This window comes from Cynocephalus volans, chromosome 11, assembly GCF_027409185.1.
Source record: "Cynocephalus volans isolate mCynVol1 chromosome 11, mCynVol1.pri, whole genome shotgun sequence".
Classification (NCBI taxonomy): domain Eukaryota; kingdom Metazoa; phylum Chordata; class Mammalia; order Dermoptera; family Cynocephalidae; genus Cynocephalus; species Cynocephalus volans.
In genome coordinates this window covers 119,743,036-119,886,387 of record NC_084470.1, presented here as the reverse complement: position 1 = coordinate 119,886,387, position 143,352 = coordinate 119,743,036, and the positions used below count along the sequence as shown (strand labels likewise).

General features: G+C 44.3%; 4 protein-coding genes and 3 pseudogenes across 10 annotated transcripts; 2 read left to right on the top strand and 5 right to left on the bottom strand.

The window, feature by feature from the left end:
• Positions 1 to 4,476: 4,476 nt before the first annotated feature.
• LOC134391126 (small ribosomal subunit protein eS24-like) lies at positions 4,477 to 4,874 on the bottom strand (annotated as a pseudogene).
• An 11,268-nt stretch (positions 4,875 to 16,142) lies between these two features.
• SLC45A3 (solute carrier family 45 member 3) lies at positions 16,143 to 21,539 on the bottom strand. The gene is made up of 4 exons (XM_063115433.1): positions 21,368 to 21,539; positions 19,677 to 20,462; positions 18,645 to 18,910; positions 16,143 to 16,580 (listed from the first exon to the last, which is right to left on the bottom strand). The coding sequence occupies exons 1-4, from the start codon at positions 21,537 to 21,539 to the stop codon at positions 16,143 to 16,145; spliced, it is 1,662 nt and encodes a 553-aa protein (XP_062971503.1).
• A 12,283-nt stretch (positions 21,540 to 33,822) lies between these two features.
• LOC134390245 (thyroid transcription factor 1-associated protein 26-like) lies at positions 33,823 to 43,034 on the top strand (annotated as a pseudogene).
• A 3,533-nt stretch (positions 43,035 to 46,567) lies between these two features.
• Positions 46,568 to 60,997, top strand: LOC134390244 (transmembrane protein 258-like; annotated as a pseudogene).
• An 809-nt stretch (positions 60,998 to 61,806) lies between these two features.
• On the bottom strand, positions 61,807 to 92,296 carry NUCKS1 (nuclear casein kinase and cyclin dependent kinase substrate 1). 2 transcript variants are annotated; one of them, XM_063114088.1, is made up of 7 exons: positions 92,265 to 92,296; positions 75,874 to 75,923; positions 74,426 to 74,531; positions 71,053 to 71,108; positions 69,014 to 69,166; positions 68,076 to 68,225; positions 61,807 to 67,210 (listed from the first exon to the last, which is right to left on the bottom strand). In XM_063114088.1, the coding sequence occupies exons 1-7, from the start codon at positions 92,279 to 92,281 to the stop codon at positions 67,011 to 67,013; spliced, it is 732 nt and encodes a 243-aa protein (XP_062970158.1). In that variant the 5' UTR covers positions 92,282 to 92,296; the 3' UTR covers positions 61,807 to 67,010. The 2 variants fall into 2 exon arrangements, with proteins under 2 accessions (XP_062970158.1, XP_062970159.1); XM_063114089.1 differs by having other exon boundaries at positions 68,076 to 68,222.
• Positions 92,297 to 103,671: 11,375 nt separating this feature from the next.
• Positions 103,672 to 109,887, bottom strand: RAB29 (RAB29, member RAS oncogene family). 4 transcript variants are annotated; one of them, XM_063114346.1, is made up of 6 exons: positions 109,868 to 109,887; positions 109,267 to 109,514; positions 107,135 to 107,206; positions 106,216 to 106,397; positions 105,798 to 105,919; positions 103,672 to 105,509 (listed from the first exon to the last, which is right to left on the bottom strand). In XM_063114346.1, the coding sequence occupies exons 2-6, from the start codon at positions 109,388 to 109,390 to the stop codon at positions 105,398 to 105,400; spliced, it is 612 nt and encodes a 203-aa protein (XP_062970416.1). In that variant the 5' UTR covers positions 109,391 to 109,514; positions 109,868 to 109,887; the 3' UTR covers positions 103,672 to 105,397. The 4 variants fall into 4 exon arrangements, with proteins under 4 accessions (XP_062970416.1, XP_062970414.1, XP_062970415.1 ...); XM_063114344.1 differs by having other exon boundaries at positions 109,819 to 109,872; XM_063114345.1 differs by lacking the exon at positions 109,868 to 109,887 and adding an exon at positions 109,691 to 109,796.
• A 7,281-nt stretch (positions 109,888 to 117,168) lies between these two features.
• SLC41A1 (solute carrier family 41 member 1) lies at positions 117,169 to 140,799 on the bottom strand. Of its 3 annotated transcripts, none has more exons than XM_063113890.1 (12): positions 140,279 to 140,799; positions 139,364 to 139,431; positions 137,573 to 138,576; positions 130,111 to 130,218; positions 128,762 to 128,833; positions 127,832 to 127,976; positions 127,543 to 127,689; positions 126,778 to 126,925; positions 125,804 to 125,883; positions 124,663 to 124,797; positions 124,193 to 124,341; positions 117,169 to 120,942 (listed from the first exon to the last, which is right to left on the bottom strand). In XM_063113890.1, the coding sequence occupies exons 3-12, from the start codon at positions 137,945 to 137,947 to the stop codon at positions 120,757 to 120,759; spliced, it is 1,545 nt and encodes a 514-aa protein (XP_062969960.1). In that variant the 5' UTR covers positions 137,948 to 138,576; positions 139,364 to 139,431; positions 140,279 to 140,799; the 3' UTR covers positions 117,169 to 120,756. The 3 variants fall into 3 exon arrangements, with proteins under 3 accessions (XP_062969960.1, XP_062969961.1, XP_062969959.1); XM_063113891.1 differs by having other exon boundaries at positions 139,364 to 139,407; XM_063113889.1 differs by lacking the exon at positions 139,364 to 139,431.
• Between the last annotated feature and the right edge of the window lie 2,553 nt (positions 140,800 to 143,352).

Genomic DNA, 143,352 nt, shown 5'->3' with positions numbered 1-143,352 from the left:
GCAAAACAAAATTAGCTCTGCTAAGCTAGGGAACTTAGCTTATGAGTTATATACTCAATTTGGGAGTGTGACACAGCCACCAGCTTCCCTTCTGACTCTCGAGGGAAGAAAACTTGAATTCTGTCTAAGCTCACCCTGTACAGTGGGAAAGTTGTTGGCTCTGTAGGCCTTCTTTTTCCTTCCTTCTTTCTCTCAGCTTCTTTCTGCTTCTCAGACAATGCAGCTGTGATGCGTGCAACTGATCAAACACATCTGTGAATCAGATTCCAACAGGAGACTCCTAAAGCAGAGGGAGAATAGAGGAGTTCTCCCATGATAGGGAATAATCCAACGCGAGGTTTCATGGAGCAAAGAGCTGTGGTTAGATCTTCTTTGTAATTGGGTCCCTCCCTTGGTGTGAACACTTCATCTTTGTCTCTTTGCTTCTGCCCCACCTCCTTCCCAGCTCTCTCTTGTTCTCTAAGCCTTATTTTTGTGTCTTTTTCCTTTTCTTTTTACCTCTATGCCTTAACCCTGCCAATGGCCCCTGTGAATTTATTAGCCATGATAGTGGTCTTTGGGCCTGAGATTTCATATCAAAAAGTATTTTTTTAAGCATTACTCATGTGTTGAGCACTATGCTGTATACTTGAGGAAATACAAAGTTGACTAACTCCAGTCTCTTTAGAAGTTTCCAATAGATGAGGGGGTAAAACCACTATCATATAGGAACAGGTGTTCCACAAAGGTCAAAACTACGTGTGCTGGGGGTAGGGAGGAGGAGGGTCAGGACGATCTTCATGTTCCCACTAGAGAACATGTACCTGGGCACTCCAGGTTTAGAGGAAATTGGGGAGGGGATATGTAGGGAAAACGTTCAGCCTGGCATGCCTCTCCCCTAGTGTGTCCCACCTGGCCATGTCCTACTTTAGGTCTCAGCACAGATGTCACCTACTCCAGGAAGTCCCACCAACCGCCTAGACTGGGTCTCCCATCATGTCCAGTTCTGACCCTTCTTGTAGCAATCTCGTCACTGACTTCAAATCTCTTGTCTCCTCATCCCTTCGGATGGAGTCTGGGAGAGGAGAGCCTAGGTCTTGTTCACCTTCACAGCCCCGCACCCAGCACAATCCCTGCCCCAGAAGTGGCTCAGTACAGGTTTATTGAGTGAAGGGCTCCCCTAGGTGAAGGGAATGGCATGGCAAAGCTCAGGCACGAAGCTGCCTGGCTGGAGAAGTGAGTGCCAGAGCTCAAGCCCATTCTCTTTGCCCCCCAACGAGCCTTGCTTCTCCCTCTGTTGCCTCTCTCAAGCCTTTGGTCTCTCACCTCCCTATCCTTCAGCTGGTAAACAGCCTCCTCCATACTAAGAAAACTCCTCCCTTCCACTATCAGCCTATCTTCTCTTCTCTTTACTTACCTGCAGTATCAAACTCCAAAAAATAATGGTTTGTATTTACTGCCCACACATGCTCACCTTCCACTCACCCTTCAGTCCGTCTCCTATCCCCACTATCGACTCTTCCCTAGTAAAGACTACAGCAATTCTAATTGCCACATCTGACATCCCCTTTTCAGGCATTTTCCCCTTCACCCTCTCCTACTCTTCCTCAACACCAGTTTAGATGTCATCTCCTTAGGTAAACATCCGCTGACCTCCAAAGCAGGCTTCAGTGCCCCTTCCTGGCACCCTCCTGGAAATGCTTTCCTCCCTTGGCCTCCATGATTCTCCTCCCTGTCCGGTTTTTGCCTCTCTTTTGGGGCTTCTCTTCCACCAGCTCTGAAGAATGGGTTCTATCCTTGCATCAGCGTTCTATCTTTGGCCTGTTGTCCCTCAACACACTCCCCATGAGGGGCCTCATTCTCTCTAAGCTTTCATTCATCACTCAAATGCTAATGACCCCTAACCTTTATCTCTGACCCTGACTTCTCCTGTGAACTCTGGATCCAAGTTTCCAGTTTCCTACAAGATTTCTCTACCTGAATATCCTCATGACACCTCCATCTCAGAATATAAACTTGAACTCATTACCTACACCTGCCATAGCAAACCAGATGCTCCTTACCAGTTTTAGTTGAAAGTGCTACCCAGACACCTCGGTCATCCCTAACAATTCCTTCTTCACCCACCACAGACAACTGGTTACCAGGGCCTGGTGTTTGTACCTCCAGAATATTTCACGTCTTTCTGTGCCTCATGCTTGTCCCTGAGGCTCTCATTGTCTCTTGCTAGGACTACTGTAGAAGCCTTCTAACTTGTCTCCCCCTGTCCGGGCATTCCAGCCCATCCTCCACATTACCACAAGGAAAATTTCTAAAGTAGATATTTGACTGTGGCACTCATCTGTTTAAAAGTACCCAGTGATTGATTTCTCTGCTTTTCCAGGATAAAGTCCAAACTCTAGTTTGACAGACCTGTGAAGGGCAAGGTTTAAAAGGCATATCACCTTCCACTGATCTCTGTTTTGATTAGTGACCATTTTCTGTGTAGCCCTTTTCAGCCTAATCCCCACCCTCGTAAACTATAGCCCCTCAAACACATTGAGCACTTTTGGGATGCCAGCCTTTTGTTCATACAGCTCCCTCAGCCTAGAATGTCTCCCATCCCGTGGAATTCCTGGAAAGCAAATACTATGTCAATCATCTCTGTACACCTAGTGTCTCCTAGCCCAGTACCTAGCACAAAATAGGGATTTGGTAAATATTGAATGAATGCTTAAAGTAAGGCTCCACTCTCAAATGTTATTTCTTCTCCACTTCCCCTGACCGCTGCCCACTCTAACCCCAATGAGATGTGATTTTTCCTTCCATGTGAATGTTCCTATTCACTTAAATATTTCGTGACTTCCTGCTATATATCAGGCACTGTGCTAAGGGAGAGGGAAATAAGACACTTTCCGTGTAAGGTCATAGACTGACAAGTACACAATTACAACACTGAGATAAGTGCTATGATAGGGGTCCTTCTGTCATACACCTTTCCCGCAGAGAAATGAACGGGAAAAGCCAAATCATGACCCTGGGGCTAACTGGGGAGTATGGGGTCTGAGCAGAAGGAGTTGACTGGGTGAGTCAAATGTTCTTGGATAACTTGATGAGCCAGCTGCACAACAGGGCTACACCTGCCACAGGCAAGAGAGCCCCTTCTGAGTAACGTGGGGCCAGTCACCCCCAACACCTTCCTCATCTGGTTACATCCTTCTGTTTCCCACTGATCATTTACCTTTTGCAGACACATTCTCCTTATTAGCTACCTTAGAACAATCTCCTAAGTTGCAGCCAAACTCTGCCATTTCTTCCTAGTTCTAACCTGAAAGGCATTGGAGCCCCATATAAGCTCGTCCATTATGTACCAATTTTAGAGTTAATTCTCAGTATTTTGGGGGTGAGATCCTCACAGTTCTTCCAATGTGGTTATTGACTTCCTGCCTTCTTGCCACTGTCCTTGCAGCTCCTTCTCCCTGGGAAGCGGTCCCCTGAGTACCCACGCCTTCCTCCTTCTCTACTCCTGTCCCTGCTGTACACATCCTTCCAACCCCCTCACTCTCACAAACTGTTGCTGGTTTTGAAGGCCAATTGATTTATCAAAAGGAAAAATGCACATATTGTCAGGCCCAAGGATTCCACTTCTAGAAATGTATTTACATATGTATGCAAAAGGATAAATTATATTTATTCTAAAAAGTGGAAACAATCTAAATGTCCATCAACAGGGGCTAGTTAAAAAAGAATATGATCCATCCACACAAGGAAATATTTTCAGCCCTCAAAAACATACGCTGCCATAAGAATATCTTTAAAACATATTATGCGGGGGGAAAAAAAGCAATGTGTGTATAATGTGAATTTTAACAGGTTCACGAATATGTATATTTGTATATGCAAATCTATGCATGCAGATAGCTGGGAAATGCTTGGAATGATGAATAAGAAACTTAATAGTTACTAGCAGGAAGTAATCTGGGAGTCTCAAGAGAAAAGGAGGCTCACTTTTTAAAAAAAGAGTGTGGTAAAATACATATAATAAAATTTACCATCTTAACCACTTTTAAGTGTACAGTTCAATGGTTTTAAGTATATTCACATCGTTGTGTAACTGTCACCAGCATCCATCCACGGAACTCTTTCCATCTTGCAAAACTGAAACTCTGTACCCATTAAACAGCAACTCCCCCTCCCCCCTTCCCCCAGCCCCTAGCAACCCCCATTCTATTTTCTCTCTCTAGATGACAACTCTAGGTACCACATAAAACTGGAATCATAAAGTATTTGTCCTTTTGTGACTGGCTTATTTCACTTAGCATAACGTACTCAAGGTTCATCCAGATTGTAGCAAGTGTCAGAATTCCCCTCTTTTTTAAGGCTCAATAATATTCGAGACTCACTTTTATAGCATACTCACTTGTTCTGCTTAAATTTTTTTTTTTAGTTTTTTACAATTTATTAATCTTTTTGTGAAAAATTCACACAATCATTGCAGATAAAGTCACTGCTGAATCTTTACTCCTGCTTTTTGCCAGCACCAACATTGGCCTTTGCAGTCATCCCGACTTTCTGCATTCTGATCTAGTGTTCCTTTTGCTGTTTTCTTGAGGTCTTTTTCTTCTCCTACAGGCCATGTCTTGCAAGTCTATGTCTGGGTTCATTTTTCTTTGCATAGTCCAAGAAATCGTAAATCATGCCAAAGCCAGTTGTGTTGCTACCACCAAAATAGGTTCTGAATCCAAATACAACATTGACATCTGGTGTGGTCTTGCACATTTTGGCTAGTTTTTCCTGAATTTCTGTCTTAGGTACTGTCGCCTTCCGGGATGAAGGACATTGATGACCATTTGTTTCCTCTGAAGTAGTTGGTTGGTCATGAACTTCCTGGTCCAGATAGTTACTGTGTCATTCATGATGGCTGGCGATCCTCAGGAAACCAGAGAGGAAAAGGATTTTTTTTTTCTTTTTTAACAAATGATAAAATACTCACCTCTTCCACGATAGCTTTCCTGGTTCTTCACACTGTATATTACCATCTCTTGTGTACTCTAACACAAAAGGAAGAAAAGTATATAACTCTTCATAGCCTATGTAATATTCTGTTTTATATTACATACATTTGTGTCCTTTGGATGGGGACCCAAGTGTCTCTTGTTGAATAGAGTGCTTTATACACAACAGACCAACACGTTTAGTTGGATGAATGGTCATGCTTCACCTCTTCAGACCTCACTCTTTGTGGCAACTGACCATTGTTTGTAGCCTCATATTAGTGTTAGAAGATTCTTATAATGTAGACCAACCATCCCTTAATGCTTGGATCTCACAATCCTGCATCAAGCACTAGTTCAGCCTATGTGCCAACACCTCCAATGCAGAGCCATTTGCCCTTTGACAAACCTAGGGGTCCTCTATGCATTCCCCAGTCCCATTCTGACCTCTGGATAACACAGAACAACTCCATTCTTCCTCCAGGAACAGCCCTTTACATAGCTGAAGACTGCTCTCAAGTCTCCTGAGGAGTCCCTTTGCCAAGCTAAACATATTCCCATTTCCTTCACCCCATCCTCCCATGATGGGATTTCAAGTATCTGCACCATCTTGCCCACTGCTCTTGCTCTAAATAGACAGGACAATGTCAATAATGGCCTGATTGGGCAGAAGATGGTTTTCTTTTGCAAGATATTTACCCAAAATGAAAACTCAATCATAAGGTTTTTACAAGCAAAAAGCCTTAAGTTACACATAAGGCTTGAAAATAGGCTGCTAGTTGCCTCACTGCTCCAAACGCCCTGCCACCCACTCTACCCACAACACATCTCAGTGTAACCAGGAAGGGATGGCATGCATAAAAATGTTATTTTTAAAAAGATGCAAGCACTACTGCTAGAAGTCTGTATTTTCAGAAATTTTCCACAACCTCACTGAAATTAAAGATTGGGCCAGGTCCAGCCATTCATCCTCCCAATACATACAGTTTAGCTTCCCAGCATACACAGACTGCAGTGGTCGGGGCCGGCTCCCAACAGAGACATAAGGAGATGAGGTCTGTGGGCCTGCCCCGATGCCTCTGTCCTTCACTTCAAGAACTAAACTGTGCCAACTGTGCATAGTGTGCCTCTGCACAACTCTGAAACTCACTGATCAGGGATCTCCAGCAGGGTAGGGACTACATCTGTCTTTTCACCCAGTATCCCTGCCTTCCCCCATCAAAGATTGATCTTCAGAAAACATTTCACCCAGTTGTTTATATTTTCATATGAGTTAATGTTGGTGCATTATTTTCCCAGGAATATTTGCATTTTAAGTCTTATTTCTAATTACATTCTCCAGTGAAAGGGATTTTAAGAATCAGCTAAGAGGTGAGGTTGGTGGAATGTGCACTGGGAAGACACTTCCTTCTTGGGCTTCAGTTTCCTCATCTGTAAACTAAGGAAGTTGGTTTGATCCTCAGCTCTGTCATCTACAGATTGACGATGCATTTGATGTTAGTAAACAAACCTAGGGGTCCTCTATGCACTTCCCTAGCCCTGTGTCCCCCATCACAGTACCGTCGCATTGTATTAGTCAAGGTTCTCCAGAGAAACAGAACCAATAGTGTGTGTGTGTGTACGTGCATGCACGTGTGTAAAGAGATATACTATAAAGACAATTGACTCCCACAATTATGGAGGCTGACAATTCCCAATATCTGCAGGGCGAGTCGGTAGGCTGACAACCCAGGCCAATGGTGTAGTTCTAGACCAAAGCCCTACAGCTCAAGACCCAGGAAGAGGCAGTGTTTCTTTGAGTCCAAAGGCAGGAAAAAGTTGGTATCCCTGACTGAAGGCGGTCAGGCAGGAGGAATTCTCTCTCATTCAGGGGGAGGATCAGCCTTCTGTGTTCTATTAAGGCCTTTTACTGATTGGATGAGGCAACCCACATTAGGGAGGGCGATCTGCTTTACTCAGTCTACCAGTTTAAATGTTAATCTCATACAGAAACACCCAGAATAATTAATGTTTGACCAAATGTGTAGGCACCCCATGGCCCAGTCAAATTGACATATAAAATTAACTATCGTACTCTTAGAGGTAGGTGATGGTCACTCAAAAGGCCTGGCCCTGGTTGTGAACAAAAGAGACATCAGATGGGCAAATTCTTTGAACTCCTGGACACAAACGCAAGGCCGTCCTCAGTATCTGACTCCACCTCTTCCCCCACTTCCGTGCCCACCACCCCTACAACTTCTTTCAACTGCCCTTCACAACTTTAATTTCTTTTTTAATTAAGAAAATTTAGAAACCACTTTTAGGGAAATATTACCCATAAAATTCATAGATATTAATAAATTAAATGAAATAATTATTTCTACAGCATACTGAAATAAAAACTACAAACGTTCAAAAAAATGTGAAACCACTCATCACTCACAGTTTTACTAATCTGAATCTAAAGGTGAAAAATATATATATACTGCAATAAACTATGTGATATGCAAAGGCAAAACACAGTCTTCACCTTCAGCCCAGCCACCTGATATGAGAAACAGAATATTTTTTTTTTATCATGTAAAATTGTTGCATATAAGCAGGAGCATCAAGCTGAGGTTGTGTACTTGCTCAAAAGTAGTTTTCATTTGTCCATACCTTGTTTGCTCAATAATTCATTGACCCAAGCAGCTTTTGCCCTGGAAGATTTTAGTGGGGGCACAGACTGCAGATGGCAGATTCCTACTTGGGCTTTAGATCCCAATGTAGTATCACTTTTCCTGGGAAGCCTTGTCTGACTCCCCCACTGGGCTGATCTCAGACTGAGCTAGGGCCTCTCTGTGCACTCCCCCAGCCCTGTCCGCCTGTCACAGCACTGTCATACATTCTGTAATTGCTTCTGTGTATCTCCAAACCACTCACTGGTCAGGGACATCCAAGAGGGTAGGGACAGCATCTGTCTCTTCACCCTGTCACAACCCTGGCACATAGTGGTTGCTTAATAAATGCTAGTGGAAATTATTAGTAGATTAAGTCAAGTAAATTTCTGCCCAACGTGCATGAGTACCATGGTACCAGCATGCTATGGGAAGACTAAAGAGGGAGTGATAAATGTCAGGGAAGCAGAGAAGGAGATGTTTAAGCTGAAGGTCGGAGAGTAAACACAATTTCAGTAGGCAGAGAAGAGGCAGAGACTTTCCATGAAGAGAATGCAGCAAGTGCAAAGGTACCAAGGTTCAAAAGAGCAAAATTTGCTTGAATGTTGAGAAGCAGCTCGTTGTGGCTGAAGCAGGGTTTGAGGGGCTCAGGGAGACTGGTGGCAGGTGAAGGGGACAAAGAGGTGGACATATGAAGGAATTTGCTTGCTACATTTAGAAGTGTGAATCTCCTGCGAGTCCTATGCCAGCCCGAGCTGGTGCAGAACTTTGGCAAGATAACTCAGGCTGTAGTCCAGGCATGGACCAGTGGAGAAATGGCTGGGGACTGCAGAAAGGGAAATGGATAAGTTAATGCATTAGTCCAGGAAAGAAATGATAAGGGCCCTAATCATGACAGTGGCCATGAAGATGGCAATGAGACAATCAATGTGAGGATATTTAGGGTGTAGAATCAATAAGACTTGGTGGTTTTATGACTAATGCATGAAGACAGAAAATGTATATACAATCGATTGAAGTGCTCATGTCACTCAAAAGAGTTCATTAAGTCAAAACACTCTGAACTTGTTTCACAGAAGGAAATCATTTTTATCTCTATTTAAAAAACATCCTCCTGGAAGTGGTTTCTCCCCACTTCCCCCAATTCTGTACTCCTGTGTACTGTTGGCACTTGTCAAACTGCCTTATACTGTTAGAAATAACTTTTTATTTGAGCATGTCTTATTTTCCCATGGGGACAACAGAACTCAAAGGCAGCAAGGACTGTGTTTTGCACATCTTCAACCCCCCACCCCCATAGTTGTAAGTACCATGGTGACTTATACTGACCAGGTATTCAGTAAACAGCAATGATTGGTTAATGGGTTGGTTGGTGCATATCAGAAGGTGATGAAGTGGGTCAAAAGTCTACTTTAAAAATAACCCCTTTGGAATATTAGATTTACAGAGAAGCTGCAAAGATAATGCATAGACCATACAACGCTTACCTTTTAAAACTGGTGATGATGGAACAAAAATAACCCTAAACCAGTGTGCCCTCGGCCAAGTCACATCATCTTAGCAGGCCTCAGTTGTGTCACTGAAAGAAGGTAACAGTGTCTGCCCCAATGCCTTAGGCAGCTCGGGCTGCCATAACAAAATACCATAGATTGGGTGGCTTATAAACAACAGAAATTTATTTCTCACAGTTCTGGAGGCTGGAAAGTCCAAGATGAATGTGCTGGCAGATTTGGTGTCTTGTGAGGGCCCTCTTCCTGTCTTCCTGGTTCATGGACACCTGTTCACTGTGTTTTTACATGGCAGAAGGGCGAGGAGCTCTCTGGGGTCTCTTTTATAAGGGCACTAAACCCATTCATCAGGGCTCCACCCTCACGACCTAATCACCTCCCAAAGGCCCCACCTCCTAACACTATCACATATGAGGTGAGGATAATCTGGGGGCAACACATTCAGTCTATAGCAGCCACCTCCATGCTATTCACACATCCCTGTAATAAAACCATTGAGAAGAAGCCAGCCTGTGTGGTGTTCTCTGGGTCTAGAGCCTCTCCAGGATCCTGGTCCCTCGGCAGGCTGGCAGCTGCTCCTCAGTCTGCCTCCTCCCAGTCCCACCTGAGCTGTCACTGATGGTGTCTTTTTGTGGGTTCAGCATATGAAAAGGAAGACAAATATTATCTGATGAAAAGAAGAGAGGACAGTGCATTCACCAGAGACTATAAATTGCTTAACAGTCTATTGGGGGAGGAGGCACAGAATCATGGAGTCATGGAATTGTAGAGTTGACTCTGTAGAGACAATCTACTAACACCCTCATTTATACACACAATAGAAGAGTGACTGAAGAGTGTGGAAGGTCAATTGCAAGTAAGGGGCAGACCAGGGTCAAGCGTTCCTGTCAAAAGGGCTGCCTCCTAATGTGTAGGAAGATCTAGTAGCAGGTTTGGATGTCAGAAAGTCCCAGCTAAAGGTGACAAAACTGCCAGGCTGCTGTAACCAAATCTGACCCCAGAAACGAAGGGCTTTTTCCCCAGCAGCACAAGAAGTAACCCGATATCCAAGCTAGCCCGGGCGGGGGTGTTCACCACCCCTATGTTTCCTGCTCCCCCATCTCACTGTAACTGATTCTGCAGGGAGGAGCACCCCAGGCAAGGAAGGAAAACCCATGAATGTATGAAGGATGGGGCAATGCCCACCTCACCCCACTCCCTCTAATTCCTGGCCTTAAACCACAGCCAGGGCCCAGGACTCAGTCCTCACTCTGGAGATGGGAAGGACCCAGCAAGATAAGGGCAGAGAGGGCTGTGACAGCCTGATCCCTCCTCCTCTGTGCACCACCAGAAAACACATTTTTCCCTCCTCTAAACTCTATTAGTGTCCATGGTTCACGTTCCACATTTCCTACTTACATTCTGCCTGACACACCTGTGTACATTTGATTCACACATGCTTTTTCTTTTCTACCTAAATTAAATGGTCCTTACGGGCAAGGGCCAGGTCTTAGTAGAGGACTCACTAAGTGTTGTGATGTCTTCAAGGCTGCTTGCGGTTTCCTACCTCCTTTCCAGAGTCTGCCTTCTTCCTGATTCTCTCCTCCCCTTCTGTATTTTTCTTAGCAAGTTGGTGTTTCTGCAAGGAATGTGGTTTAAAACCCAAGGAACTATCAGTACAAGGCCCTAATTGCCTGTGAGCGGCTTTAGCTAGTCCCAAATATTTCAAACTTGTGCTAGAAACGCCCCTTTGTGCCCCTGAGCTTCCTGTCCCTAAGGATTCCCAGTCTCCTTTTGTGCACCCTGTTGAGTTTGAAGCCTGAACATGCCATGCGGGCCAGGTTCTATGTTTTGGCAGCCCAGACAGGCTGACACTGATGGCCGACTGGTGCACCTTTCTACTCCTCACATCACCCGCCACGCACACAAACGCACACCTCTGGGCCAGATCTTTAACTCTGTTTCAATGTGGGAGAAATGAGACAAGACAGATACCTGTATATACAAGATCTACAGTTCTGAACTTGAATTGGAAATACCAATATAAACTCACAATGCATTTATGTTTAAAAAAGAATTTCCTAGCTTTGTCTACAGAAAGGGCCTAAAACCGATGACCAACCCAGTGACAACAAGCACTCCTGATGCCCATGATATTTATCGTCTCTAAATACCATTTCCATAAAAGGAATCAAAGACCCTTAAAAGAAATAGCTCATTCCAGGTCTGTAGCAGGAAAAATACAAGATAAGCCTAGATGTCCCATTATGTCGGAAAGCAAAGACGGTTTCAGAGGCCATTTAGGATTGTGCCAAAAGGACTCAGAAATCAATAAAGAGGCTCCCACTGGCCAAAGATGGGGACAATTTGAACATGAGGAAGGATAACAACTGCAAAGGATTGAAACATAATGAATATGTTTAAATCCATGAATACACCTTGACACTAAGGGGAAAACTCTGTCATTGTTAGAAGATGCTATGGAATCAATTCATTATTTTGAAAACTGATAAATACAAGGAAGGAGTTAAGCACTTAGTGAAGAAATGATAGAATATCATTTTACCACCCCTATGAAATAATGGATCCAAGTAAAGATATCCATGATGCTAACATCAGAAGACAACCAGACAATACAGGCCCCCCTGTTTGACAGTACACAAATCTATTAAGTATTCTTGCAAAAATAAACAAACCAAATCTGATCTGATCTCTTACTTTAATTACCAATCTATAGAAAATACATGGGCAATAAAAACATGTAATATATCACCATGGGAATGCAGATGGTCTACAGGACAAACCACCCAATTTCTATTAACAAATAAGTTGCGAGGAAAAAAATAAAAGCTGAGGAGGTAACTATGGATTACAAGAGATTTAAGAGACATATCAACCCATTGCAATGTATAGAATTTATTTAGATCCTACTTTGGGGGAAAAAAAAAAGAACTACAAAAAAATTTTACAAGACAGAGAAATATAAACAGTGACTGGGTATTTCCTTATATTAAAGAATTATTATTTTTAGGTGTGATAATGATCATGTGGGTACGTGGTTTTTTTTAAAAGTCCTTGTCTCTTAGAGATACATTCTGAAATATTTCCTCATGAAATAGGATGTCTGAGATTTGCTTCAAAGTTATGGAGTAGAAGTATATGGAGGTGTTAATGAAACAATGTCAACCATGGGTTGGTAATTGTTGAAGATGGGTGATGGGTACATTAGCATTCACTACGCTGTCATCTCTCTCTGCTTTTGTATGTATTTAACATTTTCCATGATAAAAAGTTGAAAACAGAATTTTAATTATACACCCCTAATTGGGTATATCCTAAGGACAAAAATCACCACAAAGAAATCTTAAATTGCAATTAGTAGTGTTATTATTGGCTATATTAGTATTGTCACTTTTGACATTGTTACATAGATTGAAAGATAATGCACATAAGTGATTATGTTAATATGACTAAAAACCAAAAACTTCAAAATAATTCAAATATAAAATAAATACAAACCTTGCAATATTTGACTTGAAATATCAGTATAAACTTACTTTTTTTTTTGGTTTTTAAAAAATAAGCATTTCCTAGTTAAGTCCACTGAAAAACCTTAGAACAATGACCAACCCAGTAGCACCTGGTACTCAGATTATGGTCCTTGACATCCACCGGAGATACTTGGAGAAACTGCTGAGTCCGTGCCTGGGGCAGGAAATGTACAAGATGAACTTTAGCTACCTTGTCATGCCTAAAAATAAGGACATATCAGAGGCCATTGGAGTCATGTCAAAAGAACACAGGAAACACCTTGAAAGAGGTCCTGTTGGCCAAAGATGGGACAACTTGAACCTCAACAAGAATACCGACTGCAACAGACTGAAGCACATACGTAGAAAAGCTACAAGTTCATGATATTTAAAAAAAAAAAAAAGAAAGAAAGAAAGAAAATTAACCCATTCATCACCTTTGGTGGTTGCTAGAGCACCATCTCATTATTCCAAAAATTGGTAAATGATGGGAAAGAATCAAGCATTTATTATGCTTTCCCCATACACACCAGTTTTCTGCATAACCACATAATTAATGAGGAAAATTTTTTCTTTATGGAAGAACCATACCTAAGAAATACCAAAGGAGTGATTGAACTAGAAAATGATAATTTTGCAATATCTAACAAAACAGGAGCTAGACAATGATGTTCAGTGGCTGAGGTGAAAGGTGGATGGGAAACTTTATAATAGATGGATGTGGCTGACACCACCTGGACCCACTGATATTAACATCATTAAAAGTGCGACAGCGAAGGCCGGCCCATGGCTCACTTGGGAGAGTGGTGCTGATAACACCAAGGCCACGTGTTCGGATCCCATATAGGGATGGCCAGTTAGCTCACTGGGTGAGCGTGGTGCTGACAACACCAAGTCAAGGGTTAAGATCCCCTCATTAGTCATCTTTTAAGAAAAAAAAAAGTGGGACAGTGAGACATTATGTGCTTCATAAGATGATGCCATAGGAAGGACACAGCTCCACCTATGAAATAGTTTTGCCAAAAAATACAGAATAAAATCTGAATCTAATCAAGCCTCCGGATCTTATTAGCATCTTACAGGAAAAAAAAAAAAAAAAAGATAAGGAACATTTTAAACAACACTGAGATACAATCAGCCAAATACATAATGTGGGCAATTCTGCAGGAAAAATGACTGTTCATAAATGAATAGCATAAAAAAAGGAAACTGTTAGAGATTAAGAGAAACCTAAGAGGCACTGCAACTAAATGCAGTTGATCTCTGCTGGATCCTGATTTGAACCAGCCAACTGTAAAAAGACATTTTTTTAGGCAATTGGGGAAAATTGTACATGAATGGGTAATTGGTAACGAATTCTTGTATGCTTTGCTGAATATCATGGTATCGTGATCAAGTTGTTCAAGAGTTCTGTTTCTTAGATATACATACTGAAGAATTTACAGGTGAAGTGAAATTGTCTAGCACATGCTTTAAAAATACCCAAGAGGAGAGATAAGGAAGGCAGAGGGAGAAATAGATGAAACAAAAATGGCAGCATGTTAGTAACTGTTGAAGCTGCGTTCATTATACCACGCTCACTACTTGTATACATTTGAAAATTTCCATAACAAAATGTTAAATATAGAACATTTGGAAAAATAAAAGGAGCCCGTGCATAGGTTTTAACTGTACTGAACCCTCTGGGATTTAAGGGACAGGAGGGATAGTCAAGGTTGGAGGGGTCTAGGAGATGGCAAGGCAGGGAAGACTCTGAACTCAACCTGGGCCTGTCATAAAATGTGAAGGAGATGGGAAAGGGTGTGACCCAAGGCACAGTGGTGGTGAAATCCTCGCCACACACATGCCAGGTGCATTCCTTATGCTCTTGCTGTGGTTGATGAGTGCTTGTTCCATCTCTCTTTGGCCACACTGTGAGTCCTTTGAGAAGGAAAATGCCCCCACTCTCCTGCATTTCGGACTCTTCCTGACATCCCCCCTCCCCAAAGAACTACCCAATCCAGGGTGTGGCACAGCCTCGACCAATTGCCAATCGATAGAGTACTGGTCTATGGCTCCATCTGCTGGTGGAGGCTGGGAACTGAAAGTGCCAAAAGTTTAGGTTTCCATGAACAGGTAGGTAGTTGAGGATGATTTTAGACTTTTAGACAGATTTGGTCCTTCCCCCAGAAAAGAGAAACACATGCCAATTAAACATATAAGAAGCCTTTAATTTCATCACCGTAAACATTATACTTTGATTGCTCACATACAGTATAAAATATTTACTCCACTAAATAAATAAGACATAACATTATTGCAAATGGCACTTAAACCCCCCAAGAGATAAGACCTCCTGAGCTCAGGCAGGGGGTGCTCCTGAGTTTCTGTGTGAGATTCCCCAAACACAGATATGCCCTGGGGGCTGAGATGGACAAAAGCTTGAGGAATCACACTTTGTGCTTCTGGTCCTGCAATAGCCCCATAGAGAGGTTGTGGAGCCAGTGCGGAAAGTTGGGGAGAGGAATGGGAGGGCAGTGCCTTCATTAGCCCAGGCCTAGAGGTGGGCAAAGGGGAGTGAGGGGAACCAGGCTAGGCCAGGAGAAGAGGGAGGTTAGGGAAGGTGCTGAGACCTGAAGCCCAGCCCCCCACCTTCCCTCAACCCCCCAGCCTTGGGTAACAGCATTTGAAATACTCATTGGGATGAGTACAGCATCCAAGGTCTTGGGTTAGGCAGCTTCGGGAGCCAGACCAATCACCCCAGGAGAAGGGGATTCTGGCAGTACTCAGCCCAATGACCAGCTATCTCAGGGGACCTGGTTGCTGGGGATCCCACCTTACCCAATTCCTAGACACTGACACAGAAAAGCTGGCAAAGGATTCCCTTCTACTTTGTTAAATAAATAAGTTAAATATTTAAAGTCCTGTGTTCCCATGACGGCAACACAGGGACCAACGAGCCATGTCCTGATAAAAGATGGAGCTGAAGGGATCAGCAGAAACACAGTGTGTGGACCAAGGGAGCTTCACCTTGCCCCTCAGGACTTGTCCCCCCAAAATAACGTTCATACGTTCAAATCCTTTGGAGGAGAGTTTCACACTAGAAACTCTCACACAAGAGCAACGTTGGGGGGAACCTGCAGGATAGAGATAGATGGCTGAATTTATTCAGCTCCCAAAAGCCCAGAGAAGGGGTATGTGTCAATTAACACACTAGCTGCTAACCCTGAGCCTGGGTATTCCACCTGCAGGGTCCTGCATTCCAGTGCATGGAGCTAATCAAATGTCCTGCCCTTTTGGCCTCCCTGTAGAAGTCCAGACTGAAACCCACTTGAAAGCCACCAGTCATCAGCCCTAGAGACTAGGTAGAAGGGAGCCCCAGTCCCCGACCTGTGCAGCTATGCACCTCACCACCAAGTGGCAGCAGAGAGCCACACCACTTTGGCAGCAACAGAAACTGGAAGGCCAGCCCAGAAGCCCTATAGGGCTAACTGGAGACTAGAGTGGGGAGCTGGGACCCAATGAGGCAGGCCCTCCCGTCAGTGAGTCAGAAGTATTCTACACCGAGTATTTGGCTAAGTCGCTCTTGTCAAATACTACCCGTGTAGCAAAGTAAATGGCGACCAGACCCAGGCCTGCAGCCGACACCATATAGGCAGTGACAGACTGGCTGAGCTGGACGATGGAGCCCATAAACAGGGACGGGGCCACCTGGGACAACAGGAAGGCACTGTCCAGGATGGCAAGGTCCAGGCAGATGCCCCGACCTGGAATGACCCTGGCCTCTGTTGGCTCACCCACCACCACACGCATGGAGACTTCACAGGCAGAGGTCCCACAGAGCGCGGGTGGAGATGGGAGCAGACTGCTGCCTCCGGCACTCATATGTCCATTGGGGAAGGGAGCTCCAGACTTAGGGCCTAGCATGAAGCTGGTCGTCAGGCTGTCCTCACTGCCACTACCTCCAGCATCTCCTCGGTATTTGGGCAGGAACACCTGAAGGGGAAGGGTGAAAAAAGGGGACAAGGACAGGTGTGTACCTAGGCACTGGGACCCCCCAGCTATGAGAACAGACCCTAGCCTTCATCCCAGGGGCTGGAAGCAACCAGGCAACAGGCCTTAATGAAAACCAGGCAGTGGCTCAGAAAACTGAGGAGACCCTACTTGGTTTGTCTACTGTGGACCCTCTTCGGGAGTGGGAGAAGGGTAGTGGGGCAGAGAGGGGGACAAATCCGAAACCAGAAGTCTAGGTTTCCTCTAGCCTCTCCTAGGACAGGTAAGTAGCAGACAAACAGTACTGCAGGTTAGGAAGAGAGAACCCCAAGGTAGAGAAAAAGACAAAGGAAGAATGAAGACAGGTGAGAAGAGAGATGTGGAGAATAGAGGAATGAAATCCAAAGGCGTGGCAGAACACCTGATGTCCCAACCCCCACACGGGCGCTCCTAACCCCTTCTTTCCTAACTGCGCTCTGCTTTGCCATCCGGAAATCCTCATAGCCCTGCACAGAGAAAAGCCCTAGCTGGAGTTGCTGCTCTGCTGTGAGGTCCCCGGCCCCAGCCTCAGAGAGAAGAGAGGAAGCCCAGCTACACTAACTTGAAGTCTTCTCACTTCCTTCTCACTGTCTGCCTTGGATCAGAGTGACTGTATCTATGCATACTGCCCTCAATGGTCCAGAGCATCCTATTTAAGGACAAGGCCACGTCACATCTGACACTGGCTCCCATTCCAGGCAGTATCTAACACAGAAGAGTTTTCGAGTTGGCTGCAACTGGGAGCCACGGCAGAATTCAAACCTGACACCAGGAAAGGCCCTTGCTTATCACGCAGCTCCACGAGTGGTCCTCCCTGGACCTCTCCTCCCTGTCTGTCCCCCCAAAAAGAACAGTGAGGCTGGAGCCTGGGGAGGTCCCTGGGAACAGATGTGCTCCTCAGTATGGGGTGGAGGAGAGGCCTAGTCCCAGAACGTTCCTGGGCACAAGTGCAAGTGCTCAGGCCTGGCCTCCGGACACAGCCCGCACACTCCCACACTGGACAGCAGAAGAGCAGAAGCTGATGAAAGTTAGCAGGGGGCCACTAAGGGTCTCAGGGACCAGGGGTCCCAATCAAAACCTTAGCCCCTCCCCTCTATACTTCCTATCTCTGCCACTACCTCCTCAGTAAACCAGCTTCCCAGCTCCATATTTCTATACTACACCACTCGTGTCCCACAGGAGCAGGGACAGGTCTTGCTTACAATCTGGAAGCTCTAAGAGGGTAGGCCTGCATCACCCCACTTGAGACACCCCCAACTTCATGGCCCTCAGGGAAGAGTTCTGCACCTAGGGTTGTAGCTCAGGGAGGCCAGTAGAGGAGACAAGGGTGACGACAGTGCCTGGGTCAGGAGGCTTCCCACGGAAGGCAGCCCCTGGATGGGCTGGTTCATATGGGGCCAAGCAGGAGGGAGGCCCCCTGACTTACACAGTGCCCAGGGGAGCGGTGTCAGGTGCATCAAGCTCAGATATCCACGTGGGGGGCGGGGGAGGGGATGGAGGCAAAGGAGAGAGACAGTAAAAGAAAAGAGAATTAGAAAGAAAAGGAAGATTAACCAGAAAGAGAGGGAGCAGGAAGGAGCCTTCCCCATCTTGTAGACCAAAGTAGGGCACAGGTTAGTCACATTGCCTCTTCCTCAAAAAGGAAAGTGTTGCTGCTAAGGCCATACCATTCCCACCCACCATTTGCTAAAGCTAGGTGCCCCAGAGGTCACCTGATCCAGCCCCCTGCTTCTTTATAGAACAACCCAGCCCAGACTGAGGGCTTCTGCCAGCCTGATTCTTAGGATTCCCGGTGAAAGATTTTGCACTTCCTGCAATCATTCACTCAAGGACTTTAAAGTCCCAACACCAGGAAGTCATTCCCAGAATCTTATCTATACTCTGCTTCCGCAGCCCCAGTCTCTGGCCCTGGGGCTAGGATGGACATCCTCTCTGATTAAAGAAAGCCTTCTCCAACATCTCTTGCCAGACACCAGGTTCTGCACTAGCCTGTTTCACCCCAAATCCCCTACCAGCCAATGTGAGTACCTGCTTCTCACGGTGGTAGAGCGAGGCCAGTGTGTAGGGCAGAATCTGCAGGGCCGAGAAGGTGAACCCAGTGAGGGCAGCAGAGACCGTCACCACAGCCACGCTGCGGGACAGGCATGTGGCACCAGCAGCCACAGGGAATGCCACCACACTGGCCAGGTAGACTGCCCGGGTGCCGAATCTCTGCACCAGCCGGTCCATGACCAGAGAGAAGACCAGGGAGATGGCACACTGCAGGAACAGCCCCAGGCTGCCCATCCGAATGCCTGGGGGGCAGGGCAGAGGAACAGGCAGTCAGACAGGGCCAAGTGGGGAAGGGCCCAATACAACCTGGGGGCAGGGGCTCAGAATTAGGGGCACTTGTTGTGCAAAACCTACCATGGACCAGAACTGCCCCCCAGCACTCTCCCCACCCTACCTGCAGCAATGGGAGTCGAGATCCTTCCACTGACCCTCAGAGAGTGTGGCCAAAGATGCTTGCTGAGGGCAGAGGAAGAGTTCTCAGGGTTTACTGGAGCCTCAGCTTTGGGGACAGGAGGGTGAATGGGAACACAAAGACAGCTCTGCATAGGCTTCAAGACAAAGTCCTAGAACACCTGAGCTGGGAGGCACCAGCGAGATTATTTGGAAAGTCAGCAGAGGGGACACTGAAGCTGGAGCCAGACTGACCTGAACCCCAGCCTTGAGTCCTCTACTCCCCCTGGAACTTAAATAAGTTCAGGCTTTCCTTTTTTATTTTTATTTTTTTGGTGGCTAGCCAGTACAGAGATCAAGCCCTGACCCTCGGTGTACAAGCACCATGCTTTAACCAACTGAGCTGACAGCCAGCCCTCAGCCTTCCCTTCTGTTGGATTGGGGCAGTGAGTCTGGTTAAACTCTCAGAGCAGCCGAGGCCTTGCTGAGACTGCAGGCAGAGCTGCCCCACACCCAGGGTACACAGCCCCCAACACAGGCTGTGGGCGTTCCCCTGCCCCGGAACGTCCTCTAGAGGGCAGCTTCCACAGCAGCCGCTGCTGGCTGCCAAAGTCTTACCTTCATCGTAGTGTCTCCGGGCCTCGGTGCCTGGCTCAGCTCTGGGCACACCCTGGTACAGCCCCTCGCCCACGAAGTCCGTGTAAAAGAGTGTGAAGGTCATGAGAGCCATCCAGCTGCACAGCTCAGCCACAAAGAGTCGGCGCAGGGTATGAGGCACACGGCAGCAGAGCTGGTGCAGCCAGGGAAACAGGGCACCCAGGTTCCAGAAAGCCAGGCGGGCACGGCAGGGACAGCAGCGAGGTGGCACGGAGGGGACCGACAGCCCTTCTGCTGGCTCGGCCGGGCCCAGTGCTGCCTCCTCAGCCACAAACAGTGTGGCCACCATGCAGGTGAGGAAGATGAGGGCAAGCAAGCCGAAGAGGCACTCCTCCTGGGTACCCAGGTAGGGGGCCAGGGCACTGGCGTCCCAGTCAATGGCAGGTAGGAGGTAGCCCAGGCAGCCCCCAAGGCTGATCATGAAGGCGTAGACAGAGAAGGCCTGGCGACAGTGGTCTGGGTCCCGGAAGAGGTCAGAGAGCAGGGCCTCCAGTGGAGTGAAGCACACCTGGCCACAGAAGTCCAGCAGCCCCACACCCAGGATCAGCAGTGCCAACTCCAGGGGCCTGGTATCCGGGCACAGCAGCCCCGCCAGCCAGCCGGCCCTCGGGATAAGAAAGAGGCTCAGCAGGACACCCATGGACAGGACCCAGATGAAAGGCCTCCGGCGGCCATAGCGCCCACGCCAGTGGTCACTGGCTGAGCCTAGGAACGGGACGGAGACCAGGCCCAGCACTGGACCGATACCTGCAAGAAGTGCAAGTAGTAGGAGTCAGCGGCCAGGACGATTAAGGAGCAAGGCAGAAAGGGAGCCAAGCTCCTAGAGAAGGATGGAAATGATAACAATAATATCACATTCAGGACAATCTCTGCTAGACCCAGAGCCGAGTCTTCACAGGGACTTTCGTTTACTGCTCACAACAAACACCTCCATTTTCAGAATAGGGAAACGGAGAAAGGGAGCAACTGATAAGTGACACGTGTGGAAAGGCACAGAGCTAGGGAGGGTGGAAAGCAGGGTTTCAATGGTTAGTCTGATTCCAGTGCCTGCAACTCTGACAGAACCCCCTTGATGGGGGAGGGGGGGGTGTCACACAACGGTGACCAATTGCCTTCTGTGGCTTTTAGAGAATTCATCTGCAAAGTCAGGAGCCCACCCGCTGTCCTAGTGGTAAGAAAGAGCCCTGGCTGGGAGACCCTGATCGAGTACCAGCTCTACTAATCAGTAGCTGTACAACCTTAGCTAAGGCTCACCGACCTCTTATACACCTCTGTCGTCTTCTCTATAAAATAGATAACCTCAGAGGTCATTGTAAGGATTAAATGAGATAATAGATTTTAAAAATTATAAAACAGCTAGACAAAGGTTAGGAGTATTCTCTCCAGTGTCTCCCATGAACCAGGTATTGTACAGAACCAGTATTACCGGAGATACAGAGCTAACTAGGGTATGTCCCTGTACTCTTTCCTTTCTCTTGGGACACCCCCTCAGCTCAGGGTCACCCCTCTGCCCAGCAACGCCTATTATCAAGCACAGGAGCAGCAGGCAACCACCTCTGCCTCTAAGCAGCTCTCTGGGCAGAGGTACTGCCACTGTGCACCCCAGGTGGCACATATCTGAAGCAAGAAGGAAAGAGGATGTAGTGACTCACCCAGCACCATGGTCATGAACTTCTCCTCCACCCCCACTTCCAGCAGCAGGGGTGGCACGTAGGTGATGCCTGCGGCCAGGCACACCTCCAGGCCAAAGGTCAGCAGGTTGACCAGCAGGAGCTGGGCCTTCCGATGCCGCAGCAGGCGGCTCACCCACAGCCTCTGGACCATGGTGGGCCAGGCAGGTAGGGCTCTGGGAGCTGTTCATGCACTCCAGAACGGCTTTGTCTCAACCCTGCTCCAGGAGCCAAGGCCTCTCCTTCCCGTTGCCACCGACTGCCTAGGATTCAGCCAGGTGCCCATTTCTGCCAGTCCTCTGGTGCAGGTCCAGCTTCTCAGCCTGTGCTAAACACCTGTTGCCGTGGGACGCCTCGGTGAGGACACATCTCATGACTAGATCCTAAAAGGACAATCACAGTCACATGGAGTGTTAAGTCCTGGCAGCCAGGTCTCTAGGATTTGGTCTGAATTCTCTGAATCCTGTTCATACACAGGCCGGTGATGTGGCCCTGCCTCCTAGGTGCCACCCCCTGTTTCCCAGTCAGGAAATGCATGTTAATATTAGCCTAAGGCTGACATAATTAATAAGGTAAATATGATTCTTAAACCTCAGCACACTCCAGAGCCAAACAGATGTTGGTTATTCTGTTTGGGGGGGTGGGAATCAAACCAACCAAATTTCCAGTTGCCCAGGCCTGGCTATCAAGGTACCCCTGGAGACCCTGTGCCAGGCCTGGCATGTTTGCTTCTCTCTCTGCTCTTCCCAAAGCTGGGCTGTTCAACTCCCCTTTGTTAACAGTGACACTTCCTATTCTGCACTGCCTGGCCGTGGGCCATGTGGCACCACAACCCCCCACCCCTAGGATGAGGACAAAGGGGAAGGAGGAGAGGCTGTGGTTTGTTGGGTTGGGTTTTAATCTGTCATTGAAACCATGTAAAGAAAGTTCCTCTGGATAAACCGAAGCCTGAAAACCTCTCCCTTGAGTTTCTCCCCAAGTTCAACCTTCATGGGGAAGAAAGAGTGCCCCATGAAGATGGCTATCCAACTGTCACAGGACAGCAGGGCCATTCCCAGGTCCCAGCCTCACAGTATCATAAAACCACACCACCTGTGATGACACCAGTGATCCCCCCACTGCCCCCTGAGCTGGCAGGATGCCCCCCCACTTCCTAGGCAGCCTTTCTCTGGTCCCCAAATGACTCCATTCTCAACAGAGAAGTTCCCTACCCCTCCTGCCAGTCTTGCCTCCTGTGCATAAAGAGAACCACTGCTGCTCAGATCCCACTGGGTGACTGCCCACCCTGTACCCCTCCTCCAACGCACACAGGTGGCCTCCAGGTCATGCTTCCTGACAATGACACCCACTGCAGTCTGCTTCTGCTTAGAGGTGACTATGAAAGAAGGAAAAATTCAGGTCAGCCATCAAGAGGAGGTGCAAAGGGCAGCCTTGGTGAGAAAAGGTGAGAGACCCATAATGTGTCATCCAGCTCAAAACAAAGACAGAGGACAGAACTTCCTTCCTCCTGGCTGGAGTGCCTTCCCATTCTGCCCTAATTCAGTCCCATAAATGCTGCTGGAGAACAGCTACTCCTGTGCAAGGACCCAGCTCCAGTCTCCCTGTCTGCCTGAGAGTGCCCCAACCCCTCACGCGTTCCTCTGCCAATCTCAGCATCTCATAATAAAAGAAGCTTCAACTTCTTTTATCTTTTCAAATAACACTAAGCCACAAGGAGCCTTGCATGTTACAAAGCATGCTGTAGGTGCTCTCTGAGCTGTGCCACAGAGAAATCACATGGCCATCAATCCTGGGTAAGATCTTTCCATTCCATAACTGCCTTCTGGGGCTTTGCAGGTGGTAGACCAGGAAGGAAAGGACTTGAGATAAGGCTGGACAACTAGCAGCCTCCTCCCAAAGTCCCACTCAGACCCCTACTTTGGGAAAGGCAAAGGACTCCTACGGGGATGGCACAAAGAGATGTGTAAAATACTGACCCACACAGTCCCAAAAGGGAAGTGGGGGACCAGATATCAGCTTTAGCTGGGCTGTTGTGGGTTCACCTTGAGCCCCTCCCTGTGACTGCATTTCCACAGTGCCCCGGAGAAGGAAAGCAGAAGACTGCAAGGAGACCAAGGGGTGGTGCTGTCCAGTCCCAAGGAAGGAGTTCTGGGTCAACTTCCAGCCCATCCCACACCCACCCTTGGTATGGAAAGGCCCTGGACACTCACCTGCTCTGGGTTTTCAAGGGACCAGGTCCTCCTTGAGCAAACACAGACTGTCAGATCCAGCCTCACCCACAACTTGCTCCCATTTCTCCAAGCCCTGGTTGCTCCCCCTTGTTTAAAATAAATCGCAGCTCTCCAGTAACCACTAATTACCCCACCTGTCTTCCCCTCCCTCAACCCAGCTCCTCAGTCCTCCCAGGAATGAGCAGGACCCTTCTTAGCCCACAAGTGAAAAAGACAAAAAAGGGTGAAGAGAGGAATTTCCCGCATCTTCCTGCGTCCAGATAGGTCATCAGCTGCCTCCTGCTTTCTGGAGTGCCCCTCTGCACCCCACTACAGGTTCTTTACCTGGTAACTAGAGGCTAGGCCAGGTGAAGAATTCATTGAAAGGAGTTGGGTAGGAAGTGAGCGGGCCCAAGCCCTGCTCAGCACCCCTCTGTTCTTAGGTTGTGGAGCCCGGCCTCCCTCTTTTGATTTCTATTCTGCCCTGGGAGCCCAGGGCACTCTTGCCACCCCCAGACTTTACTCTTAAAGCTCATAAGAATGCTCTCCCCTCCAAAGCCCTCCTTTCTTATCCTTGCATCCTTCCCAGTGCCCTCATCTCCCCCACTTCATCCCACTCCCAAGTCCTCAGGATGGAAGAGACTGCACAGGACTCCCTCAGCACTAACCCCAGCCACCAGGGCCTTTTTCCCTAGGGCACAAACAGAGAAGCCCAGGACTGGCCTGTTCCCAGGCTCAGAGAGGTCAGAGAACAAGAAATGATTCGGTACCACTTTCCCAGCTAACGTCCCCATCAGCAGCTACAGGGTACACTTCTCTCACCAAAGCTTGAAAGTGACAGACCACTGTTGGGCTCCCCTACTTGGGGAACTCCCCTCTCCTCCTGGAGCAGGAATACAGACAGGGGGACAGGTTCTAACTCTCCTCTATAACCTTCAGTCTCAGAGATGCTTCTGACTCAAATCCTCCTGCCCCACTGCTCCTGGAGCAATCTGTCTGTCTGGCAAACAGAAGATCAACCAGAAGAGCCAGCCTCAGAATGCTCACCTGGCGAGGAGGGGGCAGGAAGAGGAGGAAAATGGAGGGGCTGACCTCTTCGAAAGGAAAGGAACAAGCAGCCTTCCAGGAGGACAAGTCCCTCTCAAGTTCCAAACATCTCCCCTCCTCTTGCCCCCGATGGCAGGACAGCAAGAAAACTGGAGGAAACCCAAGACCTCTGGGAACTTTCAAGGCACTCTGCCCCAGGCCATCTTTCCTCAACCCTGGGAGAACAGAGCGAAACCCAGCAAGGCCAAGGGCCCCAGGCAAGGTCAGTGAACCTGGATTCTACCTGGCCAGCTCCAGGTCCCAGGAGACCTACACACCCCATGCACCCCAACACATGGCACCCCCACGGCAGACTGTGGGCTCCATCACAACCCTCTGGCACCCACCCCAGCGAGAAAGGGGACCCAGCAAAGTTTACCTAATGAATGAATGGCTGGAAGCAGGGGGTGGGCGTGTAAGAGATGAGAAAGACTGAAGTCCCTTTCCACCCATGTCCCCCACACCACACACCAAGGAAATTCCAAGTTGAACTCCAGAGGTGGCAACTTCTGAGGGCTCAAAGGTGGTGAGTGGCTCAGAGAGACCCTCCTGGGCTGGAGTGCCCTCACTTCAGATTGGACCCCCAGCAAGGAGTACGGGGAAGTGAAACTGAGCAACAGGAATAAACTTGGCCTGAACTTTGTCCGACATTCAAAAGACAGAGTGGAGGAGGCGGAGGAAAGGCGACCCGAGCCCACTCCCCGGTAGCTCCCTAAGGGAAGGGAGGGTCAGAGGGACGGATAAAGAGGCCTTTGAGGGCTTTCAAAGGGGCTCCTGCCACCCCGCACAGCTGAGGTGGAGCTGGGGGGGGCAGATTCCCTCTGCTGACAGACAGAGGCCAGAGGGAGCCGGGCTGGGGGCAGCCCCCACCCGGGGCCAGTGTCAGGCAGCAATTCTATGGGCTCTTTATGCTGGCCAGCATCCCCACACCCCACCCGGGCACATCAAATGGCCGCAGTCCGCGCCCTGACCCCGCCGGCGGCTCAGCGGCCCCGCGTCCTCCCTCCACACTCACAAGGACAGCGCAGCTTCCTCGCACGCTCCTCTACCCCTCACAGCGCCCGGAGCCCATCCCCGCAGAGGGGGAAACACGAGCAATGATGACTCAGCCGAAGACAGGCGGTGGGGTCACCCCAGGCCATCCTCCCTAACACACCCCACCAGGGCTGTCCCACCCCAGGCCAGGACCGAGGGTCAGAGGCAGGGAGATGAAAGGGAAGGAGGGACCCCACTCCTCCAAAGCAGCCTGGACCCCAGCACCTCGCTTGCTCCAGGCTGAGCTCTCCAAGGCCCCCTAGGTTGGGGGCAGGGAAATGGGCCTCCCAGGTCTGGGAGGGGTTGGTCACCAGCCCAGCATCCCTATCACCCTTCCTGCCCCACCCTCCACCCTGGTGCCTCAGTCCCAGGGGACCAATGCCCTCCGACTTACCTAATAAGACCTAGCATACTGCAATCCCGAAATGAGCTCCACCCTCATAAGCTCCTTAAGGAGGCTTGGGGATGTCCCAAAAGGAGCCAGCCAGGAGCCCAGCACTTAGACTTAGCACCCTAGTGAGGCAGTTGTTAGATCCCCTTTGTTAGGGATGCTGTGGGAATTCCTACCTGGGCTGCTAGGGAGGGGAGCACAGCATTAGACTACACATGGCTTCTGTGCTTTCCAACCCATTCAGTGTTTGATTCTCTGGGCCAAAATATTTCCTAAGCAGTGAGGGCCTCTGTTTTCCCCAAGGCTGCCCCAGAAAAATGCAACAGTGATTTGCACAGATAGCTGAGGCCTGCGACCTCACAGGGCACAGACACCTGAGAATGCCACTAGACTGCACCTCAAGGGAAACCTAAGAAAAAGTAAGGGCCAGGCAGTGGGAAGGAGGACCTCAGCCCCGCCCCAGACTTGCTCCCTAGCTCCTGCCTCCCCCAGGGCTTGAAGGCCAGGGATTTAGAGTCCGCCCTGCTGAGCTGCCTTTTCTTCCCTCGGACTGGAAGCCTTCTGCTTAGCAGCTTGTCAGAGAGAGTGAGGGGGCTGCAGGCCAGGACACAAAGGGGGATTAGGGAGAAACCTCTCGGCCTGCAGAGTAATCCATCAAACTCTCTCCGGCTGCCAGCACTGGCCCCTTCCCACTCAATTCCCCTTCCAGCTGCTGTGGGCCCCCCACCCCCTCCGGCTCCTGAGCCCTGTCACTCGGGCAGCAAAGAGAATCCCAGGCCCTGGGGGGGCAGAGGGGGCACACCACAGACACTGGGAAAAGGGCAACAGCTCCCTCCCCCCACTCACCCCCAATGTGTGAAAACCCAACAGGTGGCAGTGGCTTGCAGGAGAGTTGCTTTTGTTGCCCTGTCTGAGAGCCTCAATCCAGCTTCAGAAAGGAAACAAATGCCAGAGGAGATTGAGGGAAGGGGAGGGGAAGGGACAGCGGGGCAGTAGCAAGCCGGCACTGATCTCGCCCCTCCACTTCAGCAGCAGGGATTCTAGGGCTGGCCTGACCCTCACCTTGGCCAGAGTCAGTCCTGGCCAGCCTAAGCTGAAGTCCCAAGGGTCACCTGGTAATCCAATGGTGACAGTCAACACAGACACACATTCTGATTCCAGGCACCTGGGCCTCCCAACCAGACTTCATTTCTGAGGACAGCTGCTACCCAAAGTCACACTGGCCATGCCCTCCAAACTAAGACAAGCAGTACTCTTCAACCTGGAGCTCTCTTCCACCCCAGGGGCCACAGTCCTCTGAGCTCCAACATCCCCGAACCCTGGCAGATCTTCAGGGTGACCTAGGTTTGAAAGTCAGCTTGACCTGGGTTTGGATGCCAGCCCTACCCCTTATTATAACTGCATGAGCTTGTTACTTGAGCCTCAGTTTCCTCATCTGCAACTAATAGTAGCAGCTAACATTGAGGTTTACTACATGGCAGGCACTATTCCAAGCATTTTAATCTTCCAGCCACCCGATGAGGTGAGTACAATTAGTATACCCATTTCACAGGCGAGGAAACTTAGATTAATAACACCAACTTCATAGACATGTGGTGTGTTTGAGATAAAGGGTGTAAAAGTTCCTGGTGGCCACTTCTTCTGTGGAGGAAGCTTGGGGAGAAGGTTTTCTCATTTCCAAACAGAAGTGGCTACGGTCAGGGGAGACCAACCATGCCTTTCTTCTCGCTTCCATTCCCCTCTCACCACGTGCCTCCCCTCACTAGTGCCTCTTTCAGCCCCCAGCAGCAAGAGGAATGCCAAGAATGTAAACGCCTCCCCAGGTGCTGGCTCCAGCAGGTGAGGAGAGGTCACTGCAACAGACCTGCCTGCTTTCGGAAGGCTGAGGAGGGAGGTGGGAGGTGGGATAAACATCCCGCAGTTATGAGACAGGATGATTTCCATACACAGGGAAAATAATCACAGTGGCCAACCCCTACTAACCACCCAGCAGGTGTGTGGCATGTGCTAGGTACTCGATACATGTTCTCTCTAATAACTCATACAGTCCTACAAAGTGGGTATTCAATATTCCTATTTTACAAGGATGAAAATCTCATCATCTCAGAGAACTTAATTAACATACCCAAGGTTGCACAAACAAAAAGTGGTTGAATGGAAAATTCAGACCATTCAAAAATTCTGGAAAGTGCTCTGAACTGGGAGTCAGGAGAGTGTAGTCCTGTTTCAGCAACTTTTAGAGCTGTGTAACCTGGACAAACCATTTCTCCTCTCCAGGACTCAGTTTCCACACCCGTAAAATGAGAGCTCATGTGGATAATGTCTAAGGTTCTGTATAGCAATACGACCAGGTGATCTCACACCATCCCCTGGCCCCAAGTAGGGTGCTCACCAGGGACAGTGCCCACTGAGGGCTCACTGACAAGGCTGCATGGCATTCGGGAAGGGGGTTTCCATGACCTTCCACCAATGAGAGTCAGGGGGAATCAGGTGAAGAAGGCTCCCCAGCCGCACTTACCCACTCTTTACCTGCCTACACACTGCTCGAGTGCCAACACAGTGCCAAGGGTCACTGGTCAACTGAAACTGAGCGAAGTAACAGGACATCTGGGGCAGAACTGCCCTCTTCTGCATTCCCTCCCACAGTCGGACTCTGTTCCTAGCAGAAATTAGTAACTAAACTCTTTTCTTGGGGCACAATTAATGCTCCCCTACAATGTGGGGCACAGTACCAAGAAATCCCTTGGTTCCGGGTGGGGGAAGAGGAACATGGGAGAGGAACAGGGAGCTTGGCACAGTGTCTGGGGCACTGGGAAGTTCCCTCCCCCGCCTCCCACCGCTCCCCACAGCCCCTGCAAAGTGAAACCTGAACAGCCTCCCTCCTAGTGAACTTATCCCTTGCCAGTCAGCCAGGCCAGACCGGGCAGCTTTCCCCATCCGTGCACAGCCAATCCTGGTCCTCTCCTTCAACCTGGCGTCCCAGGAGATGAGGTGTTCAGGAAAGAGGTCAGGAGGCTGAGGATTTGGGCAAACCTACAGATAAGCAGCACCCTGGGTTGAGTCAGACCAGGGTGCTGGTCCCAGCTCCGCCATGTCCAACCTCTGGGGTCTCTAAGGACCTATCAGCCCTGATATCCTCAGGTCTGTGACCAACCCCATTTTAATCAGAGGGCTCCAGGTCAGACTCAGTCCTTTGGAAGTGGGTTCTCAGGAACCACTGTATACTCAGTGGTAAGCAAGGCGACCCACCTTGAGACTTTTTATTAAAGAGCTCAAGTTTGTCCACCCTTAGAGGAAGTATACCTCGGTGTGCGCAACCTAACCTCCCCTAAAGGAATGTCAGAGAGCATTGAAACCCACTTACCCCCCATTTAATACTACTGAGTCCCAATTACGTGTAAGCCCGCTGTGAAAGTGCTGGGGTACAGAAACACCAGACTGCAGCACCCTTTATCAGAAGAGATAAAACGCAATAAAATGCAATCACTGTGCAACGAGGTGGTTCAGGTGCTCAGAAACAAGTCCACACAGTAGGGGCCCCCAGGGGGGGGTGCATGCTCAATTCTTCCCAGGCTTTCTAGAGGAAATGGCCATGTTGTTGAGCCTTGAAAGATAAGCAGGTAAGCACCATGCAGAAAAGGGCAGATGTCTATAAAACAAGGCCCCCGGAGCCTGGGATTTCCAAACATACCCACCCCTCCTCATGAGGTATGCTGGAAAGAATAACAGACCCAAAATCATGGGACTGGGTTTTGATCTCAGATCTGGCCCAGTTATTTGTGTGTCCTTAGATGAGTTGCTGTCACACCTTCCTGAGCCTGAGATGAGGGAAATTCATCAGCGGTGGGCTTGATTTTGCTTCCAAAGTGGTCATCATGCTTGCCCTTCCTGGACCACAGTTCTCCTTCACCTGAACCCCATTCAGCTTAAATCCCACACCTCCTCTAGGGCTCCTTGGAACCCAAGCTGTCAAGTATCCCTCCTCTCCCTCAAATCTTGGCTCTGCTAACCAGGCACCCCTCAGGGTTGAATACTGCCCATGGTCCTCAGGGTCTCCGGTCTGCAGTCCTTTTCTCGCTGCCCCTCCCTCACTAGCCCTTCAGCTCCTGGAAAGCTGGGAGCACAGGCCCTGCCCAGGCCCTGAGAAGGGTGGGTGCTCCACAGAAGGCTTATGGATGAGGCTGGATCAGCACTCCTGTTAGATGTGATTTGACCAGCAGGGCCACACTCAAGGTATCTGGGCACTCAGCTCTCTCTAGCAACAGGAGCCAGGAGTGGGAATCTAGATTGCCACAGCCTTAAGGATGGGCCAGACTTGGGCGCTATTTGCCAGCTCAAAGTACACTTGAGATTAGAGAGGCCTTGGGGAGGCAGCACAACAGTGAGCACTGCGGAAAGAGGAACTGCTGCTGTGGGCTGGCTGTCCCTGAGGCATCCCATCTGGCTGGCCATCCCATCTGGCCTGGATTTGGTGACTGAGGGACTGTATGCTATGGGACCAGGAGTTGACCTCCAAACCCCTCTTTGCTGGCTCATGCCAGTTCCCCAGAGACAGTGATCTCCAGAATTAACAAAGAAGAGGGAAACAAACATCTCGTGAGCACCCGGTCTGTGCTGGCACTTTGCTAAATATGCATACACATTTAATCCTCACCATAACCTTCAAGGTGAATACTGTCATCTCTGTTTCACAGATAAAGACACCACGGCCAACAAGGGAGGCAGCCCCATCTCCAACATCAGAAGCAAGAAGCCCGACAAGTCATTCAGGGTCAGTGGCAAACTGTGGACTTCTCTCCATGCTGGTGGAAACACAGACTACATAGTAGAAAAAGGAATTAAACAGGAAGTTCTGGCCAGGGATCAGAACCATCCCATGATGGCTCTGTCACCAGCCCCTGCCCCCAAACAGAGACACTTAATACACTGGACAAAGCTCAACACTCCAGCTCTATTGCTGGGGGTCAAGTGGCATCAGTGTTGGAGACACTGGGCCTGGTACCAACTGGTCCAGCCTCCACCCTTGCTGTCCAGCAAACAGAGCCACTGACTATTCAAAGAAAGCTAGGCTGAGTTTTTCTTCTGTGCAAAGCAAAAGATCCCATGGGGTGGGAAGAGAAGACAGCAGAATCCCAATTCAGGGCACCTTCCCCATACAGTTTTCCTAAAAATAACAACAAATAACCTTTCTACATAGAAGATTCTGAACCTTCCAGACTATATCTACACTCACCTTCATCTCCCCATGATACCCTCTTCCAACTTGAGAAGTATGCTCTTGGCAAGTGGGCAGGTCATGGGTTTCTGGACTAATGATAAAACAAGTTACATAGGACTGACAAGGGAAAGACAAGGATGTCCAGTTCCAGTGTGTTCTTTGCAACAGACCACAAGTTCAACTGCAGACATGTCATTCCCAGCTTATACATAGTTATATACGGTCTAATTCCCTTGCTAACAAACTCTGGTTTCTAAGTGTAAACCACAATGATTGCTTTCACTGTCACCAAATAACAACAGCTGACATTTATCAAGCTCTTTTTCCAAGCAACTGCTATGCTCAGAGCTTTACCTACATAAGCTTATTTAATCCTCGCAATACTGTGAGGTAGGTACTATTATCATTTTACACAGGAGGAAGTTGAAGCACAGAGAGGTTATATAACTTGCACAAGAGGAAATGGAATTCAAATTATTTTGCCGGAGCCCAGTTTCTTAACTATTCATACTGACTCTCAAAGTTCAGGAGACCTTGCTCCAAAAGAAATAAGGTCTAGAGCAAATTTTTTTTTTTTTTTTTTTTTTTTTTAAAGGCAGGGACCAGGAAAAGAGTCCCAGGCTGGATGCTGCTGTCCATTTGGTCACGGGTGATATAACATAGTTAATACTAGCTAACATTTACTGAGTACTTACTATGTATCAGGCACACAGGTAAATGCTCTATATGCATTATTTAATAAAGCTATAATTTTTAGATTTTATTACATATAATTCTATGAATATTATTTATAATTTATTTAATGAAACTATACAGTTTGCAGCCAGGGATACTGAGGCTTAGAAGAGATTAAGTAACTTGCCAAGCTAGTAGAGCAGCCAATATATAAACTCTTTCTGACAGTCTGGATTTTTACCAATAATGTGTTAATCAGGCTCTGATGGTCCAGATGATAGTGCTTAATTTCACTTCCAGAGTCCTCAGACCATCCCTGCCTTACCGCCTTTTCTCACCAGAGCCCTGCCCAGGCTGAGAACTCCAGGTTGGGTAAGGGGAGAGCTGGAGAGGGGCCTCCACATCATCCCTTCACCACCCAGTGGCCTGGAAGGGGCTGGATGGACCACCAAGGATCACTGTCCACCTCCTCCTCCTCCTTCTGGGTTACTCAGAGAGCCAGGAGGGAGAAGGCGAGTTCACCACACACTCCCTGAGTACATAGAAAAAGTCCCCCCAACACACACCAACTAAGTTGGGGCCTGTCTGTCCACAGCTGTATGTTCATCCACAGCTGTATTTTTATCTTAAGACTCATCCTGCTGACTCAAACTCCATTTTCTGAGCACTTTTAGAACAGAGTCCTGGCTCCAAGACAGGACTTGGGGGAGGAGATAAGGGAGGAATGAGGGGATGGGACCGATCCAACAGAAGGGCCTGTGACCTCAAATTATGTCCCCACTTATCCCTTATGTTGCTCTATGAGTTTCCTCAGTCTTCCCACGCAGCCTGTACTTTTTGAGCCCTATGCATCCTACCACCATGTGCCAGCCTGTTCCCAATGCCTTGAGCAGGTGAGTCCACACCAAGGCTGTCTCTGCTCTGAAAGGAGATCTGCTAAGTGCATCAGGAAAGGCAGCAAGAGGCTCCCAGGACCTTACCCTCACCCCTGAGCAAAGCTTCCAGCAGCCCAGCATGGGTCGCTCTGGGCCCTGGTCTACTAGCAATGCCCGCCTGCAGACTCCAGGGCAGCAAGACAGCAGCTAGGCTCCTCTTAGTCCCCACTCCACCGGGATCAGGTCTGTGTAACAGCTGAAGGGCGAATCCTCTCTAGGTAGCACTCACCATGCCAGCCCCTCCCTACCCCCAATTCCGGCCCCTTGGGAAAAGAGGAAGCGTGGGGGATGCGCCTGGGAGAGGGGGAAAAGCTGAGCAGGTCAGGAGTGCCCGTCAGGAAGATGGAGGCTGACTCACAGGTCAAGGGCAAGAGCAATTCACAGGACTCCAGGGCCTGGGGGAACGGGAGACGGGGGAAGGACTGATCTTCACCGAGGAGAAAGCCTGCAGGCCCCCGGGGCTCCCCCAGCAGGCACGCCTGAATCTAGAGCTCTAGGAAGCTGCACGGGCACCCAGGGACCATGTCACACCTGTTTGCTACTGGAGAACTGACTAACCCCAGCCGAGCCCAGGAGCCCGGAGAAGACAGCGGCCTCTCCTTCCTCCTCCCCAGAGGGATAACCGAGACTGTGAAGGGGACACAGTGACACAACTACACACACACGCGCGGGCCGCCCAGCCTCACCTCTCCTGCCCACGGCCTCGCCTCAGGACGAATGTCCGAAGGGGCTCAGTCGCCTTCCCTCCCTCCATAACCCCGTCTCTCTTCCCCAAGAAAGCTGGCCCGGCCCGAGCGCCCCGCGGCTCCCCGGAGTCCCGGGCTGTGCGCGCCGCGGTGACTCATCCCGCCCCTTTCCGGTGAAGCCCAGACAAGGGAAGAAAATAAATGCAACTTTCCAAAGAAAACTCCGACGCGGGAGGCTGCCCCGGGGGCGAGCGGCCGGTCCGCAGCCGTCTGCCGGGCCCGGGGTTCCAGGCAGGGGCGGCTCCCGCCCACAGCCGGGGACAGCCGGGGGACCCGGGCGCCTCCAGCCGAGCACGCCCTCGCTCCGCGGGGACCCGAGAGGACGCCCGGCACTCGGCACCCGCCGGCGGCAGAGCGGGGCTCGGGGCGCAGCGCACCCGCTTTCCCGCGCCGGAACCGTCTCCCCGGGGAGGGCAGCGGGCGCGCTCCTACCTGGCCGAGGCGAGCGGCTGTCACCGGAGCCGGCGCGTGCCAGCTCGTCACCCTCCTCTCCCCATCACGCGCGCCAGCCAGCGGCTTTTAAATCTCCAGGTTCCTCGGCGGGGGGAGAGAGCATGCGCGCTGGGGCTGCACGAGGGGGCGGGGCGAGGCGGGACGGAGGTGGCGGGCGCGGGACCCGGACCGAGGGGTGGGGCTGGGACCCAGGAGCGGAGAGCGGGAGGTCTCCAAGCTGTCTTTGTAGCCGCTGCGGCCGCGACGGGCAGCCCCCGCGTGTCTCCCAGGCTGCCCTGTCATTACCTAGGGCAGTGCACCGCCCCCTCTGCGGCTCGCCACCAAAACACTTAGGTAAGAGCTACCCGGCTCGGCGGGGCACCTCTCCTCCCCGAAGCCACTCTGCCACCGTTCCCCCCGTGCGTGCCACTCTGGCCACCCCGGTCTCCAGGCAAAGCTGCACACTCCCAATCCAGGACCATCCCTTGAAAGGAGATGTCGCATTCTCTCGAGTTACTCTTCATAGTGTTTGCTGTTCTCCGACGCAGACAGAGCTTCTTTATACCTAACTCAATCCCTCTTCCTGCAGCTAAAAGCCAAATTCCTCTTTCTCTCTCTCTTTTTTTTTTTTTTTAAAAGATGACCGGTAAGGGGATCTTAACCCTTGACTTGGTGTTGCCAGCACCACGCTCTCCCAAGTGAGCTAACCGGCCATCCCTATATGGGATCCGAACCCGTGGCCTTGGTGTTATCAGCACCGCACTCTCCCGAGTGAGCCACGGGCCCGCCCTTTTTTCTCTCTCTTTTTAAGGGTGTGATGGGATAGAAGAATAAGTTGCCAGTGAAATGTTTCCTGTGTCAGCTGTTGAGCAAGGTCCTGTTTCCAGAATGTCTTTGACAAGAGTACAACCATGCAGGTGGGAGGCAGACAATCGGAGGCCTGAGCTAGCCCCTGGGGTGTGGGAGCCAGTGTGTTTTTCCTCCGTGGAGTTTTATTGGAGTGGAGAAAAATCCAATTTAGGCAGATAAAAAAATCCCAGGAAGATGCCTTTGAAGGGGAGGACCTAGTTGGCCTAAGCCCTGCACTGGGCACTGGGGCACTGGGTTCCAGTGCTGGCCCTGTGTCAACCGGTGATGTGATGTGGGGCAAGTCCCTTCCATGTTCTGGGTGGGAGAGGGTGTTAGCCAGATGGTCTCTAAGGGCACATCCATCTGGGAGGCAGAGAAAAGGAGATAGAGAAGGGAGGGGAAACAGTGGAGCTCTGGTAAGGGGGGAAAAGAGAAAATGAATGCAGGAAGGAGCAGAGATGTGAGAAATCAAGAATCTACCTTCCAAGTCACTAAACAAGTTTAACTGGAAAACTGTCTCAGCATTGCCTCCCTGGGAGCACGCTCACCTCTAGCTGGGGACTTCTAGGCTGGCCAGCTGATGGCTTTCCAAAGTCTTTGGCATACCCTTTTGTGGCCAGCATAGAGACCTGGGTGGTGTCCTGGGTTCTTGAGCTGATGTACCCTCTGCCCAGGAAAGAGGGCAGGAGTCAGGGGGAATTCTGGGTCAGCTGGAAAATTACAGAGCCAGGAGAGAGTGGACAGTGGTATTTTTCCAGGCTTGGGAAAGAAAACTGGGAGCAGGAGAGAATTGTCCCACCTCAGAGGACTAGGAACCTCCCTCCCCCCACTTCTTGCCAGGGGCCTACGCCTTGTGACACAGGGAAGAGAAAAGAAGGCTCAGGAGAGTGAGCAGACAGTGTGGTGTGAGACCCTGGACTCCACCTGGTAGCCTGGCTACCTGAATAACTACCCAGTCACCCCTGCCCAACAAGGTGGGTGAATTCTCCAGACCACTCCCAGCACACGGTGCTGTAGGGCCTTCTGCTCTGCAAATCTCCCCACCACCCTTTCTGCCGATATGGCCTTGTGTAATAATAATAATAGTCAACCATTACCGATTGTGCCAGGCGCTGTTTCTAAATGCTTTTCGTGTATTAACTTATTCAATATTTAGGACAACCCAAGAGATAAGTACCATTTTCAGATAAAGAAACTGAGGCAATTCCTCGGTCCAGTTACTTCCCTCCGAGGCCCCCAACCACACACAAAGAGTCTCTGGGCTCCAGAAACAAGGCAGGGGCAGCAATCCCTCATCTAGCCTGGCCAGTGACTTCAGAGTCTTAGAGAAAGTCCTTAACACCCATTCTACGCCCCAAGATGCCGTGTCGTTCTGGGCGAATAATAACTTCTCTGGGCCTCAGTTCCCCATTAAGTCAGCTGTAAGAAAACCACCATGTCCCTTTCCCTTCCTCCCTTCTCCCTCCCCCACCATACACACACACACACACACACACACCCTACTCCCTAGCCACTTCCCATTTATAGGAAATGGGGGATGACGTCAGGAGCAAGCCCATCCTTGGGGAACTGCTAATAGTCTGGCTGGATATTGGAGAAACCAAAGAGGCTGGCAAAATGCATTAGCAGCTTCTGCCCCACCCCCCACCCACAGCCCCTCCTCATTATCCTTGGTTTCAGAGCATCCTCCTCGGTCCACAGAGATAAGACACCCAGCGGGGGCTGGTTGGCCTTGCAGAAAGCTGAGAAGCCATGAAGGACCTGAGTTTCCCTCGCTGTTCCCATCTCCTCTTGCCACGTCTATCATCCAAGGGCTGTGGTCCACTTTGAGATCTTTTTGCCTCTTTAAGCATAGGGGCTACCAGTCGGGTCAAATCCTACCAGTGGTCTTGGAAGGAGGAAGGATTGGTCCCCTGGACACAGCATTTCCACTTCTGGGATTTCTCTCATGGCAAAATGATCAGAGATATGTGTATCAGGAGTATGTAAGAGAAGTTCATCTCAAAATTCTTTATAAAAGTAAAAAAACAAACAATTTAAATGTAGAATAATAAGCCATTTGCTAAGCAAATTATGGCAAATACATACAATGGAACACTATGCTGCCATTAAAAATGATGATATAGGAGAATTTTAATTGACTGGGGAAATGTTTCTGATATATTACTAAGTGAAAAAAGCTGGCTACAAAATAGTTTGCACAGTGGGATATGCATTTTTAAAAAATTACATACACATTAATGCAACGTGATTGGGTCTTGGTAGAGAAAAAGGACAGTAGTGGAAAAATTGGTGGAATCTGAATAAAGTCTGTAGTTTAGCAAATAGTACTCCACAGGTATTTCCTCTGTTTTGATAATTATACTATGGGTGCGTAAGATGTTAACATTAGGGAAAGCTGATTGAAGGGCATACACAATCTGGTATTATCTCTGCAACTTTTCTGTAAATCTAGTTATTCTAAAATAAAAAGTTTTAAAAATTAGATATATATCTATAGAGAAGAAATGATAAGAAAGACATAACCAAATGGTGCATACTGGTTTTTTATGAGTGGAAAGATGACTTTTGCAGGGGCTAAGGGGACTTTTTGATATCTCCGAGTTTTCTATATGGATCATAAATTACTTTCCTAAATAGAAAGAAAAGAATCTATATGTTATTTTTTAAGGGGCAAGAATAAAATGAATTGAAGGAAGGCAGAAGAAAGAGGAATGAGAGATCGGGACTGAGGCTGCCTCCCAGTGTGGACTCCCACACCCCATTTCTGTTCAGAGGGCCGGGGTGGACTAGGAACCTGCCCAGAAGAACCAACCCTGAGCGCCTCCTTAACTGAAGGGCTTAGAAGGGTTTGGGTGAAGAAGTAAGTTGGAGCAGAGTTTGAAAAGGGTGAAGAAAGAACCTGGAGGGTTCACACACCTGAACCGTGTTTCCACCTGCACCAAGCACTCTGAGATTTGGGACATTTTGTATGGACCGAAAAGAAAGAAATGAAAACCACCAAAAGAAGAGTTAGCTGCATCTTCCCTCTCATGTCCCAAGCTTGGGATCGACCGTGGCCTCTAGTTCTTGAGGTCACCCGGGCCTTACCCTGACCGTCAGCACAAGACAGTAGAGCCTTAGAGCTGCTGATAAATGAGCCCCTCACTACACAGCTAGGGATACTCCAATTTGAGCGGAGCCCTATGCAGGGAAGATTTTAAAACAGCAACAAACATGGGCTTCAACAGCACTTTCTTCAGGAAATTTCCCAGCAGTGAACAACAGAAATACTTCTACAGGGCCAGCCCGTGGCTCACTTGGGAGAGTGTGGTGCTGATAACACCAAGGCCACGGGTTCAGATCCCTATATGGGGATGGCTGGTTAGCTCATTTGGGAGAGCGTGGTGCTGACAACACCAAGTCAAGGGTTAAGATCCCCTTACCGGTCATCTTTTATTTAAAAGAAAGAAAGCAAGAAATACTTCTACAAAGAGAACTTTCCTCCGTATTTAAACTTCTGAGTCTTCCCCCTTCCTCATCCAGACCTATGGGGAGTGAGGGGAGAGACCAATAATGCCTCCAAAGCAGAAAGATCCAGCTCAGCAAAGAGCAGAAGTGAGCATATGCTGAATCCATTCCTGCCATGAAAAAGGGTTGGCTTTTCTACAGGCAAAGTCAGTGTTGAAAAGAAATGGCTTCAGAGCGCAAACCCAGGGAGAGGAGGGAGTCATGGGAGCCAGATCATAGCTCAAGATAGGGAAGAAGAGGCCTAAAGAGGAACATGGGGAGTTTACCAAAGGGCAAGTCCCAAGGGATTAAGCAGCTGGGGACATTGTAGGGCTTTCAGATACCAGGTAAGTGGGGAGGCTGAATGAATACAATAAGCCTTTCCAGTTCTGAAATCCAATGAAGCCCATCCCAATCTCCTCTCCAAGGACAGAACTGGGTCTTTTAACCTCTCATATTTTAGGGGCATCAGCCAAATTCTCAGAGTCAAGAAGCTCTACAACTGGCTCACGAGGGCTCATTTCTTACAAACCGAAATGACAGGATGGGTTGGGATTTGGGTGGGATTGCTTGATGGGACTCAAGGCTACGAGGCAAAAGCATAAAAGGTAAGGCTATCTCCCTCCCCCTCCTCCTGAGGGTTGAACCAGACAACCTCCCTGTAAGTCTCTAAATGGGAAAGACACTGAGTTAACTGGGCTGGCTTCTGAAATGCCTGGAGTGTGGAGGTGATTATGTCACTGTGAATACCAGGGATTCTACCCCTGAGCTCAGACCGCCTGAGGGGCTGATGACAGGGTGGGGTTGGAGAATGGGGTGGGACAGCCAGAGGCAACAGAGCTCTGCTAGCTCCACACCTCCATGGAGATAGGTCTCTAGTCACCGACAGGCTATGTGCTATAGGGGAAAAAGAGTGGGCACCGGAATCAGACCCAATGCCACTTACTATGTATTCAATCATTCATTTCTCATTCAGTGAACATTAATTAAATAACAATTACAAATCATGCTCAGTGCTAGGATCTAATAACTTTATGCCTGCAAGCAAGTCATTTAACCTCCAAACCTCAATTTTTTTTTAATGCAGAAAACTTTTTCAGAAGATTTCAGGCTATTGCATAAATAGTGTACTTAGGGGAGGATCTCAATGCATGTTTATTCATTCTGTCTTCTTTTTATTTTTTTTTTAAAGATGACCGGTAAGGGGATCTTAACCCTTGGCTTGGTGTTGTCAGCACCACACTCTCCCAAGTGAGCCACGGGCCTGCCCTCATTCTGTCTTCTGAACAGAATCCTACACGTGATGATGTACAAAGATGGACAAGATCATATGTGATACAGTTTCTGCCCTTATAGAGATAAAATCTTCTCCAGGAAATTGGTGCACAAATGTGATCCAGCAACATGTCAGCAAGTGCAAAAATCTCAAGGCTACAAACCAACTCTGGAGGTCAAAGATGATCAGAGTTCAACTGACTAAATCCAAGGAAGCTGGGCAGAGTTGGGTAAGTTCTAAGCTGGGTTTTTGAGGCCAGTAGGCTGGTGATGGTGAATGATAATTACTTGTTTCTGTGCTATACTTAATGGCTTTACAAAGCATTTTCACAGACATCATCGGGTTTGAGTCTCACAAGTACCAAGGTAGTTCTAAGGTAGGCAGTTGCCACCTCCTTTTACAGATGGGGAAACTGAGGTCAAGTAACTTGCACATGGTGGCAGAGCTGAAGAAAGTGAGATCCTGAGATCCCATCTCCTGGATGTGCACAGAGAGCTCTGAGGTCTCTGCCTGGCTGCAGAGGGGAGAGCTCGGCTCTCACTAAATCAGTTTTGCACTTCAGCAGTGAGTTGTAGCAGCAGGAGCAGCAGCAGCAGGCTCAGACAGAGCCCAGATCAGGAGGCTGAGGAGCTCAAAGGGGATTTGGTTGCTGGCTGTGACTCTACAGTCTTCAGAGTGGGGAAAACAAAGGGGTCAAGCAAGGGGCAGGAGGGTGAGGTAGAGGCCTGAGGTCTCACTCCATTCTCCCCTGTATGGCTGACTCTTTGACTGCAACACAGGAATAAAAGGAGGAGGAGTTTGCTACACCCATCATTAACTGTGTTCACAGTATTGACCCAACCAGTGGCAAGGGGGGTCAAACAAAGAGAAAAAGACTAGAACTGCAGCAAGAAGGATGAGAGTCAGACTAGAGGTGGGACTTCCAAGGGCATCTGTGGCAAAGTGTAAAATCTCTAGCCTCTCTTTTCTAAATGTCCCCTCAAGCTATCTGAGTCCAGTGCAATATAGCCCAGGGATAAATAGATGGATGATATGGCCTATGGCAAGCCCCATCTTGGGGGGTCTGATGACGTTGGGGATCCTACTGGCTAAGCAGCTTCTCCCATTCTGTAAGGGATGGCCTGAGTGTGGTATGAAGTGACTTTTGGCAAGATTTACTACTGTACCTGGACCTGTGTCTGTGTCTGGGGGAGTAAGGAAGGCTGATACTACTTTAAGTGGCTATAAAGCCATTCTCACGGTCCTGATGCAATGCTCAAGATAATAAGCAAGTGAGTAATTAATAACTAGATTGTGAACTAACCTCTTGCCTCAGGATATGGTACCACTTTTGCACAATCTATCCCCAGGCCTGCAGGAAGGAGAAGTACCAGCAGAGACACCAGCCTCAGACTCTAAAGCTCCAGAGGAACAGAAGGAGTTGACGGGAGGGACCCCCCTCTGCTGGGCTCCAGGGCTGGGAAAGAGAGGCGGAGCAGCCACAAGTAGTGGCTGAGCGCCATCCAGCCATTTTAGCCAAAAGATACTTCCCTCCTTCAGTGAGAAATAAGAGATAGAATGCTAGAACATCCGTCCATCCCCTGCTTGTCCATAGCTGACGGTCCAGCAGACAAAACAGCTCATGAGCAAGCGGTCACACCAAATGTGCTTGACAGGAGCACTGTGAGGGTGGGGCAGAGACTCCAAGACATACAGGGGCACGTGGTCTGGATTTGGAACAGTCAGAGAACCCTCTCCCTCTACCTACCTTCTTAGCATGACCTCCGCCTTGACATTCGTCCCATTTATATATGTTTTCCCACATTTTTCCCCCTTCTTCCCCATCCCCAGTTACTTTTTAGTGTTTAACTCCATCTTTTCCTAGACTTTGATTTTCTTTTCTCCTGTAATATGTTAATGAATGAATGAATGAATTTCAGAGTCCCTCCCAAGACTGCCATATACAGTTGTACACGTTATTCACTTCAGACACAACTAGGCATAGCTCATGGTTTCATCTACCTTTTTCTAATTTGCATGAAAGCATAGTATGTGCAAGCAGTAGCCCTGGCACCTTCTGCGGGCGGCACTGTGCCAGGCGCTTAGAAATACCTCCCGTCTTTCACTTCCTCCACTCTAGCTCAATCTTCTCCTCCTACCCCCATTATAATCTTATGCCTACACCCAGAATATGTTCTCTAGAGACTTGGTGAGGTGCAAAGATCATGGACTCTGGAGTTAGACAGATGGGCTTGCTGGCCAACTCTGCCCTTACCAGCCATAAGCTTTGGGCAAATTACCTAACTTTGCTGAACCTAGGTTGCTTCCTCTGTATGATGGGGATTATAGTATCTACATCACAGGGCTTTGTGAGGATCTGAGAGTGCTCAGTTTAGTGCCTGATATAGAGCAATAAATAATGATTTTTTCCACCCTGTCCCCCCCTACCCCTGGCACAAGCCTATTGCCTGATTCTGTCCCCATTATCCTGCCAGTCTGCGTCTGCTTCCCCGTTCCATAGAAATAGCAGTCTTGGCACAGGTGAGGCTGGCAGTGAGGTGGCAGACACGTGGCAAAGGTTTCTCTGGTCAGATTCAGGAATAAAAATGTGAAACAGAGGACACGGTGGCCTACCCATCCGCAAACCTTCATGGGGAGTGTTTGTGAGAGACAAAGGTTTGCATTTTGCAGAAAACTGAAGATTCAGCAAAGTTACAAGAAGTTGCTAGGGATGGAAAAGAAGGCTCAAACATCACAGGAATCCCACTTCACAGATTGATACCCAGATAATCTGAGACATCTCTATTTAGCTGAAGAGGAAAGACTGAGGAAGCAACTAAGAAACGCTGACCAGCCTTTGTCAGACGAACAAGTGAACCCACCTTTTCCTGAAGAGCAGTGCAGCCTTGACCAGCCTCAGCCAGAAGAACAATGTAGCAAAATGGTAACTCCTTTCCTATTCCAAAGAACAATGAAAACATCAAAGCAAAATAAAAATTTTAAAATAAAATTATGCAAAATTTAAAAAATTTTTTAGAAAAAGAAAAATCAAGTTGAAAAGTGCAAGAATAAAAGCTAACCAATAAAAACATACCGGCCAGCTGCCAAAATAACGAAAAGCACAAGAAGAATATGAGTAAGGACAAGCTGCGTGTGCCTCTAAGAAACAAGAATTTGAGAGAAGACAGGAGGGAGAAGAACTCAAAGGCTCTACAAAAAGAAGAAAATGGACGTGTCTGAAATATTGAGCAAAAGGACTAAAAAGGGCCAACAAAACTTGAATTTACAAATGAGGTATCTTCATCAAAAAACACAAGAAAAAAATTAAATCAGACATTTTGTTCTTAAGGGTTAAAGTATCTGCTGACTGTCTTTCGGATTCTTTTGTATAAATAACAGGTGCCTCCTCACAAGTTACTGATTTTGTCAACATCAACGGGATTACTAAACTATACTAAATATAAAATGTCCAAATCTTTGTTCTTGTAAAAGAAAATTTTCTATATATGCTAAAACACAATGTGATCTGTTTCTTCTTTGTTTGCCTCTGAAGGAAGATTAGACCAAAGAACTGAAGAACCTTCTACTTGGGAGACAGGCTCAAGCACGTCACTTTTGTATCATGTAAAATTTGTATGAAATAAAATGTTTTGGAAACAAACAAAAAAAGCTGTCCCTTGCATACAAATGGCACCATTTTCAAAGCACTTATATAAGCACCTCCCCTGTCCTCCTCACTACTCTGAAAGGTGAACAGGAAGAGTGTCAATTCTGCATTTTATAAGATGGAGACATAGCATGGGAGAGCAGGTAACTTAGCAAGGGCAACATGGCTACAGAGTGGCAGGGCTAGACTAGAACTCGGGGCCCACTCCCCTCTGCACTGAGTTCCCCAGGAGTCACATAGTATTTCTAGAACTTCACCAACCCCTTCCAAGGATAAAAGAGGGGAGAGGGGGATGCCACGTGAAGTCCACACACTCAAAACCTCTCCCTGCCCTGAGCAGATGAGTGACAGAGGAAAGCCACGCCCCGGGAGAGGATGCTGTGCTAGACTGGGCAGGAAGCAGACCACTAGCTCAGTCCAACGGCCAGGGCTGAGACAGGAAGGCTGAGCCCTATCACAGAGATGCTGAGATCAGACCACAAGCCGGGGGCTGATGTGTGATGCTCAGGGAGCCTGTGATAGCATCTCCAAGGCCTTCCTCCCCTCACTCACATCACCTAGATTGGACACATCTTGGTGATAGAGACCTTGATCCCCTGACTCTGCTTGGGGCCTGCTATGCTAAGATTATTATTTCCAAGTCGCTCAGTTACTTTGGGCCTGTGTCACCGTTAGTATAATGGGGAGGCTCACTCTGTCTTTCGGGACAGTGTTGGCACAGAGATCATAGCTTGTTCCCATGAATATTCCTTCCTGGGCTTTATGGTTTTCAAAGTGGTTTCATGTGACCTTGGGAAACAGGTGTTGTTATAGGAGGGAAATGTAAACTTGGAGAAACAGTAAGTGACTTGCCAGGGCCACAAAACCACTAAGTGTTGGAGCCTGGCCTTGTCCTCCAGTCCTCTGACCAGATCTACTTATAAGGAAGGTGACCCGAGGGGGCAGAGCCTATGGATGCGTGAAACTGGGGACAGCAAGAAAGGAGAATGTTCTTATGATCCTTAGAGTGAGCAGGGCAGTGGTGGGGTCTCAGTCCCGGCATTCCAGACCCCCCAGAGTAGGTGGAGGAAGGACAAGGAGAAGGAAGGAGGCATTCGAATGTGTGCTGGCCACATAGCCACACTCCACACTGTGTCACTGCACTTAGGACAGCAGCAGGCCTTTCCTCCTGCTTCCAGCTTCCTGCTCATCCCCAGCACCCCAGCTTTTGCAAGGACGGAGCCTTTCCATTTGCATTTTGATTCTCGCCCCTTCCCTCTACAGTCCCATGAATGTGTACACACACATCCACCTGCAAGACCATTCTGCAGCCTCCCTTGATGTCGTGGGCTCCGTCAGCCCTGGCATCTCTGCCACACAAAAGGGGAGCCTCCCAAGGTGATTATAAGCTCTCCAGAAGGAGGTCTGTCATTAGGAGCAGACTTTCCACCTCCCTGAAGTGCCAAGATCTCCTGTTTTATTTCTGTGAATAGTCTGTCAGGGCTCTTGCAGACCGTACTCCTCCGTGGGGCTCGCAGTATGGATGTGGAACAGGAGGAGGAGAGGCTGCCTAGGGTTTCTCCCTTGGAAAGGAGTCGCCTTTGTCTTCGAGAGCTTGTGTCCCAAAGTCCAGCCACTTTAACCCCCCACTCCCTTCCTTCTAGAGAAAACAAAGCCCAAAGAAAAGGGAGGTCCGAAGAGAACAAGGGGGCAAGGGGCTCCTGTTGGGCCTCACTCTGGGGGCCCCTTCCCTAAAAGGCTTAGGAGGTGGACAGCTCCCTTTGGCTCCCTCTGGGATCCTGGAGGTTGGCACTGCCTCTGCAGCCAGGAGTGAAACAGGACCTTCCAAAGCAAGCACAGAGAGCCCCAGAGAGAGGAACAGTCCCCAGAGATTGTCCTGTCCATCTCCTTGACACCATGCAGTTTTTGCAATCTCCTAGACAAGCTCCTTTACTTTTTAGAATCAGCAAGGGATCTGCACACTTTTTCTGTAAAGGACCAGATAGTAACAATTTTAGGGGCCACATGGTCTTTGTCGCAACTAAACTCTGTGCTTGTAGCACAAAAGCAGCCATAGATAACACATAAATGAACAGGCATTCCTGTGTTCTAACAAAGCTTTATTTATGGACACTGAAATTTGAATTTAATACAACTTTCGTGTGTCATGAAATATTTTTCTTCTTTTGATTTTTTTTCAAATGTAAAAACCATTCATCACTCACGGACCACACAAAAACTGGCAGTGGCCTAGATTTGGTCTGTGGATGGTGGTTTTCTGTTTATTCCTCCATCAGTGTTGCCTTGAATCTCAAACTCCTTAAATGAAAAGCATGATAAAGTTGATTAAGGGAACGGAGTGAAAATGAGTGTGTAACAGCGCCCAGGCTCTATTTTACTATCTGTGGATGAACGTGTGGATTTATTTTTAAACCAGTGCTTATTTCATACCTATTTTGTGCTTTTGTGCAATTCTCTCATCCTCACCATAATCCCGTAAAGCCAAGTGGTAGCCTTTCTATTTTACAGATGAGGAGAATTAAATTCAAAGAGGTAAAGCGACTTGTCAGGGATCACACAGCTAATAAATGGCAACGCTTGGATGCAAACCTGTATGTGGTTTTCTAGTCTCTGAGGCCAGCATTGTGCCCACATGATGGGCCTTTTCCAGTCTCCCTGCAACCTCAGGGGGATTCACTTATTACCCAACAAAATATTTGTTAAGCCCCTTCTAATGCTGGGGACACAGGTAAACAGGATATGCGAGAACCCTACTGTCTTGGAGCACATATCCCAGTAGTGAAATCACAACTCAATAATATCAGATGACGGGCCGAGCCCGTGGCGCACTTGGTAGAGTGCTGCGCTGGCAGCGCGGCGACGCTCCCGCCGCAGGTTCGGATCCTATATAGGACTGACCGGTGCACTCACTGGCTGAGTGCCGGTCACGAAAAAACGACAAAAAAAAAAAAAAAAAAAAAAAAATCAGATGACTAAGAAGGAAGTAAAACAAGACGATGAGTTTGAGGTCTGCGAGGGGGTTGGGGACGGAAGGCCCTCTGAGGAGGCGACATTTGAGCTGATCCTGAGAAACCTGTCCCATGAAGATCTGAGAGGAAAGCACTAGAACAGTAAATGCAAGGGACCAGCCTGCAAGATGAGATTGCCAGGAAGAGAGAAAGCAGAGCAAGACAGGGAGGCAGAAGTGGGGCCCGATGAGTGGGCAGAAACCAGATCGTGTGAGTTGTATTCATTAAGACATTAGTGAATTAGTATTTAATTCATTAATTATTAAAATTAATGATTAGGATTGTGCAAATTTCATTCATTAAGACATCAGAAGGAGTCAAGAGGAGGAGTGATGTGTTGTAATTTACATTTTGAAAGATCACTTTGGGAGGTATGAATGTGGCAGAAAGAAGTATTAAATCCAGTGAAAAATGTGATGACGGGTACCGAGAAGTCTGGAACAAAACAAGAAATGCGCTGTGACCACCAGAATGGCATGGAGGGCCCTGAGGGGGCGGGAGGGCTCCTTTTGACTGGCCTCTTCCAAAGGGAACTCTGCCTCCAACCTTCTTCCTCCTCTATCCTCTCCCCACACTTGACGAGGCAAGAGCAGAGGCTCAAAGGGTGCTGGCACAGAGAGACCATGCATTTGAGAGGGCAGTGGCCTGTATCCCTCGCCACCACCACCGCTGGCTTCAAAGGCCACAGGCTTTTACCAGCTGGGACCCAGAGGAAGCCTGGAGCTGGGAGGCGCCAGAGACCAGAAGAGTAGATGAGAACATGAGCAGAGCCAAGGACCTATAATCTCCTTCTCTTCCAGAAAGACCCAAAAGGGAGGTAGGTAATCCTTGTTCAAAAGAAAGGAAAGTGGGAACAAAGAAAGGAGAGTTCTATTTCTCTCTTTCTAGCAGCCTGGGGCTGGGGACAGTCCCATGATTGGATCAAAAGGTTAAGCATCTTCCTCAGATCAAAGGAACCCTGGGAGGAGGGCTGTGCAGAGCCAGGCACTTTCTGGAAACCATTGGAGGCACCAAGGACTTTGGCTGCATGGGGTTCGGAATTCGAAAGGAGGGGTGGTTTGGTGGATGGTTTGCATGTGCTGGGCGAGGGGGAAGAATCTTGCCCAGCATGCCCCAGCAGCCGTTCCAAAGAGGGATGCCCACTGTCCACCTCAGGCCTTTAATAAAGCAAGGTGAAGCTCTACTTGGATGTAGGAAAAAAACACAGCATGGAATGCCCAACCAAGTGGTAGCTGAACCAATGACCGTTTAGAGCCAAACCCCATTTGGGAACGTCTGCTCTGCTTTGAGACAGTGCCTATGCACCAGAGTCCGCTGCAGAGTCCAATCCCCCTACCTGTGCTTGAGTCTTCCCTGTTACTCTTACACCCCACTCCAGGCTTCCTTTAAACCAAATTCCTTTTCAGAGGTCTTTCCTGATTGGCACGCCCCCAAATCTGTGGCTCCTTAACTTCCCCTTAGGGAGGGGAAGGAGGAAGGAAATTAACATTTATTCAGGGACTACTGAGAGTCAAGATCTTTATATATGCTGTTTTATTTGTTCCTTGGGACTTTTATGAGAAAGACGTTATCTTCAATTTGTGGTTCATTGTTCATGGTCACCACTGTCATTTGCCAGCATTCTCTCTTTCTTCCTACTCCAACCTGGACAAATTGCTAGAGCGCGTGTCCTCAGTCATTACCTATGAATGTTGACTGAGGATCTACTCTGTGCCCGGCATGATGCTGGATAGAAAACACTTGAAAAGTTGATGTTCACATAAAAACCTGTACACAAATGTCCATAACAGCTTTATTTGTATAGCTCCAAACTGGAAACAACCCAAATATCCTTCAACAGGAAGGTGAATGGTAAAACAAACTCTGGTGCTCACATACTGTGCACCACAACTCAGCAATAAAAACAGATGAACTATTGATGCACACAGCAATTTGGAAGAATCTGCAGGGAATTATGCTGAGAGAAAAGCCAGCCCCCCCCCCAATCACATGCCATGTGATTCCCTTTATATAACATTTTTGAAATGTAACTTTAGAAATCAAGGAAAAAAAGAAAATACAATTTAAAAAACCACAGGTGACAAAGATGTTGAAATTATCAGCCATGAACTTTAAAATAACTGTAATTAAGATGGTTTAGAAAATGTGACAAGATGGAAATTTTCACCAGAGAACTAGAATCAATAAAAAAGAATAAAGTAGAAATCCCAGCACTGTAAAAAAATAGTAATTGAGTTTAAGAACTGAATAAGTTAGACAAAGCTGAAAAGATTAGTGATTTGGACTATATAAATTCATAGAATATATCCAGGTTTACGCATGAAAAAGAAAAAAAAAGAAGAAAGAAAAGAAAAGAAATGGAGGATAGAATAGTGGTTGTCAGGGATTAGGTTCAGGAAGGGGAAGGGGTATGATTATAAAAGGACAACACAAGGGATCCTTGTAGTGTTGTAACTGTTCAGAATCTGGATTGTGATGTAGGATACTCGAACATACCCAGGGAATAAAACTGTATAGAACTAAATATACAGAAGCGTGCACGTGTGCACACACACACACACACAGAGGCATATAAGTAAAACAGGAATTCTGAATAAGACTGGGGGTTGTAATAGTGTCAATATCCTGGTTGTGATATTATACCATATTTTTGCAAAATGTTATCACTGGGGGAAACTGGGAAAAGTGTACATGGGATATTTCTGTATTATTTCTCATAAGTGCATGTGAATCTACAATTATCCCAATAAAACTTTCAGTTAAAAAAAAAAAAAAGGGCTGGCCCGTGGCTCACTTGGGAGAGCGTGGTGCTGACAACACCAAGTCAAGGGTTAAGATCCCCTTACTGGTCATCTTAAAAAAAAAAAAACTTGAGACCCCTCCTGCCCTCAAAAGGCTTAACAATCTCTACCGTGTCCCCTGCTGCTTTTCTCTGCCTGTTTCTTTTATTTAGCTGAATGTAGTTCACCTATAGTAAATTACTGTCCTGAAAGAGAAATACTGCATGTTCTCACTCATACATGAAAACTAAGAGAGGTGATCACATAGAAGTAGAGAGTTGAATGGTGATTACCCAGAGGCTGGAAGGGGTGGGGGGACAGTGAGAAGTTGGTTAATGGATATAAACATACAGCTAGATAGGAGGAATAATATCTAGGCTTCTACAGCCCCGTAGGGTGACTATAATTAACAACAATTTACTGTACACTTTCAACTAGCTAGAAAAGAGGATTTTGAATGTTCCTAACACAAAGAAGTGATAAATGTTTGAGATTATGGGGAAAAAAATCAGTGGTTGCTGGAGTTTCAGGGAAGGAGGGATGAATAGATGGAGCACAGAGGATTTTTAGGGCAATGAAACTATTCTGTATGATACTGTAATGGTGAATACATAATATTATGCATTTGGCAAAACCCATAGAGCTGTACAACAGAAAGAGGGAACCCTAATGTAAAATTGAGTTAATAATAATATATCAATATTGGTTCATAATTGTATCAAATGTACCACACCAATGTATCGTTAATAATAGGAGAAACTGTGCATGGGGGGTGGGGGAGACGTGGAGGGTATGGAAACTGTACTTTCTGCTGAATTTCTCTGTAAACCTAAAACTGCTGTAAAAAATAAAATATATAAAAATAGATGACTATCTAGATTTTCCCGAGGGAAGAAATTGCTAAATGGTCAGTGAAAGATCATAAATTCAGGTTAATCTTCACTCCTCTTCCTGATTTCCCCAATCCCAGTTGCCTCAACCTTGGTATTTTATTGTTTTAAAGGAGAATTGGGAGGTAGGAGGCACTTAGAAGCTTCAGGATAGCCCCAAGATCAGAGAAAGGTGAAAGATCTTCTCCCCCGTGGGCCCACAAGGCCTGACTCACAGCTGACCAGCTTCCCTCTCACTGCAGGTACTGAAGAGACTGCTGAACCGCTGTGAGATTCTCTCTGTCTTCCCATCTCTACCTGCCCCCGCCCCCCAGTAGTGGGAAGAGGAGAGGTGCCCATAACCCTCACATCCTACAATCGGCTTCATGAGTCACCTCTCTAGGGAAGCAGCAGCCCAGCTGTTTCCTGCCCCCATAACTGCTCCCTCCCACCACCTCACCTCTAGTCCCACACGGGACTGTCCGACTGTTCTCTAAAACCACCTCCCAGGGACTGTGCTGACTGAGGGAGGCTGGGGATGGGGCGGGTGCGGAGCACTGGGGAAGATCTTGCAGCCCTGTCCTGGGACTTCAGCCAGTCTCCCTTGCCTCCCCACTGTGTCCCTGCACTCCCCTCCCCCGCCAAGCTTGAAGCAGCAGGCTCTGTCCCCAGCAGCTGTACACAGCAGGGGTGGGGGACAGCCACACTCCCTCTCACTCTCAGGCAGCAGCTGAGAGGCCGTGAATAAAAAACTTGATTTCCTCAAGGGTCTTTCTGACATTTAGCCTATATCCACCACCTAATCTCATACTTTGCTTGGGTTTTCTCAAAGCATCCATGTGCCGGCCTTACCCAGTGGCGGGTTTGGAGGCTTCTGCTGGTGGAAGGAAACGATCACAGTCTCCAGGTTGTGCTGGGCACCCCTGGAGAGAGTGGGGAAGGCAAGGAGTATAAGCAGCTGCTTCCTTTCTTGTCCTTCTCATGATACCCACGACGAGGGGGCACCAGGGACTTGGATTTCCCAGCTCAGCTGAGAAACTATTTCCTTTCATTAAAGAGGCATGTAATTAGCCTGGGGAAATGAGAGAACCCCGGTGAGTGAACACATCCTTTGGCTACGTTGGAGAGGGGCTCCAGAGAGATGAGAAGGCTCCCTTCCGGCCTCCCACTCCCCAAACATACAAACACTCCATACTCTGCTTCTCTATTTCTTATATACTCACAGGCCACACACAGAAAAGAAAGACTAGGTATCTTTGGATATATGGGATACCCTTAAAATCGTATTAAATTAAGAGCACACTGTGGCAGGAGGTGGGCAGATGCAGGACTTCTCCCAGCCATGGGCAAGCTGAATTCCTAGAGTTGCTGTATTTCTTTGGGATCCTCTCCTCCCTGCTTCTGGTCCAGTCCCCGATTGCTGAATGGGCTGCAATGGTCCAGATAAAAAGGCAGAAAGCTTTCTTGGGGCTCCTCTGAGCTGGGCAGGGCAAATGGGAGCTAAGGTTTGGGCTTCTTCAGATGAGGCCAGCTTTATTCCCTGGCTCTTAGGTAGAGCCATGGAACAAAAAGCTTAAAACCAAATCACTAGGGGAAAAAAAAATCACAGGAAACATTCAGATTGGCTCCCCAGGAGACATTTGGTAACATCTGTAGGCATTTTTGATTACCATGAGCGGGAGAGGGTGCTATTGGCATACAGTGGGTAGAGGCCAGGGTTACTGCTAAACACCTTACAGTGCACAGGACAGTCCCTGCCCCCAACAAAGAATCATCTGATCCAAAATATCAATAAGTGCTAACGTCGAAAAATCCTGATTGAGAGAAACCAACACTTCTCTGACTCTTTAGGATCAAAATTTCTCCTTCTTCTCCCGTCCTAAAGAAAAAAGAAAAAAAAAAAAAAAAAAGTCCCACACCCACAATATTGTCGACTTAACAAGATCTCACTTCCTGATTGCTTTGGGTCAACTTTTCTTCTCTTTAAGAAAAATATGAAAGCAGAACTCCTCACAAACAAGAAATTTGGCACACTAAACTAGCTAGCACATCAGCTTTCATCCTCTTCCATAGTGACACATTGAAAAGAGAAGAAAACACGGCCAAGTAATAAAACAATATATACTGGAAGTAAAGAGCTCAGCCCTGCTGCTACCTGATCACCACTGTTCATTCTGAAAGTCCACACTATGCAAACAGATAGCTAGGCTGGAGGAGAGGGGTCTCTAGGCCAGTATGGTGCAAGGTCCTCCTTCAGAACCCTGCATCCACCGTTTCCCTTCAGTATGGAGGGCACAGGACTACCCCAGCCACAATCACCCTTAGTTCCTAGAGGAAGGGACTACCTTGTGGTCCTTTTCTTCCTGCTTCCTGATTCATGTTCATTTTCCATTCACTGTCAGCAATTCCTGCCCTCCCCCAGACTGAGACTCTTTAGCTCTGTGCTAGGCTGGAAACTGGAGTCTATCCCTCTAGGTGTGGATGTAAATTCCAGGCCTCCCCACCACACTCTGCTAAGCCTCTACAGGAAGGAGAAGGCGAGCTAAAAGCTGGACTGATGGGAACCGCCCCCAGTGTGGCCTTCTGTGTTTTCCTCTCTCCAAGACCCAGACAGATTAAGTCCAAGGGAGCAAGAGGAAGGAACGAGAGAGCTGTGTGGGATGATTCTGCACTTCACCTGCCCAGCATCCATCCCTCATTAGAGAGGGAGGGTTAAGTGGAAGCTCACCCCCTCCCTCCACGCCTTCCCAGCCCTTATTATTATAGTCCTGTTTCCTGGGCAGAGCTCCCATATTAAATTGTTCGTGAGGGGTACTAGTTACCTATCATTTCCATCATGTACCACCACCCACCACCTAACCAGGGAGATCTGACCAGCCAAGCGAATGTTGTGAAAATGTTGTTGTTGTGACCAGCCAAGAGAATGTTGCTGTGCCCTTCCTGAATGTGAGGGCATTCCAGGGGAGACCCCCCACCCACCCCATCTGGCTCCATCCCCAAGTATCAAAATGTACATAAGAAGTGTTTTGTTTGCCAGACAGTTTTCAGGACAAGTGTAGGTAAACAGATAACGCCTGAAGCAAGGCACAGACGGAGGCAGTCAGGAGCTCTGAGACACACTGGCTGTCTGATTCCCAATCCACCATCCCTTCCCCTTATTTACATAGATTGTGCCATCAACCCACCCTCAAGGGAAAACACAGTCCGAGAAAGGCAACTTCCCTCTGCAACAAGGAGAAGCACTGTGGTTTTGCAGCCAAGGCCACTCCTTGCTTCTGCTATTGATGTATTAACTTCTCATCCCCTGGGGAAAATATTACTGAGAGGCTTTTTGCTAGGCAGTTTCATGCATGATGCTCATGGCAACCTGAATGTTACTGAATGTTACTGAAATAGTTACTGAATAGATGTTACTGAAATAGTTAACAGTCTAAGAAACTGAGACTCAAGGAGTTTAAGTGTCTTGCCAACCTGGTAGGTGGAGAACCAGAGCTCAAATCCAGGTCCCTGACTTTCTGTCTAGAGTTTTTCCCACTATATCTCTTTTTTCATTTATTTTTGGTCAATTCACTGTTCCCTGATGCTTTCTGCTAGAGGCTGGATAATCTGAAAAGCAAGTGAAAGGAACCAAAATGCAACTGATCAGTGTTAAGGCTGCGGAGTGTTGTGGTTGTCAGGCTTTGTGACCTGGGGCACATTATTTAACCATCTTTAGACCTTGGTTTTTCCTATGTAAATTGGGGATAGCAATATTACCTGTACCTTGTGGGACTGTGGTGATGATTCAATAATAGAAGGCATGAAAAGTACTCAAGATGATGCCTCAATCATCGTAAGCCCTCAATAGACAGGAGCTACTGTTATTACTAAGACTTAGTATTGGGAGAAATGCCACTTAACAGCCAAAATGAGTTTTCCAGGGAAAGGTACAGATTATTAAAAGATGTTACTACGTATGTTCTCTTTGCTCCACTCTTGAACATGAACATCTATGGTTTGTCAAAGACAGTTTCAGGGTCCAGTTGTCTTTCCAGAAAGAGAATGGGAAAAAAAGAAAAAAAAAAAAAAAACAACCCAAACCAAGGCCTGAATTTACAGGAAGTCCAATAGCAGGATTTGTAAGAAACAGGATAAAAGGCAGGTGTGGGTTGGCCAGTTGCTCAGTTGGCTAGAGCATGGTGTTGTAACACCAAGGTCAGTAGTTCAGATCCCTGTACTGGCCAGCCACCAAAAACAAAACAAAAACAAAGCAGAGGTGCCAGAAGAGATATATGACAGGGAGATTCACCAAAGAGAAAAGGGTCAGTTCTAGCTCCAGTGACCCCAACAGAGGGGTGAAGCACCTAAGGGTGAGGAAAATTGTTCCTAGGAATGGCAAATGAGGAGGCAACTGCAGGATCTAGTTGGCGCTGTTAAACCAAACCCAGGCAGTGTAATAACTGGTCTGTCTCAATAACATCAATCGGGCCAAGTTGCTTTTTACAAGAAGAGGATAAGGATTTCAACCAGCTGGTCCTTTGGCATAATTTAAACTAGCAGTAGTTGTCACACTTTACCGTGCATCAGGGCTTGTTAAACCCAGACTGCTAGGCCCTATCCCCAGAGTTTCTGATACAACAAATCTGGGTGGGGCCGAGGATTTTGCATTTCAAACAAGTTCTCAGCTGATGGTGAGGCTGTTGTCTGGGATCACATTTTGAGAACCACTAATTTAAAGCACTTTTCTGTGGGCAGCCAAAGAGTATCAACCCTTGCGGAACCCTTAATACTTTGCTTTCCAATACGTGTAACGTTGCATTTAATTATTAGCCTCTCTACGCTCTTCTATCACAATGATTAGAAAATGAAAATGTGTATTCTCAATTAAGAGTTTTATGCTAAAACAGGAAGAAACAAAAACAAAAAACCCAAAACAAAGAAATCTCTTTCGAAAATGTTATTGACATAAAAAAGAACTGACTTGACCTATCAAGTGGGTAGAGAAAGGGGACTCAGGAAGCAGGGTCCCCTATTTCTCAGTGTGCTCCTTTACCACAGGATGCTTTTATATTGAAAATCAGCCTTGCATACATCTACCTCTGACCAAGCCAACGTTGACTCGACAAGAACTCTGTGAAAGCTAAGCCAGCGGGAAGAATGCTATCCTAGTTTACAGCTAAGTTTTCTTAATACCATATTCTTAAAAGGGAACAAAAACCCAGTTCTCACGACCTTAAATCCTGAAACTTGTCCAAAATGCCTAATAAAGGGGAAGCATGTATCATGCACATTTACAGAACTCAGTAATAGTAATTGAGTCGAGAAATATGAAAATTTTACTAAAGCCCAAATGACCAATTCTATTCCCTTCAGCAAGATAACATCACAAGAGGCTTTCAACTTCTGGGAGTTATCTATTTAAGAGGAATATTCTTAACAATCTGACAGCAGAGGGTATTTCAAGATAATAGGCTCTTGACCAAAATTTCGGTATTTGTACAGTCTGACCGTTACTCAACTTACATAAATCAAACTTTTTTTTAAAGGCCTCTTCAAGATGTTGAAATTGGGTCTTTCTTACCCAAAGATTGAAGAGAATCTGTGAGGAAAGAGGGTGGTATCCATTTTGTAGCTTATCCTTGGGGTTCAGTTGCCAAAATGCTATCAGTCTATAAAAGAGTCTCATGATAGCCACACCCCTCACGCTCATCCCCAAAAGGAAACATTCTAGCGAGGCTTCAGTATTGTGAGAACACAGCATGTCACATTTTGTCAGTAAAACAAGGCAGCTGAGCCCCTGGGTTCTGTCCCTGTTCATGACGCCAATAGATAGTTTTGTGGCTTTCTTTCTGGGGTTAAACTTGAAAGACCAAGGACACAAAAATCTGGTGATTTCATATACCAAAAACATGCTACTGACAACTATTCCTAATCAGTTTTCTAGTCCAAATGAATGTTCTCTCACTTGAAATGTATGTCCCATAACTAGGAATACAGTTTGAAACCACTGGATAAAATTATTTTTCCTTCGAAAAGCTGAAGAAACAAACTCCAATCAGTAGTTCTGTGTACTTACACCAGGAAAAAAAAACCCCAGATTTTTACTAGTGCAGGTGACTTGGGATTTACTATCACTCGCTCCTCCCCTCTAAAACCACCCTGTTGCGGGCTTGTTAAAGTTTACCTTTTTGCAAGAGTGTACTTACTAATAAATAATTCATTTGTACTTCAGAGACAAAGCTAGAAGGAGTTCGGTTCTGTGGGAATGAGGTTTTTGCCTGCTATGTACCTTGCCTACAGGTACATTGCTGCTTTTGTTTGAGGCTCGTCCATCTACAATGCCAACAGCAACTATGTGCACAGAGTCTGTTTCCCAGGCATTGGATACACACAGCCTTGCTCACTCTTACAATGTCCCTTTGAAGCAGAGGAGAATCAGTCCCTTATATATCCCCATTATATAAAAAGGAGAAATGGGAATGGGGTGAGGTGTGGGTGGGTAAGTGACTTGCCCAAGATGACCCTGTGAATTCCTCTTCTGATTTCATCCACAACCAGCCACAAAACTTTTCCAACCAGATGAAGAAAGGTGATTGAGGGTTCAAATAAAACAACGACTACTCAGGTTATAGTGAGCATTATGTGCTATTCTCAACTCTGCTGGGTAATACCTTCACATTTTTTACACTATTCTTATAAACTCCCTGAATAATCCAGTTTAAATATTTCATGCTTTAGTTCCTTAAACCATAAAAATATCCCAGACATGCCCATATTCCGAGATATAAACTGTATCTTAGACTCTTATTCCTATTGGGAAATAGGACAAAACTCTTAATTATTTACCAGTTTTTGGGTTGGAGTATAGTCACTATAATTTTCATTGTGAATAAATATTGCTGGCTAATTCAGAGGTGAACTGTAGAAGCAACAGGTGTTCTCGGCACTCCCATTTCCACTGTCTGGTCTTATTAGTGTGTTTCCATTTAGATTTAAATCTCCCAAAGAGAGGGGCATTTGCTTCTCTGTGGCTGCTCAATGGTGTTGACTTCTAGAGAAGAGTAAGTAGCCCATGAGGCAAATATTAGGTCTTATTGCTTCACTTAAGTGTGTGGGAAGAGAATGAGGGAAAGCAGGACAAGAGAAGGAAGGACCTGCTTTGCTGAAGACCCAAGACTGGCCCATTGTGCAAGGTCTAGGAAAACAACACTCTCTTGAACTAGATACTATGTATATCCTGTGTACCTGAAGTCATACAACATTCCCTGCAATAGAGCTCTGGAATCTAAGCTCTGCACTGTTCCAGGTTTACAAGGAAATGCTATTTATCTTGTACTCCGACCAGCTGTGTGGCTCTCTACAGGACAGTGGTTCTCCACCCACTCTAGGGCTACCTGGTTTATGTATAAACAATATATTTGCCTCAAAAACACTAACCCCCTTGATTAGAGCGTGGTGCTGATAATACCAATGTCATGGATTCAGACCCCTCAACCAGCCAGCCGCCAAAAAAAACTACCACCACCACCAACAAAACAACACTAAGACCTTGGAAACCAACTGTTCATTCACAACAACAAGAGAAGGAAAAGAGAGGTAGTGGTAAATTAGGTCAGAGGCAGGAGAAAAAGACAAAACAGGGGGAGCCTGGCGTTTGTAATTGAGATGCGGCATGCATTAGATATGAAGTTAGGTTACTGAAACCCCAGATTATGTTCCAAGAACGAAACAGAATGTCCAAATGAATTTTTCTTGATTGCTAAAACCATTTAGTGTCTTATAAAAGAACATCACTGTATCATTATTCTTAATTATGTTAGAAGTACAACCATATTTTTAAGTGCTTAGTACAGTCATCCCTCGTATTCCACGGGAGATTGGTTCCAGGACCCCCATGGATACCAAAATCCTCAGATGCTCAAGTTCCTCATATAAAATGATGTAGTGTTTGCATATAACCTACACACATCCTCCCGTATACTTTAAATCATCTCTAGATTGCTTATAATAACTAAGACAATGTAAATAGTTGTTATACTGTATTGTTTAGGGAATCATGACAAGAAAAAAGTCTGTACATGCTCAGTACAGATGTAATTTTTTTCCTAAAATTTTTTTTTTTTTTTAAAGATGACCGGTAAGGGGATCTTAACCCTTGACTTGGTGCTGTCAACACCACACTCTCCCAAGTGTGCTAACTGGCCTTTCCTATATAGGGATCTGAACCCGTGGCCCTGGTGTTATCAGCACCGCACTCTCCCAAGTAAGCCACGGGCTGGCCCTTTTTCCTGAATATTTTTGAGGTTGGTTGAATGGACACGGAAGGCCAGCTGTATTTTTATTTCATTAGGCTGAATTAATGAACTACAAAAGAACAAATTTATGGCCACAGAGTGAGGATCCAGCGTATGTCACTGTCTCTACACACTTTTTGGTAAAGACCTGTGTTTCACATACACACACAAAACAAAATATAAAACCCCAAAAGTTACCAGTGTTTCACAATCTATTTTTTGTTAATTATATCACTACACATGTTTAGTTCATTGTGAATGAGAGTCACTTCTTATCACATAACCAAGTAGGTAGGGTTGCCAAATTGGTATTTATCATATCCTAAAATTTAGGACATTTTTCTTGAATCAATGACTTTGTACGTCATTCAGAGCCTTACTTAAACCATCAACCCTAATCTCTTGCAGTCAGGCTCAGGAGAGCCCTGACTACATACCGACTACATATTCCTGTTCCTACCCAAGATGGAAAAAGTTAACTATTAGACACCTATGCTGCACACCAGCCAAGCAGGTGGTCTCATACATTCTAATAAAAGGGCATGTAAAAGTGCTTAATAGCTAAAACATTACCAATAATAGTAATATATATATGTGCACTCTTCTATGATCTACCTGTTTCTTAAAGTTAAACAAGTCACTTCTGGGTGTCAGCTTAGAATTAAATCAAGGCAAACAATTATTTCCAACATTTTATGTTATCATATTGTAAAGTAAATTTGCTTTACTAGGATGGAAGCTCTGGTTGCACCCTCTGACTCCCTGACCCCAGAATTAACACAGCATTTATTTCACAATATTTGTCCAGGACTTTACTGTTGAAACAGGGGGCACACCCATGAGTAATGCTGATTTTTCCTGGTAGTGACCCAGTCAAAGCATATCAAAATCGGTACCTGTCCATTCTATAAAGATAATGGAGGGAAAGAGAAGTATGCCATCAAGATAAAGGAATATAAAGTGCCACATTACCTTGAAAACAAGTCTCAGTATTCACTGTGTATGAACACATATCAGTGCTGGTTGTGCAAAAAACAAGTTATTGAGCTGGAGGTCGATTTCAAAAGGCAACACCTGTTTCAATATAGGACCAAGAGTTTACAGCTGCATTTTGAAATATCAACATACACTTTCATTTTGGGATGTTATCCATGTAGGTTTGGGAGTTGTAAAAAGGGGAATGACATAAGAGGACAGATGTACATGAATCAAGAGATCCTATTTCCCATTTAAAATTCAAAACATTGCTGCTGCATATACTAGGATGATAAGTGGATACACTGACCACAGAACCTCTATCACCCAAGTAGGTGGCAGGGTGTCCTGATACAGTGGATGCTGAGCCCAGGGGACAGCATCTAAAAATGAGATGGGGAGAGCAGTTATGCCACTAAGTATATGGAAGACAAACACTGCCCTCTACTGGCACAGGATAGCAGCTTTATAGTCAAGATGACACATTTTCCTCAATAGTCACTATCTTGAGGCATAATCAGAATAAAAAAGCTTTTAAATTTGAGCCTTTGTGTCTAGGGGCCATGCAGGGATTTTCAAGTAAACTGAAGTATGTAATGAGAAATCTTATTGATAAAAAGTTTCAAATTTTCCCCATTAAATCGTTGATGTAACTCATTGGACTGGTTCAAGTATCACTGTTACTTGGAGATGCTAAAGAACAGCAAAATGCTCAAAAGCTCAGAGTTAGGATCGGTATTAGGAAGAAGGCCTAAGGCACCCATTTATAGATGATAATGTGACCTGGTTTTATAACTACCAGCTGCGACAATTTAAAGCATGCAGACCTGATTCAAACCCCTGATGTAGCTCCAAAAGAAAAAAAAGACTCCCCACCCCCCAGCCAAAAAAGAAAAACAAATCTTTGTGTCAGATACTAGCCGCATCAAATCAAATCTCATTCCTACCTGAACCAGTTTATTTTCTACAGTATTGCAGGAACAGTAGAAACCTTGCTAATCTCACACTTGGGAAAACTGAAATAGGTGATATGGAAACGAAAACTCTTCATAAAAACTGCAAAGTGCTGTACAACTACAGTGTTACTGTATACTTATGTTCATGGATAGGAGTCAAGGTAACTCCAAACAGGTGTGTTTTACCTCTATGTATCTGATGTTCATCCGCTTGAGGTTTTTCAAATCCTTTAAACCAGACTACATTTCTTCAGTACTGTACTGAAACATAAAATTTGTTATGTCAACCATAAAACACCTAGAGACTGAGGAAAAGTGGATGGTTAATGTTCTTCTGAAGTCAAGTTTCCTTCCGGTGGCGGAACAGCGCTTACCCTGTTCTGGGCAAAATGATAAATCCTGAGATTCCGTAATAGGGAAATGAGAATACTAAACTAGAAGTTGAGATCTACATACCAATCCAGCTCTGTGACTAACAGCAGGGATTCTTAGCTTGATGTCTACAGAGATGGGTCCACAAAGCTCTGAAAATTGAGCTCAAGGCTGTGAGTAGATACACCAGCCCAGTGAACCTGGCTGTCTTCCCTCATCTGACTGTGGTGCTTTTGGCCATTGGCATCTTCTTCACCAGCTGGTTCTTCGTGAGGTCACCTCCACCAAGTACATTTGGGATATCTACAAAAACCTCATCTCCTTGGTGGCCTCGCTCTTCACGGGCTTTGGTGTCCTCTTCCTGCTGCTCTGGGTTGGCATCTACATATAAGCTCCCATGGGAATCCCTGCTTTTGTAAATAAATCTTTTTATTACTGCTGGAAGTGTCCCACCTGCTGCTCACAATAAGGGCAGATGTATGACCAAAAAAACCCCACAAAAAACAAAAAATGGTCAAGTTTGACCTGGGACAAAAAATTCTATTAATAAAGTTAGCTTAGTCACTGAAGGATAACAGCATGCACAGCATTTAATTTCAAAGCCAAGGTGAATTTGCATGTCAATCACAGTATTTGGTTGACAAGGCATGAATGTAAAAAAGGGGAGAGGTTGAAAAGAATAAAAGCCCTAATAACTACATGATCAGCCCAGTTCTAGAGAGGGGTCTTGTACCATGTAGTTCATCTAAGAAGTAACATTTAATTCTAAGTGTAATTTAGTACGGTTGTTACATGTATTTGAAACTGAAAGTAAATGTTTTGTAAGCATAATCTTTTACTATATGTAATTATAACTGTTGAGATGAACTTTGCCCTCAACATTTCAAAACCTTGGATAGGAACATGAGGAAAAATAGCTAATTAGGAATCCTCATGCACCCAGTCCAGTGCTCCCTTAATCAAAAGTTAGTAAATTAACTGCCTCTGGATTCCATGCTCTCAGGTACTGTATTGACTTTTGAGACATGATTTTCTTTTACAACAACAGGGACAGTCACTGTTAAATTTCCTAAATAATTTATTTGGGAAAGTTTCCTCACAAAGTCAGGCTGGACTGGGAGCTGATAGGCCAAGGTAATCAGCTGTATAAATAACTGTATACGCTTTAAAGTATTACAAGAAGTACACAGAGCACAAGTCTGGGTTATAAAAGCCCTTTTATAAAGCCATTTTTAAACAAAACAAAACAAAAAGTTTACAAAAGAAAAAAAGATACAGAAAAAGAATAACTTGCTTCATATGTCCCAAAAAGAGAAAAAAATAAAGGGGACAATGCCAACATGCTCAACAATAAAGGGTTCTTTTTCTTATTTTTTAATACAAAATACAAGCGAAGGATACACATACTTAAAACAGAGCTCAGGAGCAGACACGCAGTCCTGGAAACCCTTCAATAAAAGCAAAGCAGGAGTTTGTTTTTTCTTTGTCTATGCAGATACATACAGAGACTGGGATATGTGAAAATTAAGTATCACAAAAGACCATCACACGATTCTACCAATGCATGTTGCATCTATAATTCACGAACATGGTCAACAAATCATGTTCACTTCAACCCTATTTCATTTAAATTAAAGAAAAAAACTTTTAAATAAAGTGGTTACATTCAAACTTTAACTTCCTTAGTACCATGCTGCAGATTTCAGCACTGTTAAGGTATTGCAAGAATGCCCAACCCTCTGGTGTCTGATCATGTATCTAGCAACATTGCAGTATGAAGTAAGGGATGCCCCGGTCTCAGCTCATGGACTAATTAATACATTTAAGCAGGTTCCTCTTTTTTTTACCCTTCCTGCTCAGAATATAAAAGATTAAGAACTAAAATCAAGGAGACTGGGAGTTTTAGAGCTGGCAAAATGAAAAGTCTAAAAGATGAATCAAGGCAAACAATTACTGAGAACTTGGCTGCTGCTTAACCTGGCAAGTCTTAAAGTCTTTCCTTAAACCTTGCAGGAATTAGGCATATAAGGTTTGCTGCAACACGTTCAGGGTAAACAAACTAAGTAGAGCTCTTATTTACAAATCTTGTAACAAATACTTCTGGAGGAAAAAAAAAGAAAAGAATTCACTGATTTCCAGAAGACAAAGGTTTAACTGCCAGACATATACAAACACACACTCACACACACATTCACACAATACTTCAGGGGTTTTTATACATGTTATTTTGGGGCATAAGCTGAGTACTATACTCCCACACCCCATCAAAAAAGGAACAAAAAATCCCAATTTTACCCTCCCCCCATAATCTAGAAAACCCTCCCTTCACCCCTGATGTTCAAAGAGTATGCACAACGGTGGCATTCTACCAGCCACACGAAGCATGCTCAGACAGATGTCACCAGTTCAGTCATTTCATTGGCATGGCAACAGGCAGGTTTACGGGATTTTTCTCAATAGTGGTTAATACACAGTCAGCACCACTGTGAATTTTGTGAATTAGACTTTGAAAAAAAGTGTAACTTACAGATTTGGGATTCAAACAGGGAATCATGTTGTATCGAGTTTATCCAAGACTAAAGGGAAAATGGGTTGAGACTGAAACTTTCCTATAGATATTCTGATGTTCCAATACTCAAAAAATAAACCAATTCTCCATTTTCAAGTAAACCCAGCTTCATCCAGAGAATAGGATAATTTTCTAACCTCTGGAGCAACCAGCTTGTTATACTTTCACTCTCCCTTGGTAGAAAATGTGTAATTACTTGTTCTAAATATCTTGGTCTAAATACCATAAAGACCAAGGCCAGGTTTTGTCTTTTCCAAACTTTTAAGTTTATAGTTTTTTCTTTTCAGTGCAGCTACTGGTGATGTAGGCAAAGAAAGAACTGCTCAAACCAGTACTTGTTCTTTAGAACAGCAACAACGGCCACATAATCTTTTATAAAACTTTCTCCATTGCTCCTGGTATTAAATTCTGCTCTTGCCTTTCTAACACTCTCAAAGCATCTCCTAAACTGAAGTTTGATTAAAGAAAAGCACTATTCCCTTCCCCAACCAATACACTAAAATCCACTTGTTCCTTGAATGTTCATGGGTAAAAAAAAGAACCATTAAAAAAAAGTGTCACGTTCAGTTTAGCTGACACAAGAGTGTCAAAAACTTTACTGGATTATAACTTCAAATTCCACTCTTGATTTATCTACAAGAAAATGCTATTTGAACCAATACCAAGAATTACTACTGAATTGAGGATTGAACTGGGCAAACCAGTTATTGTGAAATATCAATATCAAAGCTCCTGCAATAAGGGAAATCAACTATTATTATTCAAAATTAAAAGATTTCCACTCATCATCTCCCTAAAGGAGGAAACACCCATTAATTTTCCTTTATGGAATCAATAGGGAGTGGTGACATGAAAGAGGGAGATGTTCAGAAAGCAGGACAAATCTACCATTACTGAAATTAAAATGTATCCTTTGGGCCCACTACATTAATTCTGATCTGAGGTGGGGAGAGCTAAAATCAACAGCAGACAGACTGAATAAAATGTAAGCTACCCATTTCTAGCTGGGGTGGGGTCAGGATAAAAAGAATCTTAAGAACTAGAATGTAGTGTCAGTCAGCGCAGCTGCTGAAATCTATGTTATAGAGGTAAACCTAGCAGAGCTAAATAGAGAATTCAGATCACACAAACAAGCACCTTCAGAGTTAATGTCCCACTTCCTGAGCACTGTAAAATAAGACAGTGAATGCTATTGCCATTTCGCCATAGGCACACTAGAAAAAGAGGAAGTTTAGTCAAGGATGGTGCCAATGGCCAGTCACTATCGGCTTATAGCTTGTAATACATCCTTACATCACTACCAAGCCTGACTATTGAGCACCTGTTTCCAGTTGAGTTGCCACAACTGTCCTCCTATTTGCATGCATGATTTTAGGGGAAGACTAGAGTGTTTTAAATCAATAAAAAGTGGAGAAACCAAAAGTCATTCAGAGCCTATCTCACTTGGGGACACAGATCCTCTGTCCAGTCTACTAGATATATAGAATACATTTTCCAACCTAATGAATTAATTTTAAAAGGGACTCTAAACAAGAAGCCCAATCAAATGCACACAAGTAACCCAGAAGACATGATTATCTCTAAAGTATGTGCGTATATCACAATCAGAGATGTTAGTGCAGATAAATGTATTAAAGAGGCTGTTACACAAAAAAATCGAGGCTAAAGTTTTAAAAGAGCCCTCCCCCAATCTTCATGAAACATAACTAAGGAAAGCCCAAATGTTACTAGGAATGTAAGACAAAGTTATAAACCCCTAAAAAATAGAAGTGCACGGTGGAAACACTGATCAGTTTTTTACTATATGAACACAAACCTTTTTGTTAAAGATGGAGACCTGAATAAACCCACTAAAGCAAACAGAATAATTCTTAGCATCCTCATTACAAAGTTCACAACTATAAATTTAACCATCGTGAAAGATAATAACCCAACTGCTACTTATGTTCAAGTCCTGTATTTTTGGCCATGTACTAAAAACTCCTTAACCATTCTTTAACACGCAGTGCAACAGTGAAATGACTCTCTGCCACTGCATGTTTCAAAAAAATCAGAGTAAGAATGTTCTTTAAAGTGTCTAAAAATCAGAGTGAAAATACTCCGTAAGTAACCCTTTGTCCTAGGAACACCTGCAAGAAAGCCATGTTTTCTGAGAAAAATATGCTGTCACTTAGACAGAAAGAAAACCACAAAAGGAGGATATTGAGGAAGAAAATGCAGATTAAAAGGCATAAGTTAAATTTCACCAGTTTTTCTATTTATTAGCATACTAGGACTCCTAAACCTTGCTTCCTATAGCTCATGGTATCAGGATGCAGATGATCAAACCTATGGATCTATCTCCTGAATGCTTTCATAAGGCAAAAAGTCTGTTATCAACTGCACATAGGCTTCCTAAAATGCATGGTTTCTCATCTTGCTGAGTCCCAGTCTCCTGCTTTAAGCAATATGAGCAGTAAGCAGGGGGTCGGACTAACTAAAAAGAAGAAAGCAAACCAAACAGTATGGGAGCAGCATTTAACATACTCTCGTCAAGTACAGGATGGGAAGGAAGTGAAGAATAGAGCCAGGAAAATAGTGCCGTATAGTAAAACTGATAGGCACTGGGGGTAGGTGAACACTGGGAAGTAGAGAGATGTACTTCATACCACATTTCTATGAAGAAATAGGAAGATCCACATATGAAAAGGAAAATGTTCTATCTCCAAATAAAAACAAAGCATGGTTCATGGGATCTGAATGCACATTTATAGCATAAAATAATTTCAACTCTGTTTTCATGAAGGAAAAATCTTAACTCTTTGTGATTAGTTTCACATTAACTGGAATTTTATTTGCTTAAAACCTAAACATTGTCAGTTTGAGAAGAAATCCACAATGATGTGTAGGCTGATCCTGCCGATTAAATTCTAGCATGGGAGTTTTTGGTTTTTTGGGGGGGATCCTTGGTAAAATTTTATCTGAAAAACAGGATACATATATATTTTTAAAACATGAATCATTAGAGAATGAAATATAAAACAAGAGTGTTTCAGTTTTTACCACCCCTCCTTTTTTTTTTTTAGCTCCTTAAAGACAGTAGCAGGATAAAAGGATCACTGGCTCTGAGTGTCTTAGAGATAAGTGATGAAACAAAAAAAGAAAACCACACCCTCAGACAGGGTCAGGTACCCCCATTTCCTGCCCTCTCTCCAAGGTAAAAATGAGTACTTTCAATAATAATTCAGAATTCATCTTTTTCTCCTACCTGCCTCATCAGTGGAAGTTCAAAGTCATGATTTTTTTAGACATTTATAAAGACAATATAAACTCATATTAGATGACAATTAATTTTTTAAAAGTCCAGGTAGAGAATGAAGCGGTCATTTTTAACTAAAACCTTTCTACGTTTTTGATTACTGTTCAACTTGCTATCATTAGCAAAAAGCAAAGTTTCCATAGTGTTCATCTCAACTCTTATTGCTTTACAACTGTGGTACACCTTCCATTAAAAATAAAAAGATGAAGCAGTCAATCCAGTGATTAATTTGACATGGCTTTCATTGTGGGGGAGGGGAGTAGTGGCAAAGAGAAGACCAGCAGACAAAAAGGTAACTTAAACACTTAAACATACAATGGTTTTCTTAAAAAAAAAAAAAAAAAAGAAAAGAAAAGAAAAGAAAAAAAAGAGAGAGAGAGAGAAAATGTTATTTTAAACAAATGGGAAAAAGCACTGAAAGCCCATGAGTCAAGCCATAGCCAAAACCATGTTCTATCTTAAGTAGGTTCTCTTTTTTCCCCTCTTTTTTTCTTTTTTCTTTTTTTAATAAAATCTCTCCCCAAACCATCATCACTTTTAATCCTCCCCAGACTGGGCTTCATCTTCAGACCCTTCATCCCCAGATTTCTCAGGTGGGGGGCTTGCAGATGTTTTCTTTTCTGGAGGGCTTTCTGGTTCCTCATCTTCCTCTTTGGGAGAAGGAGTCTTTTCCTTTGACGCCTTTGAAGCTGTGGGGCGGCCCACTTTCCCTTTGCCTTTCACTGGGCTTGGTGTTACTGAAAGAAGAAAAATAACAATTTGGGGAAGAAAAGAGAAAAAATACTTTTATGCTGCAGTAGTTTCCAATAATTTTTTACCAACACTCTACTGTTATGTTAGTAGTAATGCTTTTAATAAAGAAACATGACACTACAGAAAATGCACATCATCCTTAATGGCTTGTGAAACTAAAAGTTGTTTATGTTTAAAAAGCAAGTAAAAAAGAGGGGAGGAGAATAGAAACTGAAGCATCAAATAACTTTTGATAGTTCTATCATTCCCAACAGTAAGTAGTGATGAGCAAAAGTTTAAAAATCACTAGTTTTGCCAGAATAAAACCACTTACACAAAAAGCAAATCCAGATTTCTGATTTAATTAACAAACTAACTTCCAACTAAAAGAACATCTGGCAGAAACCACTAAGGCTCAGAGAAAATGAATCCATGTCATCAAGTGTGGTTTTATTCTAACAGCACAGAGGAAAGGGTGGAGATCAGAACAGAGAACTTAAATGTTCGTGCATTTTCACAATTTCAAGTCTTCACTCACTGCTGGGACTGTAGGAAAAAAGAGCAGTAATAGCTACATTGAACAGTGTTTCTACCACTGTGTCTGACACAATAGGTCATTTCCAAATCTTGCTTATGTATGGCAGTTGTTGAAGAACAGGGCTAAGTCCACCAGACTCTTGGAGGGGCTGGAGTCCTTATTAATTAATAAGTGATACTTTTAGATGTAGAAGACAGGATCCTTTCAGATTTCTTGTATTCCTGTTAAATATGAGGACAATGCCAAGGCCTAATGAAGAATTTCTGCAGAGAAAGTACTGGTTCTTGAAATTTTTTAAAGCAATAATTTAATTTCACTTCTGCAGAGCTCACCTGTGGCCTTTAGCCTGGGCTTAGGCATTTTCTTTTCTTTTCTCTCAGGTTTGGACTTCTTAACCATCTTTTTGTTTTTCTTTTTTGAACTGCCATAGTCACTATCATCATCATCTTCCATTAGGAAATCTTCATCACTGCCGGAATCTTCTGAGAGGAAAGAAGAATTTCAACGTCCAACTTAATGTACACATCCTTCCAAGTGAACAAAGGGAGAGAGTGTGCTAAGAATCACTCTTGGATTCTATCTGTAGCTGTACTACCAATTTGGTTGGAGCTGTCACTGGCCTCATCTATAAAATGAGTTTAGCAAGTACCTCACATGAAGGTTACATGATTGACTTTGTTTGAAGAGTAAGTTGAAAACAGGAAGGGATAAGAGTTAATCTGAGTAAAAACTAAAATCATCAAATAACTTTTGGAAGCTCCATCATTCCCATATTATACTGAGTGACACCAGGGAAATGGGACTGAACTGACCTGGATTTTTTGTCCAATTATGAATGAATGAAACAAGAAAACTACATACAAAGCAAAAATACATATAATTAACTAATTTGAATAACCTGTGAAACATCTAAATTCTGTTAACATTTTTTGTGGGGCGAGGATATCTACAACCTCCTCCGCCAGGCCAAAATACAAATCTCAAATGCCAAGATCCAATGTTACTACTACTCTAACTACTGTGCATTTTGTGTTTGAACAAACATTATTAAATAAAGAGTATAACCACTGCAAATGCTGTGGACAATCATGAGAGTCTTTAAAAATATTAATGGCTACCACCACCACAGTCATCTCTTTTAACAGGGAGTATTTACTTAATTTAAGGGACCGGTTATAACATTTAGCATCTTAGAGAACACCAAAGTAATAAAAGTCAGAAACTACAATCACAATCAAACAACCAAAGTACACTAGCCAACTTCACGTACTCTCCTGGAATGGTGCCTCATCCTCTTCTTCTTGTTCTTCCTCACTGCCCACATCTTCCATGAGCATCTCTCTCTGTTTAGAAGCTGCTTTAGATGCTGCCTGCCGTTGCTGGCGCACATTTTTATGATCTTCTTTTTCATCTTCACTGTCCTCTGTAATACCAAAGTTATCATGATGCAATGATCAAAGAATTTTGTATTTGACAGCTGACTGAAAAAGCCAACACAGTGGCCAATATGACATACAGCCTGCAGCTTTATTTCATTCTAAAAGGGTAAATTCTATCCTTAGAAATTCCCATAAAATATATAAAAGGGGAGCCAAAATTTAAAAAGAATAAACTTGAATAAGACTATGTACTCACTGTTGCATGTAAAATAACTTAGGCATGTAGTTTTAAGCAATGACAAAGCTGAATTACAGTGTGAATACATTTCCTGTGACATACTTTAAACTTGTATCATTGCTTTGCTCTAAAATTCTCAATGACATTCAAATCTATGTTCACTGTTTTTAGAAGCTAAAGTTAGAAAAATATTTTAAAAAATAGTATGAGAGGGGAAGAATGTCTTCCAATGACCTTTATTCTAAGGTATATAACATGTAAACCCTAAACAAATGTCAAACTACTACTCTTTACAATGAATGGGATGTGATCATTTCAATTTAGAGGGGATTGAAGAAAACTTAAAACATATATTTAGATAAATTAGCTAAAGACTTTTGAACAAGTTTATAAAAAGTTTACTTTCATATTCTATAGCCTATTACTTAAAAAAAAAAAATTTCAACACACAGTTGTGTTTGTGAATAAATCTGCTTTTAAAGGGAAGGCTGCCAGCCTACTGCCTCTAGACAAATCTACATTTGTATTAGTCTCTATAGCCCTTTTCTTGAACTTTTAGTCTCCCTTATTCTGTTAAGGTTTAGCTGTCGTTCTTCTGAAAATACTCCTAGTCCTGTGAGCCTTGCCTTGGTCACTGTTCTGTCAAAAACCTCATCTAGAGATAAACAGAGAATAAAACTGACCTTGGCAGACCCAAAGCTAAACCCACCTGGTAGGAGCTGTGCCTAAAACTAGTATAATTGTTTATCTTAAAGTTTTCAACTAATAAATGTAAGAAATTCAAATTAGGGTTCACAAGGTAAACGAATGGTAATATACAGTATTACTATATTATCACAAGATTATAAGGTTAATAAAAGTTCTTTTCAACTCAGACAGCGAGAAAACATCCTTGAACAGGAAGGAAAGCAAAACAGCTCAGTGGAGTGAATTTAGTGGAACCCTGTCTACCCTCTACATATTAGCTAAACAGCAGTTTCATTTAAAGGGAGATCCAGAAAGAAAACAGCAAGTAAACACAGGTCAAAACTAAAGTGACTGGAAGCAATATGAAATAAAACTCACAATTCTTAGAAGAGTTAAACTTAAAAATAAATACTAAAAATAAGTCAAGTCATCAGGATTGAACATTTTATTTGGCCATGGAGACTCCTCATTAATTCACATTAATTCTTTTAAGTTAAAATTCTTACAAAAACTCTTTCTTTACGGCTACCATTTCAACAGACTACTCCCCAGCCAAAAAGAGTGAGAATGAAATTTATCTTTGTTTGCTTTTCAACCCAGTCAATCATTCCCCCCATTTTATACCTTTATTTTACTTAGTGTTATAAATATATATCTATTATTCTGTAGTTTGATGTCTTTTAGTTGTTCATGTAAATGGTTTTCAATCTTGACTCTTCGTGAGAGTAATCTGTAGATACTTTCACAACAAAGCCCCAGCATCCCACCTAGACCCACTGAATATGAATCTTGGGGCAGGGCCCAGAATATGTACTTTAAAAAAGTGTCATAGGTGGTTCTAACAATCCACCAGGATTAAAAATCACTATTAGCTCTTTGAAGATGGAGATATCTTTGTAATCCCACCATTTGCAATAGTGCCTAGCATATAAAATCACTGTTACATGTCTAATAAATAAATATATGAATAGAGTTATACCTATTACATTAAAACCTGTTTACTACCTGCTGAGTGAGAATCGTCCTTCTTGGTCTTCACATCTTTTTCTTCTGAGTCCTCACTATAAAGAGAAAGGGAAACAGTGCTTAGATCAAAGTCTAAGTAAACATAGATCTCTGATATCTGACTTCAGAAGAACATCGAAAAATACCTTTTTTATACACAAAATGTTCAAACAGATGCCAAGGAGTGAAACTGCTTCCATTATTTCCTCACTTTACGGAGATGCTGATGAATATGCACAATTTTATCTACTTTGGAAAACACTGCTTCCAAAACCCCAAAGGGAAAAAAGAAGGTATCTCAACACAGGGTGAAAATTTCTCATGTATGAGTACAGTCTGGTTCACGAGAGTATTTAACAAGAAAAATATCCTCTGTCAACAGAGGCAGAGCATAAAAATGCTAAAAACAAATTATATAATGTGCTAATGGCAAATTAGGCAAAAAATAATCACTAAATGTAGATGCAAATAACACCTAAAATACCTAATATTATTAAAGGGAATTGGAGTTCAGACATATAACTTACGTAACTTACGATATGCCTAAAAATTTATCTAAAACAAAATGAAAATAAATCAATTTAACTCCTAATAATTTTTGGTTCCAGTATTTCTTTGCACAGAAACATCAACATATTGGCCTGCCTCATACTGTGGAAAAAATAAAAGTGAGCTTAAGATCACTCTGCAAAGTAAAATAAGTTAAGGAGCTACAAAGCTCAATGGAAAGTTTTTAAAAACAATTTTTAAAGTCATAAACATACACATATTATGTCCTCACAAGTTTTAACTTGGGAATCTGTGCTCTAGTGTCCCATATTTGTTATTAATTAGTTGTATGATCTCAGACAAATCACTTGGTGCTCTTCAGTGCTAAAATTTTATGATTTCATGAGAAATTTTGACAAACAAAAAAGAAACACTCGTACATAAAAACTGCCTCCATAGGGCCGAGCCCATGGCGCACTCGGGAGAGTGCGGCGCTGGGAGCCCAGCGACGCTCCGCCGCGGGTTCGGATCCTATACAGGAATGGCCGGTGCACTCACTGGCTGAGTGCCGGTCACAAAAAAGACAAAAAAACAAAACAAAAAAAAAAACACCTGTCTCCATAGCTTTCCTTTCTCAAACAGCAGGTCTTATAAATAAACTTTTGGTATTCCCCATAATCTAGACAACACTCAAATGTCAAACTACTGAACCCAAGATTCCTAGGCAAAGACAAAAACCAAATTTCTGTACCAAGCAATCTGACTTCAAGACACTTTATAATTTCTGAAACCTGTGACTCTTCTATGTGGCTGTGTGCAAAATAAATCTTTAATTCACAAGTCTAACACAATGATAAAGAATTATATTATTTTCTCTAGTTCCTACTGAGTTTACACAGACTATTAATCCTTAAGTGCCATTAAAGCAAAGTCAAGAGAAAGCCAAACATTCAAGTGGAGACCAACAGAAAAATCAACACAGGTCCGAGGGAATAAATATAAGAGGCACTTAATGTAAATGGGAATAAAAACTGTATTTATCTCGATCATTCCTGACACTTAGGGGAGGATAATAAAATCAAATGACTGCTAACAAGAAAACATTTAGGCTAGATATTAATTACATCGATGAGACATTATAACATGCCATGAAGCAGCTCATTCCTAGGAGAATTTAATAAATGAATATAATGAAAATAGTTCTAAATTAGGCTACTAAATAAAATTGGATTAGAAATATACTATGTGCTATAGTTTGAACTTCCCCCTCCAAAGCTGATCTTGAAACTTCATTCCCACTGTGGCAGTATTAAGGGGTGGGAAATCCAACTATGGTATTTGAAAGACGGGGCCTTTAAGAGGTTTGAAGGGCCGGCCCGTGGCTCACTCAGGAGTGTGCGGTGCTGATAACACCAAGGCCACATGTTCGGATCCCATATAGGGATGGCCGGTTAGCTCACTGGGGTGCTGACAACACCAAGTCAAGGGTTAAGATCTCCTTACCGGTCATCTTAAAAAAAAAAAAAAAAAAGTTTATTGGAAAATGAGGGCTATGTACACATGAATAGATTAACCCATTCATGGATTAATGGGTTAATAGATTAATCAGTTATCAAGGAAGTAGACTGGTGGCTTTATAAGGAGAAGCAGCATGTGAACATGCTTAGCCTCCCTCATCATGTTATGTTCTGCACTGCCTCACGCCTCTGCAGAGTCCACACCAAGAAGAAGGCCCTCACCAAATATGCTCCCTCAACCTTGGACTTCCCAGCCCCCAGAATTGTAAGAAATAAATTTCTTTTCTTTATAAATTACCCCGTTTCAGGTATTCTGTTATAAGTAACAGAAAACAGAATAATACACATGAATCCCTGGAAGACTTGTCGCCCAACAGTGTAATTTTGTATTATTTTTCCTCAAAAGCATATTTCTGAAATTCTCTAGCAAAGAAAATATTAGAGGTTACAAGAACTAGAGACAAATATTATTTCATTTCTTTGAACTACTTATTCATAATAGTATTATTTGGAAGTGGTATAGCTAATTAGTTAAAAAAACAGACTTTGGAGTCCAACAGACACGGTTTCAAAACCTGTTTGCCCATTTGCTGGGTAAACCTGGTTAAATCACTGAATCCCTGTAAGTTGTTACTTGCCCTAATAGAGATGTTGTGAGAATTAAATGATAATGTATGTAAAGCACATAATAGAGATTGCACAAAATATTCACAAATGGTAGCTATCATTATCACCATCATCACTGTCATCAAGGAAGTCTTAAGGTTACACTACACTGAGTGTGAGAATGTATGTGTATATCTTCAAAAACAGAGGCAAAAGTTACAATATCCTGGTCTTTTGAGGCAAAATTAGACTTAAAATTACAACTCAAGTGAACTCATTTGCAAAATTAAGGGAAAAGAAACTGATTAAGTTATTAAAACAAAGTAGAACTGACTATAAGACAGTAAAGCCCAGCAGGCTATATAACTTAAGATTCTACAAGCTTTAGCTATGATTCTTCCAGTGATTGCCACTGAATGAGATAGTCACTTATTCTTTGTTATCACTACAAGGAAACCGTCAATACTAACCTTAGGTAACAAATTACATACTTAATCTTTCTGCTTATGTTCAGAGGTAGCAGCAAAGCATTCTTGGACCTCACCTTGGATTTTAGGTTAAATCGAAGCAAGCTTCATGACTTTAAATGAAGCTAACCTCTAGACCCAGAAGCACAACCTGAGATAACATGAAATATGCCAAACATTAAGTGGACAATAAGTACTTTCCAAAAGTATACAGAGATTCCAACAACCTCAGAGACTGCCCTCATCTCAGAGTGGTGAAAGTATAAGCAGGAACAGAAAAACAATGCTTCCTACCTATCCTCCTGTGAATTCTTTCCAGATCGCCTCTTATTTTTAGCTTCTCGGGGAGATGATCGAATTTTCTTAGCAGGAGGACCCGAATCTCTTCCATAATCTTCATCTAAACAGAGGGTTTTTCAAATTCATTTAACTATATTATGATTTTCACATGTTAAAATCACCATTGTATTCACCGACATAATTATCTATCATACTGTTTAAATGGTGAGAGGGGAAGGATTTCCCAAATAGCTTTTTAAAAAAAAATTAAATTCTTTTCCACCCCAGTCCCACTACTTTAACTCCATATATTACCCTCTAGTCCTCATGTATATGTATTTCATATCTATAGTCAAATATCTCATCATTTTAAATCCTACCCTTTTAATTTATGAAAGATTTCCCCATGTTCAACATCTTAGTATTTATTTGAAAATTACTATAGTAAACAGTTATATTACAAGCATTTTATAAAGTAAAGAACCTATAACTCTACAATCCTAACACAATTTCTGTTACCAAGCAAATTACTTTTAAACTAAAGTATTACTCACTACATTTTTAAAAGGAAAAAAAAAGATAAAGAGCTAGGAGTCAACAAAAAGGTTAAAAAAGCTATTTGCTGGCTAAGGAACCTTGAATAATATCTCTGACTCAGTTTATATCCCACATTAATAGGATTGCTCTAAGGAATAAATTACTAAATACAAACACTAAGAACAATTCCTGGCATGTAGCAAGCATTTAATAAATGTTAGCATTATCTCTGGGGGATAGGATTATATGTTATTTTTTTTTTACTCTTCTTTATACCTTTCTGCATTTTCTAAGTTTTCCCAAAGGGTACATATTATCTTTATAAAGTAAAGTTCGATTTAAGAAGAAAGAAAAAAAGAATAGTAAATGCATCTGGAAAATAATAATGAGATTAAGGACACAACTCAATATAAGATACACCATTTTACAATGAATTAGTTCACAAATCAAAGTTGATCCATAAAATAGACTCTCATCTTAGTTACTAATATGTTATGCAAAAACTTAAATACCCCTTAATACAAGGTACAAGTTTTACAGTGGTAACAGCAGGAGATATCTTAAGTAATAAACACTGTATTAGAATTACTGGACATTTAGGGATGGCTGGTTAGCTCAGCTGAAGAGAGCGTGGTGTTATAACACCAAGGTCAAGGGTTTGGATCCCCATACTGGCCAGCAGCCAATAAATAAATAAATAAATAATTATTGGATGTTTACACCTTGGACTCTAAAACCAGATAAGAAAAAATTAAGATCCATGCAAGTTCAACTTTGTTTTGGTTGACTCAGATTGCAACATAATTTGGATATATTCTAAAAATAAAAAATAAAACTTATTCCAAAAGTGTGACAAAAAGTACATAAGCTAGTGATTCCTCTACTGGTCAGTCCAACCTACAATCTGTTGAAATCACAAAACTTACCTGCATCATCAGATTCCTGAAACTGTGAGTAATCAACGACCTTCCTATTTCTGTAGAAAGAAGAGATTCATATTAAGATCATAAAAACGTAGGACTTTTCTAAGGTATCAGAACACACATTTCTGTATCATAAACAGAATCAGACCAGCTCTCTGAAAATTATTTAAAAGCCCCCACTTCAGCTAAAACAGTTCCCATTTTGTTAGAAGTGTAGCTTAAATCTAAAGTATTTCAAACTACAATTCTCATCCTCAGCGATAACTCAAATATCATTCTTCCCCACAAAACCTCCTGAAACACACTTCCATAAAAAATAGCAAAATGAGCCAAATTACCATATTTATTCATTATACAGAGACATCACATTTATAAGCCAAAATTATGTTATTTTATTCTTACTGCTACATACACATACACATGTATACTCGATAACAAGGTTGTTAATAAGCTTTTTTCAAGGCCAAAGCAATTGTTAGATATAATATACTTACATATAATACACAAAAAATTATGGTAACATTAAGTTAAGCCTTACACAGAAAGGAAGGAAAAAAGTCAGCTGGCTGGTCCACTTGAAAGATGCTTTTATTAAAGGGTATATACTTTTGAAAGCCTTACAAATCTATGTATCTACCTACTTGCCTCTAAATGATTTTAAGTACTCCTTACCAGGTAAGTCATGCTTTAACATCTTGAATAAATCTTAATTTCCACTTTCCTACTTTGTATTCTAAATTTAAAAGTTAAAAATTCTTCCTCTAGAGATACCTAATAGCTTTTATGTTATCACCTAAACAGCCTAGCTTGCCAAACAGCCTCAGATAAAAGATGCACTGTAGGCCTAAATGGATACAAGTGAACCGAAAGATTAAGAGAAATATACACCATCAACTACACTTAAACCTAAGCAGGGGGATATTACTGGTTGTATGGTTAAGACACCATTTAAATTCAAAGACAGGATAGTCAGAATGTGAGCACTGGTCCACCTTCTATCATAACATGTAAAGATAATACAGGCAGGTGATACATGTTTTCATGTTTTGAAAACATGCTTGGGGCTTACATGTAAAGGAAGGTATTATCACACCCTCAGCTTTGAAGAAAAAAAAAGTGCTCTTAATTTTGCTTTTTCTTTAGTCTACCGAAACTATAAAATATGCTCCAACTATATATATATAAATATATATATAAAAAAATTTTTTTCCCTTTTTTTGACCGGTAAAGGGATTGCAACCCTCTGCATGGTGTGGTCCGCACCATGCTCAGCCAGTGAGTGCACCGGCCATCCCCATATAGGATCTGAACCCGCGGCCTCGGCGCTACCAGTGCCGCACTCTCCCGAGTGAGTCACAGGGCTGGCCCTCCAACTATATTTTTTATAAAGGGTACTTCAAAAAGTTCGTGGAAAAACAGAATTAAAAGATACACCAAGGTCAAGGGTTCAGATCCCTGTACCATCCAGCCACACACACAAAACAGATAATATGAATCTTTCCATGAACTTTTTGAAGACCCCCTTATAAGAAGCTCAGTTTATAGTATCAAATACACCATACTATTAGGAAAGGTAACCTTAAAAATACGAATAGTGGTTGCCAGGGTCTAGAAGACAGAAATAGGGAGTTGGCTGTTTAATGGGTATACTTTTAACTTTGCAAGATAAAGAGTTCTGGAGATTTGTTGCACAGCAATGTGAATGTACTTAACAGTACCAAACTGTCTATGTAGAAATGGTTAAGATGACAAACTAAGCATATTTTACCACAATAAAAAAAAAAATGTATATATATATTTTTTCTTTCTTAAAAAAAAACAACAACACTACAGCTGGTCCTCCATATCCATGGGTTCCATATCCAGGGATTCAACAAACTGCAGATCAAAAATATATATAAAAAATAATACAAATAAAAAAATACTGCATAGCAATTACTTACATAGTATTTACATTGTATTATATATTATAAGTAATCTACATATGATTTAAAGTATGCGGGAGGATGTGCATAAGGTTACATGCAAATACTATGCCATTTTATATAAGGGACTTGAGTATCCTGGGGTTTTGGGGTATCCCTGGGGATCCTGGAACCAATCCCCCTGGATCCTTAGGGAGGACTGTATTCAGAAATCTACTATTTTGGGGCTGGTATGGAAATGCCTACTATGTTCTGGCAAAATAGTAATTTTTAGTGACAAATGCCATGAAAAACAGTATAATGATCATAATGCAATGCATTTTCTGCCTTATTTAGAATCAAGGAAAACAGGACATGGAACCAAGGGAAGGAAAGCATCTGGAAGAGGAAGTTTTAAGTCTTAATCTCTAATAATTAAGCATAATAATTTTAGTTTATCCTATGCTCGTGGGATGGTAACTAAAATATTACCCAATTTCTGGGTGTCACATAGCACTATATATATCCTATGAGATTATATAAGGGAGGGCAACCAGAATGGTGATGAGTATATCCATATTGTAAAAACTGAATCATATCATAGTATAACAATTGAATAAATTGAAAATATTTAACTTGCAAAAGGGGAAACATGTTAGCTACTTTAGGGCCTTGACATGAAAGGAGTAGTAAAGGTACCTGGCTTTAGCTTTAGCAGTCAGACTATAAGCATGGGTTCAACAAAAAAAACCTATCTAACCATTCGCTAATGATGGCTACTTTCTAAGGCCATAACTAGAAACACTCCAGAAAGGTATTATATAGTACAAAGCACAGAATCTTTGTTACTAGGAATCCTGGGTTTGGTTCTAGAACATCAAGCAAATCATTTAATTTCTCTGGATCTCAGTTCCTCCTATGTTGAAACTGATGACCTAAGTTGCTTGACAGATCTAAAAGATATTCTATAAAATTAAATTGATTATTAAAGTTTAACAGAAAGATTATCTTTTCTATTGCAAACAGTCAACTATCCTTTGCACACTTCACATCTTATCACATATCACTGTACCATTTATTTTCCTCACTAATCTGAGCTTCTTGGAGATAACAACCATGTCTTATATCCACATTTCTGATACAAGGCAAGGTAAAAAGTAGGCACTCAAAAAATATTTTCTGAACTGTTGGCTCTAAGGGCCACATTTAAGAGTTCTGTTGGAAGCTTAATTTTATAGGATAATATCCATTCTCCTTAAAACCTTTCATTATCTCATCTTGTGATGCTTAACAACCAAGCAACCCAGGAAGTTTATAATTCTCCAATCCTCTTGCTCCTTGTCCTAGGATGCGGTTCATATGACTCCCACCCATATCAGATACAATCTCACCTCCTTCTCAACACCCTTAATTCTTTATTAATACTGTATAATCTACTAAATGTCTGTCTTTTCTACTGAATGTGATCTTCCTGTGAAGAGGGGTTGTCTCTTCTTTATTAGGAATACCAAATTCAAGAAATGTGTTTGATAGGTGAACAGACTTGGCATGTGCAAAAGGATAAGGGTGAGAAAAGTCATCAGCAGAGAGGATGTCTAAAACACCAGCATTTTCAGCCTGTTAGACACTTAATTAACAACCATACTTAATGACAAAAGAAAACGTAGTTTCCTCTGTACTAAATAACTTATTACTTTAAACCTAAGAAATGTAAAAAAACAAAAAAACAAACAAAAAACATCTAAGAAATGTAAAAGTCTACTATATAGTACATTTTTTTCTATCCTAGTTTTCAACAGATTACTATAGAAATGCCATAAGACTACATTGACATTATGTAAGAAATTAAATTTCAAAATTAAGTTGAAAGACTATCCCTTCCTTTGAAACACAAAATATTTTAACTTTCAATGACTTGAAAACAGAATTCTCAGAATTATCTTATATGGTCATTTATCACAAAAACTTTAAAACCAGAGTAAAGCAAAATATGAGTATAAAAAGAAATCCTGTTTTATTAAGATCAAAACTAAGTGCAGCCATCCATAAATGCTAAAAAGAGAAAAAAAAAAAAAAAAAAGATCTGTGGCAATAAGGGTCATTTGTAGTAACTCAGCATAATGACATAATTTGGTTCGTTTCCCAAACTATGTCTTGCCTTTTAAAAATGATTATTCAAAACAGCATACTATTTCTACTGTGTAGATATTTGCCTTATTTAGGGTTGAAATACATTTTTGATTAATTTGTTTCTATGAAAACTGGAAATTGAGAAGATATGTTAGGATAGAAACCCAACACTTAGGGGCCGGCCCGTGGCCCACTCGGGAGAGTGTGGTGGTGATAACACCAAGGCCACGGGTTCGGATCCTATATAGGGATGGCCGGTTGGCTCACTGGCTGAGTGTGGTGCTGATAACATCAAGTCAAGGGTTAGATCCCCTTACCAGTCATCTTTAAAAAAAAAAAAAAGAAAGAAAGAAACCCAACACTTAATAACATTTAAGTCCTAGGGCATAGGAAGTTCTATTTCTAGCTGAAAACAAAGAAACATTCTTAGTTCATCAGAATATCATTACTTAAATTAAATGCCAAAGCTAAACTAACTCTTGAGTGTAAAATGAGTACCAACAACTAGAACTGAGAAGCCAATACAAAATTTTAATGTAGCAGAGGTTAAAAATACAGATTTTTGAACTGAATTTAAATCCTGACTCTGCCACTTAGTAGCTGTATGTCCTTGAGCAAGTTACTTCCCCTCACTGAACTTCAGTTTCCTCATCTGTAAAGCAGGAATAACAATACCTATCTCTCAAGATTGTTGTGAGAATGAGTGCCAGGAATAAAATAACTACCTAACAAATAATAGCTGTTATTACTTACAAGCATTGACTTGTTCCACCCAGAATACCACCACAATTTTGAACACACACAATTAATACTCATATTTTAACATGACGATTTAAAAATACGCAAGTTTTAAGAGTATTGGTTCTAGTACCATTTAGAAAGATTGTATTAAAAGGCTTCTTGCTCATTTTATTAAAATGCATTAGCAAAATACCTCCCTATATTTATATTATTTCCTACTTTATGGCAAAGTTTTCAGGTTGCCATTTAGGCCAGAGAAAGTAGCAAGTAGTAGCTACTTTAAAGCCATCAAACAAGTTATACCAATTACCATCATTCAAATCAGCTGGAGTTCCATCTAAACAAGTCTAAAAGTTCACGTTAGAAAAACTGCAGCCTAACAAAGAAAACAAACAAATGTTTAATACAAAATATAGAAACACCAAAACTTCAACTATATGACTGCTCTTACTTTAAAAGCTGATACAATCTCTATATCTAGATTCTAAGTGTACCTTGGCCACATTGAACCTGGATGATCCCCACAGGGCTTTGAGATCGGAAGCCTCCACTTTTGTAACTGTTTAAAGGGCAAAAGTGGGAGGCCGACCAGTCAGCTCCCCTGGTAGAGCATGGTGCTAATAACACCAAGGTCAAGGGGGTTTTGGATCCCCATACCAGCCTGCTGCCAAAAAAAATAATAAAGTGCAAAAGTGAAAGATAAAGTGTGGAGCTAGACAAAGAGCACTAAAAGATCTGTTTGGGATAATAAGTTCCTATTACTTTTAAACTGCTTTGAGTTCCCTACAATTGCTGCCACCCTTTTACTCATTAACTTCTTTCTGCTAAATAGTGACAAGTCTACTCAAATACCTTTTCTTTCTTATAGCAGACAGAAACAATTATATTCCTGGTATGTGAAACAAAATTCTGAAGAGCCAAGGATCACATACGGTATTTTAGAGATGGAATTGCCACACCTTTGAAATTATTTCATATAACCCCCTTAATTTTACAGATGAGAAAACAACTAAGACCACACGATCCAGCTCTACTTTGTAACAAGCCCGCATGTCAGAAAATAGAAATAACAAGTAAACTCCAGGTGAAGAAAGCTGAACAATGAAGCTGTCAAATACAAACCCATATTTAATTACTGACACCCCATTCTTTATACTAAAGAACACAAAATCATTTTCTTAAATCAAACTCAAGAGACTTTTAGACAATCAAAGTATATTTCTTAGCTCAATTAAAGCTGACTATACTGCCACTTTTGCCCTGAAGAAGTTATGTTGTTCTCGTCAATGCAGGAAAGAAAAAACCCCCCAAAACCCCACACTGCTAACTTCCTAGAATTTAACAAGTTTTTCATTAGACACTTAAAATGCTTTTCAAATCTTGAGTTTTGGGAAATCCACACAACCAAAATAGCTCTTTTCACTAATCACCCATGTGGTAGACATCTCATTTCATCATACGAATGAGATCCCGTAGAACAATGCTTTTTAACCTATAGGTCATAACCCTCTACTGGATCTTGAAATCAATTTATTGGTATACATCCAGCATTTCAAAAGGAAAAAAAGGCAAAATAGACAATACCAGAGAAAATTGTATATAAATAACCATAAGTTCCTGAACTTGTTTCAGGTTTGTGTTCTTGTGTGCAGCAGACTGCAGAGTAAAATGTATTTCTTACTGGAACCCCACCATAAATGTTTAAAAGCCACTGCTTTAGAATGAAAAGTAATTGCAAAGAGACTTCCAAAGTAGTTTTTGGTTTTTTACCTTTACAAAAAATTTGTTATTGACCTATGGCCACAAAAGAATAACATCCCTTCCTATTTTAGCCTCAAAAAACCATTTTTTAAAATCACTTTTACAAGTTTAAGCACACATAAGGCTTATCAAAATTTGGTGCTGGTGGCAGTAGTGGTGAGGAGTGAGGGGGTAAAATAGGGTGGCACCAAGAGTTTATATGTACTAGAGCTACTGGATAATCTAAATCCAATTTTTAGCTTGTATCCTGTCAACAAATATCCTACAAGGGATCTCTCATGATCTCCACAGCAGCCTATGTGAAGAAAATCCCAATAATTACATAGTTCTTTACAATGAGGTGAAATCTGTCTCTAATGTCTGCTCACTGGTTCTATCTAGTTCTACCTGCTGGGATTACCATGGTCTAACTCTAACCTTTTCTCCTCCGAGTATCCCTTAAAATTTATATAATTTCCACTTTTTCTTTGAAGCTAAATATTGGTTTCCTTTTTAACACTTACACACGACATATTTCAAGTATTCTCTCTTCATGCTCTAGTTGCTTTCCTCTCCACCATCTCAAATTTAGTAAAGTCCATCAAGTAGTACCCAGAACTAAACATAATAATACGATTTTTAAAAGTTGGGGGTTGGGGTGGAGAAACATCAGAATTATGACCTTCCTCTTCCTGTTCTACTCTATACTTCTACTAATGAAATCCAAAAACTCAGTTGCCTTTTGGGCTGTTCCATCACACAGGACTTCATATTGCAATTCCAATGGCTAAAACCTCCTTTTCCATAATCTAAGACCTTTGGTATCCCAACTCTCTCATTTCATCATATTAATCTTTCCCAATTTCATATTATCTGCAAATTTAATCAGCACACCAATGATCTCATCCTCTTCGTTAATAAAAAGATAGGCCAAGAACAGAGCCCTTTAAGGCACCCGTGGAAATATTCTTCCAGGCTCACATCAATCTATTAGCCCTGTCCAGGTACAGCTATTGAGGCACAAACTGTCACACTGAATTATCATCACTCTTCCTACATTTCTCCATCTTACTTACAAGGACCTCATGTCAAAATCCTTGTTGAGGGGCTGGCCAGTTAGCTCAGTTGGCTAGAGTGCAGTATTACCACACCAAGGTCCAGGGTCTGATCCCTGTAGTGGCCAGCCACCAAGAAAAAAAATCCTTGTTGAAATAAAAATTCAGCATTTTCACAGAATTCTTTTGCTCTAATAAACTTTTTAAAAAGGGAAATGAGTTCATTTAAATCAGTGATATTTAAACTTTTTAACAATAAATGCTTATTTAAAGAAATTCTTCCCAGGAACTACAAAATAAAACACAGCTAATTAGGGGCTGGCCTGTTAGCTCAGTTGGTTAGAATGCAGCCTTGTAACACTCAGGTCAAAGGATTGGATCCTATACTGCCAGACACCACACACACATAAAACCACAGCTCATTAAAAGGAAAAGCATCATTTTAAAAGTATAAATTTCTCTTATCTAATTACACAATCTTCCAACTTGTGTTCTGTCAATACAGGTTTTTTAAAGGATTTCCCAGTCAGATCAACTGGATATTATTGATATTACCATCTCTGTAAACATACAAAATGAATATTCACATATAAAAAGCTCTGAAAGTTTTGCATTAAGGAAACCTGCTTATCTCCAAAATTACCTGTATTTTAGACATAAAATTTGAATTAAATTTTTAAGATACCCCTGGAAGCCAACATTATGAAGAATACTAATCTATATACAACAGATTTTTTTGTGAATACATGGCTTTTATTAATAATTACAACAGCAGTTATTTCAGATGTGCCTGTTACTTCACCTAAATTCTCATTTAATTCTCACACCAATCTCACAAGGAGATCTGATTAACATTATTTCAGTTTTATCTGAGGAAACTAATACTCAAAAAGGCTGAATAACTTTACTGTGACAAGCCATAAGTGCTAAAGGCAATTTTCCAACCCAAGTACATCCAACCCCATACCCCACACATGGCCACTGTTGGTGCAGACTCTCAAACTTCCCTATCCTAAGTGTACACAAATCTAATCCTTCCAGAGAACTAATGCTATTATAATTTCTGAAAACACCAAGGTCAAGGGTTGGGATCTCCATATAGGCCAGCTGCCAAAAAAAAAAAAAAAAAAAGTTTCTGCATATCAACTATTTGACCTCCCTTAAAACTCGGACATTTACCTCCTCCACCCTTCTAACCCTCAAAGATGATTAAGAAATCTCACATAACAGATTTTTTCAGGATAGAAAAATATTATAGTTCATTGAGGCCAAGATGCCTGAACTCAATTCAGGGTAATTTCTTACAATTGCTTCACTCATCTTGACCTTCAAGTTCCTTTTGCCTAAGACATATTGTTTTCACTGTATTTTATATCATTTCTCTTATTTACACTTAAAATATAAAATTCAAAACAAAGCCACAAGATAAAAGAAAGCAAAAAAAGAAAAAATCAAGAAAATTAGGTTAGATTTTTCCCAATAGAAGTTTAGTGCAAAATCTACACAGCTGAGGACAGAGAAGCCTCAAATGGGTGAGACTGAAAGGAACTCAGATGTACATGTTATTACCAAGTTGAGTCCTGGTCTGCAGCAGAGAATCTTGGAAACATAAGTGGAACCCTCCAAATTGTCTAACCCAATCACCTGCAGCCTGACAAAGTCAGGTTTACTGACTCATTAGTGAAGGAGAAGCACATCAAGGATGCATGGGCTATCTCACATAGCAGAAAAAAAATTAAAGGGTTTGGGAGAAGGGTAAAACTTAGGTAAATGAAGAAGTGTCTTGATAGGTTCTAAGTGCAGAAGAACTGTGCGTCAAAGGGTTTTTGACAGGTCTGGACTGCAGAGTGGACCTAAGATCCTATCTCTTGGGAAGGAAGTTAAGGTAGATGTGGAATTTTTGTGGTTCATCCAAAGCTCTGAAGCTGTAAATCAAGGCTAGTTCTGTGTTAAAATGACTTAGATCTTCCTGACAAAATATAAAAGAGGTTTTGTTTTTACTGATATAATCCCAAAAAGCAAAGTTCCTGATAGTCTCTAACTTTAGAGAAGCAAGTTTCTCCATAAGAAAGCAGCTATCACTCAAATGAAGGGGGGTTGTTATGAATATTTACAGGTGGGGCACGTCCTTGGAAGACAGGCAGCTGTGTCCGTTGCCCCAGCCCAACAGACAGCAAAGTGGACTTTTACTTTTTCAGTCAAACTAATTTTTCAGGTAGTTCATCTTCTAGGTCATTTTATCTTGACAGATGAAGGATTCTATGCTCCAACCAAAGGTAGCTGGAAAGGAACTCTTCCTGAAGATCATCTTGATAATAAAACAGGTACACAATTCAAAAAATAGGCACTAAGAAGCACCTGAAAGTATGCAATACCCAGTTAAAACACTCTTTGGCACTCTCTTCATCTGAAGTATTTCAAAGACCTCTAATTATGGCTATTCAGTTATCTAAAAAATATGGCAATGCAATTTGGTAACAATCAGTTCCACTTCCTAGAATCTAGATAGTAATAGATTCTTCACAACAAAACAAAGGGATACCCAGTTTGACCAAAGCGGTCTTGCACTAAATCAAAGGTTTCCTCCTATTTTGCAAGTCTCCTAGGTGCTGCTCTAGTCTCCACAATCCAAAAAGCTACTTCTGAGTCTAGAGTAATGAGGTCACATTTCTTTCTCTTTGCAGCTAATAATTTTTTTAAAATGTAAATAGAATTAACCCTTTACAGCATGCTAAATAAATTAAGTTCAAGTAGCCAAAGTTGCAAAGCGACCCATCTGGCTATGCAGACTGTCTGTAAATCATACAACTCCAGGGCAACATTCATATGGACTATAATGTGGCTGGTGTCTCACCATACTGTGTAAGGTGGCCTTGCTATTTCTGGGAAAAACTGACCAAAAACCCCACAGAGCAAAATCCTTTATTTATTAAAAATTAGTTTTCTCCTTCTTAACAACGAATGGTATTTTTAGAGCTGAAAGAAACCAAAGATAAAAAGCTATGAAAATTATAAAATGCTTTGTAAATGCAAGGTAGTCATGCATCGCTTAACGAAGGGAATAAGTTCTGAGAAATGTGCTGTTAGGTGATTTCATCACTGTGTACTTACACAAGCCTAGGTGGTATAGCCTACTACACACCTGGGCTGTATGGCATAGTCAACATCATATATGCGGTCCATCGTGGACAAAAACATCATTAAGAGGCACATGACTGTACTATTTTTCCAATGGAGTTCAAGATCTCTATTATACAAACCTAGAAGAGGCTGAAACCACATCTGATACCTGGGTTTCTTTAGCTGTGCCATACTACCACTCTTAAGAACTTGTTTTATCGCTAATTGAGACTTAAAACAAAACACTAAAAACTCAACCACTTACTTTAGTTTGTAACCTTTGTCAAATTAAATCAACTTTTAATCTTAATTTCCTTCTAGTTTTAATACATTAACAAGTCTCATGTTGAACCTTTTTCAAAGGCCATGGTCTTTTTCTTAATCTTTTAGTATAATCACAGTGATAGATTCTCGTGTTCCAGGGACAAACCCTACCTGATCACGTATATTTTCAATTTTTATTGGATTTAGTTAGCTAATAGTTTGGCATTTTGGATCTACATTTTTATGTAAAAAGAGCCCATAATGTTCTTGTATTGTCCTTTAGATGCCTTTGGAATCGATTCACTTATTTTAGTCAGAGGGAAATGGCCATATTATGAAATGTATAAACCTGAAACAATGACACCTAACATTTTCATTTCCCCCCAAAGTTAGTCCTCCCCACAAAAGTCCTGTTATGAACTGTAACCCCCTCCTCCAAAGATAAAGTGTGCTACCACCATGAGCAAGAGTAATACCCTGTGACAGTGTCACATGGATAAGACCACACTGGCTTTGGGTTGTTCACACTTGGATTCAAATTCTTGCCTCGCCTCTTAATAGTTAGGTGAACTGTGCCAGTTACTTAATTTATCCAAGCCTCAGGCCTCACAAATGCAACAGGGATAATATATACCTTGCTTGAAGAATCATTGCACGATTTTGAAATAATATGTACAAACCAGCTGGCAAAATATTTGGCATCTAAGAGTGACAGCTCTACTGAATTTGGAAATGACTTTATTTTATTATTCTTGACTTATGCTGTTATAAATCCACAACCCCTAATATACAATTTAGAAATCTAAAAAGTTCTGAAAACTACAAGTTTTTTCATAACTTACCTGGTGGCAAAACCTGACTTAAACTAAACGTGACTTTCTACTCAGTATAAAAATTCCTAAGTTTCACCAGCAATATTAATGTGTTTGATTACAGGAGTACTGCCCTAGACTAGTGATGGTACATTAATATTCAGTGCACCCTATTACCTTTTTAATTTTTTTTTAAAAGATGACCGGTAAGGGGATCTTAACCCTTGACTTGGTGTTGTCAGCACCACGCTCAGCCAGTGAGCCATGGGCCGGCCCTTTTTAAATTTTTTGAAAAATTCCCAATTCCCAAACATATATGGCCTGACTGGTTTCAAACTGGGGATTTGGACCTGTAATACATTCTCTGTGGAGTAAAACACAGTAAACATAAATTTAGTAGAAAGGAGAATAGCTAAGATTCATGCAGTCTAAATACAGCCTTGCTATTATCTCCACACTTTAATTTCTTGGTTTCAAAGTCATCACTGGTAAACTGAAGGAACTGGACTTATTAATCAATGAAAATTATTTTGAGTTGAACAAAAATGCTCATATTAAGACATTCTGGCCATGTTTTCTATATAGAACTAAAAACCTATATATAAAGAATGTTACTCACCACTGAAGAGATTACTAAATAAAAAACATTTGACTATCATCACCAAATATTATGCAGGAAAGAGGGGTACATGGAAATAATGCTAGCTTTGTTTTTTTGGAGGTTGGCAACCCTTGACCTTGGTGCTATAACAACCATGCTCCAACCAACTGGGCTAACCGGCCAGCCCTATAATGCTAGCTTTGTATTCAGATCTGTGTTCAAATCTTGGCTCTGCTATTATAGCTCTATCACCTTCAGAAATACACTCTTCAAGATTATTTTACCATCTGTTATATTGAGACAGATAAATCACCTGGGTTACAGGCATGCAATAACTCGGTAAATGTTCAGTAAACTACTTGGAAAACCACATTTTAAACACTGTATTATAATTTTCAGCTTAATAAATTACATGTAAGTTGAGAAAAGCTGCATACTTCAGTGTTCTAATAAAATTAACTCGTCCAATTATTCCGGCTTTATAAGTTATTATGTGAGATTATTTATGATGGCATGTCTTTGAAGGTAAAGTCTACAGTTCTTTTTAAAGGAAAGTGACATGAGTAATAATGCATAGCACCCCCTGACACACACACACACGCAGAGAATACAACCACATTTACACTTTAAGTGTCTTCCTGTGCACACTTGGTAACAAACTCCAAGGTACCTTGAATTTCCCTAGGTTTCCAAGTTTTCCCTTTAACTGAAGCCTTCTTGAAATTAATTTTCTGGTAAGAGAGAATACTAATTTTTAGAATCCAGACACGTCCCAAACATTTCTCTTTGAAAGAAAGCAATCTGGAATCTTGGAAAAGCTGTTAATTCTCAACGTAAGTATAAACATGACAAACAATAAAAAATATTTTTATATAGATCTATAAGAGTCTACGCCTTCACATTTAAATTTTCAATGGTGAAAAAGGTTCCTTTTGATCTCAAGTATTAAACAGAAGACAAGATTATCAAGTACTCTTATGTTAGAAAGAGGAGCAAATAGATTGATTTGAGGGACCTGGATCACTTTCAATAAGGGAGAAGAATCTCTGGAGAGTATGCCAAACTAAATTTCAGGGGACTTGGTTTCTAGCCTGGGCAAGTCAGTAAATCTCCTTCTGAGTTTTCTTTCTCATCTTTTACGAGTAATGGCATTTTCCTTCCTTCTTCAAGGATAAGAGTCATGAGAGCACTCTGAAAAGTTCAAAATGCCATGCGCTATGTTCTTTAATCAACATTAATAACATTAATATTTAGCAGGCAGAAAGTAAGGTGATTAAGGATAGGGACAGGGAAGATGAGCAGGACTAGGAATTAAGAAATCTAAGTTCTATGCCCAACCTTGGCACCTGCTAGTGTGTGATGCAAGGCACTTCACTTGTCCAGGTCCCCATTAAGTCCCCTGTAAACTGAAAACTGAGTTTGACCAAATTTCTTTCTAGCTCCCAGACTGTAATCTTATGCTATTAATTTGAATTCAAGGCCTAAAATATTTGAGCTCTAATTTACGAGTCAGACACTGTAAAAGGTAATGATCTTCTATGAACAAAGTTACTTAACTATGGAAAATGATGCTGTAGCCAACGCCTCCATCATACGTCCATAATACCCTTCATTTGGAAATTGGTGTCAAGGTGCCATTAGTACATTTTTAAACACTCTTTAAAATGGTTAGGTTCATATTAAAATAAAAATATTTACAGTAAAAATAACAGCCAGCAAAATTGCAAGATTCTACATAGATCCAAGGGCAGAAATGTACCCTGAAAGAAGATGCCCTGTGATATGGATATTTTCTAACATGTGCTTCTTTTTGTTTTTAAACAGGCTGATCATTATAAAATCAGATCTATTTAGTTTTTGTTAATGCCCTAAGGCAATATAGATTCTTTAATTACACTTTGAAACAACAGCATCTCCCTAAGTCAGGATTTTTTTATTGCAAAATTTAACAAACCACCAAACTCATGTTTGATTATTTCTGCTTTATTATTGTCATGAGAATATTAAAGACTTCTTTTAAAAAATAGTACAGAGACTTTACCAGTATAATATAATTAGAAAACAAGTTGCTCTGAAATTAGTAATTTGAAAGCAGCAACAACAAAAAGCCCACAATATATTAATTAATTTCACCAACAAGTAGGGGCAATAAACAAGGTTAAAATTATTTTTAACAACATATCGAGTAAGAAAAAAGTTGTGCAGTAAATCCAATGCCTCCAAAAACCGGACATAATATGCTTAATGTATTTATCCCCACGTGGTGATATTAAAATCCAAGTTTTCCAGTAAAAAAAGTTCTGGTTCATGTCCAATATCTACCTCTGGCAGATAAGACAGTCACTATAATAAAATAAAAAGTCATTGAAACTGAGTGAACTCGAGTTAAAAGGTAGAGAAAATAATAATCTCGTTTCACCACACAGTAATTACTTCCAAGAGACAAAAGATCGAATCCAAATAATCTTTATTATAATATTGTCTATTTTACCCAACCCTAAAGAAAATATTCTACATGAATGGATGGGATACATCGGTCCATTTTTATGCCAAAAATGTATGCATACTATAATCTGAATTTGCTATTCAGATTCCTTGCCAAAAGGCCAGCAAAACTTTCACAGTAGAGATGGCGAGGTATCAATTATCAGAGCTGCGGGTTGGAATCAAAGTGCAGAAAAGGAGTCAGGTAGTCAGCTCACTCTCCTCATCCCCACCCCCACGCGTAGGAGGAGTATGCAGTCCCATACCACCACCAGTTGGAGACGGATGATCATGTCAGGAGACAGAACGGTGTGGAACGAAACACCTTCCAGGGTCTCAAACCTCTCGTTACAACTCTAAGATACTTCTGTCTCCCCAAAACTTGAAATGAAGGGAAAGTGACAACTGATAGAACAATTAAAAACGAAATGTTTACCTATTTATTTAGAAAACACTATGCTAAGTTGCCAATTCCTTACATTAAAAGTAGTATTTGCAACAGCTCTCCTTTTTAGGCCTCCACAGATTGACTACAGCCACACCCCTCCATAAATGGCACATTCCATACAATAGCCTGGAGGATGGCAAAGGGCGATTCCACCGACCGCTGGGGAAACAGCAAACTTATTGAAATGTTGAGAGTAAAGTCTGATGGTTAACTGAGCCTAGCCCCTTCATTACTGAAGTCACTCGGGGAAAGAGAGGGTTACAAAAATATCTCGAGATGTGTACGCGGGTGAGAGGGGAACGAGAACCGCACGGGATTTGGGCCGCGCTGTTTAACCCACACCTCCCTGAGTACCGACATGTCACCGAGGAAGGACATTCCCAGTCGGAGAGAGCGAGCGAACTTTAGGGTTAACCCTCTCAAAACTGCAAGGTGGGAGGGAGAAGCAGCTGTCCATTATTTTCTCGGATCCAGTCCCGAACTCTCACTTTTGCCGGAGGGGAAAAGAACGGGTCCCGCCCACGCCTGGCCCGACCCCGCGCACGGAGGCGGGGGCAGTGCCGCCCCTGCCTTTTTGCATGGAACAGCCCCGTCCGATAGAGAAAGAGGGCCGAGGGTCCCCCACCCCCACCCAAGTCGCGGGGACAAGAGCGAGACCGGCGCCTCCACGCCTCTTCACGGAAGGTGGGGAGCCGAGTTCCAGGCCGCCCGTCTTCCCCGCGGGCGCCGAGGGGCCGCCCCGAGGAGGTGTGGCCTGCTTGGGGGCGCTGACTTCACACCCCTCCCCCTCCGGCCGCTGGCGGTTCAGGAACACCCCGCCCGCTCCAGTGCGGAGGGTGGGGGAGGCAGCAGAGCCGACCGGAGCCCTGCGGCGGCGCGCGGCGGGAGGGGCGCGCGCACGGGCGCGCAACCGCCACCCCCGCGCAGCCCCGCGCGCCAGCAAGGCCCCCCACGCTCAAGGGCGCGCGCGGGCCCCGAAAGGAGGAGGCCGCGCGTGGCACCGGGGAAGGCCGACTCTAACCTCCGTCGCCCACTCCTTCACCACTCGCCCCCAGCCCCCTTCAACCCCCTCCAGGCCTCGGACTCCGCACTGACCTGACAGGCCGAGACATGTTCGCTGTCGAAACAGGACCGAGTCGAGAAGCCAAAGACCAGGACCCCCCCCACCCCGCGCGCTCGGCGCCCCACCCCCCCCGAACTTCGGCCGATGGGGCCGCTGTCGCCGAACCCCGAGCTGCAGGCTTCTCAAACTCCGCCGCTCCTTGGTTCAGGGCCCCTGGATCAGACGAGCCCCCCGCTCCCCCGTCTCTTCAAAATGGATGAATCAAACCAGCCGAAAATGCGCCAAAGCCACCGTGCAACGTAACCCACTAGGTTTTGTGCGCTCCGCCCCAACACGCCCGCTCATTGGCGACTTCTGCCAGAGGAGCCCAGCTCATTAGTCCGTTTGAATCATCACGTCTCTCAGGCCCCGCCCCGCTCTCTGATAGGCTCCTCCTCCTCCGTGGGTCCTGTTAGTCAAGATGCTCTGAGAGCGCACGGCCGCAAAACAAAAATGGTCGCTGCTCAGCCCGCCCCATGGCTTAAACTCCAGACTTGCAGATTCGTCTTGGGTCGTATCTTGGAACGATTAGAAAAAAATATTTACCCGGGGTTTAACATCTCTCAGTGTTAGTTTAATGGTGTTTCATTTCGCCTGCCTTGATCACCTAGAAAATCTACTAATAGCAAAACCTATGGGATGGGCAGCAGATTCGTCACAAAGGGGCTGCTTCAGAATTGGAGGGAAATTCCTCAGGTTCAAAAAATTTGACCTTAAACCCATAAGCGCCTTTCCCTGGCTTCAGCATTAGCCCTCGGGGGCCCAACCACGCTGCTGGAGTAGAAGGGCAGAATCATAATCAAGGAATATCTTCACCCCTAATTTCCATTCTCCATTCTGGACCTTGAGATCCACTTCAGGGTCATAAAAAGTCCCAGTTTCGGACATTACTATTTCAAGGAAAGAGTGAGGTGCGTAATGATTAGGAGCATGAGCTCTGGGGCCACAAGGTGTTTTGATTGGAGTCCCAGGTCCACCACTTGTTCTATAACTTTTCCTCTCTGTGCCTCAGTTTTGTCATCTGTAAAATGGGAAACAATAGTACCTACCTCATAGGGTTATTAGGATTAAATGAGCTGATAAATGAAAAGGCTTTAGGACACTGGCACACAGTGAGCGCTATGTAAGTGTAAGTATTTGTTAAATGCAATTTTTAAGAGATAACCCCATCCCTGAGCAGAGGTGGGTGGGGCTGGCTCAAGACTCTTTCAAGTCAGATAAGTGAGGGTAACTCAGACCATTCCATTTAAATCCATGAACAGTTGTTGAATGTTTACCTAGAACTCAGAGACAGAGCTCAGGATCCCTATGGGAACGGCTAAGGATTACCTGCCATTGTAAATAGATTCCAGTCCCTGTCACAGGCAGACCGTTAACCGAATGCAGATACACTCCCCAAGCAACAACAACAAAACACCACTCCACATCTGGCTTTTAAGACTCTCATTGTAGGGGGCTGGCCTGTGGCTCACTTGGGAGAGTGTGGTGCTGACAACGCCAAATCAAGGGTTAAGATCCCCTCACCAGTCATCTTTAAAAAAAAAAAGTCTCTCTTTGTGGAATCTGGCCTCTCCAAGGGAAGAAAATAGCGCGGTCCACCAGTGAGGCATTAAATAAATTATCCTTTGTCTTTTCCATGTCACTCCTCCATGGTCCCCCGTTTTTTATTTTTTAATTTTTAAATTTTTTTTTATTTTGGTAAAAAATAAATACATGATATAAAATTTACCTTTTAACTGTTTTTAAGTGTACAGTTCTGTGGCATTAAGTACATTCACATTATGCAATCATCACCATCATCTGTCTCCAGAACTTTTTCATCTTCCCCAGCTCAAACTCTGTACCCATTAAACACTAACTCCCCACTCCTGCTTGCCCTCCCCCTCGCCCCTGGCAATCATCATTTTACTTTCTGTCCATATGAATTTGACTACTCTTGGAACCTCATCTAAGTGTAATCATACAGTTTGTCCTTTTGTGATTGGCTTATTTCAGTTAGCACAATGTCTTCCAGGTTCACCCATGTTGTAGGATGTGTCAAAATTTCCTTCATTTAATTGTATGTATATACCGCATTTTGTTTATCTATTCATCCATCAGTAGACACTGGGGTTGTTTCCACGTTATGGCTATTGTGTATAGTCCTGTTATACACATGGGAGTACAAACATCTGAGGCCCTGCTTTCACTCATTTTGGGTATATATCCAGAAGTGGAATTGCTAGATCACGTGGCAATTCTATGTACAGTTTTTTGAGGAATCACCGTACGGTTTTCCATAGTGGCTGTACCATCTTATATTGTCACCAGAAATGCACGTGTTCCAGTTTCTCCACATCATTGCCAACACTCATTATTTTGCTTTTTTATTAATAGCCATCCTAATGGGTGTCCCTTTTCTTTCTTTCTCTTCTTTTTTTTTTTTTTTTTTGATGGTTGGCCAGTACAGGGATCTGAATCCTTGACCTTGGAGCTACAACACCACACTACTGAGCTAACCAAGCAGCCCCAATGGGTGTTCAGAATGTTTTAACTAAGTGTATTACCATCCGTATTATTGTCAGAATGCCAGTGCAGAAACTAGGATGGTGCAGTGATCACCAAGTGGTTTCGTTGGAGGCAGTTTTATTAGGACAAATTGCTATTATTTTAGCAAATATTATTTGGTATTATGAGATGAGGCAGAGGAATTCTTGTTACTCATTTATTGGGTAATGAATAGACCTGGCCATAGTCAACATGTCCAGGAAGGTGGAAAGTTCAGAACAGGTCTTCCAGGACTTGGCCTGGTAGTTTAGTTCAAGGTCAATATACAAATGGCCACTCAATGAAGATTCTTCCCCTTCCAAGGTGGGGGTCGTATCCTACCTCTCCCTTCACCACAGCTTCAGCTAGCATCTTCTCTCTATTTACTCATTTATTCACTCACTATTTCAACCAACACTGTCTCTTATGAAGTAAATTAAAACTTAAGACTTGAACTTCTAGTTTACTTTTTAGTGGACAAGTACAGAACTATGCCTATTAGTCTCTCTACAACTGAGTAACTTGCTTGGAGTTAGGTTCATGGTTAAGGAGGATGTTCCGTTGTCTTCATTTTATCAAGTGTATATTTCTTTGCTCCAAACTTCCATCTTCTTGTCTACTTTGAATAATGTTAAGAGCTAAGTTTAGGTGAATTTTGGCTACTAAACCAATAAAGATGTTCAACTTGACATCCAGTTTAAATTGAAATAAAAAGCCAAAAGACTAACACTTGATATTTTGCTAGACACCAATAAAACCCATAAAAAACTTGCCCTTGTAATATTGAAGGAGACACAGCTTTATCTATCTAAACCACTGACATATATTGCAATGTGAACATTGCTGAAAAGGGAGGCCCCAAGGTATAATAAAAAGAGTACTGGACTTGTAATCAAGAATATCTGTCTCTGAACTTTGTGATTTATTAAACTAGGTGACCTTCAGCAACTTTCAAACTCACAGCAACTCAGCTCCTTCATCTGTAAAATGTATATAATTATATTGGTCCTTAACTACTTTACAAGTTTAGCATAAGAAGAAGAAAATGGGCTCACTTGTGAAAGTAGTTTGTACACCGTGAAGCACTGTGCAAGGTAAAATTGGATCACATTGTTTTCACTAAAGGAAAACCCTGAACTCCAACAGCTGGTTTATTGCTTCAAAAGAACACAACCATCCCTAAACAGTGGGAACAGTTAACAAAGATTGCCCACAGCTTAAAGATGGAGAAAATGTGACAGTGAGAAGTTATGACAATCAGCTTGCAGCACTGTGAATGTCCAAGTCGTCTTTCTTTCTCTACTACCTTCTAACTATTCCTAGGAGAACTTATCTGTTCCAACAATGGTCAGTATAGATGCAATTCTACCAACTAGTGCCAGCCTCTCTGCCTTTCTATGGGTTCCAGTCCAGTATCCCTAACTGCCTTGCAGACATTTCCACTCGGCTGTCACAAGCTCGATTTATCTATGCCAAACTAATTATCTTCCCTTCCCATGTTCTTTTCTTGTCTCCCCCATTTTGGTCAGCAGTATCAGCACCCCCACCCCACCCCCACTTTACTGAGGTATAATTGAAAAATAAAAATTTGTACGTGTTTTGTATACATTTTGCAATGATTACCACAATCATCCATCACCTCACATAGTTACCATTTTTGGGGAGGGTGTGGTAAGAATACTTAAGATCCACTCTCTTAGCAAATTTCAAGTATACATTATAATTAACTATAGTCACTATGCTGTACATTAGGCCTCCAGAACTTATTTATCTTATAACTGGAACTTTGTACCCTTTGACCATCATCCCATAATTTTCCCCACCCCCCAACCACTGGTAACCACCATTCTACTCTCTTTTTCTATGAGTTCAACTTTTTTGAGATTCCACATATAAGTGAGATCATGCACTATTTGTCTTTCTGTGTCTGGCTTACTTCACTTATTATAATGTCCTCTAGGTTTATCCATGTTATCACAAATGGCAGGATTTCCTTTTTTTTTTTTAAGTCTGAATAATATTCATTCATTGATGGACACTTACATTGATTCCATATATTGGCTATTGTGAATAATGCTGTGATGAACATGGGAGTAAAGATACCTTTTTGAGATACCTGTTCCATTTTCTTTGGGTATATACCCAGAAGTGGGATTGCTGGATCTTATGTGTATTAGTCCGTTTCTGTTGCTTATAACAAATACCTGGAACTGGGTAATTTATAAGAAAACAAACTTTATTGCTTACAGTTTCAGAGGCTGGGAAGTCCAAAGTCCAGAAAATACATCTGATGAAGGCCTTAGTGCTGGTGAGAGTGATCCAGGGGTCTCACTTGGCAGAAAATGGTGGAGCAGAGAGACGCTAACCTCTCATGTACTCTTCTTTTAAAGCCCTCAGAACCATGCCCCTGACCACCATTACTAATCTATTCTCTAGGCATGGTCCTTTACAAGACCTCACCTTTCAATTACCATAATACAATTTTCCACCCTCAACAATTACAGTGGGAATTAAACTTTTTTTTTTTTTTTTGTCTTTTTGTGACCGGCACTCAGCCAGTGAGTGCACCGGCCAGTCCTATATAGGATCTGAACCTGCCGCGGGAGCGTCGCTGCGCTCCCAGCGCCACACTCTCCCGAGTGCGCCACAGGCTCGGCCCGGAATTAAACTTTTAATATATGGACTTTGGGGTACAAAATCAATCCACAGCAATATGATAGCTCTATTATTTATTTATTTGAGGAATCTTTGTACTGTTTTTCATAATGGCTGTACCAGTTTACATTCCCACCAACAATGTATATGGGTTCTCTTTTCTCCTCATCCTCACCAAATCTTGTTATCTTTTGACCTTTTGATAACAGTCATCCTAACAGGTGAGAGATGATATCTCATTGTCGTTTTGATTTGCTTTTCCCTGGTGACTAGTGATTTTGAGCATCTTTTCATATACCTGTTGGCCATATGTATGTCTTTAGAAAAATGTCTATTCAGATCTTTTGCCCATTTTTAAATCACGTTTTTGTTTTTTTGCTATTGAGTTGTATGTATATATGGTTTGCAAATGTTTTCTCCCATTCTATAGGGTGCCTTTTCATTTTGTTGATTGTTTCCTTTGCTGTGCAGATCTCAAATCCTGGTGTGACTGACTCCACCCTAACGTCTCACTGTTGGTTTTCAATGTGGAAACCTCTCGATTCCTTCTTCATTGCATTTCTCAAATTCATTTTTCACTTGCCATTTCCATTGTCACCATTCATGTTTAAACTGCTGTAACAGCCTTTGTTCACTCCCTTTTCTGTAATCTGTGGTAGATACAACAGACAATACTACTTTCCTAAAGCAAGGCACTCATGTTGTTCCCATACTCAAATTTTCAGTAAGTCCACATAGCTTCCGTAATAAAGTCTACACTCCTCATACTAGCATTTAAGCTACCACTAGAGAGATTTCTCAAGCACAAATCTATTATTACTCTGTTTAAAATCCCTCTACAAACTGGGGAAAATATTTGCAATACATATGACAGAAGGTTAATATCCTTAATATACAAAGAGCTTTTTAAAAATCACTAAGAGGGCCGGTTTGTGGCTCATTTGGGAGAGTGTAATGTTGACAACACCAAGTCAAGGGTTAAGATCCTCTTACCAATCATCTTTTTAAAAATAAATAAATAAAATAAAAATCACTAAGATATAACAAAATAAAAACAGACATAGGATACAAATAGGTGACTCGCAGAAGAAATAAAATGACAAATACATTTATAAACATAACAAAAGAAAAATAAAATAATTTCAAATTTTTGTTACTTCCAGATTGGTAAAGGTTGAAAACTTTGGGGCCGGCCTGTGGCTCACTCAAGAGAGTGCGGTGCTGATAACACCAAGGCCACGGGTTCGGATCCCATTTAGGGATGGCCGGTGAGCTCACTGGGTAAGCATGGTACTGACAACACCAAGTCAAGGGTTAAGATCCCCTTACTGGTCATCTTTTTTTTAAAAAAAAAAAAGGTTGAAAACTTTCTTGTTAAGGATGTGGGGAAACCGGCCCCTCAGACTCTATTGGTGGGAGTATATATTGGTGCAAACATTTTTTTGGAGGGAAATTTGGCATTGTATTCAAACAAAGTGTGTGTACTCTGACCCATTTCTAGGAGTTTCTAAAAAAATTTTTATATAAATTTATAAATATATAAAGATGTTAGTTCGTAACACTATTTGTAATAGAGAAAAAAGGAATATCCCAAGTACCATTAATAGATAACTGGTTACATAAATTATAATACATTCATACAATCCTATGCAGTGATTAAAAGGAATGAGTTAGAACTGTATGTTCTTACATGGGAAGATATCTAAAATACATTAAAAAGAAAAAAGCAAGTTGTAGAAATCCATATATAAGTCTGTTCTTGTTTTCCCTTTTTTTGAAGGGGAGGGGTTCACAGCTGGGACTGTGTATTTAGAGAAAAACCTGGAAGAATATTCAAACTCTTAATCAAGTTATCTTTCGGAGATGAAATTACAGGAGAATTCTATCTCCTTTTTAAACTAAGTCAACCCTATAGCCCCTCCCCCTGCCAGCTCAAGCTACAATGAAAATCCACGACTCTGAGCAAGCTCTGCTGTTCACTGCATGCATCCATGCCTTTATTCTGCCTAAAATGCATTTCTTCTTGTAGTCCTCCTGTTGCAAAAACTCTTAGCCAGCATGAGTGCCCTCTTTTCACAAGGCTTTCCCTGACCTCCCTCCTCAACCTCCATCACTATAAGTGAAAACTTGGCACTCCCTGCACTGAGACACAGTTCTTTATGTGTCTGTCTGCTTTCTGAACTGACTTCCCTGGATAGGAGCCTTCTCTTCCTCAACCCTGCGTCCCCCATACCTAATGAAGTACCTGGCACATGGTAAGTACACCACTATTGGCTAAATTAATTAATAACCTAAACAATCTGCCAATAATCTTTATTAATCTTATCTCCCACACCTCTATGCGTGAACCCTTTGATCTACCAGCTACTTCCCAAACCTCAAAATTCTGTATTCCCTGTCTTCCCAACCTGAAATCCTATCTCACCTCTTTTTCCATTTTTATCCATCTAAAATCCTAGTTCAAGAACTCTTTCTTGACTTCCTTCTCCTCTGGACTTATTTGGAATAATTCTTTACATCCCCTACAACTCCTACTGCAATACTGGATATATGAAAGGTGTGTAATCAAAAATGTTTTAAGTGTGAATACAATTATATCAAAACATCTTTGCATAAAAACTGATTGAAAGCAAATTTATTGGAATATGAACAGAGGTTTTGTTTGGATTGCGGGCTATGGGTGCTTTGGATTTTTCTTTTTCACTTTCCTTAATGAGCAGACTCTCAATCTTTCATTATAAAAGTATTGGGAAAATGTGTATACCCATTTAATAAATTGCTCTTTGTTTCCAACATACTGAAAACTTGTTAAATGAAGAATCTTCAAGGATGCCACCACCAGAACACAAACATACAAAATGAGAGGCAGTGTAGTGTAGTGTAGTGAAGGGCCAAATTTCTGGAGTCACACTGCCTAAGGTTAAAAATCATAGTTTTGCTACTTGCTAGCTAAGCTTGAGCAAAATCTTAATTTTTTATGCCTGGGTTTTATCATATACTTATCTCATAGGGTCACTGTGAAAACAAAAATAATCCATGTGAAGTGCTTAGGAGAGGAGTTGGTTTATAGCAAACATTCAGTTTAACATTAGCTACTGGTGGCAACAGTTGAAAATGGAATGGATGTTAAAATCTCTGGACTTGCAAACAAGAAAGCTGATATTCAAAATTAAATGACAGTCACTGCAGTTGGCAGACGTATCATAGTAAGTGGAACTTGTAAATTAAACATCTTAGGATATGTCTGCACTACATGCTATTACAACTACACTAATTTGGCCTCCAATTTAATTTCATGCATGTCTCTATTTCACACATGAACATGTTCTCAAAAGCTAGCTAACACAAACCAAGAGTTTCAAACCCCAGAGGGCTCAGTTCTGTTTCTCTAAATGGCTGAGCTTATTTTCTAAAATAGGTTTTTCAGGCCAAATGTTTCCCAGAAACCTAAATGACAGAATGGAGACGGGGAATTAGAAGGCTTGCAGTTATGTCTTGGCTTTATTACAAATTCAATCGGCTGCCTCTCAGTCAGTCAAATCTTGAGACATTTGTTTCCTCAAACATAAAATAGGGCTGGCCAGTTAGCTCAGCTGGTTAGAGCATGGTGTTGTAACACCAAGGTCAAGGGCTCAGATCCCTGTACCGGCCAGCCATCAAAACAAAACATAAAATGGAAAGAACTGTTTGCTGTCTTATCTCAAAGACAGTGAGAGAGGCATATACTCATACAAATCACAGATCTGAAGGAAGAGTTCTATACAAAATCAGATATTGGTATCCAGTACTATTAGGCTCATAAGTCATAAAATACATACATATCTTATCTCCTATCTTCTTCCTATTTGCTTTCTTTTTATTCCCATTAACATGTAATTGGTTCTTAATCAGATGGGCTTTAACTTGAATGTGACTCAAATTAGAGTGAAGAAAAGTTATCAGAACAGTTACCTGTCACTTAGCATTTTCAGTAAGGATGAGATAGTTAATTCTGTGTGTCAACTTGAGTGGACCACAGGGTGCCCAGATATTTGGTCAAACATTATTCTGAGTGTTTCTGTCAGGCTGTTTTGGGATGAGATTAACATTTAAATTGGTAGACTGAGTAAAGCAGATTGCCCTCCCTAATGTGAGTGGACCTCATCCAATCCAATCAATTGAAGGCCTGGAGTAGAACAAGAGGATACCTTCCCCCAAGTAGGAGAGAATTCTGTTGCCTGACCACCTTCAAAATGGAACATTGGCTCTTTCAGCCTGCTGGCCTTTGGAATTGAACTGAGACATAAACTCTACAGATTTTGGACTTGCCAGCCTCCATAATTGTGTGAGCCAACTCGTTACAATAAATACATATATACAGTCAGGCGTTGTTTAATGATGGGGCTATCTGTGTTCTGAGAAGTGCATTGTTAGGCAACTTCATTATTGTGCAAATATCATAGAGTGTACTTAAACAAACCTATATGGCATAGCCTACTATACACTTAGGCTATATGGTATAGTTTATTGATCCTAGGCTACAAATCTGCACAGAATGTTACTGTACTGAATACCATAGGCAATTGTAACACAATGGTAAGTATTTGTGTATCTAAACACAGAAAAGGTACATAGAAAAAACATGATATTATAACCTTATGGGACCACCACCGTCTATGTAGTCCATTGTTGACCAAAATGTCATTATGTGGCACATATCTATATATCTGTATATAGTTATATCTATACCTGTCTATATATATTTATATCTCTATATAATATCTATCTACAGCTCCTATTGGTTGTTTCCCTGGAGAACCCTAATACAGAACAATATCATTATTATACCAAAACTGCAAATAAAACTTGAGAGAATTCATGCTGGAAAACTAATGGCAGGTAGGGTTTTTCTAACAATAAATGTCATATATAGATACACTTAAATCTCTGGTCTTTATGGCTGAATCAAAATACATGTAGATTTCTTTCCAACATACATCATTTTCTAGTGACTTCTTCCTAACGACTCTAACCTGCATCTTTGGGGATTAATTTGGCTTTAAGAGATGAATCACTTATACAACTGAGAAATCTTCCTATACATAGTGAATTGAGAGGGGAGGAGGGAAAAAGGGCACTGAGCTTGGTTTCCTTGGGCAATCTGTAACTGGGTTTTACAAAATTCCGTGGAGACGTTTACATCCTCTAACCACAGCCTTAGTTCATGTCAAAAGTAGGCTACTGACTACAAAAACAAAAGGACAGGCAAGAAAAGCCCACATTAGATGGGACAGTGTCCTGAGGACAGAAGACAGACCACCTAAAGAAAAAAGTTAAATGCAGAGATAATAGAAAAAAATAAGGAACCCAATTATACCTTAGCAATAGCTAGGGAAAGCCAATTAGAGGAATCATCTTGGACTAATTTTAGCTCATTTGTAGTGATAAAAGAACAAGCCATTACTTACTGTTAAAGGGCCTTCCTTGACCTGTGATTTCTTTTCCCCTGCTTGTTTGGTCACTCAGCTATTCTGTTCAAAGAGGAAAGCCAGGGCAGTTACTATCCCACAGCTCTGTTCTCTGCCCTCCCTTGGGGTTCTCAGTACACCCTGTAGGAAGTTATGTTTTCTTTTTGGCCAAAGACCAGCTGAGTGGTTAGAGGGGCATCTTGTCTCAAACACAGAATCTCCTCTAGGGAGGGGCTACAACAATATCCAGGTTCCAAACAATTTTATCAAAGAGGTAGCATCTCAATGATAAAACCTAATTATTTTTAGTATAATCACATTTCTGTTCATGTAAATATTTTCTTCTTTCTCATCTTAATTGCTTTATTTTCTCTACGGATAGGGGCATGGAGAGAAATTAGTAATATTTCAATTCCTTTTAAAATTAGTTTTAGGCCTATAATGTTCACCAGTTGGGAGAGAAAATCCAGAAGGGCTGGCAAGCCAGCCTCTGGCAATGCTTGAAAAGGCAGGTGAATCCTGAGTCAGCAAATGGGAAAAGAAAGCATGTTAAAATTTTTTAAATGGTTACGTCTCTAAGCCATATGCAGGATGATATATCATGTACTGAATTGGTACTAGGCAATTGGATCTAAGCAATTGGTACCAGTAAATTAACTAATAAACAGAATAATAATTACCTTTATTCTTAAAGAAGGCATTTAAAAAATAAAGTCTGTTTCCATAATACTCTTGAATCATCAGTATAAAATAGCAATTTAAAAAACTCACATTAAAGACCAATAAATACCATGAATACAAGACTTAGTTCCCATTTATTTAATTTTGCAGGGGTTCAAACCAGTGAATAAAACTCAGTTTTCTCTTCACGTAAATGGAATTTGTTACTTCACTATTCTTCAGAATCATTGTAATCAAAACCCCACCTGAAAACGGTAATACAAAAGAGAACTTCAGGGTCTTAAAAAAATTGTGCAAATCATAATAACTGGCATTAAACAACAACAACAAAACCACTGAATGCTTGGTCCCTTTCTCTTTCTGATATTTGGCCTCTGGCCTCTTAGGACAGTAGTTTTCAAAGTCTGGTGGGTACCAGAATCACCTGGAGAGCTAACAGAGTGTATAGAAACCCAGGCCATTCAAAGGCCTCAGTCTCTGTATCTTTTGAGTTCTCGAGTAATGGTTTCCAAACCAGGCTGACCAGAATCACCTGGGAAGCTTTGAAAACAACACATTGCCAGGCTTCACCCCTGGAAATCTTGATTCAGTAGGTTTGAGACTGGAACCCAGAAATCTTAAAACGTTTAAAAAATGTTTAACAAATTCCCCAGGTGGTTCTGATCAGCCAGATTTGGGAACTACTGATTTGGTACACTTATTTAAGGTCTATCGAAGAACTCCAGGCCTCTGAGTTCATTAAGAATATTCATAACTTTGGGTAGGTTATAAATCACCATTTTAGAGAGAATTTAACAAATTAAACTGTCTAGAAGTGATTTGATACTAAAAATCCTGCCCAATTTAGCATCTAAATTACTTAATGATTTTCTCTCCACTCTCCACCCTCAGGCCAAGGCCTATATATATATTTGTTTCCTATGGCTGTTAAGTGCTAGCCACCCACAGTGCTCATAAAGTTGCCCTGCTTGATTCTGTTATGTTAACCTCTCACTGTTCTTCTTTCATTCGGATTCCCAAAGCTGCAAGGAACAGACCTACTTCAGAGCACCACAGCTAACAGGTGTCACTTGCAGCATTATACATCAAAACATCAACAAAGAAATCTGCAAACCGTGCCCCCATTCCACTGGTAGAGAGACACTAGAAGATCCTAATGTGAGGATTAAGCTCTTTGTGGACAGAAATGCTCTCATCGCACAAGATACGTAGTTTAAAAGCTTGACTATTTTTGAAGCCAAGAGAAAGTTAATTGTGACTTTAGAAGTTTCAAATTTACAGTGACTTCTGGGTTACCTCCAGTAGCCCCAAGCCCACAGATGTCCAGAGCCCCTCTTTCTGCATCCCAGAATCAGATGTTTAAACTCCAAGTCCAAGACAGAAAGAATCTGAAAGCAATGACCTACAAGAAATTTGGGAAATGACATTTGATCTCATTTTCCTCTCAATCTGAAGTTATATCAATGTACAGCAAATGACAAAAATAAGCTGAAAAGTAGGTGAAAATTATGATATTTAAAACACAGATGCTTATTTCTAATCCTTCTCACAAAATTCCAGATCACAAATTGAGAGATGAGATGATCTTTCTTATACAGAAGGCACTAAGTGGGCCACATGAGCCGACAGCAAGTCGGAGCTGACATCCAGGAGATGCACGTGAGTCTCAGGTGTCTTTTCTAAGTTGCAATGGACCTCCTTATGGGACAGTCGGCAGGAGACAATTCAAATGCACTCAGTAAAATTTCTGGGTGGGCAACCAAAGGGAAGAGATGACAAAACCTCCTAGAACTGGATGGAAAACAAGCCAAAGACTACTAGCAGCAGGCCCAGCTGGAGGAAGACTTGGTCTGTAGATTGATGTAGTTCCCTTCAGTGGACAAAGACATGGTATCTTCTCTGGAATTCATCATCTTTTCAATGAGGACTCTAAAAATCAAATAAAAAATAAATCTCAGAAGCTGGATGGTGGAAAAGGAGAAATGGCAAACACTGTCTTATCACCAGACAGCATTCAGTAAAGCCACAAGGTTTAAATGCCCCTTTGTCCCCAGTTATCTTGGAAGAGAAGACAGTATCCCTGACCTTCAGGAGCTGGCTATCCAGTGATTTAGTCTGTTCTTGTTTGTTCAGAAACAAGAAAAGAGGGTCTGTGGGGACAGAGTGGAAGATGGGCAAATCTGCCTGCCTATCTCCAGAATGGCATGAGCTTCTCACCTCATGGCCTCATTAATATTTTTGTTCTCCTTGACTGATGTTTCTGTCCAACCTGTGAAACCGTTCTCCTTACTGAACCGGTCAATCTGGTCCCGACTCACTGCCCAAGGGGACAGATCACACTGACAAAAGAGAATAAAGATGATACCATAAACTTTCTGGGAATAGGTATATGGCTCCAATACCTGTGGATTTAAAACATTTCTCCACCAATCGGTGAGAACATCAGTATCCAAAATCTACAGTTAACATTCTTCCCAAAGAAAGTCTCACTCTCAACATCCTTTGAAAGGAGGTACAGAAGATTCTGCCAACTTGAGAAGGGAACATGGATGCACAGAATCAGACAGCATTTTAGATACGCTTCCTCTCTGACACAGATAGAGGCCTGGGCCGTTTTCTTAGGTTGGTCACATACCTTGTTGGCCAAGAGCAGGCAGGGCACAGGCTCTCCACTGGGCAGTGTGAGCTTGCTGTCCAGGTCTTGTTTCCACCTCTGGCTGTTGCTGAATGTAGTGGGATTCGTAACATCAAACATAATAACGCAGGCAGAGGCATCCCGATAGTACAGTCGTGTCATAGAGGTGAAGCGCTCCTGCCCTGGGGACATAGGGGAGAGTTCTCAAGAAGGTGATTCTGAGAACCATTCTCAGTACCCTCTCTGACACTCTGCCCTCTCTCCATTTGTTGTGGAAGAGGACAGTAAGCATATGTGCAGAAGGAGCCACTCACATTTTCCTCTGACTCCTGGTTTTCTATCTATCCCATGAAGGGATTATTAAACCGGATTATCTCCAAGGCAGATTGTGCACCCAGATTGCCCATGTCCAAATCCCTGCTCTGCCACTTACTATATGACTTTGGGCAAACCAAGTGCTCAGTGCTTCAGATTCCTCATCTGTAAAGTGAAGATAAAAGCTGGAGCTTTTATGATAGGGTTGTTGTATTAATGAGTCAGTAAATTTAAAAAGTTTAGAAGAGTGATTGGCACAAAATAAGGGTTCACTATTATTATTGTCTCTATTTTCTGGGGATCTTGTTTCTCACCAAGGTCAGCTGAAACCCTAGAAAAAAGCACCGTCCCCCTGCCCCACCTATGGTCTGTAATCCACCATCTTATCAGCCCCTCCACCCACACAGAGACTGCCCAGATCTATCAGGGCAAAACCTCTACAGAAAACATGTACAAAAGCTCTACAACTTATGTATCCTCAGAGCAGCTCAATCTTTTCCAGCTTCAGAAAAAAAAATTCTGGTTTTGCTGCCCCACTTTTTTTCTGAGAGCTTGCTGGTTAAACCACAATTTCTTCTCTTGTGGAGAAGCCTTCCCAGATTACCTGCAATATCCCACAGCTGGAGCCGTACCACTTCTGAGTCAGACCACTGGAGAACCTTCAGAGCAAAATCCACTGAAAATATATGTATATGATGCTTTAGTAAAATTTACCTTTAAAAAAAAATCTGGGGATAAACTCAAAGATGCAGTTACAACTCTAGGACACACAACTCCAATCCCATTTATTTATTTTTAAGCCCTCAATAGACTGAGATGATGTGGGACAAATAATTCATACCTGTCCTCCAAAGGGGTCTCTGGCTTTTACTCTCCTCTCAAATTTATTTGATATTTTGTCTCCAAGGCTGGGGACAGGCAGGTGGGAGTAATTATGAAAACAACTCCTATTCTCAGGTTAAACAGTTTCTGGGAGACGTGGGGTTCTCTCAGGCAAGGGATGGTGGGGGAGAAGGGGGAAATGAGATAAGTGTGGTTGCTTCTGTATCTTCCACATTCAATTTCACTGTTGGTTTCTAATCAAATTGTATTATAAGAAAAACACACCCTGGGGAATTCTACATCCTCCATAAGGAGGTTGTAGGAATTATTGGAGGCAGGAATGGGATAAATGGGAAAGGTCCCAGAGGATTTGCAGGAAGAAGACGCTGCATGGATTATGCTTAAGAGCTGTAGATGCTGAGACTGAACGAGTTCTAGGGGAAAAGCTTCTTGATAAGGAGAGAGAATAATTTCTGAGGTTTGGAAGTATATTCTTCCATATCTGTGACAAAAATAAAAGCTAGAAGAAATTTGGAATATATACTGAAAAAAAAAAATTTGCCAATTATATTCTTTACTAAAGGAAAACTAGAGGAATTGCTAAAAATTAATTAGCTGGACACTTTCAACCTAAATAGGGATCCTCATATTATTTAGGAGGGATGGGGCAGAGAGGTCAGGAAACAGTCTTTGAAACTTTAAACCGTTGATTTTGCTGGATGTTCTTAAGGAGGATATTTTAACTATAATGTAAATACCTGTTACTTTTTAAAAAAAACTTCCATATGAACACCAGCACACATTTTCAAAATTTCCATTAGTACATTTTTTCTTAAAATTTCTTCTAACAGAGATAAGTAAAATTTTAAGTTGCTCTTCCCAGCTAAATACCTTCTAATTAACAAAAAGGCATTACTACCTCTGAAAAAACAACTGTTGAGTCCAAAGGCTACCCCTGGGAAAGAAATGAATTAACTCTTGGTGTTCCCTTCCTCCCTCCCTTCCCCACTTTGAGGGAAAACGAGGTGGGAAGATGGGTCAGAGAACTGGTATAGTTCACATTCTTCGAAGAATTTCTAGGTTATCTTATTTAAATAACCAATGGACGGGGCCGGCCTGTGGCTCACTCGGGAGAGTGTGGTGCTGACAACACCAAGGCCATGGGTTCGGATCCCATATAGGGATGGCCGGTTAGCTCACTGGCTGAGCGTGGTGCTGACAACACCAAGTCAAGGGTTAAGATCCCCTTACCGGTCATCTTAAAAAAATAAAATAAAAATTAAATAAATAAATAAATAAATAAATAAATAAATAAATAAATAACCAATGGACAAAAAACACACAGCTCATCAGCCCTGATGGGCATCTAACTGCATGGCCAAGGGGCTCCTTTGGGGATTTTGTGCCCCCTCCCCGCCCAGTCCCACCCACGTCCCCAAGACAAAGCTAAGGTCCTTCAGACCAGTTTCGCTTCCTAGGTTCTCCCCTGGAAGCCAGGTTAAATACCTTTCCCTCAACAGCCGTCCATAACACCCGTGAGAGGAAGGACAACAGCCCCCGCTGGCACCTAACCTGGGCCTACAGAGGGTCTCAGCTGCCTCTGCTGATGGGAGAGATTTGCCCCTACAACGTGGAAGGCTGCAGGAGACGTGAGTTCACAGTTCTCCTGCGGTCAGCAGCAATTGCTCCTTCTCATCCTGCTCTCCCCTTTTCTCATCTTCACACTCACTCGAGAGGCACCAAGTCAAACACCCAGCAATTCCTCCCTCTAGGATCCCAGACACCATCTTCTTAACCCGAGGAGGAACCCGAGGACATCGAATCCCCTCTCGCGACCCGACTTAGGGCCACAGCTCGAGTCCGTGGTCCGGTCTCCTCCACCCACCCACCCCCTCCCCGCCCCCGGCATCTCACCTCCTACCGTGGACTTGTAGTGTTTGCTGAAGCTGTCCTGGGAATATCGCTGAACAAGCGACGTCTTGCCCACTGCGGCGTCCCCCACCACCAGCACTTTGAACAGGTGATCGCGGCTGCCCATGGCTGGTGGGGCGTGCGTTTGAGAGAGGCGGGAAGTGAGGGAGTCGCTTGTTTTAACCTCTTTGGCTCCGGACCCTCTTCACACTGAAGTTAGACATTCCTATCCACCGTCTGTTGGGATTGCTCTGACCCGAAAGCAAAAAAGGAAACTGCACTCAACCTATACGCGCTTCCTCCCCAGGCTGCCGCAGCCTGGGTGGGGTGCAGGGCGCGAGCCCGAAGCTCCCGGCTGTTCGCACCTTCTCCCCCTCCCGGCCCGGCTGCCGAGAAACCAGACCAGGCACCGCGGAGCCTCACCCACCAGGACTTTCCCCCAGCGGCTCCAGTCAGAGACCGAACGCGGGACAGCTCATCACACGGTTGGGGTCATATGACGGGGGCCCCTCCCCCATTGCACAAACCAAACTTGGGGGAAAGAGCAGCCCACACCTCGACTGCGCGTACTCGGTCTCGACCCTGGCGGCGCCGCCCGGCTCACCTTCCTCCGCAGATGTCACGCGCAGGGTCGATGTAGCACTACATTTCCCAGCTTCCCTCGCGGTAAAGAGAACCAACCGAGTGCGGAGACTTGCCCGCGAGTTCTCCTGGGAAATGTAGTTTATTCCCTAATTTTTGTTCGGAATCTTATTTTAAAACAATTCTGGGTCGGTAAAGATCTCTTCAGAGATTTGCTCGACATGATCTCACCTGCCTAAATATGTCTCCTGACGGTTTTTGTCTTATATCTTTGAAGATTTTATGGAGCTGAGATTAAAAACTATTCCATTAATGAAATCAAAGCCCAAGCCTCATTCATCATGCTCTAAGTGAAGTCTATTTCTTAGTCCTTCTAACAGATAGACAAGCTCGGGACCTCATGAACATGATCTCATATTTTCCATATGACCCAACACCAAGCAATTTCAGAAACTTGTCCCAAGAGACCAATCCTTAGTAAAAACCTATGCCAAAAATTACAGTATTTAATAACTAGACACAGCAATAAAGATAGACAGAAAATAACAGACAGTTCCTCATTCACACTTCCACAATCCCTATTCTAACCACAATACTCATACATCATTTAAGCCGAAAGTTAGTTGGAATACACTGGGAGTCTCTATTTGTTGCTGCTGTTGCTCATGAATAAACACTCCAGTTTGGCTAATAATTTTAATATTTTATCCTATGAGTTTTCTGACCCGCCTGTCATTTAGTTAGGAGTTCATGGGACATAAGCACCACAGCAAGCGCAATGAGCTGCATTTTCTGTGCTTTTGTCAGGAACAGAAGAACTTTGAGAACTCATAGGGCCATGGGAAAACAGGCCAGGACCTAACACCATAAAATTCTGCTTAGGCATCGTGATAGGGAGGCTACCGCTTACATTTTGTGAGGAAAGAACATCAGCCTGCTTCACAACATATTTAGCCCAAAATGTTTGTTACCCAGGTACAGGAAGTTAGGCTAGGCTACTCATCTTTAAGGATGTCTCTGACGCTTACCAAAGGTCTTTTCTCAGTTCCATTTGCTTTGGCATAGTTGATCCCTCCTTGAAATTTGTTTCTCGCATGGCTTCTATGACACCTTTTTTCTTTGTCATCTTCCAACCTCTCCGACGATCACCTTTTTCTTTCAGGTTTCTCTCCATCCCATCTCCCCCTAACTATTTCCTAAGGCTTGATTCTTGGTCCCTGAGTTGCTCATTCTATAAACTGTTTATTGAATTGCCCCTGGCTTCAGATAGCTCTCTTTTTCTTCACTTTATTTGTTCTTTATCTCCAGTCAATTATATTCAGCTTCCAAAAGGCACCTCCACTTGGACATCCTGCCACAGTTGCCCTCTTACTACTACATCACCACAGAAACAGTCCCTTTTCTCAGTTTCTGTCACTGGCCTCATCATTTCTTCCCTCCATGTAGATTTCAGACTTTGAGCATTATTAATATTTCCTTTTACACAAGTCCCTGTACAGCCCCCGCCCCTTTTAAAAAGCAAGTTAGCACATCCTACCGATTCTTCAAAAGTTTCTCGCACTCATCCTCTCTGCTCCATATTCAGTGACACTTTCCTAGTTCAGGCTTTCATCATCTCACACCTGGAATACTGCAATAACCTGTTCCTTGGTCTCCCTGATTCTATTTTTTTCTCTTTAATTTATCCTATAAAACTAGCCAGGATGATTTTCCTAAAACATTATTGTTTGTTCCTTCATTGTCTACCAACTGTCTTCCAAAAACTGGCCAACCTCCCTGAGCTAGTGTCCAAAGCTCTGTATGCACCTGCCCCGTCCTACCTAACCAATTTTATCTCACCTGATTTCAAATGGAAATTTTCCCCAACAGGGAGAGGTTCCTTATACTTTCTCTTCTAGTGTGTGTGGCTTTTTTTTTTTTTTTTGGTGTGTGGATGGCTGGTATAGGGATCCAAACCCTCGATCCTGATGTTATAACACTCTGCTCTGACTGAGCTAACTGGCCAGCCACTGTGTACTCTTTAAAAGACCAGTTTCATTTTTGATTTCTTATCTGCTCAGGATGCTTCACCTATCCGAATACTCTTCAGGTTTCTTTCCGCACATCTAAATCTTGCCACACATTAAGTTCTCAACCTTTAGTGGGCATAAGAATCACCCGGGGATACTCGTTAAATACGGACATTCTGATTCTATAGGGCTGGGGTAGGACCCAGGGGAATCTGCATTTTTGACAAGTACCCATGTGATTCCTGGGCCAGATTCCACTGTGAGAAATGATGCTTCAAGGCCTGACTTAAGTATCAACTCATTTGTGAACATTGTCCTTACTATCATGGCCCTTATTTGTCACCTGTGACATTTACATCATGTTTGACTTTTGGTCACTTAACTATGTAACTAATTTATAACTATTTAACTCATAAGAAACCAGCATGTTGCAAAGTATACAGAGACTTCAAAATATTGCCGCCAGCCCTAATCATCTGTCAGAGGAACTACTCTGTTTACCAAATCAGAAAGGTGGGGAGTGAAGATTTAAGAGGGAAGATTAGCAAGTTTCTGGTGCAGGTCCCCCAAGTCACAGAGTCTCTATCAAAGGAGTAACCAATTGGTGGGGGTGGGGGTGGGAGGTGTATTTCTTCAGTCCTAAGTTGCAATTCTGATGCAACTTCTCAGAGAGATAATTATATAAGAGAGAGAGAAAAACACATTCAGAGTGCCAAACAGCTGATTTGCATGTACACGTTTGGAACACCAGCTTTCGGAAGCTGTGAAAAGTGGTTGGCCTGCCCTGTTACTATCACACTTCTCATGGGTGTCTGCCTCTCTCTTTCTTACTTTTCACTTCCCATTTTTTATTTTGAAAAATTTCAAACCCCTAGAAAAGTGAAGAGTACAATGCATATCAGTATGTCCTTCAGCGGGATTTACCAATTACAATTGTCCCTCAATATCCTTGGGGGATTGGTTCCAAAACCACCATGGACACCAACATTTGTGAATGCTGCAAGTCCCTCATAAAATGGTGTGGAATTTGTGTATAACCTATGCACACCCTCCCGTGTACTTGAAATCATCCCTAAATTGCTTATACAATGTAAATGCCAGGGAAATAGTTGTCATACTGTATTTTTAAAAAGTTGTATTATTTTTATTGTATTGTTGTTTTTATTGTTTTTTTTCCATGAATATTTTCGAGCCACAGTTGGTCGAGTCCACAGATGTGAACCCAGAAATATGGAGGGCTGACTGTACTAACATTCTACCACAACTGCTTTGTCTATTTGTATGTGTGTGTAGAACCATTTGAAAGTAAGTAGCAGACACTTGAACCTTAAATACCTCAGCATACAACTCCTAATAATGGAATTCTGGAGAATTCCAAAACCAAAATATCATTATCACACCTAAGAAAATTAACCTTAGTTCAATATCATCTAATAAGTAGTTTACATTCACTCTATAGCCCCCCAAAATATTTTTTCTCATTCTTTCCTCCCCTATGATTCAGAATACAATCAAGGTTCATACATGGTATTTGGTTATTCTATTTCTTTAGTCTCTTTTAATCTAGGACCACTCTGTGTCCAATATAGGAGCCAGTGGTCATGTATGGTTATTTACATTTAAATTAATTAAAATTAAGTAAATTTAAAAACCAGTTTTTCAATTGGCTAGCCACATTTCAATAGCTCCATAGCCACATTTGGCTCGTGGCTACTAGGTTAGACAGTACAGACATAGACTATTTACATCATCACAGAAAGGTCTATTTGACAGCACTGGTCTACAACAATCCTCTGCCTTTTTTCACTTTTTATTACACTGACCTTCTTTTTAAAGAGTCCAGGCCAATTGTTTGGTAGGAAGGACCAGTGTTGGATTGGGAGAGTTGCATCTGTCAAAGGAAGGAGTTCCTGTCCAACACTGAGAAGATTATGTTTTATTTCCTATGTGCTTTCAACTCTCTAAGAGATGAGGAAGGCAGATTATTGTATATAAGGCCATCCTTAGTTATCCACTGACAATCCCTGACCCAGGAACTTGGAAAAAGGAAGCGACTACGCTGACTGACGGTATAAACATATCTGGAAAGTATTAAAGTAAAAAATATATATACATAGAGAGTGAGGGATGAATCTCTAAGAGAACATTTTATTTGGGAAAACAGGATTGCAATCTGGGGCACACACACAGACTGGGGCGGTCTCCAGTATGTCTGAAAAACAAAGAAAAGATTGGGAGTATTATTAGGGAGAGGAATGTTATGTACATATTGTTTTGAAAGAAAGCTGGTTGGCACTAGCAAAGTTTTGGGGAGTTGGCAGGCTTTGATTGGTGAGTGACCGTGGTAGATAAAATTAGTCTTACAGTCATGGGTGGTTGCTTCAGCAGCTACTAGGTAAAAACCAGTCGTAGGGTTACAGCAGCCTGTTTCAGCAATTCCGTTAGTAGAAAATTCTTCTTGGAGCAGATGCTATAAGCCCTGAGTGCTTTTTTCGCTCCTGGCCCCTCAACTCTGATTTGAATTTGGGTATCATGAGAATGACCCAATCTGTCGAACTGACTTTCACAGAAGGAATGTGTTGATCTGAAGGCAAGTTGGTTAACCTTAGAGGCAAAACAGTAAAAGTCTCTGTTAGGAGAATTATTATGGGAATATCTGTCCCTCTGTCAGGTATCCCTACTGTGGAGACTATTTGCAGCTAACAAGGCTGATGTCACTGTAGTTTCGAGTTTTAAAACTAACTTCTGTTAGGATTCCAAACTTTCCAGGTACCTTCTGATCATCTGCCTTCCCTGTCTGTTGCTTCCAGGGAGCTAATGTGTGGTCAGGCCCACGTGTCTGTCCAGCCCACTGACGAATTGGCATCTGGTCTTATGCACAGGCTTCTGTGTGCTTGTGGGTCTAAGTTGGCCTCCTTAAGTGAGATTATTTCTGGACGGGAATGGGTTTCTGCGCCTCTGAGGATGAGACCGAGCTCAGGGTTTATAGTGCAGTCACCCAGTGGAGACCTATCTATACAGCCGGCTGGTCCTCCTTACTGCATGGCCGTGACCACCTTCAACTGCACCCATGTCACAGATGAGAAAAATCAGGGGAGGTCCAGGTCTACCAAACTCTTTATTCACAAGTTCCTTTATATTACCCCAAACTGTATATTCTGAGTATTTCTCTTCTCATTTTGCTATCACCACCGATTCAATCCACATTATATAATAATAATAATGGTAATAATAATAATATCTTCTATTTATTGAATCTTCTGTGTGCTCAACAATCTCACAGAGAAGTCATTATTGTCTTGCTCTGGGGATCAAGAGAAGCTAATTATGGCCACAAGCTGAGAGAGCTGGGATTCAAATCTCTGTCTATCTCTAATTACTAAGATTTTTAAAAACTAAGCTGCATATGGGGACAAGGGAGACTTCCCAGAAGAAGAGTCTAGCATCCCCAGTGTGTTTTTTGAGATTTTCCTCATTCTGACAGTGGACAACATCACTCTTACTTACTGAAATTAAAAAAAAAAAAGAATAAGAATCTGCCCTGATTGTAAAAGGCGGCCTGGCAGTTGTGTCTAGTTGGAATAGTAGGAGAATGCTAGGTAGGTCCTGGTGCATCCCAGAATTCTGGCTGCCAAGCTTTGACCCCGATACAGGAGAAAGATAACCTAGATGTTAAGTCAAGCAAGAGATATAGAATGTAGAAGCATGAGTGGGCACACGGCGGGCTGTTCTATCCTCCACAGCCCAGGAGTTACAGGGAGAAAGATCAGTGGCTGTGCTCTTCTTGGTTTGGGAGTGGGTCCCTCAAGAGTATCTCAGCAACGATGACATCTCCCCCCACCATCCTGAACCTGAATCAGAGGGCAGTTTGGTTTTTGGCCTGGCAATCAGTAGTGTGTGGTTAATATTTTGTCCCTGACACTTGGGGTAGGTCAGTTATCCTCTTAAAGCTTTAGTTTCTCTTCTCATGGATTTATTTTATTTTAAAAATTTAAAAAAATTTTTGGCAGTTGGCTGGTGTGACGATCTGAACCTTTGACCTTGGTGTTATAACACCATGCTCTAACCAGCTGAGTTATCTGGCCAGCCCTATCTTTTCATGGATTTCTAACTCCTAAAAACTAAATACTCCATTTCTGAATAGCTTGTGAAGTAGTCAAGAACTTAGATAATATGTCTGAAAGACCTGCCTGCAGCAGAGTCAAGGACAGATAAACACATGGGTGTCCCAGGCAGGCCACAGTATGGAGTTCTCCTAAAGCAATATTGTCTATATAATTGTTCAACATTTCTTACCATTAACATATCTTTCTCTTAACATTTGAACATAACGAAAAATATTTATGTTCAAAATAAAGAATTTATATCATATAAATATGACTATAACATTTAAACTTATTTGGGGGCCGGCCCGTGGCTCACTCGGTAGAGTGCGGTGCTGATAACACCAAGGCCACGGGTTCGGATCCTATATAGGGATGGCCGGTTTGCTCACTGGCTGAGCGTGGTGCTGACAACACCAAGCCAAGGGTTGAGATCCCCTTACCGGTCATCTTTTTAAAAAAAAAAAAAAAAACTTATTTGGAATTATTTTTCATTTAACTTTATTTTTTTAAAATCACCAATAGCTAGATAGTATAAGTCATCCACACTTAACATGAATATAGCCATAGTCTTTCAAATTATGTTTAAAAATTCTTTGCTGGTTGGTCAAATTGTCCACACTTTTCTGCAATTTGTTTTCTAGTTTTCTTTTTAAAAAATCTCCCAAGCCAGACATTTTCTTGGGAGCCATATTAAAAGACTTTACATTTAGATAATGTGAGAAAATACACTACAGTAAACAGCAATATACTGTACAATATTCAGTTTCAGAATTTTAGCTGAAGGAGACAGCTGATTTCAGGAGACTGTCGCTGAATTATGTCAGGGTTGGTAATGCTGCCTGTAATTATGTTGCAAAAATATCATCAGATAGGCTGGTGCCTGGGAGGAGTGATTTTTGAATGTCTTTTGGAAGATACCATCTATTTCAGTAGCCAATTGACATTTTGCAGTTAGGTATGGTATCTCATGAGCAAAACTGAAATAACAGGACCATATTTCTGACCATTTCAGCAATGTTTTGTGTTCCTTATAGAGGGGCACCCTTGCCAGCCATTTTGTCTGACTCCAATCATCGTAGGAATGGATTGGGCAGAGAGATCTGAGTGTGAATTTATGGGCACTCAGTTTAGTGGGCAAAAACTTTAACTTCTCTGAGCCTCAGTTTCTCCCCTGTAAAATGGTGATAATACCTATCTCATGGAGTTATTAGAGATCATATTGAAGTTGCAATTGAGACTAGTATTATAATTTAAAAGTGTACTTTGTAATAAACTGTATAGTAAAACACTATATAAATAATAATTAACAAGAAATTATCCTTTTTCCATCAACCCTTATTAACATATTGCTGCTTTGAAGAGTTAGTCCTAGAGTCCAAGGGGGTTATAAAAGGCCGATTTCTAAGACCAGCAAATGTTCAGCACCCAGTACATGGTATATATTGTGACATATTCTGTGGGGGATATGTCCTGTGCAGGAAATGGCTCCCAGCATTGACTCTGGAGTCAGACCTGGGTGGCATCGCACTGACTTTGCCCTTCTGCCATCTCAGAAAAATTGCTTAGTCACAAATATGTGTCTTATAAGGCTGTGCCACCACCCTCTGCACTCCAAACTCTAGTCTTATGGAACTATCTGCCGTTCCCAAAAGCATCAGAATCATTTCTTTGCTTAGCCCATTGTTCCTGCTGCAGGATGGCTCTCTCTCTTCCCACTTTCTGCTAGGCTAACTCCTATTCTTCTCAGCTTCCTCCATAGTTTTTAGAATGCACCAGGCACAGAGCTTGGTGCTTTATATATATTCTCTCACTGGAGTCCCTTAATTATCCTATGAAACAGCTATTAGCACAGATGAGGAAACAGAAGCTCAGAGAGGGTAAACAATTTGTCGAAGGTCATACAAATGATTTAAACCCAGGCCTGTCTGACACCAAACCCTTTGCAGTCAATTGTAATTTTCTAAGGGCTTACAGAGCTGAATACAGTGAAGGCAATGTAGTAAGCAACAAATAATAGCTATTATTATTTTGACCCAACTAGATTGCAAGCCTCTGCAAAAAAAGAATCTTAAGACCTATAGATGCTCGCCACATACCCTAACTGAGGCTGAGCAGATTCCTGGAGACCAGAGTATAACCTTCTTGAGAGCAAGGGGCCTGCATATGGCTTCTGAAATACCACCACTGGTTGCTTCTCAATAAATGACTGGTGTGTTTTCTGTCACACAATCTCTGTATTTAAGAATGTTCCATTTGTTTCACACTTTGGCCCCTTTCCATTTCTGTGTGAGGAGAGGGTGGGGCTATAGAGGGAGCCCAAGAATACAGTAGAAGCTGCTTTTTGATGAGACACCGGAACCACCAGCCATCTAAATAAACGTCCTCTTTATTTTACCAAATATAATTTATCAGTTAACTTGACATTTGTCAATTCAGTTATAGTGACTATAAATAATTCTCTTAAGACACAGTTCTGTAACTTTTTAAGGATATGAGTAAACCGATATTGCTCCTTGCAGCCAGGCCAAAAGTACATGCAGTTGGTGCAATCAGGGAAAAAGAAATGAATCTTCCATGAAAGTCAACTCCATTTTCTTTCCCTCTCACCCCATGGTCCTCCTCTGCGCACACACTCAGGGCCTGGGGCATGCCTACCTTTCTGCTTTTTAGGCAAAGGAGGACACTCCAGAGTCCTCCAGCACAGCCTGGCCAAACTCCAGAGATGAGGAAGGGGTGAATGACTGGGCAAGGGAGGCTGGAGATCACAGGGGCACAGCCTCAGGGGCAGAGTTGTTTTTGGTGCCTGTGCAAGAAGGGTCTGTGTGCAAGTGTGTTTTGAGGTGGCGGAAAAGATGATAGGCCAGAGGGAAAAGCAGAAACAAGCCCTGGCTTGTGTTAATGAACTCCGTTGGACATAGCTCCAACTAGATAACTTTTATGATTCCTTCCAATTCTAAGGTTCTATGATTCCAGAAGGTGGCCTGGGTGGGATGCAGGGAGAGAAAAGACAGTCTCTGGAGATCCAGGGCAAGTTTCTGGGACAAGGCATGGTGGTGGTAGAAACAGGGTCATTGCCCAAGCCTTCCCTTGGAAGAGGGCCCTTTAGGCTACAGAGAGGAGGGTTTACGGGGAGGCTTCTGACAGACAGGCTAGAAAAAGCCTGCATCCAAATGCCCAGATGTGTGAGTGTGGACAGATTTCTGAGCTGTTCAGAGCAATGTGTGGGCAAGAAGCAGAGGCTTGTTTACTTCCAGTTTTGTGCTAGGTGGAGAAAAGTAGAAGCAGCCAGGTGATGTCCAGCCTGCTAGTTCTAAATCCTCTTTCGGGTGCCTGTGACAATGTGAGGAGAGGTGGAGAGAAGGGAAGGGAAGGTGAGGAAGGGTAGTTTAGGAAAAAGAGCCCTGTCTGAGCAATGGGGCTGGCAGCTGTGTCAGCACTACACAGAGGTGGGATCCAGGAGGGAGAAAGGGGCAGAACCTGATGTGGTGAAGTAGATGTAAATACATACAAGGGAAATTTCTCTGCCAGACTGAAAGGGGCACATGGCTTTTGTAACCTGGGGAATGAAGTGAAGTTAGAGATGTGTTTCCCTTACCACTGGCTAAGTCAGTGCTTGGCACTGTACCTAACACATAGTCGGCACTCAATAAATATTGTTCAATGAATGTTTCAGACCATGGCTGCAGAAGAGCTCATCCTGGGGAGGCTGCATTTTTGTCAAGTGAATGAATGAATGAATGAATAAAAAATGTTTGTGGACAGAAGCCCAGAGAGAGGAAAACTGACCTCCATGGCATGACAGAATGAGTGATTATAGGAAGTAACAGAGTCCAAGGCGACTGTGTGATTATGTCCTCAGGAGAAATGGCAGCAATGAAATACCCCTGGTTGCCCTAAACCTCCAAATCATTCTCTACATACCCTTGCTCGATCCCTAATCTTGGAACCAAACCTGGCAAGCTCTGGGGAAGATAGTGCTTATAGAGACAATTAGAGATGAAGGTTGAACAGACACAAAGAATCAGTCCTCTGGGCCCAGGGAGGATATGGATCTTAGGAAAACTACAGATGGATGTGAGTCAACAGGGAGACTAGGCTACTGCTCATTTCTTCCTGAATGTGACAATCAACTGGAAAACAATCAGAGGGAGGGGTTGGTGATGCTGATCAGACAAATGGATAAGAGGCATGTGCCAAATCAAACCATCAGTCCACCTTACTCTTTCTGAGAGCTGGAGGGCCCAAGTCTAGAGGGCAGAGAGTAGGGCTGGGATTATAGGGGGCTGAGAGCAGCTGTCTCCTGCCCAGTGCTTTGAAGTTGGTCCATTTCTACAAAAGTATGTGTGTGTGGGGGGGAGTGTTATTTATCCCTCTGTTCAACAAAAAGAAAAAAAAAAAAAAGAAAGAAAAAACCCCTAAAATCAGAGCCCACAAAGGGTTTCTCATCAGGACCAAGAATGAGGTTGCTAAAGCCAAAACAAGTGTCCCCAGATCCTAGGACAGGAACCCCCTGCTACAATCCACCTCACCTGGAGGCACCCACCATGAAATTGCACTTGGTGATTGTCTCAAAAATCTACTTGTACTGCTTATCACAGTCCATCTGTCCTTCCTGAATTCTTGCTATACAAACTTGGCTCAATGTATAAAAATTCCCATTGAAAATAATGAGAATTTGGTATCAAAGTGAAGTCCCAGAAAGAGGTGGGAGTGTGGGGAGGGGCAGGGATAGGGGAACAAAAGAAAAAATTCAAATAGAAAGTGCAGAGGGATGGGGAAAAGGTTGAGCAACCAAGCTAGTCCCCGACATCCGTGTCTCGGTCCCCAATGAGCCAGAGGACATGGAAGCTGAGCGCTAGGAGCCCAGTGCCAAGCAGGTCCCCCAGAGCAGTCAAGTATGGGATGGAGAAGTTGTCCGGGTCCAGGCCCCGGCCCCACATCCAGTGCACCATCCAGTCTGCGATGTACAGGAGAATCAGCACCTGGAGAGACAGAAGGCCCGGCCTGTAGCCATCCCCTCTCACACCCAGGGGGAGCCAGAGGCCACACGATCACACCCATCCAGTACATCCCGTGGCTAGCCATAATCCTTATGCTGGGACAGCTCATCTTTCCACCCCAGCAACTTCTCTCTCCGTTCCTCCAGCCCACAATTACTGCACTCAGCAGACAACAGGCATAATGAGAACTCTTTAGAAAGGAAGATGCTACTACTACCCGAGGTCACTCACATCAGCATTACATTCTGCTCCCAAATTTATCTAACAAGGGCTTTATAATCTAAATCCTACTTGTTGCAGGAATTCTTGTCTCTAAGTCTGGGTCACCCCATTTTTGGATCACTTCAATTCCTGCCATGTTGGCCTCTCCAGACAGCTGGCAGTTGGAGTCGGCTTTTCCTACAGGGATTTCTTCTCTAGGCAGAGTGGTATAATGGCAGTGTTTGAGGCTTCTGCCAGCATGGCTTGCTGAATAACTTTTGATTATCCCAAGGTGGCTTTCTCCTGACCCTTTCCATTCTCTTATTGTGGGCTAAAAGAATGTAAGTTTATTTTAACATTAGTCCTGGCGAAACAGAATTGTTAATAAGTCAGCTAAATATAAAGCAGAAAATGCATACCAATTCAAAATACGTTTTGGATTATCTGCTGCTTTGATTTATATGTGCCCTTGCTTATCTTCTATTACTGGAGATAATTAAGAATAATCTAGATTAGAATCTTGCTAGTGGGCCCAGGACTAGTAGCATAACAACAGCTGGGAGCTTATTAAAAATGCAGAATCTCAGGCCCCACTCTGGACCTCCTGAATCAGAATCAGCATCTTAATAAGAATCACATGGACTTTTAAGTTGGAGATACACCTGATCTAGAATACTGTGGTGGGGCAGGCCTGCATCTTCTATATACTCTGCACAATGCCTGACATTTGGACTCCTTAAATGACTGCGTCTGTGTGAGGATAAAATGCTTTCTAAGTTAAGCGCTAACACAATTATTTGGGGGGTTTTACTCTTGACTGTACTTTGCAAATACTGTGGTATGAAAATTCTGCTTTAAGGGACCCAGATGCAGGAACAAGAGCCTTTACGGGATTCAGAAGCCAGAATTGATACCCATTTTTAGGCAAACATGGTTGCTCTCCTGTCCTCTCTGCAAGGAAGCCAGAGGTTACAGTTTTAGCTTTCCCCCTTGCCTTGCACATGCCCGCCTTGTACTCCCGCAGCCCTGGCCCTGAATGAGGTCCAGCCCCCATAAATTCACACCCTTTCCAGCAGCTGCAAAAGAGTCCCAAATAAAGAGTGTGGCCAGGAGTCCTCTGGGGCATGCGCCAGGAAGGGAATGGCTGCAGCTGCCCTCATTCCAGCCTCCTAAGCTGGCCCTGGGACACACGCCTGGGAGGAGGCATCAAAAAGGTCAGGAAGAACCTTTACAGGGGATCAGGTGCCATATTCTGGCCCTCCACTAATCTAGAGAAGAGAGCAGAGGTCGGAGTGCTCCCCAGGTTATTCGTAATGGGTAACGGAGCCAAGGGATAAACTGAAAACCTCCACAGATCCTTGGCATATGCATCCCCTCCCCTTTTCCACCAGGTGCTGTACTTGACCCCACTTGCAAGGGAACGTGGTGACTTGGGTAATTGCTGCAGAGAAACAGCATATGGCTAAGTCTCAGCCCAGTCCCTGCCAAGATGTCTTAACACACAACCTTTCTCAAATTGAGGGTGGGGGGTTGGAGGGATAAAATTATGGTTTATCTGTATCACAGAATAGATGTGCAGCCATGAAAAATTAGGGTACTCTTCTCTTTACATGCTGATATGGAATGGACTCTAAGATAAATTAAGTGAAAAAAGCAGGGTGCAGACAGTGTGTACAATACGTCATATATGTGTAAAAATGGAGGAAAATAAGAAAAATATATACGATAGCCAGTATAAATACAGAATAAGCTTGAAGGTCACACAAGAAACAGATAACAATGATGGCCTGTGAAGGAGAGAACTGGATGGCTGGAAAGAGGGCAGAAAAGAAGACTTTTCACTGAGGTTTCACTATGAAACCTTACAAAATTTTGAACTATGTGACTGTTACTGTCTATTCAAAAAACAAATCCATACAAATTTGAAATGTAATAATGAGGGTGGGTGTGGCTGTAAAGGGGTAGCTAAGGGAGCCTAGTGGTGATGAAACAGTTCTTTTTGTATCTTATTGTGGTGGTGGTCACACGAATCTACACTTGCAATGAAACTGCATAGAGCTGGGGGCTGTCTGGGTAGCTCAGATGGCTAGAGTGCAGTGTGGTACATCAAGGTCAAGGGTTCATATGCCCATACTGGTCACCCACCACAAAAAAAAAAAAAAAGGAAAGAAATTGTATAGAGCTAAATACACACACACACACACACAACACACGCACACATTAGTGCACGTAAAACTGGTGCAATCCAAATAAGCACTATGGGTTGGACCAATGCTAATTTCCTGGTTTTGATATTGTACTATAGTTATGCAAGATGTTACCATTGGGGGAAACTGAGTGAAGAGTATATGGGATCTCCGTGTATGTTTTTTTTTAGCTTCCTGTGAATTTATAACTATTTCAAAATTAAAAAATGTAATAATACAATAAGGGAGAAAGCGCCATAGTATTACAGAATATCAAGGCTGAACAGGATCCGACAGATTGACTATCTAACGCAGTGGTTTTGACACTTTTTCAAGCTGTGGAACCCTTTATTCAAATGTAACTTTTTTGTTTGTTTGTTTGGCATCTGGCCAGTATGGGGATCTGAACCCTTGACCTTGGTGTTATAACACTGCTCTAACCAGCTAAGCTAATTGGCCAGCCCCAAATATAATTTCTTGAGGAAGCCCAGCATGCAAAACAGAGCCAAGTGGAACTCTATGGCCAGGCCAGCGGGGGTGGCAACCAAAGCTCAAGGCTCAGCACCCTACAACCACCTGTTTGAAAACCACCACCTTTGGTCCATTCCCCTCAATTTACAAATGTGTCACTGAGGCTCAGGGAAGTGGAACAACTCGGCTGAAGTCACACAGCTGTTAGTGATTCTGCTAGAACTACAGTCTGTTCTGCTGAGCCCCTGTCCAGTGTTTATCAGACACAGAGAAAGAGGCAACAGAGTGTCCGATGGGCCAAGCCTGGGTCTCCTCTCCCATCCTCGCAGGGCAGCCCAGCCCCTCCTCTTCCCCCTGCACCTGCCAGTCTGTACCTGGAGCAGTGCAGCTGTCATGTAGAAGATGATGAAGATGAGTGTGAGGGTGGTGTGCCCGCCCTGCATACAGCTGATGGTGTAGAGGAATACCAGGTGTCCTGGGACCACAAGGAGGAAGAGGACACGGGCCGAGCGAGAATTCACATCTGGGACAAGTGGAAAGAGGGCATGAGGAGTCTTGGCCTCAGAAGGCCTTTCAAAGTCAAAAGGGACAACACCACACTTCAGGGCAGCAGACAGCTGACTGTCTCTATCTCTCTTTCCCGTGGTTCCCAGCCCCAAGGGTGTCCCAGGAGAAGACAACCTTCCTGCCTGGGCTCTGCTCTCGAGAACAGCTGGCACAGGCCAGCAGAGAAGGAGAAGCTGTGGATCTAGGCCTTAGCTGTTTCTTGAGTGAAGTTTGCTGATTGTAGGCTCCCTCCCTCCAGGGCTGGAATGGGCCTGGGAAGCTGAGAATCTGCCGTTACCAGGACTGAAGAAGGTGGTACAAGGACTGGGACAGCGGCGAGGAGATTGCTCAGAGTTCTCCCCTGGCATCCCGTTCATGTGGAGGAAGGTGGAGATGCGGCTGGCCTGCACTGCCACCAGATTGCCCCCAACACCTGCAGAGACACGTAAGGGCTAAGACACAGGGTGGCAGGGGAAGACTGGGAAGGAAATCTTTTTCTTTATTTTTCGTCTATAGAGGTATTGTTCTCTGTCTCCTTTTAGGGCCTACATGGGCACTATCCATTCACCATCCCAAGAGAAGTGTGAGACCCTAAGACAAAGACACCCCTGCTTGCAGAATCTTCCAGGCTCCTCCATCCTCCCCCCTATGGAGATGTGACAGTCCCATGTGCCCCTGGTGTGGCTGTGAGATTGCTGGAAAGGACACAGGCAGATGTGCACACTCAGAGCCTGACCTCTCCAGCAGCACAGCATGTGTATGGCCTTCCTGCACAGTCAAGGGGATGAGGCTCTGCCTGCCTCACCCCCTCGCCAATGCTCTAAGCAGACCCAGGCACCCAATGCTCATGCACTGGTTCCAGTAACCAGTTTCAAGCATTAGGGTTGACCCTCAAACTCTGGAATCTGGTGCCTCTCCCGGGAACTGTGGCTACTCTGCCCTCCCACCCTGAACTAGTCTCTGCTCTTCTAAGCCTTGTCTTGAGCCTGGGAGGCTGACTTCCACAGACTACATCTCCCAGCCTCTCCTGCTGGCTGCTTCTGCTTGGGTTTGTTCAATGGGAGGCACCAGATCAGAGGGTGGTGGAGAGAGAGATCGGGTATTTCTTTCCTGATCCCTCCTGCTTTTTGGCAGTTGCTTACCCCTATTGGGGAAAGAGGAGGAACTCTTACTGGGCTCCCGTAATGCTCTTTCCTCCCCTTGACCCTTCAGGACTAGAGTCTTCCCATGGTTACTAATGTCTGCGTGCCTCAACATCCCTTGTTGGTCCTTTTACCCTGCTCCCACTTCCATGAGCAGTCCCTTCGTTGAAGTCTTGAACTATCTGAGCTGGATTCTCTTGCTGCTGGAACCCTGACTGATGATACAGAAACCAGCCCCCTAAGGCCTCTTACCCTGCCCTTCTCCTTACCCCCCCGCAGCTGATGCCAAGACCTCACCATTAATCACAGGCGTGAAGACAGCCATCCCTGCAAAGTTGGGGTCTGAGACAGTCTTGTCCAAGATGAGGCCCCCCACACTGCAGAGACACAAGATAAAATGACACAAAGAACACTAGAGGGTTCTGCTCTGGTCTCTGGATGAGAGGCACAGGCCCTCCTAGCCTCAGGGATGAAGGGAAACACAGTGGCTCCCAGGACTCCCTCGCCTCCCTTGCCAGAACCAGTTGCTGCTCATGGCATTCTGACAGGCACCGTGCCCCAGAACAGGCTGGTGGCACCCTCCAAGTTGGCTAGAGGATTACCTGCCTGAGAGGACCTCTGTTGTTCTGCTTGTTCAGCATTTATGTCCCTTTCTGGTAACAGAACTGGGCTTTTCCTCAGGGAACCACCTCTCTCAATCTGTCACTGTGGTTTAGGTGACATTGCTTCAATGAGGGCAAGGCTCCAGGACCATCCAATCAGAGTCCCACATCCCCAAGGCCATAGTGATTAGTTTAGGGATAGTGACGTGACAGGATGAGACACATCCCCAAGGCCATAGTGATTGGCTCAGGGATCGTCATGTGACCAGATGAGAGCCAGTGAAACTCTATTCTGGGACTTTGTGGAACTGTTAGGGGAAAGAATCTTTCTCTTCCCACTGGAATTGGCAGGAGTAAGAAAATCATAAACCTGGACTGCAGGCCATCACAGAGAAAAGCCAAGCCGAGAGATGGAGAACACTGAGGTCCTAATATTATGTATGCCCCTGAATCCACCTGTGACTTTTTAGTTCCCTAGGCCAATACATTCTATTTTGGAATGAAACTCAATTCAGATGGTTTCTGTCACTTGCAACAGAAGGACATACGACTGATACACCATTGAATGCATTTCTTGGGTGTGTCCCATACCCTCTCTCTCAAGGGTTTAAAAGAGTCTATGGCAGGGTGGGAGTGGGGTGGGAGTGTGTACTCAGGGCCCGAGCCTACCTGCTGATGGCCATGGCAATGATGACAGGCTCCCAGCCCGAGTATAACACCTCCCTCGTGGCTGGGCTCCGTCGGGCCAGCACTACCCAGACAGGCAAAAAGGCAACGAAGAAGGCACACACCAGGGGGTATATGTATTGCCAGTGATCTGAGAGGGCAGAGATCAGAGTGAGATAAGCTCTGTGGCTCCCTGCTCCCAGCTCCCCCTGCCTCAGCCTGCAAATGTCCCAACAGATTGGCAGCAATAATACACTAAATGCCTGCAAACATGCTACCTCATTTGATCTTCACTGTAAGCCCAGGGGGTAGGTGGGGCCAGCCTCTTCCATTTTGTAGATGAGGAAGCCAAGGTAGAAAGCTACCCAGGCACTATGCTTATCAGGGGCAGGGATCACACTCTAGGTCTCTTGATTTGGTCCCAGAAATCACTATCTCCCATCCCCTTCTTCATTCTGTAAGCACATTCCAGCCTTCAGTTCCTTTCCTTTACCTTTTCCACCTCACCCCTCCAAGGGAAGCAAGAATCTGCAGGATCAAGCAGGAATATATTTCTGATACTTTCCTCTCTGCCTCTGCTGCCTGCATGAAGTTGAGATCAGTACTTAGTCTCACTTCTCTTAAGATCTGGAGTTCTGACAAACTGTGTTCAAATCAAATGGTTAAGAACACAGAAGAAATCCTTGCATATTTGCAAAACTACTACTATCTTTCCCAATCCCACCCAGAAGTCCACCCAAGCCACACTCTTGGTGGCCTCAGCCTCACTCAGTTCCAGGTAGAGTCCCCAGCTGATGCCTGAGAGCAACGCCAAGGTGATAAGGTCGCCCAGGCTGGCAGCGATGGGTGTGGCCACGTTGTCTGGGTTGATCCCAACCTTGCGAGAACCAATGATGACTCCAATCATGATCATACCTGGTGAGGAAGGGGAGGGGGGCCAGGCAGGGTGAGAAGAGATAAAGGGGTGTCAACAAACAAAAAGAGAGGCTATGCCAGGCACAGTTGACACCTCTGAGGCAGCCGTCCTTACTCCTCTGCGACCCCTGTCCCTCCTTACCCAATACCAGGGAGGCAATGAAAGCCGTGGCCACGCTGCTGGCACAGAGCAGGAAGGCATGCGGGATACTGAAGTGGCCATCAGGGATCCAGCCAAAGATGACGGCTGCGATGGACGCCAGGAAGCCCACCACTGTGGCCTGTACCTGAGGAGGGAATGGTGACTTGGAGAGACCCAGGAGCAGGGAACTTCTTAGCTGAGATCACTGAACACTTAGGCAGACCTCTTCCTGGCCCTCAGTAGTCCCAGGAGGCAGGCTGCCCTGGATTTTCTAGTCCTCCCAGGTGAAAAATATCTTTCTTTCTTTCTTTAGTTTCACAATAGACACTAATACTGGGAAGTGTACCCTGCAGGAGCCCAGGACATGTTAGTGGCTGAATGAGCGCTCCTCTGGGGATGGGAGTAAAATTCAACCGAGCTGGGAACTTCAGTCCAGGGTCAAGGCCTGGGACTCAACGGGGAAGACTCCCAGTCTGGAACCTGTGTGGCCTCCCTCATGGGGAGACGGAACAACAGTGGCACAGGACATTTCAGCACTCCTGAGTCTGCTCCTATTGCCAGGATCTGTGAGGACTCAAAGTCCCCTACACCACCAGGAACCAAGGACCAACATGGGAGATGCTGGGGCCATCTTGGCTGTTTTCCTGGGTAACCTGGTTATCTCTCAGCACCATGCTCACCCAGTGAGCTAACTGGCCATCCCTAGATGGGATCCGAACCTGTGGCCTTGGTGTTATCAGCACCACACTCTCCCGAGTGAGCCATGGGCTGGCCCCATTCTGGTTATCTCTTAAAGCTACTTTGGAAGAAGCCAGCTCAGCGTGATGCTGGAGATTCACTCAGGAGCCAGCTGGGACTGACCTAAGCCTTTCAGAGATTCCTGACTAAGGGGAAAGCTTAGCCCACCCTCTCTGGTCCCTGCTTTCTTACCTGAATGAGGGCCATGTTCCCAGTGATCATCCGCCAGAGTTCCTTGGGTGTGTCCATGTGCCCGATGTTGGCCTGGGAGAGGGAGGTCACAGGGCTGGAGCTCCAGGCTGAAAAACGCCTGCAGCTCCATCCCATAAGCCCTGCCTGGGTCAGGAGGTAGTGTATGTAGCTTAAGATTCTGGGACCAGGGCCGAGCCTGTGGCGCACTCGGGAGGGTGCGGCGCTGGGAGCGCGGCGACGCTCCCAGCGGCCGCGGGTTCGGATCCTATATAGGAATGGCCGGTGCACTCACTGGCTGAGTGCCGGTCACAAAAAAGAAAAAAAAAAAAAAAAAAAAAAAGATTCTGGGACCAGGACATGAAAGTCCCAGAAAAATGAAGTAGAATTGGGGGACTGGGGTGAGAGGGAAGGGGCTAAAGAGCCTGATGGGTGGGGGTGGGACAGGGGCTCCCAAAGCAGCCTCCTTTTCTGTCTTTTTCTCAGGATGTTGCTGAACAGACGCAGATTCCACCCTTTTCCCTGCTTATCTGGGCAGCGCATTCCCGTAGCGGTCAGAATGACCCTATCCCTGGCTTTTAAGCAGGCTTCCTTTCCTAGGGAAGGAGAGGTCAGCTGTGGGCGCAGGACTGAGGCTGCAAGAGTGTTTGGGAAGGAGTGGGTAGCATGGGCCAGGAGTAAGGTAAGGCAAGTCAGGGCGGGTCAGGCTGGCTGCCACTTCTCTGCACCACCTTCTATAGGCTCTTGCCCATGCAGGGACATCCCTGGCCTCCTGAATTTTATCTCTTCCCACCTCCCACCCTATGGTTCTGTATCTAGTTCAGTCCCTGAATCGTCATGGCTGATCTAAGGAGTTGTGGGAGGTGGGAGTGATGAGTAGCCCCTTCCTGTCTATTCCCTTAAAGAACAGCAAGCTGCTGTGGGCCGAGAGGATGGAATGGGAGGGGACTGGGAGGGCCTGGCTCTGCTCCTACCCAGCTGCAGAGTAGGGCTGAAGATCAGAGGAGGCCCCCATCTGCGCGAGTGGAGGGACCAGCATGATGCCTGCCTGTTGAAGCTGCACAAACAGTCACGAGGCAGGTTGTGAAGCAGGGGGTGGGGCATGAGTCCAGGGATGGCGGGGACATCCAGAAACTGAGCCAGGGAACCACTTTGGGCAGGGAGCTCCTGCCCAGGAGCAGGACGCCCAGCCTGGGATCTTCCTACACCTGCCCAGCCAGACCATCCCTTCCCACCCCAGCCCCCACACCAGGCCTGGACAGTCGAGAAAGGCCTGCAGCAATCTCCCAGTCTCTGGCTCTGCACTGCCCAGAGTTCTCTCTGTGCACGCCTGCTTAAGCCAGGACACTCACTGCGGTGGAGAGCCTCGATGCCAGGGTCATTTCCAGGTTCCCTTTGAGCCCCAGCAGTGCAGGCACCAGGATGAAGACCTCCGTCACTTTCTGGAAGACTTCCCAGTGCTACAAGGTGAAAACAGAACCCAGGAATTTCAGTGCCCCAAAGAGCTGGCGTGGAGGTTGAACAGATAGTCTAGGATCAGGGGCTTGAGGAGGAAACAGAATCAGCAGGGAGTGAACATGCTAGCCACCTTTCCTCCAAGAACCCTGGAACCAAACCAAGCCCACTGTTCTCTAAACAGCACAGCCCCCCAGAACAGGGAAGACAGAGAGGGTCTCTGCCAATCAGGAGACCCCTAGCCTGGCTCTACTTCCTCTGCCTGCTTTCCTGGAGCTGAGGGCGGGGGGGAAGGGAGGACTCGCACAGCAGAGTCACCCAAGGCTGGCTTGCACCCCAGAACTCCTTGGCCATCCCCCCTCAAATCGCAATCCCCAACCCCTCTGCATTTAGTCCAGTTTCTCTGTGGCCTCAGCCTTGGGTGGTGTTGTCTCAGCTGTGTAGGGCTGGGCTCCATGGGGCTGGGGCTAAGGAGATTAGAGAGTTTGTTTAGTTTCTATCTCCAAGGGCTTTGGGCCTCAGCCACAGCAACTCTCCTTCTGAACAGAATTTGGATTAAGACGGTGGCCCTCAAACCTCTGGATGCAAGAACCTTTTTATTCCTCCTCTGGACTCTCCCATCCCACATACCTTCCCCAGTCTCTCAGCTAGGAGAAGCAAGTGCACCTCTGTGGGAAGAGCCCTGGACTGGGAGTCAGGAGACAGGGATTCTAGTCCCAGGACAATCAGTCCTGGCTCTCCACCTATTTCTTTGGGTTACAGGCTAAGTGTTCTACACGTATTTTCTCATTTAACCATCTCAACAACCCAATGAAGTAGGGGCTATTTTTATCCCCAATTTGTAAATGAGAAAACTGAGGTCAGAGAGTATTACACTAGTAAGGGCTAAGAGGGAAAAATGTAGGAACCAAGACTGGCTATTTGAAAGCTTCTTTAGTTGTAACTGAAACTGAGAACTTGCAAAAGAAAGGCTGGGGTTGCGTTTCCCTCCCTGGTCCTGACAGGCAATGTGGTTTCCTTTATTTGTTTTTCCTTTATTTGTTCCTTTATTTGTTTTAAGAATGGAAAGCCTCCAGGTTTGGAGAGGGAGGAGGAGGTAGGCGGCCAGGTGGACGTAAGTTGGTTGGTCTGGGTATAATGGTTGGGTGGGAAAGTGCTGTAATGGGCAAGGGCACTGGACTGTGAAAGTCTGGGCCTCCTACAAGAGGCAGTGGGGGCAGGGAGGAGGGACTCATGCTATCTCCCCAGCACGCCTTCTCACATAACCTAGCTGGGGACCTTAGACAAGTTACATATATGCAATTCAGGGCCACATCGGATGGCCTCTAAAAGTAATTCTAGCACTGACACTCTATTTTAAAGATGAGCAGGGCTGCAAATCAAAACCACAGTGACATGTTGCCTCACACCCATTAGAAAAGCTACTATTTAAAAAGCCCAGAAAATGACAAGTGTTGGCAGGGATGTGGAGACTGGAACACTTGTGCACTGCTCGTGGGACTGTAGAATGGTGTAGCTGCTACTAAAACCAGTACGGCAGTTTCTCAAAAAAAAAAAAAAGAAAACAGAACTACATATGATCCATCAATCCCACTTCTGGGTATTTATCCAAAAGAATTGAAATCAAGGTCTTGTAGACATATTTACACACCCATGTTCACAGCAGCACTATTCACAATGGCCAAGAGATGGAAGCAACCCAAGTGTCCATCTACAGATGTATGGATAAACACGCAATGGAGTATTACTCAGCCTTAAAAAGGAAGGAAATCCTGTCACATGCTACAACATGGATGAAATTTGAGGACATTATATTAACTAATCCAATCACAAAAAGACAAAGACTGTATGATTTCACTTATATGACGTATGTAAGTAGTCAAATTCATAGAAATAGAAAATAGAATGGTGGTTACCAGTGGCTGGGCTGGGGGGAGAGGAGTTAGTATTTAATGGGTAGTTTCATATACGGAAGATGAAAAAGTTCTGGAGATCTGCTGCACAACAGTGTGAATATACTTAACACTACTAAATGGTACATTTAAAAATAGTTAGGATCATAAATTTTATGGTATGTGTTTTTTACAATAATAATAAAAAAATATAATACAATGAGCAAGGCTATTGGGGGGGCTGGGGCTAGGGCTAAAGACTAGAGGAGACTGGATATTGGGTGGTCCTTTAAAGCAAAGACTTCTGTTTTTTTTGTCACAGCTCTCTTTGTGTGCATGGGTGGGCATGGGGGTAGCCCCTAACAGGACCCTGAGGATGGCTCATTTCATTATGGAAAGAGCAGACACTTGTCTGAGCTCTTGGCATAGCTAGGACTTAGGACTCTCCTTAGGGTTTCCTAAAGGACCTAGGACTCTTTGTAGGGGAGCCCCTCCCTGAGGACTAATGACGGGGAGGAGGCATTCCCCCCTACCCACCCTTTCTCAACAATAGTTACTGAGCTTTCAGGAAGCCACAGAAAGAGCCAGCCCCTTCCAAACACTGGAGGGATGTGAATCCCTTCTCACTCCCCGGGCCCCCAGAGAGAAGGCAGCCCCAGTGATCTCCACCTGCCCTAGAGGAACTCAGGGACTGTTACTCTTGGACACAGCTGGTGCACACCACTGGGGTTCCAGCTCCCTGCAGCCTCGGCCTGGCTCTGCTTTGCCTCCTCCTTCCTCCCAAACTGGACAAGCAGCTCCAGAGAGGGGGAGAATTTCCCTCCTCTCCCTTCCTCTGATGAGGGTGGCTGACTGTAGGCTTTCAAAGCTCCTCTCCAAGCTCAGCCTCATATACCGTCCTCACCCCCAAAACATCTGCCCCACCCCGCTTCCAAGCTGCCAGCTCTGTGAAAGGCTTAGTTGTCCAGGTAGGTGTACGTAATGTGTATGCACTGACAGAGCAGAAAAGCCTGTGAGGAAATATTCCAAGTGTACACAAGTAATATTTTCTGAATTGTTTGTAAGGAATATTGCTTGTCATTATTATTATTTAAGTAAAAAAAAGTATAAAGCTCAGCTAAGCCACTTTAAGTACCCCCAAATCTTTCCACCTCCCAGCACACATGCTCCTTCTCCTTTTAATTACAGGAAGACCTAGAAGGTAAGGGGTTTTAGGAGCGATGGGATGAGAGACAGACAGGCAAGGAGAACGAGGAGTTGCCATAATAGCCCTTAAGGAAATGCCTTCCCAGCCCCCGCAGAATGCAGCCTGGAACCTCACACTACCTGCCCCCAGCCCAGCAAAGCCCTGAGTTGGCACCTGGGTCAGAGCAGCCAATTCCTACCCACATACTTTCTTCACCCACAAGACCCTCTCAAAGATGCAGCTTGGGCAGGGAAGCTTCTGACACATGGCATGCACAGGACTCTGGGCAGAAGCTGGGAGGCTGGTGGTGTGGAGCCAGCTCAGGAAGCAGGGTGGCCCTGAGGTTAGCAGTAGGTGGGATGTGGCGGGACAGACAGTGAGTAGCTCTTCTTCCCCCTTTGGCCTCATTCAGACCCATCCTGTTCATCCTGGCTGGGAGTGTCTGTGTCCAAAATCAAACCTGCCAGCCAAGCTGCCACCCACGCCTTCCTGCTCTGCTGGGGATGGAAAAGGGCACAGTACAGGAAGTGATGCCCTGCTTGGGGGTGGGGAAAGCATCTACAGATTTTCACTGCTTCTCAGAAATGCAGCCCCTCTTCCCCTTCTTTCTCCATGCTTGGGCAAGGGGCTCACTGGTCCCTGATATTCTGCAGGTGAGGGATGAGACCACTTCCACCATACTCAAAACTAATCCTGAATCACCCTAAGTCTCAAACTCAGAGGCCCTGCCAGTACCTCTTTCTTGTCCTTCCAACCTGCCACTTCCATCCCTCACCTCTGTCGGCCTCACACACTGACCTCCATCTGCCTTCAAGTGTTCTGACCTGAGTCATTTCTGCACCAGGAGGTAGCAGCAAGCAAGGAAGTCAGAGCCAGGAAGAGATAAAATTAAGACATTAGGAAGACTTAAATTCCCAGATCCAAGCTCTGGGCACCGGGTTGTGGAAGAACCGGGAAGTTGGGCTGCAGTTGACCTTTCAGCATGAGGACTGGGTCAGATTACCATTACCCCAGCTTCACCTGTCTGAGCATCCTCCAGGTGTCCAAGGAGAAGAGCTTCAGGACAACACCTGGATATACAGGGCTGTACAAAGTGTGAGAAAAGCAAACAAGTTCCTGACAGCAAGTAAGGGGCAGAGATGGGAAAAGAAGAGGCTAGGGGAGACCCAATCTGAGCCTCCTGTCCAGGAGTGCCAGTGGCTACAGGTGCACGCCAGCTACGAGAGAAGTGCTTCCTTCCCTCTCCACTTCCCCAAGGCCAGGCTTTCCAGCCACTTTCATCTTTGTAGACTTTTCTGTACACACACACAGAGCAGGGCAGAGAAGCCAGAGAAGGATGTGTTTGGGTTGGAGGGTCTATTTTCCTCAAGACCCTTAGCAAGGTAGCAGTGGATTGCAATAAGTACCTGGGAGTCCCACCTGTCTTAAGCTAGCTGGGAATTCCACTGATGTCGGCACACCATCTCCTGCCACCCCCATCTGTCATCACAAAGGCCAAAAGAAAAAGGGTGAGATGCCCCACAGCAGCCTAGGACCAAACTGGGGGGAAGGGCACAAAGCATCTGCACTGTGGAGGCTCGTATATCCCCACCCTTTTCAGAAGCCAACATGGTGCCCAAGCCTGCTTCCTGCCAAATGCCCCAGGAACTTTCGGCCATGATGGGAAGGTGCAGCAGATCGCAGTCCATTTACTCTTTTCCTGCTTTTTGCTAGTACACCAGCCCCTGACCTCACTTCAGAGGCTGCCATGCACATGCAGTGAAGAGGAGGGCAGATAAGAGGAGACAGAAATAGCCTTCCTGGAAGAGACAGGGTCTTCTATAGCAGTGGGGTCCCTAGACCAAGGAGACTTCTGCTCAGTTGCTCTGAGACAATGGGGACACTCTATGGCCAACTCCTCCAGATGGCCCCAGTGTCTTGGTACTTCCAGACTCTGTCTCACTGAAAGCCATCTTAGCTTGTGAAGGGGGAATACAGGTGTGACTCCTTAGAAATTATCCTTTTCTTCCTGAATCTGAGATTGTCAATCACCCCTTTCACTTCTCTGGATGTGGAATAAGAATCTCCCTGTGATCCCATGTCCTGGTCCTCCTGCACTCAATCCTTCCCATGATTTCACCACAGCCACCTGCAGGGTCTGCTCCAGCCCAGCTGTGGCAGGGAGGCTACTGGAGGACGACAAGGACAAACAAGCCATTGTAATTCACACCAGCTGGACCCTAGCTCTGGGGTGAGCCTAGGTGTCACATGGAGGGCAAATGCTGGCCCTCTTTAGGCTTGTTGGGTAACTCCAGTTTCCCTACCTAGGCCTCTCAGGCTCATGGATGTGGGATGGGGTGGGGCAAAACATCAGAGGGCTTTTCCAGCTCTGGAATCATCTGTGTGGGATGGGCAGACAGGGGAGTCTCCCCTCACTCTAAGAACTTTTGTCTTGCTCACCCTGTTCTTCAGGGGAAGACAAAGAGAACAGGCTCCTCGAGTCTAACCAACTGATGAACCACGGCCATGATAAAGTTAACAGAGGTTAGTGGTGTGGGCTCTGGTTTCAGATGACCAGGGACAAGTTACCTAATCCTCTAAGCCACAGTCTTTCAATCTATAAAATGGAGATGATTATGTTTTCTACCTCATAGGCCTACAGAAGAGCCCCCCCCAAATACCCCCCACTACCATTATTATTATCCAGAAAATAAGACAACCCTCTCCTAGTTCACCACTGGACCCTGGTTCTGCACACCGTTGTAAGCACCAAGTCACAACTCGAAAACTCAAAGAATGAGAACCAAGGCCACAGGAAGAGGATGGACGAGGTGGAGAAGCTGCTACTCCAGTCTCATTTCTCTTTCTTCTACTCCCCCCCATAACAAACACCCTCCACCCTGGGAGGAGAGGCAGCCACGAGGGGCAGGAGTCCAAAACTGCAGGCTGGCTTCCTTATCTCCATGTAGGAACAATCCTCAAGATAACAGGTTTGGGGAAAGGGGGCAGTTCAAGGCACTCTGGCATGACATAAACACCATTCTTATTAGCAACCAAAGGTGCAAAGTTCTCCTGAATAGCTCAAGTCAAAGTGGTCCATGGAAGTGGCCACTATGGAAGAAACCACCTGGAACCAACCACCTTCAGTCCTCTGGGATATGGGCATGGTGAAACCTACCAGCAGGACTCTCTACATCACTATATGCATGGTTTGTAGGGTTGGCTTGGCACAGGGTAGGTAATGCTGAGCTTCATGTCCTTCTGGGAGATGTCATGGTCCCAGAAACTGGGGGGGTCCCAAAGGGCAAAGGCTACATCTCCTCCTGCCTCTGTATTTCTCCAAGTACTTAGGACAGAGCCCAGCACTCAGCAGGAATTTGATACACACTGCTGATTAACTTAGATAAACCCAACACTTTCAGAAAATTCTGTGTCCCTTACTGCACTTCAAAATCTTTCACCTAGAATCAAGACTTTTATCTATCGGACCTGGAAGTTCTGGGTAAGTCTTAACTCACAATACACTAACATAGCATGTCCTTCCCTGGCTCTTAGCTTCTAGATCCTGCCAACTCTTATCCTTCATTCTACCCAGTAGTCTCATAAAGAGCCCTCTTTGCCCAGGGCAGGTTCATGAAAGACACGAGGAGCCAGGAGAGACAGTTCTGCCAGGCCTGGTTACATTTTGTCCCCAGTTATGGCACATAACTAGCACTTTTAGGTCTTGTTCCGCCAACTCCCCAAATTATTCACAAGATAGCATGTGCCCACCCCCATTCCCCAAAGAGATTGTGCCAAGATTACAGGAAGATAAGCAACACAAAAAGCCTTTAAGAGCTTTCCCTAAGAGCCTTCCCGCTTAATTTGAAACCCTTCTGGCAGCCTAACAAATTCCTGCCCAGCAGGGGGATGGACGAGAGGCTTGAAACTGAGGTTTCTACTATGGGTATCCTTGAAACCCCAAGTGAAGGGAAAAGAAGGCACAAAGAGGAGACTTTTTGGCAAGCAACAACCCTGTTCCATCACTTCTCTTCCAAGCCTGAGCTCTGGAAGCAATTCTGTGTCTGTTAAGCAATATTGCCCTGATCACCTCCCTGGGGCTACTTGGCTTCCTAGAGGCTTCTGTAGAAAGTAACTAGACCAAGAAGAAACCAAGGACATGATCCAAAGGGAAAGAGTATTCTAGGAAGCAGCAGATGCTCCTTGCAGGGAGGAAGAGAGAAAGTTCCAAGAGTCATAGTTCCCCTGGAGGCAAAGGTGGCACCAGGCTCATAATCAAGAGCTTCCCTACTCAGGTCCTACCTGTACAATGTCCAGCACCATGCCAGCAGCTACAGTCCCAAAGCCTGCCAGGAGGAAGGGAAACAGCACTTGCAGCCCGATTGAAAAGGAGGTCTCCTTGAGGGGGGAGGGTGGTGCAGGGCCACGGTCTGTGCTGACGTCGTCACTTTCGTTGCTCTGGCTCCCGTTTTCCAGCAGGGCGTCCTCCTCCCGAACCCCCTTGGCGTTGGCCCGAGACTCAGTCACCACCACCTCTACCCCAGCCCCATCAGGCCCCAGGAACTCTGAGGTCCCGGCCAAGGGCTCTCGCCCAGGGCCATCTGAAGAGCAGGGAGAGGCGGCAGGGCCCATCCCGTTCAGCTGGTGGACGTCCTTTGGCTCCGGCTTAGAGGACATGATGGGTGGGGAGGAGGGGAAGGGGCAATTTTCCTCTCTTTTTTTGCTTTTTCTCTCCCGCTCTAATTCGGGAAAGAACTTAGTCTTGGGGTGAACCCAGGCTTGGGTGCCGTGGGACCTCCTCCCACGGCTCTCCACTCCTACCAGGCACTGCAAAAACTGATCCACCAACAGGCAGCCCCATCAAGCACTGAAGCCACAAGCTGGAGGCAAACAAGAAACTCCTCACCAGACTCAGTGGCCAGCTACTAGGGGTGCAGATGCCTGATTCCGGCTGACCGACTCTGTGCTGGGAGAAATTTGTCTGGCCTCTTATCTTCTTTGGTTCTCAGCGGCAGGCTCCTCAAAGCAGGGGGCATCCAGAGTAGAAGAGCCCAACCGAAGTCTGGGGTGCCCTCTGAGATGGCCCCTCTTGTGTGAGAAGTAGCTGGAGTTCAAGTCTTTCAGAACACAGCCTTGGCTGGGGGCAGGCGCTCCTTTGGCTTCCCGCAGCTTCTCAGGCTCTGCTGGTCCCAGGGCAGTGTCTGCTGTCTTTGCCCTCTCTTCCAGAGATTTCCTCCCTTTCTGGGAAGACCTTGTTCCTCCCCAAATCCCTGGTCCTTAAAGTCACAAGAATCTGTGTGGAACACCTTACGTGGGAAGAAGAAAGAAAAGAAAAAGAGAATGCAAGGACAGTTCATACTGGGTGAATTCTCCCCCAAGGCAGTTATGAGTTTGTTACATAGTTATAGAGTTTGCTATTTGTCTCCCTCTTTCCACTAAAATCACTCAACCCTGCACTGCAGGTGCTATCCCCGCTATCCTCCTAACCAGCAACCCACAGCCCACAGGGATCACCACCATGGTCCACAGCAGTGAGATGTGACCAGCCTGGGATTGGAAGATGTTGCGCAGAACTTGGTACTGTCTTCTCAGTTACCAGGGATAGGCAGGGATGTCCTAAGGGAGATCCCTTCTTGAATGCCCGTTAAGGACACAAGATAATGAAAGTGATCTCTCAGTAGGGTCTGTTACAAATTCAGTTGCAAATCCCCTACCACGACAGCCACTCCATTGTAGAAAGTGATTATTATATTGTCACAAGACAGCAACAGCAACACAGCCACACAGGGCAAATAAACAGGGAGAATCTGATCACTGAGTCAAGGCCCCTAGACCCCCAAACATGCCAGCCCCTGAGAAAAAAACTAGGAGGACTTCCTGGGCAGTAGGGCAAGCCTGCCAGACCAAGGCCAAGAGCCAGAGGCCTACCCACTCCTGTCCTTGAGAGTCAACAGTGTGACAAAAAGCTCAGACGCTGACTCGGATCCAGGCCTCTGTCTACTTCTCTCCTCCTGCTCTTGGCCCTGTGAGCTTGTCAGATAGGACAAGGGAGTTATCTGAGCTTCAAGTGACAGAGGGTAAAACTACTCTTACCTGCACATTTCAGTTCCTTAGGCTCTCCCTCTTCCCCAGCGTTACTGAGAATTGGATATAGCGAAATTCTTAAAAACCAAAACCAAAACCAAAAAAAAAAAGTAGCAATAAAAAAAATTAAAACAAAGCAAAGCAAAACAAAAACCTGAAGCACCATAAGCCAATATGCACTTGCTCATAAACCCATGTCTCTTTAGCTGGAACGGCCCCACTTTTCTCTGTCTAAAGGAATACCCAGGCCTTGATTCTACCCTATCCCATAGCTCTAACAAGTAAAAGTAAGTTTAAAGAATTTCCCCACGGATGAACAGGTCCTTAAAGTATTTCACACACACACACACACACACACACACACACAATTAGTCAACTCGTTTGGGAAATGCTGAATCAAACTCCAGTAACTGGACCACGAGAATTGTCTCCTCCTCCTATCAACTTAGCCCAGCAGGACTCCCTTTCCCAATGTCCTTAAACACAGTACCGTGTTTCTTTCAAAGACCCTCATGGGAAATCCAGGGGGAAACCCCTCTGAGTCCACCGCCCCTATGCCAAAAAAGTTTCCGAGTCTGCTAAAACCTGACCCCCCCCCCCGCCCCCTTCCTGTCTTCCTGGCAGGCCGCTTTACCTGAAACGGGGTTCGCAGGAAGGGAAGCCAGTCCCTCCCCCATTCCCCCCACTCCCCCAGTAAAGAGACAGGCCTCAGGCCCTGGGACGAAAGAAGCACAAGTGAACAAGGACGCCCTATCCCCTCCTCCTTGGCGGGGACAAAAAGCCTCGTTTTACTATCCCCAACCCCAAGGAGGGGGAGAAGTAAGTGGGTGGCCTCCCCCGTCTCTGAGGACTCAGACAGTAAATACGCTGTGAGGCACGACTCCCGCCCCCCTTTCTTACCCTCCCAGACCCAACAGGACTGACCTGCCCCTCGCTTGGGAGGAAGGGGGGCGCCTGGCGAGTGGCAGCAGGGGCCCGTGGTCTCCGGGGATGCAGGGTACCCCCTCTTCTCATCACTCCTTCTCCTCCGCAGTCCTTCTCGGCCCTCGGCGTACCTCCCCGCACCCCCAGCCAAGGCGAGCGTCCAGCCGCGACCCCCGGCTCGCTACATTTCGCTTCTGCGTTACAGCGAGGCCGCCGCTCCGCTTCCACGAGGGGGAGGTGGCCGGGGAGGGCAGGATATACCGCCTCGGGCCGGGCGGGTGCACCCGGACGGGGGACTGGGGGGCCGAGCTCACTCGCCCCCAATTGCTTCTTACCGGCGGACTCGAGCCGGGCTGGTTAGCTGGCGATGGCAAACGTGATCTGGGGCAGACTGGGTGGCACCCCCCCCATCAAAAATAGATCCCGGATGGACAGCCGCAGCAGCCAATCGGAGACTGGGCAGGGGCGGGCCCAGCCTCGGCCCGGCCCCTTTCCTTCGCTCGTGCCCCGGAGGAGGGGCGCCCGGGCAACGCAGTGCGCGGAGTGACGGGAACTGGGAACCGGCTCTCGGCGCGCGAGCGCGTGGGTCCCAGCGCCCCTCCGCCCGCGGCGCCAGGTTTCCGCGGCCGGCGCTCACTGCGTAGTGCGCTGCTCTCGGGCCCGCTCGGCCGCGCCGGCGCTCCCGGAGCCTTTGAAAGGCTGCTGCGCCTGTGCGCGTCTACTCCCGCGTCTTGAGTGTTTCCTTGGAATCCCTGGCCTTCGAGAAGACCGGCAAGCGTCCCTGGAGAGCCCGCCAGCCAGCGCTGAGCCCGCGGACTCAAGCAGCCATGCCTGGGCGCCGACACTGCGCTCAGTGCCCGGACAGAGCCGTCCCTACCTAGTTCTTGGACACAGCTCCTGTCTCGTGCACTCGTCACCTCGCGCGTCCACCGGGTTCCGTGTTCCTCCAAGCAAATGGCTCAGCCCTGACGAATCAGGCCTTAATAAAGTCCCAGCCTAGAAAGGGGTGGGGATGAGCGAGAGGGAAAAGAGGTCGGACTCGCAGCTGGGGTCCCACACGCGTCACCTGAGGTATGGGCGGATGGGAGCCTTGCTTCCGTTGACCCACCGAACCTGGTGGCGGCATGGGGAGAGGTGTCTCCATCCCGGGCTAAACGAAATCCAACTTTCCCTGACGCACCTTGTGGGATCAAAGAGGGGTGTTCCCGTGCTCGCCTTTTGCCACTTCCTCTCTGGGGTGTCGCCACCTCTCCAACGCAAACTCAGTACCAGTTCTCTCTGGGATGTTTTTGTGCAGGGAGTGTGACCTACCCCATAAAGGAACCCCCACCCCCAGGTTTTCCCCTCTTGTCGGTGGAACCTGTGACCAGTGGTTCCTTCCTGCCCCTTTCCTACCGAAAAGTGGCTCAGGGGGCATTCGAGCATGACTCCAGACCCCTGAAGGGGTTTGGAGCAAATATGCTTGGGGACAGGGGAACACAGTGCAGGGTATGAAGATTTCAGCAGACACGCACACAAGAGCACACACTGCGACGTGAGCAGTTCGTTCCTTTGGACAAGGATGACAAATATGTGTATGTATACACAACCCCACTGCTTCCCCCACCCTCAATCTAGTATCCCTAGGACTATTCCAGCTCAGTTGCCAGCGTATTTGCGTTAATGGCCTGCAGTCTCATGGGACCTCGTAGAGCAAACGTCAGCGTCTCAGAACCTCAATTTTGGCTTCAAATACTGGGCCTCTTTGCCTGGTGACTGAATTAGCTTCTAGACTGGGAAACATTGGACCCCGTCCAGAAGAATGAGGCTTGTGATCACAGGGGGTGTGGGGTTCAGTGGGGAATTAAGGCTGTTGTATTTGGGGACACTTCAGTGGGGCTGAAGACAACCTTACCCCGACCACATTTAATCTTGCCACAGCTCAGCTACCTATGTATAAAATCTTGATCTCTCTCCTGTTCCCTTCCCACCTTCCATTATTTTATCCACTTTAAAAAAGTTCCCTTCTCCTGTGGGTATTTTTATTATTAATTGAAGTATACCAGACATATGGGAAAGTGCACAAAACCTAAATGTACAGGTCAATAAGTTATGACAGTGAATACACCTGTATAACCACCACTCAGCTCAAGAATTAGATCATTATGGGCACCCCAGAAGCCCTCCTTCTATCCCTTCCTGGTCACTACCCCACCCTCCTTTCCAAAGGTAAACTCTATCTAACACTACTAAACTAATAGATTAGTTTTGCCTACTTTTGAGCTTTATATAAATGGAACCATTTAGTGGGTATTATTTTGTATCTGGCTTCTCTCACTCAATATTGCGTTTGTGAAACTCATCCATAACATTGTGGTAGCAGTAGCTCATTCATTTTCATTGCTGTACAATATGCTGTTAAATGAATATACCACAATTTATCTGTTATTTTGTTGGTGGACATTTGGGTTGTTTCCAGTTTGGGCTATTATGAATAAGGCTAATAGAACATTTTTGTTCATGTCCTTTGGTATACTTATGTTCATATTTCTATTGGATATATACCTAGGAGCAGAATTACTGGGTCTAGGTTCTATGTTTAGCTTTCTTTAGTAAATGCGACTAAACTATTTTCAATGTGCTCATACTAATTTACACTCCTGCCAGAGTTCCAGTTGCTCCATATCCTCATCAACACCTGGTATTGTCATTCTAAAAAGATTAAAAATTTTAGCCATTCTGTTGGGTGTGTAGTGGTATTGTGGTTTAAATTTGCATTGCTCTGATAACCAGTGAGGTTTAATCCATTTTCATACATTAATTTGCTATTTGGCTATCTGTTCAAGTATTGTGTTCATTTTCTATTAGGCCTTCTTGTAGAGGGTTAACATCTTGTGATATGTTCTGCTAAGAGGACGGCCATGACCTCTGGGCACAGCCAGAAGAGACACATGGTGCCAGTACCCATGCGGGACGTGCTTCACACAGTATTTCTCAAGGTGATAACACCAGTTGTTAGAAACTGCTGCATCCTTGAACTCAAGGGAGTATGCAATATATCTATTCAAATAAGATTTCAGGAGTTCTGCCCTGGA

What these genes read in the sequence shown, in the direction of transcription:
- NUCKS1 (XM_063114088.1), bottom strand. An exon ending in AAGAATTCACAGGAGGATAG is followed by an intron (nt 71,109 to 74,425) that starts GTAGGAAGCATT and finishes TTCTCTTTATAG; the next exon opens with TGAGGACTCAGAAGAAAAAG. An exon ending in GGACGATTCTCACTCAGCAG is followed by an intron (nt 69,167 to 71,052) that starts GTAGTAAACAGG and finishes TTGGTATTACAG; the next exon opens with AGGACAGTGAAGATGAAAAA.
- SLC41A1 (XM_063113890.1), bottom strand. Translation starts at nt 137,947, where the DNA reads ATGTCCTCTAAGCCGGAGCCAAAGGACGTCCACCAGCTGAACGGGATG. An exon ending in CATTGCCTCCCTGGTATTGG is followed by an intron (nt 127,690 to 127,831) that starts GTAAGGAGGGAC and finishes CTTCCTCACCAG; the next exon opens with GTATGATCATGATTGGAGTC. An exon ending in TACCACCTTCTTCAGTCCTG is followed by an intron (nt 124,342 to 124,662) that starts GTAACGGCAGAT and finishes CACTTGTCCCAG; the next exon opens with ATGTGAATTCTCGCTCGGCC.
- SLC45A3 (XM_063115433.1), bottom strand. Translation starts at nt 21,539, where the DNA reads ATGGTCCAGAGGCTGTGGGTGAGCCGCCTGCTGCGGCATCGGAAGGCC. An exon ending in GTTCATGACCATGGTGCTGG is followed by an intron (nt 20,463 to 21,367) that starts GTGAGTCACTAC and finishes CACTTCTTGCAG; the next exon opens with GTATCGGTCCAGTGCTGGGC. An exon ending in CCGGAGACACTACGATGAAG is followed by an intron (nt 18,911 to 19,676) that starts GTAAGACTTTGG and finishes CCTGCCCCCCAG; the next exon opens with GCATTCGGATGGGCAGCCTG.
- RAB29 (XM_063114346.1), bottom strand. Translation starts at nt 109,390, where the DNA reads ATGGGCAGCCGCGATCACCTGTTCAAAGTGCTGGTGGTGGGGGACGCC. An exon ending in CTACAAGTCCACGGTAGGAG is followed by an intron (nt 107,207 to 109,266) that starts GTGAGATGCCGG and finishes ATATATTTTCAG; the next exon opens with TGGATTTTGCTCTGAAGGTT. An exon ending in AATATTAATGAGGCCATGAG is followed by an intron (nt 105,510 to 105,797) that starts GTGAGAAGCTCA and finishes TTTGATTTTTAG; the next exon opens with AGTCCTCATTGAAAAGATGA.